Source organism: Ochotona curzoniae, unplaced genomic scaffold (genome assembly GCF_017591425.1).
Source record: "Ochotona curzoniae isolate NIBS_2020 unplaced genomic scaffold, NIBS_Ocur_1.0 contig_2321, whole genome shotgun sequence".
NCBI classification, from domain to species: Eukaryota; Metazoa; Chordata; class Mammalia; order Lagomorpha; family Ochotonidae; genus Ochotona; species Ochotona curzoniae.
In genome coordinates this window covers 9,136,505-9,254,826 of record NW_024465421.1, presented here as the reverse complement: position 1 = coordinate 9,254,826, position 118,322 = coordinate 9,136,505, and the positions used below count along the sequence as shown (strand labels likewise).

At 55.2% G+C, this 118,322-nt stretch overlaps 8 protein-coding genes, 1 long non-coding RNA gene and 1 other non-coding gene across 52 annotated transcripts in view; 2 read left to right on the top strand and 8 right to left on the bottom strand.

Annotated features, from left to right (window-relative positions):
• Positions 1-3,144: 3,144 nt before the first annotated feature.
• On the bottom strand, positions 3,145-8,325 carry CD19 (CD19 molecule). 4 transcript variants are annotated; one of them, XM_040973151.1, is made up of 15 exons: positions 8,194-8,325; positions 7,700-7,951; positions 7,326-7,499; positions 6,884-7,156; positions 5,972-6,082; positions 5,666-5,714; positions 5,291-5,379; positions 4,916-5,035; positions 4,719-4,823; positions 4,557-4,625; positions 4,372-4,428; positions 4,234-4,290; positions 3,675-3,767; positions 3,464-3,571; positions 3,145-3,319 (listed from the first exon to the last, which is right to left on the bottom strand). In XM_040973151.1, exons 1-14 carry the CDS (start codon positions 8,279-8,281, stop codon positions 3,486-3,488), a joined length of 1,623 nt encoding a protein of 540 aa, XP_040829085.1. In that variant the 5' UTR covers positions 8,282-8,325; the 3' UTR covers positions 3,145-3,319; positions 3,464-3,485. The 4 variants fall into 4 exon arrangements, with proteins under 4 accessions (XP_040829085.1, XP_040829086.1, XP_040829087.1 ...); XM_040973152.1 differs by having other exon boundaries at positions 3,675-3,764; positions 8,194-8,324; XM_040973153.1 differs by lacking the exon at positions 7,700-7,951.
• A 4,514-nt stretch (positions 8,326-12,839) lies between these two features.
• On the bottom strand, positions 12,840-13,677 carry LOC121151583. The gene is made up of 3 exons (XR_005883183.1): positions 13,586-13,677; positions 13,305-13,473; positions 12,840-12,900 (listed from the first exon to the last, which is right to left on the bottom strand). It is a non-coding gene; the product is annotated as an uncharacterized LOC121151583 (long non-coding RNA).
• Positions 13,605-23,960, top strand: RABEP2 (rabaptin, RAB GTPase binding effector protein 2). The gene is made up of 13 exons (XM_040973150.1): positions 13,605-13,766; positions 14,192-14,401; positions 17,064-17,221; positions 18,818-18,928; positions 19,055-19,414; positions 20,444-20,539; positions 20,646-20,744; positions 21,469-21,630; positions 22,476-22,653; positions 22,746-22,757; positions 22,858-22,913; positions 23,054-23,167; positions 23,437-23,960. Exons 1-13 carry the CDS (start codon positions 13,703-13,705, stop codon positions 23,536-23,538), a joined length of 1,722 nt encoding a protein of 573 aa, XP_040829084.1. The 5' UTR covers positions 13,605-13,702; the 3' UTR covers positions 23,539-23,960.
• A 4-nt stretch (positions 23,961-23,964) lies between these two features.
• On the bottom strand, positions 23,965-39,793 carry ATP2A1 (ATPase sarcoplasmic/endoplasmic reticulum Ca2+ transporting 1). Its single transcript, XM_040973148.1, has 22 exons — positions 39,471-39,793; positions 39,187-39,204; positions 38,676-38,758; positions 37,347-37,451; positions 36,642-36,780; positions 34,755-34,835; positions 33,964-34,049; positions 33,541-33,838; positions 33,161-33,327; positions 31,270-31,358; positions 30,914-31,016; positions 30,239-30,370; positions 27,553-27,678; positions 27,228-27,446; positions 26,687-27,022; positions 26,327-26,547; positions 26,037-26,239; positions 25,593-25,678; positions 25,366-25,499; positions 25,140-25,257; positions 24,882-24,999; positions 23,965-24,162 (listed from the first exon to the last, which is right to left on the bottom strand). Exons 1-22 carry the CDS (start codon positions 39,586-39,588, stop codon positions 24,137-24,139), a joined length of 3,006 nt encoding a protein of 1,001 aa, XP_040829082.1. The 5' UTR covers positions 39,589-39,793; the 3' UTR covers positions 23,965-24,136.
• Positions 39,794-43,305: 3,512 nt separating this feature from the next.
• Positions 43,306-51,998, bottom strand: SH2B1 (SH2B adaptor protein 1). Of its 4 annotated transcripts, none has more exons than XM_040973146.1 (9): positions 49,091-51,996; positions 48,741-48,842; positions 48,428-48,519; positions 48,135-48,310; positions 45,407-45,610; positions 45,068-45,279; positions 44,800-44,968; positions 44,234-44,333; positions 43,306-44,075 (listed from the first exon to the last, which is right to left on the bottom strand). In XM_040973146.1, the coding sequence occupies exons 1-9, from the start codon at positions 50,033-50,035 to the stop codon at positions 44,057-44,059; spliced, it is 2,019 nt and encodes a 672-aa protein (XP_040829080.1). In that variant the 5' UTR covers positions 50,036-51,996; the 3' UTR covers positions 43,306-44,056. The 4 variants fall into 4 exon arrangements, with proteins under 4 accessions (XP_040829080.1, XP_040829078.1, XP_040829079.1 ...); XM_040973145.1 differs by having other exon boundaries at positions 43,926-44,075; positions 44,747-44,968; XM_040973144.1 differs by lacking the exon at positions 44,234-44,333 and having other exon boundaries at positions 43,748-44,075; positions 44,747-44,968; positions 49,091-51,997.
• A 3,340-nt stretch (positions 51,999-55,338) lies between these two features.
• Positions 55,339-55,450, bottom strand: LOC121152084. Its single transcript, XR_005883221.1, has one exon. It is a non-coding gene; the product is annotated as a U6 spliceosomal RNA (small nuclear RNA).
• A 6,556-nt stretch (positions 55,451-62,006) lies between these two features.
• TUFM (Tu translation elongation factor, mitochondrial) lies at positions 62,007-65,055 on the top strand. 2 transcript variants are annotated; one of them, XM_040973143.1, is made up of 10 exons: positions 62,007-62,116; positions 62,237-62,431; positions 62,749-62,915; positions 63,042-63,146; positions 63,242-63,406; positions 63,501-63,633; positions 63,721-63,753; positions 63,924-64,075; positions 64,182-64,301; positions 64,709-65,055. In XM_040973143.1, the coding sequence occupies exons 1-10, from the start codon at positions 62,071-62,073 to the stop codon at positions 64,880-64,882; spliced, it is 1,290 nt and encodes a 429-aa protein (XP_040829077.1). In that variant the 5' UTR covers positions 62,007-62,070; the 3' UTR covers positions 64,883-65,055. The 2 variants fall into 2 exon arrangements, with proteins under 2 accessions (XP_040829077.1, XP_040829076.1); XM_040973142.1 differs by having other exon boundaries at positions 62,008-62,116; positions 63,721-63,825.
• Positions 65,056-66,538: 1,483 nt separating this feature from the next.
• Positions 66,539-78,725, bottom strand: ATXN2L (ataxin 2 like). Of its 33 annotated transcripts, XM_040973111.1 has the most exons (24): positions 78,149-78,725; positions 76,717-76,753; positions 76,476-76,532; positions 76,317-76,388; positions 75,923-76,073; positions 75,454-75,578; positions 74,603-74,694; positions 73,589-73,789; positions 72,835-73,010; positions 72,587-72,697; positions 71,218-71,412; positions 71,067-71,138; positions 70,822-70,892; positions 70,067-70,362; positions 69,916-69,985; positions 69,506-69,652; positions 69,311-69,383; positions 69,031-69,218; positions 68,562-68,691; positions 68,346-68,467; positions 67,994-68,206; positions 67,639-67,828; positions 67,277-67,435; positions 66,539-66,696 (listed from the first exon to the last, which is right to left on the bottom strand). In XM_040973111.1, exons 1-23 carry the CDS (start codon positions 78,442-78,444, stop codon positions 67,281-67,283), a joined length of 3,240 nt encoding a protein of 1,079 aa, XP_040829045.1. In that variant the 5' UTR covers positions 78,445-78,725; the 3' UTR covers positions 66,539-66,696; positions 67,277-67,280. The 33 variants fall into 33 exon arrangements, with proteins under 33 accessions (XP_040829045.1, XP_040829048.1, XP_040829049.1 ...); XM_040973114.1 differs by lacking the exon at positions 67,277-67,435 and having other exon boundaries at positions 66,539-67,026; positions 67,585-67,828; positions 67,994-68,209; positions 71,218-71,430; XM_040973115.1 differs by lacking the exon at positions 67,277-67,435 and having other exon boundaries at positions 66,539-67,049; positions 67,585-67,828; positions 71,218-71,430.
• Positions 78,726-88,457: 9,732 nt separating this feature from the next.
• LOC121151577 (eukaryotic translation initiation factor 3 subunit C) lies at positions 88,458-102,091 on the bottom strand. 2 transcript variants are annotated; one of them, XM_040973103.1, is made up of 21 exons: positions 102,001-102,091; positions 101,773-101,912; positions 98,598-98,663; positions 98,316-98,505; positions 97,571-97,696; positions 97,367-97,421; positions 97,169-97,278; positions 96,742-96,869; positions 94,790-94,949; positions 94,555-94,658; positions 94,260-94,401; positions 93,971-94,096; positions 93,794-93,887; positions 92,791-92,981; positions 92,365-92,589; positions 90,765-91,128; positions 89,335-89,494; positions 89,162-89,227; positions 88,983-89,070; positions 88,729-88,891; positions 88,458-88,628 (listed from the first exon to the last, which is right to left on the bottom strand). In XM_040973103.1, exons 2-21 carry the CDS (start codon positions 101,871-101,873, stop codon positions 88,546-88,548), a joined length of 2,742 nt encoding a protein of 913 aa, XP_040829037.1. In that variant the 5' UTR covers positions 101,874-101,912; positions 102,001-102,091; the 3' UTR covers positions 88,458-88,545. The 2 variants fall into 2 exon arrangements, with proteins under 2 accessions (XP_040829037.1, XP_040829038.1); XM_040973104.1 differs by having other exon boundaries at positions 102,038-102,080.
• An 8,105-nt stretch (positions 102,092-110,196) lies between these two features.
• The window catches only part of CLN3 (CLN3 lysosomal/endosomal transmembrane protein, battenin), an 11,342-nt gene continuing 3,216 nt past the window's right edge, over positions 110,197-118,322 (bottom strand). For 2 of the 3 annotated variants that reach the window (XM_040973099.1, XM_040973101.1), the window contains exons 4-16: positions 116,870-116,966; positions 116,018-116,089; positions 115,800-115,879; positions 115,365-115,450; positions 114,876-114,948; positions 114,648-114,791; positions 114,318-114,430; positions 113,306-113,352; positions 113,144-113,212; positions 112,966-113,021; positions 112,727-112,820; positions 110,662-110,802; positions 110,197-110,555 (exon numbers count right to left, since the gene is read on the bottom strand). In XM_040973099.1, the coding sequence (XP_040829033.1) occupies positions 110,436-110,555; positions 110,662-110,802; positions 112,727-112,820; positions 112,966-113,021; positions 113,144-113,212; positions 113,306-113,352; positions 114,318-114,430; positions 114,648-114,791; positions 114,876-114,948; positions 115,365-115,450; positions 115,800-115,879; positions 116,018-116,089; positions 116,870-116,966 (1,192 nt within the window). In that variant the 3' untranslated portion in view covers positions 110,197-110,435. The remainder of the gene's footprint in view (positions 110,556-110,661; positions 110,803-112,726; positions 112,821-112,965; positions 113,022-113,143; positions 113,213-113,305; positions 113,353-114,317; positions 114,431-114,647; positions 114,792-114,875; positions 114,949-115,364; positions 115,451-115,799; positions 115,880-116,017; positions 116,090-116,869; positions 116,967-118,322) is intronic. The other variant, XM_040973100.1, reaches the window with a different exon arrangement.

Below are 118,322 nucleotides of genomic sequence, written 5' to 3'. Positions count from 1 at the left end.
TTGGACCAGCGCAGTGGCCCAGCAGGTAAAGTCCTTGCCTTGAACATGCTGGGGCCCCATGTGGCGCCGGTTCTAATTCCGGCAATTCTACTTCCCTTCCAGCTCCCTGTTTGTGGCCTAGAAAAGCAGTCTCTCTGTCTCTCTTCCTCTCTGTATATCTGATTTTGCAATAAAATAAAAAAAAAAATAAAATCTAAAAAAAAAAAAAAAGAAAAAGAAAAAAATTATCAAAGCTAGCGGAGGTAGAGAAAGTGGAATAGCCCAGTCTTCTATCTTCTGTTGAGCCACTACGTCACCTCCCACACTTTCCTTCTGCCAAACTTTTTAAAAGGAATTTACTTATTTGAAAGACCAACAGAGAGAGGTAAAGGCAAATCTTTTATCTCTTAGTGTATTCTCACATATGGCTGTAGTACTCAGGTTCGGTCCAGGCTGAATCCAGGAGCTGGGAGCTCCCTTCAGGTCTCCCCCACATATTGGACAATTACCTGCTGCCTTCCTGTGTGTGTGAAGTGGGGAGCTGGATCAGAAGTGGAGCAGCCAGGATTGAAACCGCCACGCCAATATGGGATGCCCGCATTGCAAGCAGTGGTCCCACACATTGTGTCTCAGTGCTGAGCCTCCTGCATGCACTTTCTAAGGTGATGTTACACACCCCAGGGTACAGTGTTCCCATGACACCCACATGATATGCAGTGTTCACGTCACTTGTTCCTCACACATCCATTTGGAACAGTGTGTCAACCCCACTCAGATACCACCCATGCACCTGCACCACTGCTGCCACCTGATAGCCCCTGGACGGACACACACACACACACACACACTCCAAGTGCCACACACACACACACACACACACTCCAAGTGCACAAGCTCACATCTGTGATGCTCAGAGCTGGCTCAGCTCAGGTCAAAACGCCAGGCACATAATGCCCGGCAGGTGGCGCTGTCTTCCAGGAAACAAAGGTCCCTAGGCTCGGGCAGAGGGGACTCCAAGGACTTTTCCGGCTCCCCAGAGTCTTCAGCTTTCCTCCTACTTCTTCATAGCCACGCTGATGACAGTCACGTCGCAGGAATGACGGTTAGGGAGACAAAGTAACCCCCGCGCCCGAAAACACAGATTCAAAGGGGCCCTGCAGAGAGTGGGGACTCAGAAATAGCTCCGAAACTTGTGCTTGGTAAAAGCTGCTCTCGTCTGTACAGGAACTCTGCATTGGAACAGTAAAACAGCAGGTGCAGGCTCTCTCTGAGGTCCTCGTGGACACTGATGGCCAGGTCACTGCCTGGCCTTCTCAGAGTATCCTCAGGGTCATCCAAGACTGCTTTTGGTCTGTTTACTAGTTTTAAAATCTGAGAAACAGAATCAGGGAGCTCGCATTTGCTGGTTCATCTCCCCAGATACCGATGGCAACGGGGGCTGAGTCAGCTTGACGCTGGAACTCAATCTAGGTGTCTCACGTGGTGTCAGGAACCTCATCATGCAAAGCCATCACTACTGCCTCCTAGGGTGCACATCAACCAGAAGCTGAAGTTAGGAGCTAAAGCAGATACCAAAACCCGGGCACACTGATGTGGAATAAGATCTCTCTCTCGGGCCTGGCACAGTGGCCTGGTGGCTAAAGTCCTCACCTTGAACGTGCCAGGATCCCATATGTGCCCCGGTTCTAATCCCGGTGCCCCACTTCCCATCCAGCTCCCTGTTTGCAGCCTGGGAAAGCAGTTGAGGACAGCCCAAAACCTTGGGACGCTGCACCCACGTGGGAGACCTGGAAGAGGCTCTGGGCTCCTGATTTCAGATTGACTCAGCTCTGGCTATTATGGCCACCAGGGAGTAAGTCGGCAAATATATGTTCTTCTCTGTCTCTCCTCCTCTCTGTATATCTGACTTTCCAATAAAAATAAAATAAATCTTAAAAAAGACAGAAATGAAACAAGTCCTTCTCAGGACCTGGTGCAATGACTCAACAGGCTAATCCTTCACCTTCAAGCTCCGAGATCCCATAGGGGCTCTACTTTGTGTCCCAGCTACTCTACTTCCCATCCAGCTCCCTGCTTGTAGCCTGGGAAAGCAGTCGAGGACAGTCCAAAGCCTTAGGACCCTGGACCCATGTGGGAGACCTAGAAGAGGATCTGGGCTCCTGGTTTTAGATCAGCGCAGCTCCAGCCATTGCAGCCGCTTGGGGAGTGAATCAATGGACAGAAGATCTTCCTCTCTATCTCTTCTCCTCTGTATATCTAACTTTGCAATACAAATAAAATCAATTTAAATAAATAAATATATATTTTTAAAACGTTATTCTCCAGGCCCTGGCATGCCGTAGGGAAGCAGCGCCCCCTAATGGTTCAGTGGTGGACAAGGCCATGGTGGGCAGTCAGACTCCCAAGCCTGGATTCAGAGCCTACCACACACCCGGTGCAAATACCTGCTCAGGGAAACTGAGGCATCATTGCTCAGAAGCCTGTAGGACTGTGGCACAGCCCAAGCCAGCTGGCCTAGGGCACCGCAGGAAGCTGGGGGGACTCCCACAGGCAGCAGAACCCAAAGAAGCAAGGAGAATTCCAAGGGACCAGCATTTGGCACGGCGTGCTCCCGTCTCATCCTGGAGCCCCTAGATTCGAGCTACTTCCCAGCTTCTGACCACAGCTCCCTGCACATGCACACCCTGGGAGGCAGCCAGGGGTGGCTCTAATACTGGGGTCCCTGCCACACCCACCACAAGACCCGGATTCGGTTCCCAGCTTTGGGCTAGCCCAGTCCCTGCACTAACAAGAACATCTTGGGGGTGAACTCATGGACGGAAGTGCTCAAGCTCTCTCTGTCTTGTCAGAAAAATGCAAAGAAATAATATATATAAACATTACCAAGAATACAGGAGACCCTCAATAATTAAAGACCCAGGAGTGGTGCAGGATGAGTGCCACCTCTGGGACTGTCTCTTTTTCACCAGGTACCGGGCAGTCAACTGCCAAGGGAGCAGGTGGTGGGCATGCAGCTGCTGGAGGGCCTGGGGCGGGGTGAGGGCCAGAGAAGGGAAGAATGCAGCTCCCCCTCTTTCTCCGCAGGGAGTCTAGGCAACCAGGGGTGCAGCTGTCCTCAGCGTCCCTCCCCCTCCCCCTTTCCCTCAAGGGCACGACTCCAAGGGCTTGGAAGAGCTCACCAAGTTTATTTGGGGAAAGCAAAAAGGGAAGGGGCTTTACACACACACACACACACTCACACACACCCATACACAAGTGCTGAGCCTCGCTGCTCCACAGGCTGATGCCAGTTGCTGCCCATCCCCAGGGCTGGATCTCAGGGGTTCTGAGGAGGTCCAGGCTATGCAGAAGAAATGGTCATGAGAAAGGTCCCAGGGGTCCTCCTCCCCTAGCCCAGCCCCTCTGTCCCTGGCAGCCAGTCCTATCTCCACTGCTCTCCCTGTCTAAGCCCCTCTCCTCCAGGGGTAGGTAAGTCGCCCCTCACCTGAGCCCCTGGGTATGGGGGGTCACCTGGTACTCCAGGTCCCCCCTGTTCCCCACAATGCTGGTTCTGGTCCATCAGGGTTATCCATGTTCTCATAAGAGTCTGCATCTGGAGAAGATGAGGAAGAAGAAAAAGGCAAGGAGGATGGCCAGTAGCTGGGACGGAGGAGGAGGAGGGGGACTCTGCAGGTGGCAGCCGCAGAAATACCCACCTTCCTCATGAGAAGGGCCGGGCCGTGGTGAGGTGCGGAGTTGGGGGGCCGCATACAGGATCCCTCGCATATCCTCATAGGACTGGGACCCTGCTTGGGAGAAAGATGGAGAACTGAAGGCCAGCAGCCAGGCCGGGGATGTGGTGTTTGAGGGGCGCAGGGGAAGGTGGGAGGCTTGACTCTTGTCTGCTACAAGGGGGTGATAATGTCAGCCTCCAGCCGGGGCGCTGGTTAGCCGAGGGGTCTGAGTCAACCAGGGGTTCGGTCAAGAACACAACTAGAGGGAATGAAAGGGTGGTAAAGGACAGCTGTGGGGAGCTGGGGCAGAACTGTACTCTGCGTGAGGAACTAGGCTGAGGTGAAGATCAAGTCCAGCACAGAATAGTATTGTTGGTATACTTAGGGCTGGTCCAAGTCCCGAGGCTCAGGATTCGGGGAGAGGAGACAGGCTGAGGTTAGAGGTCGGAGGCCAATCTAAGTCAGGATCAGATCAAGGCTGGGCCAGGGGTCAGAACAGAGGCCAACAGCACTCTGACTGGGCAAGGCAGAGAGTTCTTACCCAGAGAGATGGCTTCCCGGCTGGGGTCCCAGGCAGAACCGTGGGGGCTCAGGAAGTCTGGAAAAGAGAGAGGAAGGACACCATGCCTGCTGACCAGTAACCAGCCCTGTCCCAGCCAAGGTGGACCCTCGCACACACCTACTGTCCTGGTGACCGGCTGGGCCAGCTCCTCATCTTCATTTTCATAGGACTCAGCTGTGACACGAGGGAGGGATGCTGGTTACCACTCCTGCCCCAGCAGCCGTTGGGCGGGGGTTGGGGTGGGCTGCGAACAGGGGAAGGCAGGGATCCTGCTTGGACACCCCACCAGGACCCCCAATTACCATTGGAGAAGGAGTCGTCATCTTCGGGACCCACGGACCCTTCCTCGGGGTTCTCATAGCCACTGCCGTCTGGTGGGGAAGGAGGGGTGTCCTTCAAGTGTATTCAGCTGGGGGTGCGGTGCGGTGCGGTGCGAGACTGGGAGTGGGAGGAGGGCAGCTTACCTTGGGAGAGCTGGTCCTGCGCGGGGCCAGAGTCGTTCTCGTAGAACTCGGAGTTGCCCTCACTGTCTGGCTCCTCGTAAGCTTCGCCTTCCTCCTCTTCTGGGCCTGGGATATTAGGGAGAGGGGTGGAGACCTCGCGTCATGGCTCCCTTCTCCTCCAAGCCCCGGGCCGCTCCTAACACCCCTCATGTATTTACTGGCTCTCGGCAGGCTCCGGGACCCCGCGGCGGCTCCGATCTCCCGGACATCATCCCCCGGCCGGTTTCCGTAGGATGAAGCGGCGCCCCCAAGGCTTGCCGCCCAGCGCTGGGTGCGCCCTGGAGGGAGGAGCGTGGCAAGGTGGTATCAGGAGGTCGGGATTCTGTGCACCTGCACTAGAACCAGGTGTTCTCCATCTAGGAGCGGAGCCTCTAGTTCTGGGGGGGGTGGGTACTGGGCGCGCCCCGAGGACGGAGCTCTGAGCCTGGGTCAGAGCCCTGGGATTGAAGGTGTAAAACAATGGGGCGGAGCTCTACCTCTGGCGGGGGTGGAACTACAGGCTGGAAGGGCAGGTGGGGGTCGGTGCCTCTTACCAGTGCCAGAGGTGGGCGTGGGGAGGGACAGCACGTTCCCATACTGGTTCTGGGCTCCGTTTCCTTGGGGTGGCATCACTTTGAAAAACCTGGCAGAAGGAGAGGCGCACTGTGGGATCAGGACTGGGAGGGACTAGCTGACTTGAGAACCACAGCCCAGGCCTTCCAAGGTTCAAAACAGCGACTCTTGGGATTCGCTCCTGGGACAGTCACAGGAGATCACGCCTAGGAGATCTGCCCAGCTTGGGAAGTCAACTAGAGATTGGGCAACGTGTAGAAATGGAACAGGGACCCGCTGGAGGCAGGAACACAGGGCGCGCAAGGGCGGGGAGACGGGGAGGCTGAGGTGCCCCACTCCCCGCATTGGCCTATTACCTCCTGGTGGGATCAGTCATTCTCTTTCTTTTTCTTCTCAGGATCAAGGCTGGTGGGAGTGAAGAAGCATGGTCAGAGGAGGGGCTGCTGGGCTGAGGGGCGGGCAGAATTGGGGGGCTGCTGGGGAGGTCTTTTGGGGAGCCATGAAGGAGATGAGTTCACGTTTCCATGGGCTTGAGGAGTTCAAGGGTGGGTGTGAGGAGGCGGTGAGGGGAGGAGGCGGTGAGGGGACGAGGGGACAGGATTCTGGGGTCTGTGGATGAGGGCTGTGGGAGCTTTGCAGTCTGGCTCTGGGCAGTGACTCACCTCTTCGCAGATGAAGAAAGCTCACCAAACAGATCAGACAGAAGATAAGATACAGCAAAGTCACCACTGGGACCATCCAGCCATTCTTCTTTTGCAGCCAATGCCATAGTGCTAGGAAGGAGGGACTATGAAAGGAGGACCCCAACCTGGCATCTCACTTCCCAGCCCCAACACCTCCAAGGACCAGAACTCCAGGGTGGGAGTTGTGAGTGTAAGACCCAGACTTCAAGTCCCAAGCTCTGAGGACAGAGTTCTCTGATGTCTCTTCCTTTAACAGAACCCTGCTCCATCGGGACCAATACCAGCCATGGGATCCATTTCCTAGCCACAGCTGAGGACCGTCATGGCCAAAATGGAGGACAGAGTTGAGTTTGTGAGACTAAGCTGGGATCTACTCAGGGTCAAGTTTGGAGTGAAAGTTGAGGCTGACTTTGAGGGTTGTGGACAACAAAAACAAGATGGCCAGGACCCTGTGGCCAACTTGAAGGATGGGGTAAGGAGATGGAAGAAGGGCCAGGTTTCTGGTCTGGACCTGTGGCCAGGCAGTGGTGTCCTTTCCTTAGGGGAGGCCACCAGAAGGTTATAGCTGGGCGTGAAGATAAGCCTGATTTTGCCTATGTTGAGTCTGCAGTGTCCATGGGACAATGAATGACAGTTACAGAAGGTAGTTAGGTTCAGGGGCTCCAGAGCCTGGAGTGGTGACTCGGAGAAGTCAAGGAGGTCTCATGGGAAGAGCGTGTAGACAGGGAAGAGAGAGAAGAGCCTGGGGCTCCAGGGTCAGGGGAAGAAGATGCCCCTTTAGATGATGGAGCGGAAAGGCTTGCCTGGGCGGTTACTTCTGGGAAGCAAGGGACAAGTGGAGTCAAGGCTCAGGGTTCGGGCAGAGGCCCCTCCCTGCCAGCAGCACCCTACCTGGCTGCACCGTGACTGTGAGATAGAGGCTCTGGTTTCCCCGTTCGCAGTGGTAATTCCCAGCATGGTGGGCTGTGACCCGTGACAGCACCAGAAGATGCTCCGCAACCCACATCTCTCTTACTGGGGACTCGGCCTTCAAGGTGAGGTTGGACAATAGGATGCCGCTGGAGTCAGGGCGCGTGTGGCTCCAGAAGATGGAGCCTGTGGTCATGGGGACAGGGGCCACCCCACAGGACAGCCAGAGTGTGGAGCCGCGTGTCACGGTGAGGTCTGGGGCAGAGAGAGATGAGAGGAGAAAAGCCCAATCTTGGGGGTGAGTGGAGGGGGTCTTGTTCCCTCACCTCCTTCCGGTTTCCAGTCCCCGGCCCCATAGGTCAGGACCACTCCCCACACCCCTTTCCCATGCTTCCTGGCATCTCCCCAGGACACTTCCCCTTACCTTGGCTGAGACTGTCATTTAGACTGTCCCTTGGGAGAGTGCAAGCAGACATCATGTCCCATTGCTTGGCCTTGCCTTCAACTTTGTCCCACATATACACAGTCTCTGGCAAGATGTTCTTTAAGCCACAGCCTGGGCTGACTAGGTCTGAAGCATTCCACCGGAACAGCTCCCCTGGGGAGAGACCCCGACCCAGGTACAGAGACCAAGGGACCAAAGGAAACCATGAAGTAGGGGAGAAGGGGGAGAGAGAGCCCACAGGGCTCCTTTGGTGAAGCCACAGGACCCCGGAAGGCAACCCTAATACCAGCTCCTCCTCGCTGGGCCTTCAGCCCCTCCCTCCAGCATCCAGCCCAGCCCAGCTCAGTGCTCACCGCTGCCATTCACGCTGACTGTCCAGGCAGGTTGCCAGGGGGCAGATGGCATCTGGCAGGAGTAGAAGCCCCCCATGTGCTCGGAGACATTGAAGAGGAGGAGTAGGATGCCCATAGGCCCCACATAGAAGGCCTGGCCTGGGGTCCCCGGACTCAGCTCTAAAAAGGAGTTTGACTCCCGATACCAGGTCAGTGTATCAGGAGAACTATCTGAGAGGTTCAAGAGGCACGGCAGCATGAGGTCACTTCCCTCTAAAGAGAGAAAGAGAGAGAGAAAGAGAAAGAGAGAGAGAGAGACCTAGTCCTCCTCCCCACCCCACCCCGCTGGCAAGAACCAGGAATAGCTAAGCCTTCCCCTCCATCCTTCCAAACCATCCCTTGAATTGTGTAATAGAAGCTCAGAGAAGGCAGGCTACCCTACGGAGGGCACCCAGCCCGAAACCCAAGCTTCCACTCCCAGCTGCCCTCCCTCCCTCCCTGTCCTTTCTACCTACCTTCCACCTCCACCATCACTGGTTCCAGAGATCTGACTCCCATCGGGGTGAGGAAGAGGACGAAGAAGAGGAGGAGAGGAGGTGGCATGGTGGCCAGGCTCCCCAGGGCACCCAGCTTCAGCGCGCAGGGGATGCTGGGGTAGGCTGGGGCTTGGGGGGCACTGAACCATGGACATCTGTGGGGGCGAGTAGGCAGTCCCCTCTGAGAGGAAGGGGCGGTCACGCCTTGGGCTCCCGGCTCCCAAGCCCGGCTCTCGACCCACACGACTTGTTTCCTCTTGTCTTATTTTCATCCCCGATGCTCAGCACCCTGAGCACCAATCGTGTGTGTGTGTGTGTGTGTGTGTGTGTGTTTGTTCACTCCTATTGACCTCACTAGTGTGTGAGTCCCTGGGGGAGGAGAGCTGTAGTTTTGTTCACCTCCCTGTGCACCAGCCCTACGGTGGTGCTGCTGCGTTGTTCTCAGACTATCCTGAGAACTATTCAGTGAATGAACGGCTTCAATTTCCTGTTTTCTACTCCACCTGCTCCCCACTGAGGCATCCGAAGCATTACTTCAAAGATCCTCCTACCCCCATACACCCATCTCCCTCAACTCTAGGATGTGGCAGACCTGAGCTGGAATCTCCTACCTGCACCTTGTGGCTCAGTAAGTCAAAGCTCCAATAAAAACATCACAAGGGCAGCCATTTGGGGGCAGTGCTTGGATAACTCCCTGGGATGCCCGTATCCATATTGGGTTGGAATCCTTGCTCTGCCTCTGATCCAGCTTCCTGCGAATGCACACCCTAGGAGGCAGCAGGTCTCTGCCAGCCATGTGGGAGACTCAGGTGGAATTCTCTGTGTGCGGCATCAACTCATCCCAGCCCTAGATGTTATTTATGAGTATTTGGAGAGTAGTCCAACAGAGGGACAGTCTCTCTCTCTTTCTCTCTCTCTCATTTCAAATAAAATAGAAAAAATTTTAGAGACTTTTTTTTAAGTTGGAAAGATAGACTTATAGAGAGAAGGAGAGACAGAGAGGGAAAGATCTTCTACCCGCTGGTTCACTCCCCAAGTGGTTGCACTGGCCAGAGCTGAGCCAGTCTAACGTCAGGAGATTCTTCCTGGTCTCCCACATAGATGCTATCCTCTGCTGCTTTCCCAGGCCACAAGGAGGGAACTGCATGGGAACTGGAGCCACTGGGACATGAACTGGAGCTCATATGGGATGCTGGTGCTTGCAGGCAAAGAATTAGTTAGTTAAGCTATTACATGGATCCCAGAAATATATTTTTAAATTTTCAATATGGTTTATGAAGATTCAGAGAGGACAACATATGTCCGTATTTCTAGTCCAGTGCTGAGCACACAGCAGGCCTTCAGTTAATTCATAGCAGAGAGCTCAACGCAGGACAGCCTGGGTTCAAACCTCAGGCAAGTTTTCTTCTCCTTGAACTGGAGGTGATGAGAGCTTGTTCTGGGGATAACTCCATCAACACACAGAAAGTCAGAAGAGGCTGGCAGCTGCCTGGGGACGGCCAGGGTCACACAACTTCATCCTGAGGAAAGCTTGCCTCACCACCCTTTTCTTAGCAGCTATGCCCTCCCCTTTCCGTCCCCCAACCCCCACCCCCAGGAAGCCCCTGCTACAGTTCCGGAAGGAGCCTTTTTAGAAATGGGGAAATGGGGCAGCAGTGTGGTATACTGGGTAAAAACCGTCACCTGCAATGCCAGCAACCCATAGGGCCACTGGTTCATGTCCCAGATGTTCTACTTCTGATCCCTGCTGATCTGCCTGGGAAGGCAGTGGAGGATGGCACAAGTGCTTGGGTTTCTGCACCCATATGGGAGACCTAGAGGAAGCTCCTGGCTCCTGGCTTCAACCTGGCCCAGTGCTGGATGTTGCAGTCATCTGGGGAGAGAACAAGTGGATAGCAGATCTCTTTCTCTTCTCTCTTTCTCTGTACCTTTGCCTTTCAAATAAATAAATCTTTTTTTTTTTTTTAATGGAGAACTGGAGGCTTTGCGAAGTCACACACAGAGCTGGTGACAGCATCTAGGAGGCCTGACTCCCCATCTCACCCCACTCCACCCCACCTCACCCCTTCACCCCACTCCACCTGCCCCCCCCGCCTCCCCCGCCAGGTCTGCATTTTTCTTTGCTGTGGGCTTTCAGGGAAAGGATCCAAGGACCCAGGAGACATGCTTTCACAGTTGTGGATTCCCTGGCTGGCCAGGCTCACTGTGCTGTGGCTTCCTGTTTGCTCTAGGCAAACCCCAGGGGACGCTACAGGTGGCAGGGCCCCACTTCCCTTTGGCTGAGTTGAGGTGAGGGGGGTGCTGGGAAGGGAAAGAGTGAGGCACTGGGGAAACCATGATGACAGTAACAGGACCCCCAGTGGCCTTGACCCCCACATCCTCCCGCAAGCCTCAACACTAGTTTCCCAGCTCAGTTCCTGCTAGAGCTTCTCAGTGCCTCACTTGAAAACCTTCCAGAGGCTTCGCATCCAACTAAAAGGAAAATTCCCTGGGCTGCCGCCATGGCTCAGAAGGGGGCCTGCACTTTAAAGCACCCGCATCCCATATGGGCGCCAGTTTGTGTCCCTGCTGCTCCACTTCCCACCCAGCTCCCTGCTTGTGGCCTGCGAAAGCAGTAAGGACAGTCCAGTGTCTTGGGACCCTGCACCTGTGTGGGAGACACTGAGGGGGTTCCTGACTCCTGGCTTTGGATCAGCTCAGCTCTGGCCAGTGCAGCAACTTGGGGAGTGAACCAGCGGATGTTTCTCCTTCTCTCTGTAAATCTGACCTTCCAAGAAAAATAATTCAATCTTAAAAAACATAAAACCGGGCCTGGTGGCGTAGCCTAGCGGTTAAAGTCCTCACCTTGAACACGCCAGAATCCCATATGGGCGCCGGTTCTAATGCCGGCAGCTCCACTTCCCATCCAGCTCCCTGCTTGTGGCCCGGGAAAGCAGTCGAGAACGGCCCAAGGCTTTGGGACCCTGCACCCATGTGAGATACCTGGAAGAAGTTTCTGGATCCTGGCTTCGGATCAGCATAGCATTGGCCATTGCGCTCACTTAGGGAATGAACCATCAGACGGAAGATCTTCCTCTCTGTCTCTCTTCTCTCTCTGTACATCTGACTTTGAAATAAAAATAAATAAATCTTTATTAAAAAAAGATTTATTTATTTCTATTGGAAAGTCAGATATACAGAAAAATGGAGATACAGAAAGAAAGATCTTCCGTTTGCTGATTCACTCCCAAGTGTCTGCAATGGCTGGAACTGAACCAATCTGAAGCCAGCAGCCAGGAGCTTCTTCCAGGTCTCCCTCGCAGGTACAGCGTCCCAAAGCTTTGGGCCGTCCTCCACTGCTTTCCCAGGCCACAAGCAGGGAGCTGGATGGGAAGCAGAACAGCCAGGATATGAACCAGCACCCGTATGGGATCCCAGTGCATGCAAGGTGAGGATGTTAGCTACTGGCCTACCATGCCAGGCCTGAGAGAGTCACTTTTACAAGTCATGTGCTGTCTCCTGCTTAGCAGCCTTCTGTGGCTCCCAGGGCATACAGGATGAAATCCAAGCCTGGTGGCAACTAGTGGGGTCTCCTGGGTGTGACTGGAACCTTATGTGTAGTCTTCATTTCCCACTTTCCCCCAGAAACTCAGCCAGGCTTAATTCAGAAAATAAGAAGCTGTTAGAGATGAATGCACCAGAGATTGTATGGGTAGGTATGGTGGCACGGTGGGACAAGCCAGCACCTGGAATACCTGCATCCAATGCAGGAATACCTGGACTGAGTCCTAGCTCTGCCTCCAATCCCGTGTCGTGCTAAGGCGCCTGGGAGACAGGGTATGGCCTAAGTAGCTGGGACCCTGCCACCCAAGTGAGAGACCCTGATGGCGTTCCTGGCTCCTGGCTCTGGCCTAGCCCCATGTTCGCAGACATCTGCGGAGTGACCCAGCCGACCAAAGGTCTCTCCCTCCTACTGAGAGAATCTTCCATTCTCTGCTATGACTACAGTTGGTCTAAAGCCAGGAGCCAGGAGCTTCCTTCAGATCTCCCATACAGGTACAGGGTCTCAAGGACTTGGGCAATCCTCTACTGCTTTCCCAGGCCACAAGCAGAGAGCGGGATGGGAAGTGGTGCCCATATGGGATGCTGGCACTTGGAGGCAGGAGATCAGCCAGTTGCGCCAATATGCTTTCAAATGAATATTTTTTAAATGCAATGAAGAGATGATTAAAAAACAAGAGAGGCTTCAGGGAAGCCCTCCCTGAGATGCAAGGAAGGAAAGCAGAGCATGCCCAGGAAGCCCATGCCTCCCTTTGCTAGGAGCTGCCAGGGCTTGCTGCACCATTTCACAGTCCAGCAGCAATACAGTAACACAGCACACAGCGTGTGGCGGGGCGACTCTGGCAGAGCCACCCCTCCAGCTCTGTGACACAGCTCTTGCTGGCTGCAGCGGCTACTTCGCTGTTACTGATGCTCCACCGCCATTCCGGAGCCCATCCGCTGCCTCTGAGCAATCTCTTGGAGGAGATGGGACCATTTTCAAAATGCATGACTGAGTTTTTAAAGAGGCACGAGACATCATGTCTGCTTTACAAAATTATTCCAACTGCCTGAAGCAGCATTCGCGAAAGGGGCCTAACGTGTGTGTGTGTGTTAGGGCTTGCAGAGGAGGTCATGAACCACTTGTGGAGCGAATAGGTGTCACAACTGGAGACAGAGGAAAGCGGGCACCTTCTGAAATGTTCTCTGCACCACAAGGCAAGTTGACAGAACTTGCAGGAAGCCAGGAATCACAAATTCGCAGCATAGTTTCGGGGCAGGGGACCCCCAAGTTGGCATTGCTTAAGAGTTGAAGGACTGGGGCGCATGTCAGGAAGGCTTGACCCCGAGGACGGAGCAGAGGAGGGATTTGAGAGGCGCTGGGAGGGGACGAGGGGGGATTTGCAGGAAGCTAAGACTGACGTCCAGGGGGATGGGATAGGGACGTGGAAGTTTGGGACGCGGACGACCGACTACGTGGACACTCGGTGGCGCCCGCAGAAGCGAAGCCGACCCAGCCCAGGCCCCAGGGACGCTGGGCAGGGCGGAGGGGCCCCAGCTCGCTTTGTAACCTGAGCCAAGCTGCTGCGGAAGGGCGGCCAGGGGCCGGTCGGAGGCGGCTCGGGGAGGGGCGTGGAGAGCGCCTGGGCCTGCGTCCCGGACAGAGTGTAATCCGAGCAGCACTTGGAAGGTCACGGCCAGACGCCAGCGACCACCTCTGCAGAAACACGTCTGGGCTCTCTGAAGGACAGAAGGAGGAGGGCGGGGCCTGGACGTGCGCTCGGGAATCTTCGGCCGACGCTCGGCAATCCCCCGCCCGCCCTTGTCCCCCACCTCCGCTTCCCGCAGGGACCTCGAGCCCGGGGCCGGTCCGGAAACAGCCGAGCGGATCCGGAAACATCCGAGCGGACCCGGAAGCGGGGAGCGCCGTCACCAAGGAGTGCGGGAATCCGCCGTTTGCGCCGAGGCAATGGCAGCGGCTGCGCCGGCGGCCGCGGGTGAGGACGGGCGGCAGCGGCGGCGGCCGGGGGCCGGTATGTGAGGGCTCGGCCATGCACGCGGCCGGGGCGGGGGCTCCGGGCTCGACCGGCGCCCGGTGCAGGTGGCGGGGGGTGGAGAAGGGAGCCTGGACAGGGAGGCGGGGCCCCGGGCTCCCGGCGGAGGGGGCGTGGCCTGGCGCCTCGGGGTGGCGCCGGGGGCAGGTGAGAGGTGGACCCCTAGGGAGGGCCGAGGAGGGATGGCGTCCGAGCCTCGAGGGGATTGGGTGACCCGAGGAGGGCCGCGTGGAGGAGGCGGGCTGAAGGCGTCGCGAGGCCCAGCCAGGTGGCCGGGCCGGGGGCGGGGCCAGGTGAGGGGCGGGGCCTCGTGAAGGTCGGGGGTCCGCAGCTTTGGGGGCTTCTCCCGGGTGGCGTGCAGAGCACCAGGGATGGAAGAGAGTCTGACCGTCGTTCCCCCACAGCGCTGGATCCCCGGTCCCGGGATGGGCCGGAGGTGGAGACCGACTCAGGTGAGCTGGGCCGGCTTCGGGCTGAGCTGGCGGGCGCCCTGGCTGAAATGGAGACCATGAAGGCCGTGGCGGAGGTGAGCGAGAGCACGAAGGCTGAAGCCGTGGCTGCGGTGCAGCGGCAGTGCCAAGAGGAGGTGGCGTCGCTGCAGGCCATCCTGAAAGGTGAGCGGACGTGGTGGGCACACAGGGACAGTGCGCCGCACGGGTGGCGGAGGAGGGGCTCAGGCAAGCCAGACTTGTGAGGTGCTCCTGGGGGCCCCCCTCTTTTGAATTTTCCTAGAGTGTGCTCCCCTCCCCCCTGCAGCCACTGGCAGTGACAGCTTGGTTTAGCTCGAAGCCCCTGCTGGATCATTTCTTGTCTCACCGATGACTGATCAACCCTTGAATGTGGGACAAGAAACTTCTCAGTTCCCCAAACCGAACCCTAGGCCAGGTGTCTTGGCGTCATCCTCTGGCTTCTTGCCCTCCCCACACACCCCTCCCCACCATGCCCCATCTCCCCTCCCTCCATCCCCTGTCCCGTGACCTCCCAGCTTCTTATCAGCTCTCCCACCCCGCTCCAGGGAGGGGTGATGTTGGTGAGCTGAAGCAGTGCAGCCCCCACTGCCCCTGCTGTGCAGGCCCTGGTCACCTGCCTCCTGGATTAACCCTCTCACCCATCTCCTGCTGTGCTCTAACAGCTGGATCCCAGGGTAAATTTTCTGATTCTCATCCCCCTATCATCATACCCAACGCCTTCTCTTGAAGTTTATATATTCATTTGAGAAGCAAAGAGAAAGAAAGACAGAGAGAGTCTTTGGGGTTCACTCCCCAAATGCTGCCGGCAGCCAGGACTGGGCCACACCAAAGCCAGAAGCCCAGCCCTCCAGAAGGTTGCCCGTGCGTGTGGCTGGGCAGGACCCAGGCATGCCTGTCGTTATCCGCTGTGTTGCAGGATGGGTTAGCAGGAAGCAGAAGGTGCTGGGTCCTGGACCTGCATCCCAAGCAGCAGGTTGGCACTTCCTGAGCACCATTCCGTGGCTCCAGACTTCTTCCGGGCGGGCTGCTGTTCCCAGGGTAGCCCCACGCTGATCAGCAGCGCGGTCACATCCTCACGTGACTTGTTTGTCATGGAGTGTTTGTTCTGCAAAAAGGAGCCACTCTGTGAAAGTTTACAGACAGTTGCTAAAGAAGAAATGGAGGTGTGTCCTACAGTAACACTGGCAGCTGACCAGCATCAGTTCAGCACGGGTGTGCCAGGAGCCAAGCTGCATGCTGGTGTCCAGCTCTGTTTGACAAGGAAACCCTGCAGCCAGAGAGATTAAATAACATGGCCAAGGTCATACAGCTAGAATGTGGCAGAAGCTTTGAACTCGGGCCATCTGGCCGCTGAGCCTTTCTCTTCTACCATGAGGATCAATAAGACGTGAATAGCAATGCATATTCCTGGCTTGAGCATCTATTGCGGGATCTGTTAAGCAGTTGCATTGGTACCTTTTTTTTTTTTTTTTTTTAGGATTTTTAGATTTTGATTGGAAGGGCAGATATATAGACAGAAGAAGAGAGAGAAAGAAACATTTCCTGTTCCCTGGTTCACTCCCCAAATAGCAGCAATAGCCAGAGCTGAGCTGATCCAAAGCAAGCCAGGAGCCATGAGCTTGCTCCAGGTCTCCCATGTGGGTGCAGGGTCTCGGGGCTTTGGGTCTTCCTCAACTGCTTTCCCAGGCCACAAGCAGGGAGCTGGATGGGAAGTGGAGCAGCCGGGACACAAACTGGTGCCCATATGGACCCTGGTGCGTGCAAGGCAAGGATTTAGTTGCTAGGCATGTGCTGCGTTCTTGTTTTGTTTTTAATTGACTTGAGAGAGGTTTTATAGGCTGGCTCACTCCCTGGATGCCTGTAGTAAAGGATTACTACAGGAGTGGGGTGAGACCAAAGCCAGGAGCCAGCGTCCCACTCTAGGACTCCCATGGGGTGGCAACCAGGTAGTTGGGCCATCCCATGTAGTTTCCCGGGATCTACAGGAGTAGGAATACCAGAATTAGGAGCAGAGCCAGGGATTGAACCCAGGTACTCCACTAAGCAGCACAGATATATCCACTAAGCCAAGCACCCACCTCTATCAGCATGCATTAGTAAGAACAGATCATGGAGACCAGGCCTGTAGCATTTGTTGTGGGATCACTTGAATGATTTGTCCATGAGGAAGTCATAGAGAAAGTGGCTACTGCTGTGAGAACATAGCAGGCTAACCCTCCGCCTATGGTGCTGGCAATCACATACGGGCACAGTTTTGAGTCCAGGCTGCGCCACTTCTGATCTAGCTCCCTGCTGGGAAATCAGTGGAGGATGGCCCAAGTCCTTGGACCTCTGCGCTCATGTGGGAGACCCAGAAGAAACTCCTGGCTTCAAATTGACTTCAGCTCGCAGTTGCAGCCATTTGGAGAGTAAACCAGTGGAGGAAAGATCTCTCTTACTCTGTTTTCCCTAAAGCTCTGTTTTCAAGTAAAAAAAATAAAATAGATTTTTAAATGTATTTGCATGAAGCAAATGTATTAACAGGGAATTAGATCATAAGTGTAGCAGCTGGGACTTGAACTGATGTTTATATGGAATGCCAAGGTCACAGCCGTCAGCTTTACCTGCTACACCACAGCACTGGCTCCAGGTTGTTGAAGCCTTCATGTGTGTGATGGTCTCATCTGTCCCCATAGCTCAGCAGAATCCCCTTTGTAGCCGAGGCTGGGCCAGGTGGGGTTTCACCTGGCGGAAGTCATCAGAACCCACAGCCACCGCCGCCACCAGTGCGCTGACCCTGCCTCTCCCACCCTCCCTACCCGGGCAGACTCCATCAGCAGCTACGAGGCGCAGATTGCGGCACTAAAGCAGGAGAGGCAGCAGCAGCAGCAGGACTGCGAGGAGAAGGAGCGGGAGGTGGGCCGCCTGAAGCACCTGCTGTCCCGGACACACCCACTGGATTCGCTGGAGAAGCAGATGGAGAAGGTTGGGGTCTTCACTGGGGCTGGGGGTGGCCTGCAGCCTACAGCCACCACCTGCTGGCAAGTGCTGGACAGGTTTCTATGGGCAAGGTGTCCAGTTGGAAGGTGTTTCACTGGGTGTCTGGTGTGTGGGCTCGCTGTGCCTATTAGCATTGCCCCTCAGAGGCCTGCGGGGTCAGCAGGGCTCATCTGGGGAGGTTTGGAACACTCCAAGGGAGAGCATGGGCATGCATTGGAGGAGGGCAACAGTGCCAGGCAGGGATGACTGGCAGATTTCAGCCTTGAACAGTTGGGCAGCTGGCAGGGCTATTCTTGCTGACCAAGCGCCTACCGCAGGAGGAACAGTGGCAAAAGCTGCTCCGGGGTTGGCCGCCTTAGGGTTAGAGGAGCCCGCGTGATGTCCAAGCTGGAGCCGCCAACAGGCTGTGGGCCGGGCAAGGTCAGCAGGATCCCAAGTGCCAAGAGAGGTGGAAACAAGGTGGCCAGCCGTGGGCTGCTAGGAGGCGTGTGGGGAGGCCGGCCTCTTTGTACAGGCTGCTGTTGGGCTTGCTGCGTGTAATGGGAAGCTCCAAATGGGCAACGGCTTCCACAAGTTGGAGGTCGTAAAGACTTGAAGTAGGCACACTCTGGAACCAGTACAGCAGCGCATTCAGTCCCAGAGGACTCGGGCTCTTCCCATTGTTGCTGTTTCGCCATAGGTAGCGAATTGCCTCATGGTCCAAGAGGACTGGTCAAGTGCCAGCCATCATGGTTACATCCAATCAGCAAGAAAGAAGAGAAGGGAGAGTCCAGAAAGATCACACCCTCTTCCTTTAAGCAGTGGCCCCAGGAGTCACATGCCCATTGCTGGCTTACACCTCATAGGCTGGACACTAGCAGTAACACCTGCCAACGGTTAGTTAGGGAAGCTGAGCAATGCATGATAGGTGGAATTCGAGAACTTAAGGCGCATGCATAGTCAAAACAATGAGGTTCTTGAAAGGAGATAAACTAGATGTTGGAGCAGAAAGTTTAAGAAGACAGCTTTTGGGCTGAGTGCAATAGTGGTAGCAGCTTAAGTCCTTGCCTTGAACATACTGGGATCCCATGTGGATGCTGGTTCTAATCCCGGCAGTCCCACTTCCCATCCAACTCCCTACTTGTGGCCTGGGAAAGCAACTGAGGACGGCCCAAAGCCTTGAGATCCTGCACCCATGCGGGAGACCCGGAAGAAGCTCCTGGCTTCAGATTGTCTCAGCTCCAGCCATTGTGGCCACTTGGGGAGTGAACCATCGGACGAAAGATCTTCCTCTCTGTCTCTCCTCCTTTCTATATATCTGCCTTTCCAATAAAAATAGATAAATCTTAAGAAAAAAAAAAAGACAGCTTGTGATCTTGACCTTTTCACCTTGTGCCCTGGGGGCCAGTCCTGTGGGTTCCTGGTGGCCAGCAGTGGTGGTAGGGGGCGTAATCGTCTGTGCGCTAAGATGAGTGGACATCACCTGCTAGGAGATGAGCCAAGGAGGAGGCGGCCGTGGACAGAACAGAGAGGCCCAGCAGTGTGTGTGTGTTTATGTGGAGTGGAGGGAGCCTGTCAATGCCCAGTCCCCTCCACGCGCAGGCGCACGAGGACTCGGAGAAGCTGCGGGAGATCGTGCTGCCCATGGAGCAGGAGATCGCAGAGCTCAAGGCCAAGCTGCTGAGGGCTGAGGAGCTGATTCAGGAAATCCAGGTGAGGGTGGCCCAGGGGCAGGGATGGGGAGTGAGGGAGGGGGCGTGGGGCCGGGTGGGGATGGGGTCATGGCTATAGGAGCCTCTGGCCCCAACCCTTCCCTCCCTGCCCCTCTCACTTCCCTAGAGACGGCCCCAGCCACCACCTCCCCTGCCTGGCTCTGCAGACCTGCTGCTGCCGTCATGCCTGTCCCGAGACCCGTCCCCACCCCTGGAGGCCCCAGAGGAACTGAGCGGGGACGCAGGCCCAGCGGCCGAGGCCTTTGCCCACAATTGTGATGACAGTGCTTCCATCTCCTCGTTTGCCCTGGGCAGCGGTGCCAGCACTAGCTGCTCCCCACCACGCAGCCACCAGGGCCTGAGCCCTGAGCAGGAGGAAACAGCCTCACTGGTGTCCACGGGCACCCTGGTGCCCGAGGGTATCTACCTACCCCCTCCTGGTTACCAGCTTGTCCCAGACAGCCAGTGGGAGCAGCTGCAGGCCGAGGTGAGTGGAGAAGGAAGGGCAGCCCCACTGGGTATCCCCAACCACTATCCCTTCCTCGGCCCCATTGGGCCCAGGCTGAGCCTGAGCAAGGTGCTGCAACAACTCACCAGACCCAGATCACCACAGGAGATGATGTCACCAGCAAGGGGGATTGTGGGATAGAGGTGGGCCCAGGAGACCTGGGTGAGGGTTGCGGGGGGAAGGGGAGGCTTAGGGCTCCAGGGCAGGGGAGGCCTGATTTGAAATAGAGATCTCCTACCCACAGGATGACCCCAAGTGCCAGTCACAGCCAGGGCTGGACCAGGCTGAAACTGGGACCCTGGGTTTCAGTCTAGGCGGCAGGGACCCTAGCACCAGCAGCTTCCCACAAGGCTGTGCACCAGCAGGAATCTTGAATCAAACAGTCCAGGGGCTGGCACTATTTCTGCCTGTCACACCAGCATGCCCGTATGGCCAGTTTCGTGTCCCAGCTGCTCCACTTCCCATCCAGCTCCCTGCTAATGCTCCTGTGAAAGCAGCAGCGGAATGCTCAAGTGCTTGGGCCCCTGCATTCACAGAGTAAACCAGATGGAGCTCCTGACTGGCTCCCAGCTTCAGAGTGGCCCAGCTGTGGCTGTTGTGGCTGTTGGGGAGTGAACCAGTGGGTGGAAGAGCTCTGTCTCTCCTCTCCTTCTCTCTTTCCTTCTCTCTTCCAGTAAAACTTAATGGAAAAAAAAAAGTGTTGGTGCTTGGCCTGTAATGGGGGCTACAGTGTGTTAAAGGGTACCAGGCATCCGCCCCAATTCTGCATTGTTTGTACGAAGAAGTGAAGCACCTGCTGGCTGCAGGGATTTGGAAGCTTGCTCAGGCCTCTGGGGAGAGGGTAGAGGGGGGCATTAGTAACGGGAGAAGCTGACTGACCATCACTGGGGACTGTGGCTCCAGAAGGTGGTGACCAGGAGCCAGGCTGGGTCTAAGATCCCCTAGGAGAAGGATCTGGGAGCCCCCTCCTGCTGGGAGGTAACCCCCTGAGGTCTGGCTGTGTGACAGGGGCGGCAGCTGCACAAGGACCTGGAGTCCGTCCGCCGAGAACGGGACGAGCTACAGGAGGGCCTACGGCGGAGCAACGAAGACTGCGCCCAGCAGGTGGGTCCTGGCCTGCAGCCGCCTTCCTCCCCTTTTCCCACCGCTCCCCCTCCCCCCGCCCCCGTCACCAACCCCAGCCTCACCTGTGCCCTGCGTCCACCCCCAGGTGCAGGTGCTCTTGGCCCAGGTCCAGAACTCAGAGCAGCTGCTGCGCACCCTGCAGGAGACCGTGAGCCAGGCCCAGGAGCGGGTGCAGATACAGATGGTGAGTGGCAGGGCTGGGCCAGGGCCTGGGAGCCCTGCTGGGAACTGTGCCAGGGAGGCACCTGCAACTGCTGTCAGGTGGGGAACGGGTCTAGGGCAGCCCAGGCTGTGGCCAGAGCAGAGGCCTCGTCCAGCACCACCGCTGGCTGCCTGAGAGTAGGCTCTCCATGCTGCCAGGTAGATTTTTCTTTTATGGTACAGCTCCATAGACTGGGATTTCCCTCCTCCCCCAATTTCCTCTATTTATTACAATAGTGTAGTCCTCCGTCAACAGTCACAAGTCCATCGTTCTGCTATTTAAGTGTATCCTGACATTGCAGGTGCAAACAGTGGCAAAGAGTCCAGCATCCTATTGTCAAGATACATTTGAAAGTTTTATTGGGAGTCCGTCTTTGATTCAAGAGTCAAGATGAAAGCCAGTGAGATGTTTCTGATTAAAAAAAAAAAAAAAAAGAGCAGCGAGAAACCCAGATATCAGTGTGTTGTCTCAAGTTCTTACAGTCAGCACCCACTTTAGGCTGGATGAACTGGCTGACGTAGGTCGTGGTTGCCAGCCCGTTACAGGAGGGGTGGCTTGAGTGTCCCAGCAGCCAAAGACCTGCAACAAAGGACATGGCGGGAGGCGGGCTGGGCTGTTGGGGCTGCTTGAGGGAGGACTTGGGCTCTAAGACACGGTGGCCACCTCATGAGCTTCTGTTACCTGTCTGGCCCCACCACCGTCCCAGGCAGAGCTGGCCTCCTCCCACAAGTGCCTAAGCCACGAGGTCAAGCGGCTGAATGAGGAGAACCGGGGACTTCGGGCTGAGCAGCCCCCGCCTGCGGCACCCCAGGGCCTCCTGGGGCAGGATGAAGGTGGCGAGGAGGAGGCGCTGCCCAGCTCGGTGCAGGTAAGTGGGGCCACCCAGGGCCCTGGGAAGCCGCCTCTTGGCTCACTGCGTGTTTTCACGTGGCCCGAGGGGCCTTGACCTCCTGAGTCCTGTCAGCTCTCGTGGATAGCACTTCTGAATCCATTGATCGATTAGAGATTGGATCACCCAGGCAGGCTGCCCCACCCAAGGTCTCCAGTCTAAACCGGCAGGGCTGTTTTCTCCAGAGTTCCTGGGAAAGTGGACCCAAAGCGCAAGTTGACCTTGGTTTTTTGACATTTATTTATTTTTATTGGAAAGCGAGATTTACAGAGAGGAGAAACAGAGAGAAATATCTTCCATCCACTGGCTTACTTCCCAAGTGGCTGCAATGGCTAGAACTGAGCCGATCCAAAGCCAGGAGCCTGTTCTGGGTCTCCCATGTGGCTACAGGGTCCCAAGGCTTTGGGCCGTCCTCCGCTGCTCTCCATGCCACAGCAGGGAGCTGGATAGGAAGTGGAGAAGCTGGGGTATGAACCGGCACCCTTGTGGGATCCCGGCAAATGCAAGGCAAGGACTTTAGTTGCTAGGCTACCACTCTGGGCTCTTGGCTGATTTTACCATTTTGATGTTGTGGTTACCACTCAGACCATGGGGTCCTTTGCCTTGGTTGTCTCGGAGTTTTATGTCAGGGGGTGCATGGGGCCCTCCCCGCCTCCCCACTGTGGGAGTCCCTGAGCCATCAGTCATGTCTGTCCCTAGTCCCTAAGAGTGGGCATTTTGGGGCTTCTTCCCACCTTTGCTGTTTTCTGCCTGCCTGTCTTCCTCTCCACCAGCCCTGTGCCCAGCAAGTGACTCGTGTCTCTGTCCCCCTCCTCTTCCCCCAGGAGTTGCAGCAGCTGGTGCAACACATACGTCAGGAGGCACGGGCCCGGCAGCGGGCCCGGGAGCATGAGGCTGAGCGCCTGCGCATTGAGATCGTGACACTGCGGGAGGCGCTGGAGGAGCAGACGGCGGCCAGGGCCAGCCTCGAGGGGCAGCTGAGGGTGCAGCGGGAGGAGACAGGTGAGGGGAGCGGTGGGTGGCACCAGGGCCAGGTGAGGACAAAGGAAGTCATGTGGGACAAGCCCTGACCTCTCTTTCTTTGCTTCCCACAGAGGTATTAGAGGGTGAGTATGGGCCGGCGCCAGCCAGCCACGGGGGCACCAGGAGGGCCTGGGTCAGCTAGAGGGCGAGGGCCTGACATCTCGCCCTCACCTGACTCCCCAGCCTCCCTCTGCAGCCTGAGGACGGAGATGGAGCGGGTCCAGCAGGAGCAGGGCAAGGTGAGGCGGGGCAGGGTGGTCAGCTGGGAGGAACAGATGACCTGCCTCACCCCTCCTGTCCAGGCCAGGTTGGAGGGGGTAGAGAAGGGGCCTGCTGGGCCAAGGCTGAGCCAGACCCTGGCCTGGTGCATCTCCTTCAGGCACAGCTCACAGACCTGTCAGAACAGAGGGCCAAGGTGCTGCGGCTGCAGGCCGAGCTGGAGACCAGCGAGCAGGTGCAGAGGGATTTCGTGCGACTGTCCCAGGCTCTGCAGGTGTGGCACGACCCCTCTCCATCCTATGGGTGGGACTTGGATGGTGGGGGGGCTCTCTCCTCCCAAGGCCAGCATGAGTCTGTGCTCTGGGCTTGTGTTCCCTGAAGCAGCCACCCCAGGCTACTCAGCTTCCCTGACCCCAGTTCTGCAGGGAACAGGGGAGTGGGAGTGGCCACCGCAGAGGTGGTGCTGGGTGTGCCCGTGTGGGCCCTGCCCTGGGGGGTGGGCACATGCTAAAGGCCTCCCGTCTCCGTTTGCCAACTCCACAGGTGCGCCTGGAACGGATCCGCCAGGCGGAGAGCCTGCAGCAGGTGCGCAGCATCCTAGACGAGGCCCCCCTGCGGGATGTCAGGGACATCAAGGACACTTGAGGGACCAGGCGGGAACCCCTCTGCAGAGGATGGCCCTTGTTCAGCACAGAACTGGCTGCTGCTGGGGCCCTGGGCTGTCAGGATGGGGGCCTCGTCCTCTCCGAGCCTAGGGTTGAGGTGCCAGGGCTGTGGGTAGTCCGGACCTCCTCCACTAAGGGACTTCATGAGTCGGTGTAGGGGAGGGTAGACCCTAAACCCCTCCCAGAAGCCAAGTACAGGCTAGGCTGCTGCCACTTGGGCCCGGCCCCTTCCCAAGGCGGCCAGGAGCCTCTGCCAGCGTCACAGGCACGCCTGGGGCCAGGCAGCTGCTTTCCAAGCCGCATGACACTAAGATCCTTGGCCACGGAGCCTGGCGCAGGCCCCAAGACGCACACAGAGGCCAGGCCAGACTCTGGGTCATTTATTTTCAATAAATAAGCAGCTCAGCTCAGTCAGTCGCCTTGTCCCTGCAAGCCCCATGGGGGAGGGGGAGGGAGATTTACAAGGTGGGAGAGGAGGGAGGGACATCAACAAGTTTATAAACAGGAATAGGGGTGGGTGTGCCACAGCTCTGGCTGAAGATGCGTCTATTGGGGGTCTGGAGGGGGTGGAGGACTGGTTACTTCCTTCTTTCATCTTCCGGATCTGGAAGGACAAAAGAGGAAGGGATGAAGCAGGAGGGCAGAGGAGGGAGCACCTCCTGGCACCTGTCTCCTGGCACACTCACCTTGTGGGCTGCCCCAGTTCCCCTACTCACCTGTGTCCCCAGACCCTGCCACCCGCCACCCCCCCCAGCCCGGCAGCATATATAGCCAGCGCGACGCAGCGCAGGGCAGCCCAGCCCAGCCCTGGCTGGCACAGTGAGTGCCCAGAGCTGAGAGCCTGGCAGCGGGATGGAGCTGCTGCCCAGAGCGAGGACAGCAGCTTAGCCCGCTAGCAAGCGCGGCGGCAGTGGTGGCAGCAAGTGTCAGTGGCTCCAGGCAGAGTTGCGAGCGCAAGTGGGCTAAGGGCGCGGGCGGCGGGCACAGCAGCCAGAGTGGGGCAAGTGGGGGGTGATACCTGTGACACGGGTTCAAAGACATGGAGGAGGGGGGACGCTTATCCTATGGCCAGAGAGGACAGAGAGACAGCTGTTACTACAGGGGTGGGGGTGGGACCAGGGGCTGCAGCCCTATAGGTACAGCTAGACTGGGGAAGGGGCTGGGTGCCCCTTCCTAGGGGACACTGGTCCCACAAAGGCCAAGAAGAACTCAGCCAGCTGCAAAAAAAAAATGGGAGCATGGGCAGGCGCGTCCGCAACGCGGAGGGTGGAGGTTGTGTTCACAGGTGATGGGGGAGACAGGGAGGAAGGGAGTATTCCTTACCCTCCAGGTAGTTCCGGGCAATGAACTTGAGGACTTCATCCAGCCCAATGACCGGAAGTGAGATCTTGAGGACCATGAGCCATTGGGTGAGGTCCAGGGCCTTGAGCTTGAAGATCATCTGGAGGTGGGGCCAGCAGCCATGAGGCAGGGGTGGTGACCACCCCCAGCCAGGGCTCCCAGTGCTGCCCCGGCCTGGTACCACATGCTACCCTGGGGCTCCCTGGGGGGTGTGAGGCCAGGTGGAGGGACCAGACTCACCGGCAGGGGGTCGACATAGAGGATGAGAAAGTGGAGGGACATGGACAGGCAGATGGAGCCCAGCAGCCAGATGTTCACCCAGGGCGGCATCCGCAGCAAGGACTGGTTCTCTGATAAGCTGCAGTTGGGGCAAGGTGGGGGAAGCAGAGACAGCCAGGTGAGGGGAGAAGGGAAGGGATGCCAGTTGGGGCACACTGGGAATGGGAGGGAGCGGCTGGTGGCCCACCTGTTGAGAGCATTGCACATCTCAATGGTCACAAGCACGGACAGGGCCATGGTCATGGGCTCTGGGGCCTCAAAGATCTCACAGTCCAAACCCTCAAAGTGCGGGTGGTCCTCAGTGCACTGCATGAAGTGGGTCTGCAGGGCATGGAATGCAGGAGACTGAGACCCTGTGCAAGGCATCACACCCCCCCCCCATCACGGTCCCCACTCCTGGGCACCTTCCCCTACCAGCTGTTGGTAGGTGACCCGTGGCCCGTCCTCGGCATACAGAAACCACCAGGCAGCTGCTCCCACGGTGGCTGCACCCACATAGCCTGCAGGGAAGGGAAGAGGGGAGGAGTCACGGTCAGGGCCTGAGAACAGTGCTGCAGCACAGTGGGGTCCTGCTGCTGCCCGCAATCCCAGCATCCCATGTAGGCACCGGGCCAAGTCCTGGCTGCTTCACTTCTTATCCAGATCCCTGCTAATAGACCCGGAGGAGCAGCAAAAGCTGGCCTGAGGGCTTTGGGTGCCTGCACCCATATGAGAGACCCAGATGCAGGGTCTCAACCTGAGAGATGTGTGGGTGGTAAGGAAGGTCTCACCCGGCCATAGGGGCAGCTACACTGGGGGAGCTGGTATCCCAGAGCTGGAAGGCCAGAAGGGACTGGGCGGTCCCCTTTCCCTGCTCACCCCCGATTGCCATGTAGCGGAAGAAGAGCCAGCCGCTGATGAGGGGCTCTTTGGGGCTCCGGGGGGGCCGGTCCATGATGTCCAGGTCCGGTGGGTTGAAGCCCAGGGCAGTGGCCGGGAGCCCGTCTGTCACCAGGTTCACCCACAACAGCTGCACAGGGATCAGGGCCTCAGGCAGCCCCAAGGCGGCCGTCAGGAAGATACTGCGGGGACAAGGGGGTCACTCATGGGTCTGGGTTCCCAGGGAGCCCCACCCCTTCATCCTGGGTTGTGGGGGAGGCGCTGCTCACCAGACCACCTCGCCCACGTTGGAGGAGATAAGATAGCGGATGAACTGCTTCATGTTGTTGTAGATGGCACGGCCCTCCTCCACGGCAGCCACGATGGTGGAAAAGTTGTCATCAGCCAGCACCATCTCCGAGGCAGTCTTGGCCACAGCTGTGCCAGACCCCATGGCTATGCCAATCTCGGCCTTCTTCAGGGCTGGGGCGTCGTTGACCCCATCTCCTGTCTGAATGCAGAAGGGAGCCAGTGGGCACAGGGTCGCCTTCCACACACACCCCTCCTGAGACCCTCACTTCTGCAGTCCCTGGGGCCTTCAGCCCCCTAGAATCCTCAGGAAACTGCCCACCCACCCTGCCATCCCTCACCATGGCCGTGATCTCATCATAGGACTGCAGGTATTCCACAATCTTGGATTTGTGGGCCGGCTCCACACGGGCGAAGCAGCAGGCACGGCGGCAAGCTTCCCGCTGCTCGGCCAGGGGCAGGTCATCGAATTCACGGCCTGTGTAGGCACGGTCAGTCACCTCCTCGTTCTCCCCAAAGATGCCAATGCGCCGGCAGATGGCGATGGCCGTGCCCTTATTGTCACCAGTGATCATGATCACACGGATCCCGGCGTCACGACACAGCTGGATGGAGCCCATGACCTCCTTGCGGGGTGGGTCCAGCATGCCCACGACGCCCACGAATGTCAGGTCCGTCTGCAGGAGTGGGGATTCAGAGCAGAGGGTGGTGGGTTAGAGAGCGTCTTGGGAAACAGGGCCTGGGCCAGAAGCTGGTGGGGGGGAGGGGACTACTTTGATGGATAAAGTAGGAGTGGCATGGGGTGGGGAGACGGCATGTGTAAGGGGCGCCTGGAAATCCTGGTCAGCTCCATCCAGGGCAGGGCGGCTTCACTCTGCTCACCTCGTACTCCATGAACTTGGCAGAATCATCCAGCACCATCTCCTCTCGCTTGGGTGGGGTGTCGCGGGTGGCCAGGGCCAAGCAGCGCAGGGTGTCACGGCCAGTGCCCCACTCCTTGATCACGGCCATGATCTTCTCCTTCACCGGCCCAGTCATGGGCACCCGGGTGGTGCCTACTCGCACGTAGTTGCAGCGGTCGATGACTCCCTCGGGGGCACCCTAGGGGACCAGGAACGGGCTGCTCAGAGGGCCACAGGGTGCAGGTAGAGCAGAGGGGTCCCCTGTGGGGAAGGAGAGGGGCCTGGGGCACATGCTGAGGTCTGACCTTGACAAACATCTTGTTGCCCACAGCAGCTCGGGAAGACTTAGCTGGGGAACAGTAGACAGACATGGATTTTCTGTCTCGGGAGAATTCCAGAGTGAACTCCTTCTTCATCAGCTGGCGGATCACCTGGAAAAGCAGGGATGGGAGGGGCCAGAGTGGGTTAAACTGCCACGTGGGACTATCACCCCCCCAGGAAAAGGCTGGTTCCTGTCCTGGTTACTCAGCTTTTGATCCAGCTCCCTTCTCATGTGCCTGGGAAGGCAGTGAAAGATGGCCCAAGTCTCTGGGCCCCTGCCACCCACAGAAGAGACCAGGATGGAGTTCTTGGCTCCTAGTTTCAGCCTTGCCCAACCCCAGCTGTCATGGCCATTTGGGGAATGAAATGGAAGGGTTCTCTCGCTCTCCCAAGATTTATTTATTCATTTGAAAATCAGAGCTATAAAGACAGGAGGAGAGACAGTTCTCCTATCAGCTGATTTACTCCCCAGATGTGTGTAACAGCCAGAGTTGGGCCAGGCTAAAGCCAAGAGTTAAAGAGTTTCATCCAGGTCTCCCATATGGGTGGCAGAGTTCCAAACATTTATGTCATCCTCTGCTGTTTTTCCCAGGCTCATTGGCAGGAAGCTGGATCAGAAGTGGAGCAGCCAGGACATGTACAGGGGCCCAGATGGGATGCTGGCATTGCAGGCTGTATGACTGCACCTGCTGCGCTAAAAACACTAGGGCATCTCTGAATTTCATATAAATAAATGATTTTAAAAGAAGAGCTCAGACTCTTGGAAGGCAGAGCAGAGCTTAGGCTGAGGCTGAGACTCAAACACCTTGCACCTTCAGCATGAAGGACAGAGTGCTGCCACAGTGTCCCATTCAAAAGCCAACTGCAGCAGGACAGCCCCGTGTGGCCTTATCCGTCAGAGCCTACAGCGATGACAAAAGTGTCTCCTAATCCATGCTGCACATTTAGGGTGTGACAGACTGCTCCTTCCCAGCACTGGAAATGTGGCTATGTGAGTGTAGAACTGACTTTCCATTCTTATTTAATTTTTTGTTAACTTAAAATGAAGGGACCAGCATTGTGATCCATTGGCTTAAGCTGATGCCTAAGACACAGGCACTTATGCTGCATTGTTGGTTCAAGTCCCAGCTGCTCTGTGTCCAGTCCAGCTTTCCTCTCCATATACCTGGGAAAACAGAGGGAGGTAGTTCAAGTGCTCGGGCCCCTGTCATCCACATGAGAGGCCCGGATGGAGGGCCAGGCTTCTGCTTTGGCCTGGCCTAACCCTGGCTGCTGGAGCCATTTGGGGAGTGAATCAGCAGACAGAAAATGTCTCTTTCTCTGTCTCCCTTTCTATAAGTCTGAATTTCAAATAAATAAGCCCATCTCTCTCTTTTTTTTAAAGGAGACCCTCTTTGACCAAATTCATTGCAGCTATTTCTCCACTTAATAACAAAAAAATGTATGTTCATTCTAGCATGTGGACATTTTTTAGACTACTCCTCCAGTGATAAATATTCAGAGAAACTTTCACTCTGGGGAGTTACGTTAAAACAGCAATATGTGGGGCCAACACTGTGCTGTAGCAAGCTAATCTCCACTGGCAGTATTGACATCCCCTATGAGCACCAGTATGAGTCCCTGCTGCTCCACATCAAATCCAGCTCCCTGCCAATGTGCCTGGGAAAGCAGTAGAGGAGTGCTCAAAAGCTTGGGTCCCTGCACCTGTTTGGAAGACCCAAGGAAACCCCTGGCTCCAGGCTCTGGATCAGCTCAGCTCTGGTCATTGTGGCTATGTGGGGAGTGAACAGGTAGAGGGAAGAGCTTTCTCTCTGTAAAACTTTTAAATAAAAAAAATTTAAATAACAAAATATAACTAAAAAGTGAATAGGAGTCATGGAGACTAAGAAGCCAACACAGAGCAAATATTAGCAGCAATGTTCTTAGCACGATGGCTCAGTGGCTAAATTCTTCCCTTGCATGCGCCAGGATCTCCTATGGGTGCTGGTTCATGTACTGGCTGCTCCGCTTCCCATCCAGCTCCCCGCTTCTGGCCTGGGAAAGCAGTTGAGGATGGCCCAAGGCGTTGGGACCCTGCACCCACGTGGGAGACTTGGAAGAAGCTCTTGGTTCCTGGCTTTGAATCAGCTCAGCTCCAGTCATTTTGGCCATTTAGGGAGTGAATCAGCAATGGAAGATCTTTCTGTATCTCCTTCTCTCTTTAAATCTGCTTTCCTAATAAAAATTTTAAATTTATATATATGTGTGTGTGTGTGTGTGTGTGTGTGTGTGTATGCATCAGCAGCAAGAACTCCAAGTGAGTCTGAGCGGAAGTCTTGTCCCACGGACAGGACCGCCACATTTCCTGCATTTCCCAACTCCTACATCAAGGAAGGCCTGAGACCCATTGAGAACACACATGCTTTTGGGAGGCAGAGGGTCAAATGCTGACATCGGGTCTCTGCCCTAACAGACCTCTTGGGTTTTGTGTCACAGTTCTGTCCCTTCCCCACCAACAGGAAGTGATTCTAAACTCATCAAGGGTATTGCAGCCAGGGCCGCCCAAGGAAGGACCGATACAAGTACAGGGGCCATGGGCTGCAGCCAGGTCCAGGGAAAGCTGTGGGAAAGGCCACGTGCCAGTGCTGCAGGCCCCACCTGCTGCCCCGGGAGACAGCCATCCAAGCTCACCGAATTGCAGGCATTGGCCCGCTCCACCTTTGAGAGGCTCCTCACGTCCGTGTTGAACACATTCATCTTCTCCACCAGCGTGGTAAGCGCTGTCTCTGTGGCCTCGCCCACCTTCTCATAAACACCTTTGGACTGAGACGGCACAGGAGGCAGAAGTCAGTGCCTGGGCACCTGCGCCCTCACTACCCCCATCACACCCACCACGCATTCAGAGCAAGAGGGAGCAAACCTTGCCTTTCTCTTATATCCCAGGGGAGGCCTCACCTCACAGGGACCCCTTCCCAGAACCCCCCTCCTGGCCTATTAAGAAGGCCCAGCTGTTAAGCCAATTGGCAGAGCGGGAAAAGCTGCCGCCTTCCATACTAGCAATTCCATACAACAGTTTGTGTCCCAGCTACTCCACTTCCCTTCCAGCTCCCTGCTTATGACTTGGAAAACCAGTGGAGGATGGCCCAAATACTTGGATTCCTACACCCGTGTGGGATACTTGGAAGAAGCTCCTGGCTCCTGGCTTCGACGTAGCCTAGCACCAGCTTTTGTGGCCATTTGGGGAGGGAACCAGCGAATGGAAGATTTCTCTTTCTATCAACATAGCCTTTCCAGTCCATTAAACAAATCTTCCCCAAAAAAGAGGAGCTGTTTTGGTGGTGGGGGTGGGACAGAAGAAGGGGTTACCTCATTGAAATCCAAGGAGGAGTCATTGCAGAGAGCACAGATGGTGGCCAGCTCCACCAGCCCATCAAACTGCCCCGCCCGGATGGGTTTGTCATTCTTCAAGCTGGCAGCGATGGGCACGGAGGAGAGGAGGAAAGAGAGAGAGAGTGGAAGACAGGGAGTGAGCTGCAGAGAGGGCACGGGGGACAGCAGGGCAAGTCGGGCAGTCAGGGAGGTCTGGCAGGACAGGTTGGGAGATGGCAGTGAACTTGGAGATGGGGGTGGGAGGAGAGAAGATAAAGCTTGCAGGAGGAAGTGGAGGGAAAGTGGCACAGCGGGGGCACCAGGCACTGGGGACGAGATGGGCAGTAACTTACACCTCGCCCTCTGGTGCATAGGTGGAGCCAGTGATGGAGAATTCATTCAGCGTGCAGAAGTCCCCATCCACTTTGTCGATGATGAACATCTGTGGGGGGAGAGGGACACATATGGATATCCCCTGTCCTCTATTCCCCATGCCCCACCCACCCACCCTGGCTGGACGGAGCCAGCCCTCTACACAGGTTCACCCAATGGACTGCCGTGGGCCTTTAATGCTTGTCTTCTGTGCTCTGTCGAGTGACCTTAAACACAAGGAACTGCCACTCACCCCGGGACTACCTGTGATTAGGTAAGGAGATGTGTACGATAGGGTGGGACTGTGGCTAGGAGCCCACCTGTCAGGTGGCCCTCCTTCAGGTTTGCAGGGAGAACTGGACATCTCAGGTCGTTTCCCCTGAAATCTTGGGACTTTTCAAATGCAGGCAATTAATTCATTTTTATGCAATGGGACTGGAACAAGGTCCCCTCAGGTTAGTAGTTCAAGACACAACACCCCAGAGCCTGGGCAGCCAGAGACTGGGCTTCTCATTCTCAGCAGCAGGCAGTCCAGCAGGACTGTGTGGGAGCCCATGGGCCCCACTGAGCTGACCCCATAGCCCTTGTCCCTCAGAACTACAACTTTTACTTCCTAGGCTTTGTAGCCAGAACTGTTATGTTTAGGGCCAGGGTTCGCTGCCTGTGGTTCATGGACAATCCCTCTAGGAGTCCATGAATTGAGGGGGGACCCCAACACCACCACCATTCATTGCGTCTCTGACTGGTAGTCGGCATCTCTTTCCAGTCATGAGTAAAGTCAGTAGGCCACACTGGGATGAAGGAAATCTGTGGTTTTGCCACCAACACAACCTCGGCACTCTCCTATGTCATTCCTATCATGACAGGTCTTTCAGAACAGTGTAACTGACATTCATTCCTGCTCTAATGCCATGATCAATTGTAGCCTCAGTGCTGAAACTCGCCATTTAGTGTGTTTGTTAAAAGGCAACAAGCACTTGCATTGTGGCACAGTGGTTTAAGACACTGTCAGCAACGCTGACATCCCCTCTCAGAGTGCCGGTTCAAGCCCTGGCTGCTCTACTTCTAGGCCAGTTTCCTACTCATGTGCCTGAGAAAGCTGTGGAAGATGGCTCAAGTACTTGGGCCCCTGCCACCCATGTGAAAGACCTGGCCCTGATTACAGCGTGGCCCAGTCCCAGGCACTGGGACCATTTGGGGAGCAAACCAGCAGAAGGAAAGGAGCTCTTTCTGTTTTTCTCTCTCTCTCTGTGTCTCTCTTTCCCTTCCTAGCTAAAGAAAATAAATCTAAAAATAAAGAAAATCAAAAGGAAAGCAGCTATGTAAACTAAATTACAAATGTGTTTTGAAAACATTGTGATCACTACTTGGGGGTTCTTCCAGAAGTTAATGGAAGTGGACTTCCATAATATTTAAAAACAGAGCTGAATGAGTGCCATTTGATACATTATGATGTGATATGGGGCGAGGTGCCGCTGCCCAAGGCTCTGAGGCTCAGAGGTGTGGAGGGGCCTGGATCAGGAAGAGCTGACGGAGTGCATGGTCACCTGCCTTGGAACTGCCCCTCGGCAGGGCAATGCTGCCACTTCTTGGTTGCGTCTTTGAGCCTGAGTCCCTTAGACTCTAAGAATGAGTCTCCGGGGGCAGTTTAATTCTCTGAAAATGGGCTGACTGACACCTTCCCCTCCACAGTCTGCTGTGGTGGATTAGACTAGATGCCACTGCCACCCCTGTCCACGGTGGTGGTCACAGTGAGCTGGCTGCCTGTGGCCGGTGGGTGTGTGTCTGATGGCCTCCACAGCTGGCAGCATGTCACTCCATCTGCCTGCCTAACCCCGTCCCACGCAGTCTTCAGCTTGCCACGGCCCTGACCTTGCAGACGGACATCTGGTTGGTGGTGAGGGTGCCTGTTTTGTCAGAACAGATGACAGATGTGCAGCCCAGGGTCTCCACAGAGGGCAAGCTCCTCACAATGGCATTCTTCTTTGCCATGCGCCGGGTGCCCAGGGCCAGGCAGGTGGTGATGACAGCGGGGAGACCTGTGGAGCATGAATGCACAGGGTTGGGGGTTGGGGTGAGACGAAGCAAGGTGAGGGAGGGAACGAGCCCTAGGGTGGCCACCTACACAATGGCCTCCCAAGGATATCTGCTCCCGATCCCCGAGCCCCGGCCCCTAGCCCCTTACTTGGACCAAGAATCTTTGCTAACGCGATCAACAAATGGGAGGAGAAAAAAAAAGCCTTTACCATTACCTTCAGGGATGGCGGCCACGGCCAGGGCCACGGCAATCTTAAAGTAGTAGATGGCACCACGAATCCAGGAGCCCCCGTGGACGGGATCGTTGAAGTGGCCGATGTTGATGAGCCACACGGCCACACAGATGAGGGAGATGACCTTGGACAGCTGCTCCCCAAATTCATCCAACTTCTGCTGCAGGGGGGTCTTATCCTGTTCTGTGGCGGCCATTTGGTCACGGATTTTCCCGATCTCAGTGCTCACACCGGTGGTGGCAACGATGCCCAGGGCCTTGCCGGCTGCAATGTTGGTACCCTGGGAAGGTAAGGGAGAGGTAGAGGGGTGAACCTTGGGCCTCTGTTTTCCCCAGGAACCTGGGTTGCTGGCTCAAGGGCACAACATCTGCCACCCTCCCTCCACCCCGTCCCCAGGCTGCTCACCGAGAAGAGCATGTTCTTCTTGTCCTGGTTGACAGCTCGGGGGTCAGGGACTGGCTCTGTGTGCTTGATGACGGACACGGACTCGCCTGTGGAGAAGACGGGGCCCAGGGGCCAGTGGATGACATCATCTCTTTCTCCCTCACCTCCCTCCCTCCTGCCCTGCTCAGCAGGTGCCAGGTGGGGGCCATCAGCAAGTCCACTCCACTTGAGTAACTCACACGTGGCATGACATTGCTAACCGAACCTTCACTGCTCCTCTGTTAAAACGGGGACAAGCCCCTGCCCCGTGTCACTTGAGTACAAGACATTAAGTGGCATTCAAAGAAGCTGATGGATGTGCAGGTGCATTGTCTGGGGAGGGTCACATACCTGGGGGAGGCACAGGTCCCCACCCCTAAGACCTTGGCTCTCTTGTGCCCTAACAGTTGCCGGCCCAGTTTGGTGGGGCCTCCTTGGACCACCAGCCCTGCTGGGGGGAGAGTTACAGCAAAAGCTTCAAGGCATCCAAACCCTGCACCTTCTCCTAGAACCTGGTGCTCCCTCTCTTGAGGCCCTCATCAAAGCAGAAGGGACAGTCACCTAGTTATGGACATGCCTACGTCCCCATGGCCGACAGCTACATGGTGAAGGGGCCCCAACAGTCAGCTTTTTCCCAGGACCCCATGGGACACAGCCAAGACATCACTGCCCTTCCTGCTCCCAGGCTGCCAGGAGCGGCTGAACCTGCAGGCTCCTCCCTGACTGCCCCGCACCCCTTCAACCTCAGCTCCTGCCGCACAGGGCCCACTGACCTGTCAGGATGGACTGGTCCACACGGAGCGTGGTGGATTTGATGGAGAGGATGCGGATGTCGGCAGGGACTTTGTCCCCCACTGTGGAGAAAGCAGAGTGAGGTTAATTGGGAGGGGCTTTTTTTCCTCCCTGAAGAAAGGAAACCATTGCCTCCGACCATTCACACCCCTCACCTGGCCTCCAGGGCTCAAGGCGCGGGCCCAGCCTGGGCTTCGGTCAGGCCCTTGGCAGGTGCTCCTACAAACCCCAGAAGGCACCCTGGGAATGTTCCCATGTCTCCTACCCCTTCATGGAAAGCTACCACAACAGGAGGCTCTGGCATCCTGCCTGGCAGGATACATGCCCACTGAATGAATGAAACGGTGACTAGCAATAGCTTAGATGTATGTAGAGAAAACACAACAGAAAGGGAGAAAGTGAGGTGAAGAGGCCAAAAAAGAACTTAGAGAAAACAAGCGAGTCAAAAAAACAACGTGTCAGGGTCAGAAGGAAGAAGCTAGCCAGGGAAGGCAGGAAAAAAGCAAGAACCACAAGTGTCACATCAATCAAGGTCAAAGGGGAAATAAAGTGGAGCAGAGAGCAGGAGGAAAAGAGGCAGCTGAAAGTGGAGTGCAAGGAGGGAGAAAGCAGTAGCAGGTGCAGGGTGAGTCGAAGAGGAGACCTTGCATCAGAAAGTCCTCAGCCTGGGAGAACCAGCAGATGGAATGGGAAGTGTGCAAGAAAACAAGGGGGGCTGAACTACACAGGAAACTCAAGGCACTAAAGCTGGGATGGATGGAAGCCAAGCTGGGAGACACGGAGGCGGGGGCACCCACGGTTGGCCTGTGGAGGAGGCTGCACCCCTCCTGGGGGGGTTCTGCCCAATTCTGCTCTGGCCCTGCAGGTGGCATTGGGGCAGGGTTTGGTGCCTTCCCTCCTTCTGGGCCAGAGGAAGTACATGGAGATAGGAGGCCCACAGCGGTGGCAGTGGCAGTGGGGGGGGGGGAGGCAGCAGCGACACTGGGCGGGACACCCTGTCACCCAAGCCCAAGCGATATTTATAGACCTTCATGGCGCTGACTCCAAACTGTCACCGCAGCAGGTCAGCCGTGGGATGGGAAGCTGGGGTCTTCAGCCCGCCCACTCTCGCGCTCCTCCCCACAACAAAGCTTCCCATGGTGGTGGCGTGGTGGTGGTAGCGAGTAGATGTGTGGGGATGGAAGGGGCCCCCAGAGAGACACAGCCCCCATGCCAGGGGTCTTGGAGATGTGGAAAGGCCTGCTGAGGCCAATATAAAAACCGCTGAAGGGGGCAGAATCCCAGTAATCTTAGCCACTCGGCCCCCACCCTCCCTGCTCAGGCATTAAGTGTCCCTGGCTGGGGCGGGGCTCCTCCTTGAGTGCTCCTCCTCCCTGGTCCCGTGCTCCTGCCGGGGCCTGAGTTTCCCTTACATGGCCGGGGGCTAGAGCCTTTGACTGCCCCCCCCCCTCCCTGCTACTCTCACTGCTTTCCCTCAGAGAAGCCTCAAGGGCATGGAGAGGTCAAGACTGAAAGCTGACCAAGCTTGAGGATAGTGGGAAGGAGAGGGAAGCCAGGCCTTGGGGTGGGGGGGTGGCGGGTGGAGATGGGGCCATTGGCAGGGCCTGGCTTCCACCTGTTGCATGCAAGTGCTGGGGGAGAGGCGGGGGAGCAGGGGTCTGCCTGAGGCCTCAGGGACAGGGACTGGTTGTTCCCTCGGAGACGCTCCCCCGGGCGGGGGAATTGGCCTGGGCTGACCTCTTTAAGGAGTCTAGGAAGGGACCTCCAGACTCTATGCTCTTGGGGACAGCATGGGGGAAGGGACACAGAGCAGCCATCCCCCGCTTCTTCCTGGCTTCCCGCGGGCCCCTTCCACCCCTGTCACTCACCGGCCACCTCCACAATGTCCCCAGGGACGATGTCCCGGGCCTTGATCCTTTGCACTGACTTGCGGTCAGCGCGGTAGACCTTGCCCATCTCGGGCTCATACTCCTTCAAGGCCTCGATGGCGTTCTCCGCGTTCCGCTCCTGACCGGACAGAACAGGGGGAGAGGGAGCAACGACGGTCTTCAGGGGGTGTGGACAGTAGGAAGGAAGACAGGAAGGAGCGGGCGGGGGGGGGGGGTAGCAGCAGGAGCCTGGGGACTGGAAGCTGGGATCTCCTGGTTGGAGTTGCGGATGCTGCTTTGGCTCCCAGGGAGTGATTAAGATCACACATGAGGACAGGGTGTGTGTGTGTATGCTGAGGGAGCTACCTGTGGCTATAAACAGGGAACAAGAAAGAAAAACCAGAGGCAATCAGAAAGCAGTAGACAGGAAAAAGTCAAGGGTGATAAAGGAAGCCAAAGTAGCATTAGTAAAGTGGCTCGGGCCACTTTACTAAGAGTCTGAGAGGGCAGGATCCTTAGCCCCATTCTATGGATGGGTAAAACTGAGGTTCAGACATAGGATGCTCAGGGTCCAACAACCAGCAAGTGATTGTGGCTCTCAGTGAGCCATCCTGTTTCCACCCTGGGAAGGTAAACTCAGGGCAAGGGACAGGGAAGAGCCCCAAGCGAGGGCAGACTGGCTGGCAGGAAGGGGTCCAGGCTGACCTGCCAGACCCCCACGATGGCATTGGCGATGAGGATCAGGAGGATGACAAAGGGCTCCACAAAGGCGGTGATGGTCTCCTCACCTTCCTCAAACCAGGCCAGCACCTGGGGAGCAAGGGGAGGAAGGAGCATGGGTGACCAGGCCCCTCAAGGGAGAGGAGGGATGCATACGGGCATGGGCAGGGTGCGGGAGCCTGTGTTTGGGAGTTCTAAGCACATCCCCACAGCTACCACAGTGATCAACGGAGAACCCACCGAAGCACTCCCCAACAAGTTGTAGGCTGATAAAGCAAAGCTCAGACGACACCCAGGCTAACTATTATCCCCCTTCCCTCTCCAAAGAACCACCTCCATCCCACAGGGAGCCAAAACCCACTGGAAAAACCCTGTGGTCCTCGCAGGCGTCTGCCTGACCCCCCTGCTCTCCACAGCCCTCCCCCATGGCCCAGGCTGCGGAGAAGCTCCGATTTCACAAGGGAGTAGGAGCGAGGGGGGGGATAGTGTTACCAGGCCTCCTGCACACACCCCGCCCCAGCTGTTGCCCTGCCAGGCAACAGCCACCGGCAAATGTCAGGAACAAATCCGAGAAGGGAGAGAGGAGGGCCTGGCAGCTAGGCGTAGGGGTAGACAGGGCCTCTGGGTAGGAGCCCCGGGTGGGGTGGTTGTTCCTGCCGGACTAAGGCAGGACGGACTGGGGACGGCAGGTGCGGTGCTGAGGAAGGGCCTGTGAACGCTGGAGCCGGAGGGAGCTACCAGGGCGCCCGCCCGAGCTCTGAGGCCCGGGGATGGGGAGCCTGTGGAGGCCAAGGGGATAGGGGTGAGTCAGGCAGGGTGGGTGAGAGGGAGACTGGTTCGGGGTGCAGGGTCTTGGGGGGCGGGGAGGCCTTAGAGGACACCTGCAGTCACCCTCTTTCCCGCTCCTCGGAGCGAGTCCCTTGACCAATCAGAGCTAGGAGGGCGGGGCAGGAGCTCCAGGATGCTCGGGGATTGGTGGAGCGTGTGTGTCCCAGAGCATGCTGGGAGTGGTAGTGGCGGTAGAGACGCAACCCGGCGTGGGATCCCCGGAGCCCCAGCGCTTGGGGCGGGGTAACCCGAGCCCTTGAAGCTGCGAGGGTGGCTTAGCTTCAGTGTTTTGGCTGAGAACGTCCTGAAAGCTTAAAATAAAACCTGCCTGCAGGCTGTGTGGGGGAGGACAGAGGTCTGTGACATAGGATGCTCGGGGCTGGCGCTTGTGGGCCCGGCCGCCGCGCGCACTCCCACACACTCACGTGTGTGTGTTTCAGGGGGGCCCTTCTCCCACACCGGCCGGCACCCCCTTCCCACACTTACAAAGGAAATGCAGGCCGCCAGGAGGAGGATCCGCACCAGGAGATCTTCAAACTGCTCTATCACCAACTCCCATAGGGATTTCCCTAAGGACAACAGGCAGCAGGGAAGGGGGGACACCCCCAGAACCCGGGTGGTCAGGACCCAGAGTAGGAAGGTCTGGGTCCCTCAGGGCAGGCGGCGTCCCGGGACTGAAATGCCCTGAATCGCCGGCCCCCTCCCGCCCTTATGGTGATGGACAGACAACTTTCAAGGGAGAGAATGGTTGGGCTGGGGTGGGATGAGGTGGGGTGGGGCAGAAAGGGGAGGGCGTGCAGGAACCTAACCCAGGCTCTTGGGGATGGTGAGGGAGGCAGTTGTTAAGGGTTGGATGTGCCTCTGGCTGGCCTCTGTTCTCTGGGGATGGGGTGTGCTATTTGCCTTTGGGCATGGGGTATTTGCCCTCAGGAGGTCTGTAAGGAGAAGGGAAAGGGGCAGAAGGCAGGGGATAGGGGCCAGAGATGCAGGAACTTACCTTCCTCGGCAGGAAGCTCTATCCAGGGGAAAAAAAAAAAAAAAGGCATCTTCATTTGGGGTTCAGCCTGGGGATGCCCTCCCCTGTCCCTGGACATTAGCTAAGGCAAGAGAATCAGGCCACCAAGAGGGAGTCTGAGGTCCCTCAAGGTCACCCTGCTCCGACTGGCCAGGACCCCCTTGCACCCTGCCCTTCCCTAGGTAGCCTAGAGGGAGAGAGGTGTGCATGTGCATGCGTGTGTAGGGTGCAGGAGAGAGCTCAGCCACTCTTGGAGGGACACTTACCATTGGGGCCATATTTCTCTAGATGCCGCTTCACTTGGTCCGGGGTGAGGCCAGTGGTCTCACTCACCCCAAAATAGGCCAGACATTCCTCTGTGCTCTTGGAGTGTGCGGCCTCCATTGCGCTCCCTTCTTGGGGGGCCCTGGGGCGGTGTGTTCTTGCTGCGGGTGGCTCTCACGTGTGTGTGTTTCAGGGGGCCCTTCTTCAAGCGTGTCCACCTGTTGGTCTGAGCTTCTTCCTTTTCCTCTCCTGTCCCCCCCCAAGGTGTTTTTTTTTCCTTCTCTCCACGAAGCTCTGACCCCAGTCCCACTTGTAGCAGCCGGCCACCCCCCCAGCCCCCAGCTGGTGCTTATGAGGGAGTGGGGGGGCCAGGCTCCCCCCTCCCCCGGATCAGGGATTGGCTGGCGGAGCCTTCAGCAGGAGTGGTCAGAAGAGAGAGATATTTCTGCTGACAGAGGGGGAACAGTGGGGCTGCAGCTGAGATGTCACTCATGAAGGAAGCAAAGGTGGCTCTAGCCCCGGCAGGGAGGGAGGGGGACAGGGAGCAAATGCACTTGCTATGTCCTGCTTCTGACCCCTCCCGCAGTCACCCCGCTTCCACTGGGCCATTGGGCTCCCCGTGCGCCAGTCATCCCTCCTCCCTCCTCCAGTTCTTCTCTGAAGCCCCTGGCCACTTGGTTTTCCCATCTGCTGCCCTGGCTTCATTTCCATTGCCTCTCTCCTTGTCTGCTTGGTAGGAAGAATAGCTCAGATACTCCTCCAAGCCTACAGGGGACAGCTTCTTTGGGGGAGGGCACAGAGGAAGTGGCTTAGAGGGCTGAGGGGAAGCAGAGAGGGGGACGGGGTCAAGGGGACGGGGCAGAAGATGGTAACTTTAGCCTAGGGAGGGGCTGCCACAGCCATCAACAAGGGATTTAGTGTCCAGGGCCTGGTGAGCCATGCCAGGACTGTCTGTCTCTCCCCTTAAACCACCCCCCCTTCCCTAGCACCCGGCTCAGCCTCTGGGAACACAGCCTTTAGGGCCCCCCCATCCATGACAGGGAATTCCCTCCCCCGCTCCAGAAAAATGGGACACCTAGGCAGCCGAGTAACCCAAGAGGCTACAGAATGTGCTGATGGCAAAGGAGGCGGGATCACTCCCACAGTGGGGGCGAGGGTCACCTCCTTGCACCCTGTGTGTGCTCTGACCCTAGGGTAGGTCCCCAGTTGTCCACTGAGGTGGGGACATGTCTCTGAGCCCCAGTGTGTGCTCAGGAGCTGGGCCTGTCTGTCCCCAGCAGCAGCAGCCAGAAGGGGCTTGAGGATTGGAGAAAGCCAAGGTTTGAGATTTGGCAGTGGGGAAAAGGGACATGGTTTTTTGGGGGAAATTAGGACAGAAGTGGGCAGGGGTGAGTTAACGGATGGTGCTGCTGGGGTCAGGGGGAAGTCTGAGCAGCAATGAGGAAAAAGGGACCTCGGGGAGCTGGCTGGTGAAGGCCAGAGGGGCGGGGACCCAGGCGTTGGGTGCCACAAGTTGTTGTGGAGCAGAGCGGCTGGCCTTGGTGTCAGCTTCCTCCACAAAGCAGCTGCTTGGAGCCAGCCCTCCCCACCCTGCTCCAAGATGGGGGTGTCTTTTGGTTTACCACACCAGGGTCGGGGAGTGGGGGGCAGCTGCTCTTGGAATGAAGGGTCCTGTGGCTGAGAGCAGCAGGCAGGCGCAGAACAGGTTCTGTGGAAACACCAAGGGTGGGCCTGTTTTCCTAAAACGTGAGCACTGATGGGACGATGACTGAACGGACAGAGCTCCTGGGGTTGCAGAGAAGCGTAGAGGAGAGAGGGATGAGGCAAGGGAAGCCCTGCTGTCAGGCAGGGGTGATGGCCCGCGGGGTGGAGGGAACCTATGGCTCTGGTCTCCCAGAGCCCTCCTTCAGCCTGCGCTTGGGGGAGGGACGGCCCCCGGGTGAGCTGGGGACAGGCGCTGTTCTCCTCCCCTTTTTCACAGCTCCCACAAGCCCTGACCCTGAAGCAGGCAGAGTCCCGTGGTGACCTGGAGGGGCGTTTGGAAGAGGGGTGGAGGGATGTACTGGGGGGTTGGTTCAGACTTCTGAGGCTAGGAGTCTTGGGGGGTAGGGGGTCCCTCCACCTGACCCGGCACCCGCCCAGGCACTTCTCAGTCCAGAGCTCAGCTCAACAGCTGGCAGTCTCCAGACTGGCTTGCTGGCTTCTGCCTTCGGGCACCTGGAGGAGTGACAGGGGCTACTGTCTCTGGCAGCAGGAATGCCCAAACATGGAGAGGGGGGAAGGCAGCAGGAGATGGGGCGGTGGCTTCAAGGGAGCTGAGCGCAGGAGATGGAGGGCAAGGAGGTAGCTTCAGCAGCAGGCTCTTGCCAAGCAGGCCCTTTAAGGTGATTCCTTCCTGCCTCCTTCACCTTCCCAGGCGGGGAAGCCACCAGCCAAGGGCCATTGGGGAGGCTGTGGGTGGTGGGGACTGGGATGAAGGGAGACCAGACTCTCCCCTTTGGGAGTCCTCAGGCCCGGAAGGGGTGGCAGGAGTTCCTTCCTCCTTGGGTGCTGAGGTCAAGGGAGGGAGGCGAGGTTCTGCAGCAAGCTTAAGCACCTGCAAAGGTGGCTCAGGGCAAGCTGCTGTCAGAGGGTACTTGTCTGGGGAGTGAGTGTGTGTGTGTGCACTTGGGGGGGGGTCTTGTGGCCCCCCCCTGGGCCCTCTAGAGAAGGCAAGTCCAGAAGATTGGCAGTCTGGGGAAGGGGGGAGCTGTCTCTAAGCACCAGTTGCTGTGAGATTAGGAGAGGATCAGGCCCTGCTTACCAGGGCGTCACAGCCCTTGCTCGCCATGGCTGTGACACAGCACCCAGGTGTCCCTAGCAGGCCCCTGGCCTCCCTTGCAAGGCTACTTCTAGCCCTAGTCTACAGAAGCCAAGGTTTCAGGAAGCCCCAGGGATGAGACAAAGCAGCGAGAGCAGGCAGCAGGCTTCCCCGGCTAGCCTTGGGCCTGGGTGGCCTGTGTGCCCAGCTGTCTCCTGTCCATCTCCCAACAGGACGCAGGGCCCAGAATAGCAAGGTCAAGAGTATGGGGAGGGCCTGCTGGAGGTGGGAGCCGAGGATGGGGGCCCAAAGGTATGGGCTCCACTCTGCCTTAGGCGGCGAGTGGAGGGCTCTTCCACTTCCCAGACCCTGGCCTCTCCCAGCCCCACAACTGGGGAAACTAGGGGTGTCGTTGGAGGAATGCTCGGCCTCAGCCCAGAGAATCAAATCAGAGCAGAGGCTGGCTTTGACGGGGTACAGGGGGAGGACAAGGTTGTAAACTCAGATGGCCATGGGCCAGGTTGAATGCTGGGGTGGGAGGGGTCCTAGGCAATGGGACCCAACTTCCGGTACTGGCTGATGTGAAGCTTGAGTGGACTGCCGTCTCCAGGCCCAACCCGCATGGAGCGGCTCGCCCAGGGAGCAGATGGCAGGGTCCGCCCCAGAGGGGTATGTGGGCCTGACCCTGGATGTCCCTGCAGCTAGATTCCAGGGCTGCCCATGGCACCTCTCCCAACAGCCACCGGGCCTGGATGCCTGTTCCCATACTCCCACCTCTCTCTCTTGGAGCAGGAAGGTCCTTTGGAGATCATTAGGCCCGTCCTGTGCTGTCCCATTCACGGGACTTGCTGGAGACCCCAAGAAGGTGTGTCCACATTCCTGACAGCCTACAGAGGTGGAATGGCCCCCAAACACAAGGCACACTGCTGGACAGTGACAGGAGGTTAATGTGAGCCAGCTCTCTGGCCTCCCCGCACGGGAGGCCAACCTGTCTGTCCCAGGCCTTGCAGTAAACACTGGCCATAGTCATCATGATGGAACTGAGATAAACCCTTTTATTTATTTATGCTTCTCCATTTTGTTTAAAACAACAACAACAACCTTAATGTAACTGACAGCCCTTCCCCCCCTCACCCTGCCATGGGCTGGGGGGGTTGTTAAAGGGGGAAATGGCCCCCAGGGGTGGGGCTAACCATAAGAGCCCCTCAGGGAGGTAATGGAGCCCCAGTCCCCTGCTCAGGGGAAGGGGCACCTGTAGTGTATGAGCGAGGAGGTGACAGCGCTCAGGATCTCTGCTCGTACCAATGGACACCTTTGGCCAACAAGGGTCATGAAGCATGTGGGGAGGGGGCTCCGACATTTCCTCCAGCACCCTGCCAGCCCAGTTGCAGGACCCAAGGGCTGGGGTGTAGGGGAGCGCAGGAGGGGTAGGGTAGGTGTCACACGAAGGAGTACTGGTTATTAATGGCTCTGGGATGGCCCCCTTCTTCTCCGTCGCCCCCTAGTGGCAGCTGCTGGAGCTGTACCATCGGGACCGTCTCTGGGTCCCCACCTGATCCAGCGGCCTCAGAGCCCGGTGCTATGGCCTCTTCCAATTCAACCAGGGGGACCAGCTCAACCACGGGGACCAGCTCTTCCGGGACCCCTCCACTGCCCGCTTTCTCTTTCTCTTGCCTCTCTTTGGCTGCTGTGGCTGTGGCTGTCGCCACTTCTGGCGCCCCCGCCGCCTCTTCTGCCCCAGGATATAGGGGATCTGTCCATGAAGGGGGTTCGGGGGGTTGGGGTGGGTCATGGGAGGTGTTCGGTTCTGGATAGGAAGGGTGAGAAGACAAAAAGATTGTGGAGGGAGGCGAGCTCGGGCCGTGGCCTGCCCGGCGCTCCTCACCCCCTGCCCAGCTCCTGAGCAACCCCCCAACCTGTGCGGAGATGGATCATGGGCAGCGGTGAGAAGAGGACCACACTTACACACAGTCACTCGCTCCGAAGGGCATGAGGGTGGAGGAGGCATCGGGGTAGCATCGGTCTCCCTCGCACACCCCTGCATGGCTCCCAGCCTGCTCCCGGCCTGGGGATGGGGGTGGGGGCGAGGAGGGGGAAGGGGCAACGTGGGGACAGATGGGACATTGGGTGGGGGAAAGGGAGAGATCAGACAGGGACATCAGACATCAAGGGAGGAGGGGGTGGGGTTCAGACCAAGCACCCCCACAGAGGGCAGGCCCGAGGCAAGGGCATGACGAAGGGCAAAGCCAAGGCTGGGGAGGACGGCTCTGGGAGACAGACACATGATGAACACAGGAGGCCGATGGAATGGGGATGCGCCAGCCCAACTCAGCTGCCTTCCGGCCCCGCACACAGCCCCCCTGCCTGTCGCCTGCCTTCCGGTCTGGCACCGGGGGTCCCCCACCCCGTCCTGCCCTGCTCTCCCCTCAGAGCGCCTCCTCCTCACAGCCCCCCACCCCACCTCTCTGGTACACACACCTCACTTCTCGGGTGCACGGGCACCTCCTCCCCTGCAGACCTGCTCTGCTCACCCTGCTGTCGCTGGGAGGGCACATAGCTGACCAGGACCACGTCACTGGAGTTGCCAGACTCCAGCGGGATGGCGTGTGCCCGGAAATGCTCAAGCATATCGAAAATGGACTGGAACCACAGGTGCTGGACGCGGCACTGGCCCTCCTCGTTCAGCGACAAGCGCAGGTGCTGAGGGCACGATGAGCGGGTGAACAGGGACATTAGCCCCTGCAGGCGCCAAGCTCCCCCACAACCGAGTCCCACCAGCCTCACACACAGTCCACTCACCTTGGCCTTGCCCTGGAAGTTGAAAGTGAGGACGTATTCGCCCCGCCTTGTCTCACTCTGCCGCACCAAGAAGACACCGTGTGAGCTGGCGCCTCCTTCTAGTACTAACTGAGCGGCCTTGAGTCGAGAGAGCATCCCATGGAACCACGGGTATCCTGAGAGGGGCTGGTCCCCCTCACTCCCCTCTGCCTCTCCCTGGAACAGGAATGACCCTGCAGGAAGCAGCGAGGGAGGAAAAACAGGGTGTCAGCCTGAGGGGAGGACTCCCCCCCCTCCCAAGGCAGATCCCCAAGGCCTGGGGGGCGGTGTACAAGACAGATACACTTGCTCCTCTGGTACCTTTGGCCGTTTCCGGAGTATCCAGGGAAGGATATGGGGCTGCAAGGGGATGAGCTGTCCCCACCGGGGGTCCCTCCTCAATGGGCATGCGGGGAGGCAGCTCCGGGGGGAGCAGTTCCATCGAGTCAAAGTGGGAGGCAGCGATGGAGGCAGAACTAGGGGAGATGGATGCCGAGGGGCGGTCTGAGAGGCCCCCGTAGGCCCCTGTAAAGAAACAGAAAGGGACGGTAAGTGCTCAACAAGCCCCCAGTCTTCAGAATGGTGCACCTCTGAGGGGACAGCCCCAGGTTCCAAGGTGCAGGTGCCCAGCACCGAAAGGGGCTTGTGTTTTGACAGCTGACAGTGCTAGGGTGGGGAAAAGTGGGGTACATCCCCTCAGATATTCTGACATGAACAGGGACTACAGAGAAAGCCCCAACTCTAAGAGGCGTCACAGATGCTCCTGCAGGGGCCAGCACTGAGGTATAGCATGGAAAGCCACTACTGGCATCCCAGATTGGCAAAATTCATGTCCTAGCCACTCTAATTTCCAATCCAACACACTGCTAAGGGCCAGGAAAACAGTAGCAGAAGACGGCCTAAGCCCTTGGGCCCCTGCCACCTGTTTGGGAGAGCTGGAAGAAGCTCCTGGCTTTGGCTTGGTTCAGCCTACTCCCCTGATGGGGAGTGAACCAACAGTTGGAAGCTCACCCTCAAATAAATGAACAAACAAAATCTTTTAAAAAAAGAGATGCTTCTGGGCCCGGAGCAGTAGTCTAGCAGCTAAAGTCCTCACCTTGTACGTGTTGGGATCCAGGATGGGCGCCGGTTCTAATCCCGGCTGCTCCACTTCCCATTCAGCTCCCTGCCTGTGGCCTGGGAAAGCAGTCAAGGACGAGGATGACCCAAAGCCTTAGGGACCCTGCACCTGCCTGGGAGACCCGGAAGAGGCTCCAGGATCCTGATTGGAACAGCTCTGGCCATTGCAACCAACAGAAGATCTTCCTCTCTGTCTCTCCTCCTCTCTGTATATCTGACTTTCCAATTAAAAAAAGAGAGAGAAAGGCATTTCTGCTGTCAATTACCCCTGAGTTAAATGTACTTCACCTTGGCCAGTAACCATTCCACAGCCCATCATCCTGTCTGGCCTCTGTGGGGCTGCGTCCTTGGCTCTTGCCTCCTTTGCGCAGCCCCGCACCTGCCCTGTCTTGCCCCGTTCTCCTCCTCGCTCTAAGGCACTTTCTGCTGTGCTGCCCCAAGGAGGCTCAGCCCAGACTATCCATTCAATGGCTATTTTTTTATTCACAGTGATCAGCCTAGCTAGACCCGAGCACCCGATCCCCCACCCCCAGTCCTCCTAAGCATGTGCTGGGTAGCAGGCCTGAGCTCCACCACCTGAGTACCGGACACACATACCAAGCCAGATGGTGGCTCAGGTGCCAGGCTGGCAGGGACTCTCAGGGGGAGGGGGGTCCTCAGAAGAGGGGGGTCCTTCCTGGAGCCTGAGGACTAAGGGGCTTCGTTCTAGCCCTAAGCTTTCTTTCATTTTCCCAGGCCTAAGCTGTGTGCTGAGTATGGCCCGAGTTCTAAGCATGGTGAGGCTGCAGCGCAGAACACAAGGTCAGGAGCTGAGGCTTCTGTACGTGTGTGTGTGTGTGGGGGGGCTGAGTAGGGGCCTGTGTGTGTACGGCGGTGGGGAGCAGATGAATCAGGGCCTGTGTGTGTGTGTGTGAAGGGGAGCAGGTGAGTTATATTTATATGTGTGTGTGAAGGGGAGTGGGTAAGTTGAGGCGTGTGTGCCTGTGCGCATGCTTGGTCAGGCTGCAAAGCGCAGTCATTGATACACACATGTGGGATGCAGACATTTAAGAGAGCAGGACTAAGGTGCTGGCCTTTAGGACGCTTACAGAGAAAAAGTGACAAAGGCAGAGGGTGGGCAGACGGGCAGGCAGGGAGGTTGCTGCTGGGGGCACCCACACCCCATCTCGGAGAGCTTGGCTTCCAATCCAGCTCTGCTCCTCACTGCTGCCCAGTGCAGGAGTCCCTGGCACTCCTATGAGGGACCTGGGCTGGGTTCCAGACTCTGGCTTCAGCCTGGGTTAGTCCTAGCCACTGCGGGCATTCAGGAGGGGAAGAAGAGCCTGTCTTTCCATCTCTTTTTCTTTTCAATCAAATAATAACAAAAGGAACGTTTGTCTTAAGTGACATGTCTATTCCAGAAGGCTGGACAATGTGCTCGGGGCCTGGCTGGGGTGGCGGCAGTGATGGTTCTGAATAGCCATCTGCCCTGTTAGTGAGTTAAGCTGCCCCTGGGATGCCCCAGCATCCTTACCAGAATGCCAGTTCCAGTCCTGGCTACTTTGCCAACCAGCTCCCTGCTGATGTGCCCAGAAAAGCAGAAGAGAGCTCGAGGACTGGGGAGCCCCTGCCCCTGTGCGGGAGACCCCTGGAGTTCCTACCCTTGGCTTTGCCTGGCCCAGCTCTAGCTGCTGCAGTCATTTGGGAAGTGAACCAGCGCAAGGAAGATCATTCTATCTCTCCCTCTCTCTGTGTGCCACTCTGCCTTTCAAATAATAAACAAATAAAGTATTTAAACAAAACACAGCCATGGTGGCACTCAGAATGCTTGGCCTGTTCAGTACAGAGGGCAGGATTTCAGTGGGGTGGGCGAGGGGAGGGGTGCACGGGAAGGCCTGGGTGGGCAGAGCGAGGGCTGGAGGTGGCCAGCCCTCCAAAGCACGGGCCTTACCCTGCGACAGGCGGTCGTTGCTCTCACTGGGTCCCAGCAGTAGATCCTGGCTGGGCAGGCTCTCGGAGTGATTCAGGCAAGGCGGTTCCAGGTTGTCTGCATTCTCACGGGAGAGGAATGAGGTCCCCGGCACCAGGGGGAGGGTCATGGGGCGGGGACTAGTAGTGGGGCAGGGGCTGCAGAGACGAAGGCGGCAGATGAAGATAAGAGGTGTGGGGGGCCACTCCATGCCTCACCCCCACCCCTGGGGGAGACAGGATCTGGGTGGTGGCTGGCTTGGCCGAGCTCCTCACCCTGGGCTCAGGCACTCTTGGATGTCCGACACCCAGGCCTTCACATGGAGAGCGTCGGCTGTCTCTAGGATGTACTCCGAGGGGCCTTCCACCTGCGGGCACACAGGATGGTCCCAGCCAGCGGCAGGCTCACAGAAGAGGCCCTCAGGGCCAGTTACAGATTCTGAGGCCTCAAGCCACCGCTGATGAACACAAGAACACCTCCCTCTCTGTCCCCTCCCACGGTCCCGGGAGAAGCCGCAGCCCCAGTGACAGAGTCTTAGGGCGTGTGACCTGCTTGTACCCACCTCCTGGTGGGGGAGCCTCCTCCTACCTTAACCACAAACGTGTTCTCCCGGTCGGGCATCTCCAGGGCAGTGGTGGTCCGCACATCTGTGATGGCAGAGCAGGGAATGCTGAGCCGGGGCCGAGATGCCTAGGATGGGGGAGTGGAGAGGATGAGGTTGGTTTTGGGGTGTGGTGAGACAACTGCCACCCGCCTTCTGTGTCCCTGGGGGCAGTCAGACAAAGGACAGCGACACTGCCATCCCAGTCCTGCCCACAGCAGCCAGCTGGGAGAGCCCAGGAGCTCCCTGTGCATCCGCCCCTCCCCCATGCACACCCACCACCCCACACGCGTGTGCCCCACTCTCCGTCCGGGACTGCCCATCCTCAGGGCCTTACCTTGGGTGGCACAAAGAACTCCAGGCGACTTCCTCCTCCTCCTTCTCCTTCACTTCGGAGCAGTAAGCGACACTTCTGCCATTGAGGCTGCCCGCCTCCCCCAACCCCAGGCCCTGCTGGCCCCCCGCCCCGGCCCACTCCAGCAGGGTCAGGGGCCGCCTCTTCGGCCCCCATGAAACTCAGCAGCTCTTCCCTCTGCACCAGCCCTGCACTGTCCTTCAGGGGCCCCCCACCCCGACTCAGTCGCAGCCTTTCAAACCGGTGAGTCCACCTTTCCCCGGGAGATGGCCCGTCACTGGCCGATGGTCCCCGGCCAAGGGTCCCAGCTCCGCCAGAGGAGTTGGAGTTGGTGTTTCCACCTAGGACTGGGGGGCCTGATGTTGTCTCCAGGGGCCCAGAGGAAGAGGGCGGGTCCACAGTCCCCCGCCACTGCAGGATGCCACGCACGGAGCCCCGGACCGAGCGGCCCACTGAGCGCAGGGAGAAGCGTTTCTTTAGCTTCGGCTTCGAGGTCGTCGAGGAGGAAGAGACTGAGGAAGGGAGGGGGCCGGCCAGGTCCTCGGTTGATCGAGAAGGGCCCCGCGCGGCCAGGGGCCCGCCCACCCTGCAGCTCTCAAGGGGGTCATGCGACAGCGGTGGCACTGAGATCTCCATGCCTGGGCTCAGGGGAGCCAGGGCCGGCGGGGAAAGGGAGCCGGAGGCCCGGGCCACTTCGGCCTCAAAGTGCTGCAGAAAGAGCTCGGCAAATCGGCGGGAGAAGGCGGCCTCGGCCCCAGGCCCTGCATACTGCGGGTGCGAGGCCAGGTAGAGGCGGAAACGGCGGGCAAAATCCAGGGCAGCGGCCCTGGCATGGGACTCGCAGAACTCCCTCCAGCTCGGAGGCGGTGGTGGTGGCAGGGGGGGTGGGGAGGCCCCATCCTCCTGCGGGGAAGGGGCACCATTCATGATGGCCCCCAGGAAGTGGTGGGGTGAGGAAGACTGCGAGGAGGGGCAGCAAAGAGGGAGGCGGCCAGAAGATGTGGGGTGAGCGGCAGGAGCTGTAGGGGGGAAGAGAGAGGAGTCATGGCTGAGGGGGGATGGGGTGGGTATCCCCCCAGCTCCCCACTGGACCCATTGCCCCAAGGTCTCGCCCTGAACCTCTCTGATCGCCTTCCCATCACTTTTCTCTGGCTTGCGCTCCTACAGCAAGAAGAAAGTACCAAGCGCCTTCCTCAAAAAACAAAAAAGAAAAACAAGCAAATAAAGGGAAACTTCTTCCAGATGCTTCCTTACTCAAAGACGGAGCTGACACCTAGCACTGCTGTCCACACACCAATCCAGAGCCCTGTTCCCCAAGTGTTTTACCTTACCTTTCCTCAGGGGGCTGGGGTGTTACCAATCTTCAACAGAGGAGACCAAACAGCAGAACCCCAAGTCTATCATCTGTCCCCCTGCAGTCTGTGTCCCCCAGACTTCGTACCAGTTGTGGTTTGGGCTCCCTGTCACCACCACCCCGCCCCAGCTTTGGGGAGTTCATGGGAGGCCTGAAACTGCTGTAGGAAGTGAATGGATGGATGCTGGCCGGAGACAACTTTCTTGAAAGCTGAGCATCCAAGCAAGTACCTGCACAGCACCCTAACAGCCCACTTTTTTCACCTTAAGCTGTGTCAGGTGGGGGGGGGGGGCAAATCTGTTGGCCACAACATATACAAAGACATCCCAGGGAGCTGGGATGTGAGTGGAGAGGATTAATTCTAAGATTTTTTCCCCCCTTCTTATCCCGCTTTCACTGGCCAGGGTGCCGTAAAGGCTGGTGAGCCAGGCTGTTAAGGCCAGGCCGTAAGTTCTCAAGTCAGACCTCAGAGCTGTGTGATCTCGCATCAGACACACGTGCCCTCCGAGCCTGAGCTTTCAAAGCTGCAAAACAGAGCTGACGACCCTTTATCACCTAGAACCCATGACAGAATTCAAGGGACAGGAACAAGCCAGAGCTTGCAAGAACCAGGGAAATAAGCGCCACCAGGACTGTATTGAGGGAGCAGGCCAAGACTAGGGTTCCAATTTGCTAAAAGAAAAATCAGCCCTCCTAAATTCACAAGCTGGCCGCGTGGGTGGAACGGCCAACCCCTGGCTCCTCCCCTTGGGACCTGGGGCGGGGGCATCCCAGCCAAAGGCTCCCCAAACCCTGTCTGGAAACAGGCGATCTCACCTCCTCCTTCCGGGCTGGGCCTAGGTCTGGCACACTCAGATGTCCACCACCTCCACCCCCCAAACCACAGGGCTAACTCCAAACCAGCAAGAGGCAGCCGGGAGAGATGCGGGGAGTCACCCAGCCAAGAGGTGCAGACGCGGCAGAGCCTTGCTGTCCAGCCACAGGTCACCCCGGCTCACACAGGCCCACCCGGAGTCCCTTTCAGGACCACGGCCCCGTCGGCTCCTAAAACTGCCGAATCCGCTTGCCTTCTGCCAAGCGGGAGCACTCTGACACATTTTTCCCATGCACCTGCCTCCTGGCTCACTTGTGCTCTTTCCCGGAGGGCAGCTGGGGGACGCTGCCGGCTCGGCTCCAGGCTCAGACCCCTCCGGCCCTCGGTGGTCCATCCACTCGGACCCGATCCTACTCCGTGGACATCCCCCAACCGGCCCATTCCCCCCTGCTCCGGGGTGCAGCGGCTCGGCCTCCTCCACCAGCCAGCCCTGTCAGCCGCACTCTCCGGAGCCCAGGGTGTCCTCCTGGACCCGGGGCCCCCCACGCCCACCACCACCCACGGATTGTCTCGGCCTCCGTGGCCGGGGTCGCGCAGGGGGAGAAGAGACACTTGAAAAGGACGGGGGGGTTCCGGTTCCGGTCCCACCTGCATCTCGGTCCCCGCAGTCCGGCGGCGGCGGCAGCTCCCGCTCCCTGCACACCCCCCACCCCTGCTACCACCACCTCAGCGACAAGCGCCCAGCGCGGCGCTGCGCAGGCGCAGGGACCCCCTTCTTCCCGTCGCCGAAGGAAACAACCATAGAGAAAAGTAGGGAGAGGGAAGGGCACGTTCATACTCACTTCCGCCATCGTCCGACCACTCTGCGGCGGCTGTACGAGAGCCAAGAGGGTGGGTCTCCCGCCGGGCTTCCACGACCTCTCCCGCGGGCACCTTAAAAAAAAAAAAAAAAAAAAAAAGGACCAGAAAAAGCCGACGCGAGGAGGAGGAGGGTGATGATGTCCCGCCAGGGAGAGTCTTCAGTAGGTTCGGGACAAAGGCGAGAAACCACAGAGATGCTGCGTAGGGCTAGAGTAGCCGCGGCCGATCGGAGACCGCTGAGACGAACAGGCTTTCTGAAGGATGCGCTACAGCTAGAGCGCAGAGCACTCTGCGGGCCTGAAGCGGGTTGCAGGAGGCGTCCCCCAGAATACGGGCTAAGGGAAGAAGAAATAGGTGACCTTGAGGGGCGCCCCCGTGAGGAGGTGGAGCCTGAACTTACGACCTTGGCTTTCTCTGAGGAAAGGGAGCAAGCCTTCGAGGATGCTCGTAGCCGAGGCAAAGGGGATGATGTGTGTTCCCACGCGTGTGCGCGCACAGATGAAGGAGGTCCGCCTAGGGTGTGTTTGTGGGGGTTGTAGAAGCGACACCCACCCTGATTACAGAGGTCTTCTGACTGCCCTTCTTAGTGGCCTGAACACTAGGCAGTCGGTGGACTGTCGCTGGTCCTACCCGAGGCTGGGGACCACAAGGTACCCAGAACCAGTGGCTCACCATCTGTAGTTCTGCCTTCTCTGCAAATTATTTTTTAAAGTTGTGTTTATTTTTTTTCAAAAGGCAGATTTACAGAACGAAGGAAAGACAAAGAACTTCATCTGCTGGTTCACTCCCCAAGTGGCTGAAATGGCTGGAACTGAGCTGATGCGAAGCCAGGAGCTTTTTCTGAGTCTCCTATGTGGTTCCTAGGCTTTGGGCCGTCCTCTCCTTCCTTCCCAGAACATAATCAGGGAGCTGAATGGGAAATGGAGTAACTGGGACATGAACTGGTGCCCTTATGGGATGCTGACTCCCATCTGTTTGTATAACGCCCAACTTAAATCCTAATAGCTCAATGACTCTCATAGAAGGAGCAGGCCACTTTTCTGAGGTCCCCATAACTAGCAGACTGGATTAAGAAATATCCACCAGGCACCAGACATCTAAGAGGTGGAGCTGTAGCCAAGCCCATGCAAGAGTGCTGGCTTGGGGCCAAGCATTTGGTCTAGTTGTTAAGGTTCTGGTCAGGGCTTGGCATGATGGAGTAGCAGCTAAAGTTCTCGCTTTGAATGTTCCGGGATCTGCCCCAACCGCCCTGCTTCCCATCCAGCTCCCTGCGTGTGGTCTCAGAAAGTAGTCGAAGACAGCTCAAAGCCGTGGGACCCTGCACCTGCGAGAGAGACCCGGATGAGACTCCTGATTCCTGGCTTTGGATCAGCTCAGCTCTGCCTGTTGTGGTCATTTGGGGAGTGAATCATCAGATGGAAGATCTTCTTGTTTCTCCTCTCTGTATATCTGACTTTCCAATTTAAAAAAAAAAAAGCTACTTGCTGAGACACACGGTGTAGTGTCCAAGGTGTTTCCCACTACCAGTGAGGGCAACCCCAGCTTCAGCGTATGTGGAAATGAGTTTATTGGCTCAATGAGTTTTCAGCACTCCAGGCATGCCTGATGCCAGAGGTTCAAAATATAACCCCTCCCCTGCGCCATCAGCCTATTAGCTAAAGTCCTCACTTTGCCTGTGCTGGGATCCTATGTGGGCACTGGTTCGTATCCTAGCTGCTCCACTTTCCATGCTGCTCCCTGCTTTGTGTCCTGGGAAAACAGTCCAGGACGGCCCAAAGCTTTGGAACCCTCTACTCCCGTGGGAGACCTGAAGAAGCTCCTGGCTCCTGACTTGGGATCAGCTCAGCTGTGGCCATTGCAACTATTTGGGGAGCAAATCAGCAGATGGGAGATCTGTCTCCCCTTCTCTCTGTAAATCTGCCTTTCAAAAAAGATTTACTTATTTGAAAGAGTTATAGCCATTCCCCACGTGGCTGCAGGGGCTGGGGCTGGCTGGGCTAGGCCAAAGCCAGGATCCTGGAATACCATTTGAGTCTTCTATGTAGGTGCATGGGCCCAAGCACATGTACCACCTTTGGGTGCTTTCCCAGGTACTTCAGGAGGAATGCTGGGTTGCGAGTGGAGCAAGAACTCCAGCTGGCACTCATACCAGATGCTGGCACTGCAGACAGAAGCTTACTGAGCCACAACGCCAGCCCCCTTAATGAATGTTTTAATCCAATCCTGCTTCAACAATGAAACCTCCGTATGCACTGGGACCACTGTTGCTCCATGACTGTCCCAGCCTGCAAAGTGCCTTAGTGGGCTGGGAGGGCACCGGGGACACTCAGCCTGTGTGTCTCTTCACTTGGTTGATTTGGGACTGATTCCCAAGAGCAGCACCCACCTGTACTCCAAGGTGTTCTTGGGACTCTGAACACAAGCAGGAGGGTGGGGCAGCCCCCTGCAAAAGCCGCATACAGACTGGCCCACATCAGCTAGTGTCCTTTCTTAATGCATGTATTATTTATTTGAAAGGCAGAAATAGACATTCCAGGGCCAGTGCAGTAACCTAGTGGCCAAAGTCCTTGCCTTGCTTGTGCTAGGATCCCATATGAACGCTGGTTTGTATCCTGGCTGCTCCACTTCTCATCCAACTCTCTGCTTATGGCCTGGAAAATTGGGGTCCCAAGCCTTGGGACCCTGTGCCCACATAGGAGACCCCAAAGAAGCTCCTGGTTCCTGGCTTCAGATCTGCTCCGCTCCACATTGCAGCTGCTTGGGGAGTGAACCAACAGATGGAAGATGTTTCTTTCTTCTCTCCTCTCTGTAAATCTGACTTTCCAGGGTCCAGCACAGTGGCCCAGCAGCTAAAGTCCTCACCTTGAACGCTCCAGGATCCCATATGGACACCGGTTCTAATCCCGGCAGCTCCACTTCCCATCCAGCTCTCTGCTTGTGTCTGGGAAAGCAGTCAAGGATGGCCTAAGGCCTTGGGATCCTGTACCTGTGTGGGAGACCTGGAAGAAATTCCTGGCTCCTGGCTTCAGATCGGCTCAGCTCTGGTCATTGTGGCCACTTGGGGAGTGAACCATCAGGCAGAGGATCTTCCTCTCTGTCTCTACTCCTCTTTGTATATCTGACTGTTCAAATAAAAATGGAATACATCTTTAAAAAATAATAAAAAGTTTCTAAGTGTCTCTCCTCGCTCTGTTGCTGTTTAAAAATATGGAATGCTTCACGAATTTGCGTGTCATCCTCATGCAGGGGCCATGCTAATCTTCTCTGTATTGTATTGTTCCAATTTTAGTATATGTGCTGCCGAAGTGAGCACCACAAAAATGAATCTTAAAAAACAAAAAAAGAAATGAAACAGCTGGGACTCAGACTGGTGTCCAGGTGGGATGCTGGTGCTTAAGCAGTGGCTTGACCCACCACACCACAACACTGGCCTCCCTATAATGTTTATAAATACAGCTTTATCAAGATACAGTTAACCTACCACCACTGTGATACTAAAATTAAGAGTCTGAGTTTTATTCTAAGTGTAATGAGTGGTCACTGAGGGGAAATACATTTGATGCATATTTTTGAAATGATTTTTTGTTAAAGATGCATTTATTTATTGAAAAGGCAGATTTACAGAGAGATTTCCCATTTATTGGTTTATTCCCCAAATGTCTGTAATGGCTGCGGCTGGGCAGGTCTGAAGCCAGGAGCTTCTTCTGTGTCTGCCATGTGAGTGATGGGAGCCCAGGCACTTATCCCATCCTCTGCTGCTTTCCCAGGTGCATTAGCAGTGAGCTGGATGGGAGGTGGAGCATGCAGGACTCAAACTGGTGCCCGTGTGAGGTGCACATTGTTAGCTGGTAGCTTCACATGCTAAGCCACAACGAAGCAGCCCGATTTATTTATGTTTTGAAGGCTCATTGTCAGGGTATTAGCAGGGAGTTGAATGGGAAGCAGAGTAGCCAGGACTCAGTTGACAACTCTGATGGGGATCCTCTCGTAGGTAACTCACATGAGAGACCAGGATGGAGTTCTTGGCTACAGCCCCGTCTAGTGCAGTCCCAGCTGCTATAGCCAGCTGGGGAGAAAACCAGTGAATCGAAATGTTCACTCTCTCTGCCTCTTCTTTGCTCTCCATGCTGTTGATGGTTACCGCGGCTACAGAGCAGGGACCCTATGCATCAGACCAATCTCTGGCCCGACCAGAGGTGTAGATCCGGCACGTCACCATGGCACCCTGGCGGACCAATGACGCGCCCTGGCGGACCAATGACGCGCCCTGGCGGACCAATGACGCGCCCTGGCGGGCCAATGACGCGCTCGGGCCGACATTTGTTCTCCTAGAACAAGAGCGTTCCCGCGCTTTAGGAGAGGACAAAGGTCTCCTGCGGATTCGGAACAAGATGGCTAACCGCGCACGGTTTGTGTAGCTGAGAGTGCAAAGAGAGAGGGACAGAATTAAGCAGTGGAGAGAGCAAGAAGTGTAAGAATTGCAGGGAAAGGTGTCCGAAGCTGCCTGGGACCAAAAAGATTCACACAGGCAGAACAGCAACTCGGGGAGGCAAAAATCCTCAAGACGCTCCAGACGGCAACGGCTGGCAACGTGCACCCAGAGCTGCCGGAGGCGGAGACCACCCGGACCATACAGACTCGAAACCTGGTAAGTCGCAAATCCACGAAGGGAAGAAGTCGGCGGGAGCTTTAGCTGACCCATAAGAGACGGAGGGAAGCAGAAAGACTCTTAGATCAGGACACTGGTGGGATTAAAAAAAAAAATCCCGCCGGAGAACTGCGGGGGCGCAGTGCGGAGCAACCTCTCCCAGAGCAGGGAACGCCTTTGGGGAAAGGGTAGGTAGTTGGGAAGTGAAGTGTGCTGGTCAGAGGCGCGCGGAGCAAGCCCCTAACCTCCCCCTACCCAAGGGCACTCGGGCCTGAGCCGCCCAGAGGGACGCCTGAATCGCCCCCCTCTCCCCCAACAGAGACACAAGGGCCCCCGGGCTCAGAAGTTTTTCTCACGGACTCAGACTCTGCCAGCGCCACACCAATACCCGGCCTGGAGGTACAAATCCCGGGGCGAACAAAGCCACCCACTTCCCCACCATCGCTTGCCTTTTGGAGGCTGCAGAAGGCGCGGTGCCCCACAGAGCGCGGAGAACCACGCTGCTGTCTGCACACCGAGTGGCAGTGGCTGCACCGTACCCGCTCTAGGCAACTGCACAGCAAGCAGAGGCTGCGGAGGCACCAAGAAAGAACCTGCACAAAGCCCCTTATCCGCCTGAGACTGGGAAACGTGACTGCTGAGGAGTGAGAAAGCACCGGTGGTCCACAAGGTGGCAGCAGCTGACAAACACCCCCGGAACCTGGCCGACTGACGGGCCCCAGCAACCCACAGAGCAACAGATACACACATTGGTCCCAGAAACCCTCAAAAGCACACCAGAGGCTACAATTTCAAAACAACAAGAAAACACAACGCGATGCGGAGAAGTATCAGAAAAAATGATTATCCAGAGGAAAGAGCCAGCATTCCTCCCCAAAATGACCGAAAAACAGTCTCAGTCTCAGAGTTGCAAGATGAAGACACTGAGGAAGTATCGGATGCGGAATTTAAAAGAATAATGCTTAAATTCCTCAGAAACCAAGCGAAGCAGTGGGAAGAGTACGGGGAATTCAGACTTGATTATATAAAAGAAATGGCGCAGGTCCAACACAGTATTTCACAACTGGAAAAAAGGATGGCAAGCTTGACCAGCGGAATGAACGCTGCAGAGGCGAGAATTTCAGACGTAGAAGGTAACCAGATTGAGAACACAGAACAAAGAAAACACCTGGGAAAAAATCTGATCAAAACCAAGAAATCTAGACAAAAAATCAAGGACACCACCACAAACTCAAGTATCAGAATTATAGGAATTCCGGAAGGTGTGGAAAGAGAGTCAGGATTTCAGGAGGTGTTCAATGAAATTGTGAAGGAGAACTTCCCAAATTCAGAGAAGATGAAAGCAATCCAAATTCAAGAAGGAAAGAGATTGGACCCCAAAGACCAGATACATTGTAATCAAGCTCCCCACAAACGAAGGCAAGGAAAAAGGGATAATTTCCAGGAAACACAAAGAACTCCAGAGAAACAATAACATCAAAACAAACAAACCGGTCAAGAAATGGGCAGACGCTTTACCAAGGGACAAATTCAAATGGCTAACAAATGCATGAAAAAGTGTTCAAGCTCTGGCAATAAGGAAAATTCAAATAAAAACAACACTAAGGTTCCACTTAACGCCAGAAAGAATTGCCCACATACAGAAAACTACCAACAACACCTGCTGGCGAAGTTGCGGAGAAAAAGGAAGCCTACTCCACTGCTGGCGGGAATGCAGGCTAGTGCAGCCATTAGGGAAGGCAGTATGGAGAAGACTTAGGCAATTAAACATTCACCTGCCATATGACCCAGAAACACCACTTCTAGGAATATATCCAAAAGACTTGTTATACTGCAAAGCAACATGCACCCCAATGTTCATTGCAGCACAATCAACAATCGCAGGAAGCTAAATGCCCATCAACGGAGGACTGGATAAAGAGACTGATTCATCTATACTACGGAGTACTACTCAGCGATTAAAAAAAAAAAAAAAAAGAAATGTATTACTTTGTGGCCAAATGGGCCAAACTAGAGACCATTATGCTAAGGGAAATGAGCCAATCCCAAAAGGTCAGATATAATATGCTTGTTCTCATATAATATGCTGTCAAATCTAGAGACATTATACGTGAATCTTACTCTATGTTACTCTGTCACTTCATCCTTACCTGTACTTTATGTAACAAGAACTTGTGATGTAATTCATTAATCAGCCATCCATAAGAGGCTGATTGTTTATAATCACCTGAGATGGTCAGTGTCCCCTTTATCGCTGTTACTGGTACTGTCTATGAACTCCAGTGGGAAGCATGATGGACTTGGGAAAATTCACAAAGGACACAGATTATGAACCTGGAGGGGAGGGAGCTTGGGGAGGGGGAAGGGAGAGCCCAGTGGCAGTTAGATTGTATGTGCATATATAAAAGGCTCCTGCATGCGTCTTTGCTCGCCTGCTTCTTTGGGTTCCTTTTTCATCCGGGCCTATTCATCCCAGTGGCTCCTGCTTTTCTCTCTACCTCTCCATTATGCTGAGGGAAGGCCCCGGAGAGGACTTCCCATTATTTAATAAGGGCTTGCTTGTACTAGGCTAATACTTTCTCTTTTTGGGTAACAGGTAAATCTAACAGCTGTCATTCATCCTATCAGGTGAGTAAAGTATTTTAAAAATGTGTAACAGGATGATCATCACTGGGGGAAAGGGATTTGAGCTCAAAAGCAACTTTTAAAAAATTATTGGGCCTGACGCGATAGCGTAGTGGTTAAAGTCCTTGCTTGAACGCACCAGGATCCCATGTGCGCAGGTTCTAATCCCGGCGGCTGCATTTCCCATCTAGCTCCCTGCCTGTGGCCTGGGAAAGCAGTCAAGGACGGCCTAATGCTCTGGGACCCTGTACCCATGTGGGAGACCCGGAAAGAAGGCCACAGGCAGGGAGCTGGATGAGAAGCGGGGCTGCTGGGATTAGAACCTGTGCCCCTATGGATCCTGGCGCATGCAAGGCAAGGACTTTAGCCGCTAGGCCACCATGTCGGGCCCAGATTTTGGAAACACATGTGGGGAGATTTGCTGCTACTCGCCAACACCAAAGTTAGAACAGCAGCCAGCTGGGTGGGATACAAGAGCATTCACCTACAACCTAGGGGTCCAGAGCGCCATGTCTCAGGGAGGCCTTGAAAGCACCTGGTGCTGGGCTGGTGGGTGCAGGAAGGGCACTTACAGCTGCAGATGAAGTCCAAGTCTTGGCACCAGGGTTTGGCGACAGTGGCTGAAGGAGGCTTCTCCAGGCTAGTTCTGTCAGCTGCCTCGTTCCCCCTGCTGCTCACCCCAGCCTGTGTCAGATCCGCTAAGCCAAGACTCCTGGCTGCCTGGCTCACAGGGTAAGTACAGTCAACAGTTCTAGAAGATTACCCTCCCTGAAGACTCCTCTCGAGTGCTGTGTTGCTCCAACTAGATCCACTGTACCACCTGCCCAAGCAGTTCTGCGGATTCACTCTACCCATGATATCTGCCACAGAATGCTCTTTCAGCTGGTTCACTGTCTAAACTTAAAATGTATTCACACCAGTTTTTTTTTTCTTCAGATGAACACATTTAAATACATAAAGCCAGCCGGTGCTATGGTGTAGCAGGCTAGTCCTTTACCTGCAGCACTGGCATTCCGTTTAGGCACGGGTTTGAATCCCAGCTGCTCCCTTTCAGAGCCACTCCCTGCTTGTGGCCTGGGAAAACAGCAGAGGATGGCCCAGTTCCTTGGGTTCCTGCATCATGTGTGGGAGGCCTGGAAGAAGCTCTTGGCTCCCAGCTTCAGATTGGCCCAACTCTTGACTGCTTTGGCCATTTGGGGAGTGAGGCTGCAGCTGGAAGATCTCCCTCTCTTGCTAGTGGGCACTCACATCTTAGGATACATGTCCAGGATTTGCGCAAGCGCATAAAGGGTTAGGGTTAGGTAGCTATGGCACCACGCAGGGGTTGGTGCCTGCTTGTTGCAATCTGAAATACTGTTTTCTCACCTGTAAAATAGGGGCTGGGGGAAGGCCCGAGCACGCAGGGGGAATTCAGTGTGAGCCGGCGCTGTGGACAACTGAGGCAGGACTAGGGCTAGGCAGCTGTCCCTGCCCCACAGAACCTCAGATGGGATGACTGCTGCAGACACCAAGCCTCCTTCATAACCCCAGCACACTTTCCTGCTGCCCTCACTGGTGCAGACTGTCATGGAGGGAGCAGGACAGACTGGCTAAGGCACCCTGAAGCAGAAGCCCTCACTATGGGGTGGACATGGCTCCTTGGGAGGCGGTGGGAGATGCCCCGGGGTGGGAGGCCAGCCTCTTGTTTGGCTTGGAGGTTCTGTCCCTAACAGCAGGTCTTGGAGGGGCCAAGGACTTGGCGGCCTGGAGCTCCCTGGAAGCCCACTGCTACCTAGCTCTTTTTCTCTCGCGGGCAGAAGTCATCCCTATTTTACAGCTAAGAAAGCAAAGACTAGGGCTTGGTGTGGTAGCCTAGCAGCTGAAGTCATCTTGCAAGCGCCAGGATCCCATATGGGCACCGGTTCTAATCCACATCCCATCCAGCTTTCTGCTTGTGGCCTGGGAGGGCGGTGGAGAATGTCCCAAAGCCTTGGGACCCTGCACCCATCTGGGAGACCTGGAAGAAGCTCCTGGCTCCTGGCTTCAGATCAGCTCAGCTCCGGCCTTTGCAGCCACTTGGGGAGTGAACCAGTGGACGAAAGATGAAAGATGTTCTTTTCTGTTTCTCCTCTCTGTATATCTGCCTTTCCGATAAAAATGAAATAAATGTTTAAAAAGAAAGCAAAGGCTAGGCAGAGACAGATCACGCTTGGGTCTCACTCTTTAAGAGGGGTCAGGGCCGGCCTGCGGCACAGGGGCCATATAACAAGACCTGCGGAGGGAGTCGGACTCCAGGTAAGCCAGAGCGAAACGGCTGGGGTTAGGGCAATTCGTCAGCCAGTCGGCGCCGGCCCGCGCTGCATTCCCTCCTGAACTCCCAGAACAAGAACCCAGAACCGCCACCCTGGGAACTACAACTCCCATGACGCCTCGCGGCGCCAGGGCTTCCTGGGACGCTTCACATCGCTCCCCACCCTTTGGCGCCAACCGGGAGAACAGGCGTGGGTTCGGCCGCATACCCGGAAATCGGTGGAAATGGCCATAGACAACTAAGGGCTAGAGGCGCCCTCCAGTCACTTCCGCCGGAAGCGGCTCTCTGCCGCGAGTGTCCTTTCTCGCCTGCACGCGCACGCGCGGGCTTTCCGGGCGCCGGTATCCCCGGGGGCGCGAGGCCGAGCACCATGGCGGCCGCCGCTGCCCTGCTGCGCGCGACACCCCGCTTCAGTGGTGAGGGGCTGAGGAAGGGCGATGGCGGGCGGGGAGCACGCGGGAGGAGCGGGTGCGGGTGACCGGGATCGGGCGCCATGCACGCCCTCACTCCCGATCCCGTGTGGTGTGTCTTGGCAGGTCTCGGCGCCAGCCAGACCCCGTTCCTGCAGGGTCTGTTGCGGCCACTGCAGGCCCGGGCATGGCCGGTGTTGTGCCGCGGCCTGGCGGTGGAGGCCAAGAAGGCGTACGTGCGCGACAAGCCCCACGTAAACGTGGGGACCATCGGGCATGTGGATCACGGCAAGACCACACTGACCGCGGCCATCACCAAGAGTGAGCGGGCCTGGGGCGGGGGCTGCGGCTTGTTGGACACCGGGCTTGGGGGAGACCTGGGCGTCAGCAAGGGTGGGCGGCACGAAAATGCAGTTTTGTGGTGCATGACTTGGCTGGAGGGGTTGGAGTGTCCTGAGTGGTCTCTTTTGGAGAATGTTCTGCAAGGTCAGGTTCCAGGGCACTCCCCTTAGCTCTGGCTAGCAGGTGGCGGCTGGGTTTCCTTTTCATCCCAGTCCTGCATGAGGGTGGGAGGAGCAGAGCCGGGGAGCGTGGGAACCAGGAACCCTGAGCTGCAGCCCTGCCCTTCCCTCCTCTAGTTCTGGCTGAGGGAGGCGGGGCCAAGTTCAAGAAGTACGAGGAGATTGACAACGCCCCCGAGGAGCGCGCCAGGGGCATCACCATCAACGCAGCCCATGTGGAGTACAGCACGGCTGCCCGCCACTATGCCCACACGGACTGCCCGGGGCACGCAGATTATGTCAAGGTGAGGGGTGAATGCAGTCCTGACAAGATGCTGGGGTGACGGTGGTGTGGTGGAAGTGTCCAGGCGTTGCAGGCAGGGGATGTGGGGTGCAGAGGAGGGGCTACCCGTTGCCATTCTCTTTCCCAGAACATGATCACTGGCACTGCCCCCCTGGACGGCTGCATCCTGGTGGTGGCAGCCAATGATGGCCCCATGCCCCAGACCCGCGAGCACCTGCTGCTGGCCAAACAGGTATGCTGCGAGCTTGGTGGATGCAGAGGCAGAGCTAGTGGTGGTGGTAGGAGTGGTGGGGCGGCCCTGGACACTGTTCTTTCCCCACGGGCCAGATCGGGGTGGAGCACATCGTGGTGTACGTGAACAAGGCCGACGCCGTCCAGGACTCGGAGATGGTGGAGCTGGTGGAGCTGGAGATCCGGGAGCTGCTCACCGAGTTTGGCTATAAAGGGGAGGAGACCCCTGTCATCGTGGGCTCTGCGCTCTGTGCCCTCGAGGTGAAGGCCGGCCAGGCACCCTGAGCCCTGCTCCGCTGCCTATGGCGAGAACACAGTGTGTGACTGTGCGCCCTCTGTGCCCATCCCTCCACAGCAGCGGGACCCGGAGCTGGGCGTCAAGTCCGTGCAGAAGCTGCTGGATGCCGTGGACACCTACATCCCTGTACCCACCCGTGATCTGGAGAAGCCTTTTCTGCTGCCCATCGAGTCTGTCTACTCCATCCCTGGTGAGGACCTGGGTTGGCCATGCCCCCCCATCTGCGTTGGGAGCTGAGCCCCAGGCACGCTGACATCTCGTCCTGGCCGTCCCTCAGGCCGGGGCACGGTTGTGACGGGGACGTTGGAGCGTGGCATCCTGAAGAAGGGGGACGAGTGTGAGTTTCTTGGACACAGCAAGAGCCTCCGCAGTGTAGTGACAGGTATGGCTGGCACGTGTGGGGCCCTGTGGCTAACCTCAGTGTGAGTCACTCCCTTGAGCCCCTCAATCTTCCTTCTCCTCCCCCTCCCCTTTCTCTAGGCATTGAGATGTTTCACAAGAGCCTCGAGAGGGCAGAAGCAGGGGACAACCTCGGGGCCCTGGTCCGGGGCCTGAAGCGAGAGGACTTGAGGCGCGGTTTGGTCATGGCCAAGCCGGGTTCCATCCAGCCCCACCAAAAGGTGGAAGCGCAGGTGAGGGCGCCGGCCGGTGACTCCCAGGGCTGAGCTGGACCCTGCAGGGAGGTGGTGCTGTGCTGCCAGCTGCGGCCGATCGCTTCCTCATTGCTCCCACTTGCAGGTTTACATCCTCAGCAAGGAGGAAGGTGGCCGCCACAAACCCTTCGTGTCCCACTTCATGCCTGTCATGTTCTCTCTGACTTGGGACATGGCCTGTCGGGTCATCCTGCCTCCAGGGAAGGTATGAGGTGGCGGAGATGCCCAAATCCAATGCTGCAGCCTGGTCACTGGGCTTTCTTTGGAGGGACAAAAGTGGTGGCCGCTGCTGCTGTGGAAGTGGTAGAGAGGTGGGTCTTGGCCAGTAGGCACACACCCAGGAGGCCTAAGGTTAAGGGACGCACAAGCTTAGCTGTAGCAGCAAAGAGTTGCTCTGGCGAGGGCTTGCCCAGGTGCTGTAACGGAGAGACCTGCACAGCCGGAGCCGCCTCAGCCCTCTGCTATGCCTGTCAGAGGAGCACGGTTCCCTGGCCCCTGGCCTCATGCTGGCTGTGCATCTTGGGCCCAAGTGGTCCCCAGTTCTCCTCTTGATCTATGACCGTGACCCTGCACAGCAAACACCAATTGCATGTTACTGTCCCTTTTCCCCAGGAGCTGGCCATGCCCGGGGAAGACCTAAAGCTCAGCTTGATCTTACGGCAGCCAATGATCTTAGAGAAAGGCCAGCGCTTCACCTTGCGAGATGGCAACCGGACCATCGGCACGGGCCTGGTCACAGACACACCGGCCATGACCGAGGAGGACAAGAACCTCAAGTGGAGTTGAGTCTGGACTGCACTGGTGCTCGTGTTGAGGGCTGCCCTGGCCAGTGTCCCCTCCTGCTTCTGGTGCCCCATGTGGGTACAGGCTGTGACCCAGCTGAGCACAGCTATGGACACTTACCCAGAGGGCGGGTCTGCCAGGTGAGGTGGGCCAATAAACTGTTCTGTGAATAGTAAGTTGGCCTGTGTCTGTCCCATGGAGGGTGAGGGAGAGTGCCAAAGGGAGCAGAGTCCCTGGGCAGGGGCAGAGCCATTGCACCTGGATTTTTCCCAAGCATTGAGACCATCTCCTGGGCAGCTCCTTACGCAGTGAGCTAAGCTGCCATTTGCAGCACTGGGGCCTCCCACACCAGGGCACTGGTTCTCATCCCGACTCATCCACTTCCAAAAACCACTGGACAGCAGCCTGATTACGAGTTGGCTTTAGCCCAGCCCAGCCCTGGCTAGGGAGTGAATCAGTAGATGGAAGATCTTCATGTTACTCTCAGATCCTTAATAAAGCCATAATCACTGCTCTGACAACGTGAGATGGCCTGGCAACATGTCACAGTGGAGGAAATGGTTGAGTTTATCAAGGAAACAGTTGGGTCTTCACTCGGTAACTAGGTTAGCTCCCCACTGAGCTGTGATGGTGGGGGCTGGGCTGTGTTCATTGCCTGCCCTCGAAGCACCCAGCACATATGCAGTCAGTACTCACCAAATACTGTAAGTCACATCATTCTTTACGCTCTAGATGGTTCACTACTGCTGTCACCAGTTCTAAGAACAGGTGTCAGAGGCTGAAGAATGGGTCCAACATTGGTTACATACACACGTACAAGGAATAGTGTTGTCTTTACAAGGTAGATGCTGACGCCACACTGCACAGCCAGGTGGCAGGTGAGCATAATCAGTCCTAGCTATACCCGAGTAAGGCTTCCTCTACAACTTTCTCTGGGTTGGTGTTGTAGCAAAAGCAGGCAAAGCTGCAGCCTGCCTTCAGGGGTTCACATCCTAGCAACTGTAGGGAGCTAACCTGATGGATTTTGCAACACTTTAAACAGATCTCCTGATCTGTGCTCAGACAGTAAAGGTAGATGGCAAATCGCCACCTGCAAGCTTCCCTGACACTAAAGGAGCACTCAGCCAGTCGTGCAGTCACCCCACAGACTTGCCACCGCTTCGAGGCTGCCTGCAGGATTCTTCCCAGCTGTTTCCAAGCCATCCCTGCCTAGAGCATCCATTCTGGCTCCACATGCCCTTCCCCTCCCCCACACTGCCCCCAGTGCCTGCCTTGCTACCCACTTCGGTCTGATACAGACATCGGTGCCATTCTCCCAAACTGTTAAGTCCCCATTTAGTAGTTAAGTTTCCTAGCTTCTTCCAATTCTCTGCTGGCTCTCCCATATCGCCCTAACTAAGCTGTGCACCAATACCAGCCTTCAGTGCTGAGGCAGATACCGCTCAACTCCCAAGTCGGGTCCTGCAGTGAGGGTGCCCCTTGAGGCAAACCGGTAGGCTTTTGGCAACAGGACCCCTGCATCACAACACTCCCATCAGGAGACCCCCTACCCTTCCTCATTAAGATGAACTGACCTGTTTTTACAGGAAAGGTGATGAGATAAACAGCATATACTGACACACAACTGTAACCTCTCTACAGGAAGTCACAGGCAGGTTCAGTTAGTTTAAAATTTTATTTTTTTTATTATTTTTTTAATATTTTTATGTAATAAAAAGTAAAAGTCCTTGTCCAACCATCCTTGTGGGGCATCTGTCTGTATGTCTCTCACGCAGATCACTCAAGTTAATGGGGAAGAAAGAACTGGGGGCCCAAGTCTGAGGTTATAAATAATAGAAAATAAAAGATCTTCCGTCTCCAGCGGGGGACTAGATGAGAGGATGGGAGGGCAAGGTAGGGTGGGGATGGGCAGGGCAGAGCAGAGCAGGAACCCCCCACCCCAGCCCTGTTCAAGCCCCTCCCAATCAAGGTGCTTGGCAGGAATTCCCCAGCTCCCCCAGGGGACAGGGGGCTGGGGGGGGCTGGGACTGGTCCGAGCTGCGGGGAGGGGGAGGGGGAAAGAGACATAGATCACTCTTCCCTCCACTCATGGAGGTCTCAGGTCGCGGCCAGGACAATCTTCAGTTCCCCGGGGGGTGGAAGGGGAGCTGCTGGGAGGGATGAGATTGAACTGGTTGGAGGGGAAAGAGAAGAGAGCAGGAGCATTAGAACCCAAGCAGCTGTCCCTTCATCCAATGCGTCCGGTGGGGGTGTGCGGGGTGTTTGGGCAGGAGCGGCCTCCGCAAGGTGTCTCATGGGCTGTCAGCAGCACAGGTCAATCGCTGTTGCCCAGTAAGCCAGAGCCCTCGCTCAGCCCCCCGCACCCGAGGCTGGCCCTGTCTGCTGCGCTGACCTTACCTCGCTAAGTCAGGAGACAGTCGGGGTCACTGAGAGCTGGGGAGGCAGTGGGGAGGGGGGCTGCTGGATCACAACTGAGCGAGGACGGAGGGAAGCAAAGGACAGAGCCAGGAGCAAGCCCCTGGCGGCGGCGACTGTGGCTTCTGCCCACCCTACATACTTCACAGACAGGTGCAGGTCGGCGGGCGCCCTGTGGGACAGCCCTGCCTCCAAGACCCCTCACTCCCCACCCAGAACCCGTGCATCCTGCCCCACCTGCAGCCCCTCAGCTCTTCCATGCCAAATTCCCCCAGCTAACGAGAACTCACGAATCCTGTCATCGGCTCCTCCTGGAAATCCAGGCGCCTGGCCAGGCTGCTCACCTTGGGGGTGTCCGATGTAGGGGTAGGGTGAGGGTGTGGAAGCTGAGAGTGCAGGCACCCCACTCTGGGGCACTGCGCCTTGGGGGGGCCCCCCATGGCTCTGGGGTGGGTGCAGCAGCATCACCTGGGGCGGGTGGGGAGCCCCAGGGTGAGGGGGCGGGGCTGCTGTGATTCCAGTTTGGACATGGGCCTGTGGAGAACAGAAAGGAGCTGCGAGTACCACAGCCACTGGGGGTGTGGACAGGCTTTCAGGAACCCAGGGCCGGGGGCACTGCTGCTGCCAGGGTGGCACCAGGGACCGAGGACGAGTGGGTGTCCTCAGGACTCCAAGCAGGGTTCCCCTGTGGACTCTTACCTGGGTAACATGGGCCATATTGGTGAAGCCGTGGGGCAGCTGCTGGTGGGGATGGATGGCGTACACAGCGGCTGGCTGGGGGAAGCTGCTCTGAGGGGACTGGGCAGATGGGCCCGGGGGCAGAGAGGGTGGCGTGCCTGTCAGGGCCCCTGGGTGGTACAGGTTCTGTTGAGGCTGTCCACTGCCCAGGTGTGGGGCCTGCCCCGCCTGATGCTGCTGGGGAAAGAAAGGGTAAGTGCCAGTTACACCTCAGGAACTCAGGTCAGCTGTCCTCAGTGGACAATCACCCTCCTCTAGCCCTCCTCCTCATCACCACTCCTGTCCCAGCCAGGAGATCCCTGATGGCAGGCACCTGAACAGGACTGGGGGCCGCATGCTGTGACTGCGGCTGGCTCCCGGTAGGCGTGGTTGCCGGCTGTGGTTGGTGGGCGTGGAGCTGTGTGGCATGGTGCGGGTAGGACTGGTGAACAGTGGCTGGAGCGGGAAGAAGGGCGAATCCATCCTGAGCCCGCCAGAAGGGGCCGAAGGACATGGTCCAGAGCAGGGGAGCAGACACGACAGAACTCACCATAAAGGGCTTGGGGGGTGGGCTGCTCTGCAGAAGGGTACTGAGGGGTAGAGGATGACACAATGGCCTGGGGATGGCTACCCGACGTCAGCATGCGTGGATTGCTTTGAAGCATGGGGGCAAAGACGGGCTAGGGGAAGAAAGAAGGGGTCAGCCAAGCAGGCTGGGGAGGCATGTCTTCCTAAGCTGGGCCATGTGGGCACAACACTGCCTGGGGTTGGGCCCCGTGACCTTATTTACTGAACGCTCATACTAAAACCCAGCAAGCAGATTCCACCCGAGCTGAACTGCACAGAAAGGCCAAGGTTCAGGTGCCCAGCGCCTCAACCTGGGCCCAACAGAGCCAAGAAGTCAGCCCAAGTCCACCAGTACAACTCCTTTCCCAGCCAGCACTCCAACACTGCATGCCTCCCTGCCCAGCTCGAAGTCCTGGGGGTGGGGATGGAGCTTCCTCTGGGCTTGCAGTCACCTGTGAGGGGTAGTGGGCCATGGGTTGCATCATAGCAGGCTGTCCTGGGAATTGCTGGGGGTTGTAGGGGATGTAGGAAGAATACGGTGTGGCAGCCACCAGAGGTGGGCCTGCAGCAGCAGCAGCCTGCATCATGGGAGGGGCTGATGCTGGCTGGTGTTGGTCCGAGCGCTGTGGGGGCAGAGAGCCTGGAGGGGAACAACAAATGTGCAGAGCTCAAGATCCACTTGCTGGGGGGCACACATGCAGTACCCCTATAACTCCTGCAGTCCTGGCTCACCTTTGGCTCCCCGGTACTTGCCCTGCTGTCCAGGCACTGAATTAGATACAGGATATGGATACATCTGGGGTGCCTAAAGATGCAAAGAGAGGCGGACCAATGACATGCGTGCAAAAGCCCAACAGGCCTGACCTGGTCCATCAGCCAGGTCAACCGAACCCCCCACCTCTGCCCCAAGGTGCCATCGTCTCCTGCCTGCACAGCTGGTCCCATGTGAATCTGAGGTATGTAGGAGATGTACTGGGGGCTGTAGAGCCCACTCTGGCCTGCTGTCAGCACCGGGATGGAGGGAGTTGAGTGAGTTCGGGGCCCCGGAGAAGTCGGGGTACTGGTGGATTTGTTCTGTAGGAGACAAGGGAGGTTTTATTTCTGCTCCACCCCCAACTACACAGATAGTACTTGCAGACTGCTCTGAGTGGCACATCAAGCCCCAAGATAAGTCTTAAATTACAGGTGAGGAAGAGGAAGCAGAGGTCCAGTGGCTTATCCAGCACCACATGCTTCTAAGCAGCACATGTTTCTTTGCCCATGCACGGCCCCGGGGCCAGGAGTTCTCCACAGTACCTCCCACCTCCCACACAAAAAGCCAACTCTCCCCCTCTCACCACAGATAGAAGAGGCTTTGTAGGATTGAACTCCTTGGCATTGGGGTTCAACGTTGATTTCTTTACTTGTCTATGAGAGAGAGCAAAGTAAATCCTGTGGCTTGTCCCCTTATCACCCAACACCCATGTCTCCAGGGCTGCTCCCACTTACTCAGCAACGGGGCCCTCATCCTTGTCGTCTCCCTTCAGGAGGCCCACAGGGGGGCTGCCAGTTTGGCTCGGACAGGACGGCTGGGGCTGCTCCGGCCCCTCAGTGCCCCCTGCCGCTGCCAGGGATGCCTTATCCTCTTTATCCAACACCGCCTCCGTCTTGGAGGAGACCGGAGAACCCAGGGGCTCGGAGGCCAACAGACCGTCCACCTCCTTCTCCTTCCCTTTGGCCTCCTCCTTTAAGATCCGAGGGGGAAAGGCATCCAGGCTGGTATCAGGGGAGCTGCTGGACTGAAGCTGGAAGGAGATGAGCATGTGCAATGATGTCAGGACTCCAGGTCTGCCTGGCTCCCCTGCTCAAGGCTCAGCAACTCTACCTCACCTACTTGCGTCAAACAAGTTATATTCATTTATTTGAAAGAAGAAAAAACAGATTACAGAGATCTCAATCTTCTATTTGTTGGTTCACCACACAAAAGCCTGCAAAGGACAGGGCTGGTCCAGGTTGAAGCTAGGAGCCCAGAACTCAATCTAGGTCTCCCACATGGCTGGCAGGGATCCCAATACCTAAGCCATCACCTGCTGCCTCCCAGGGTGTGCGTTAGCAGAAAGCTGGAGTGAACCAAGTGCAGGAACCAAGACTTTAACCAGCACTCCCTCAACTTAACTGTTGCACCAAGCATCCACGCCCTAGTACTCATGTACACCCCTACACCCCTATAATCTAACAAGCCCAGTTCATTCTCCTTTTCTCACCTTAAACTGGGCCCCAAACTTTCGCAGTTCTTCCAGTTGAAACCGCTTTTGTTCATTCTGAAGTCCAGGGACTTTGAAAAAACAGCAAAGAAGGTACAACATGAAACAGCTGACAGCAGTTCTTGAGAATCCCAAGAAAGCAAACAGCTAGCAGCACTGCCTGCTTCTGAATCCCAACCATCTTCCCAACCGAACTGCACTTCCAAAGCAAAGAGGCATTGGGCTCTGACAGCAGCCACACCCACCTTTCCCAGTTATTCGGGCCAGTTCCTGGGGCTCCAGAGCTCTGCCAGGTTCCTTGGTTGACAGTTCTTTTACTGAGCGAGGAGAGAGAAGCTGGGTCATGTCTGCAGTCACACTATGCATGCTCGCAGCTCCCTAGCCCCCGGCCCTTACCATCGGTAGGAGCCAGGGAGATCTTTGGAGAAGCTGGGGAGACGGAGCCCACTGTAGGATCTGTGACCGATGATGTCACAGGGATGGAGGCTGAAGAGGCTGCCACTGCTGAACCGATGGGTGGCTCTGGACAGGACGCGGAGATGGGGGCAGGTGCAGCAGACTTGGGAGAACGTGGCGGGTACATCCGGCCCACTGGAAGAAAAGGGGGAGCTGCACAATGGTTACTGCTGGTCAGTAAGCAGTGAACAATGAGTACAGAGCTATTGTTGGGGCATAGGTTAAGCCTCAGCATGTAGTGCCAGCATCACATTTGGGCACCAATTTGGGTCCTGTATGCTCTACTTCCCATCCAGCTCCTTGCTAATGCTCCTGGGAAAGCATCAGAGGATGGCCCAGGTACTTGGGCCCTGTGCCCATGTGGGAGACAAGCAGCCCTAAGCTGTCAGAAGCTCAGGGACAGCCCAGCTTTGGCCATTTGTCTCTGTAAATTCTGCCTTTCAAAATAAAAAATGAAGTAGGGTTGGTACCATGGCACAGTAGGTTAAGCTTCAACTTGTGGTGTCAGCATCCCATACAGGCACCAATTTGAGTCCTGTTATGGTCCACTTCCAATCTAGCTCTCTGCATCCATGCAGGAGACCCAGAAGCTGCTCCTGGCTTCAAATAGTTCAGCTCTGGCTGTTGCGGCCATTTGGGGGAGTGAACCAGCAGATGGAAGACCTTCTTTCAGAAAAAGCCATCCTAGGATTACCATGAACACCGTGTGAATTCACCCAATTACTATTCCCAAGGCAGTAACCCAAGCGAAGGGCCTTTGAGCTCCGTGAACCACTGCAATGTTCAGACAACAGTAGCTACTGACTAACCAACAAGAGACCCAGAGTAAAGCAAGCTTGGTGTTGGCAGAACTTCTGATCTTTTAAAGGAAGTTATCAGAAAACCTCCGAGTTCTCTTGTTTTAAAATGTTGTCAACCAGGGCCGATGCCGTGGCATAGTGGCTAAAGCTGCCACCTACACTACTGGCACCCCCATGACCGCCAGCTAGAGGCCCAAGTGCTTGTGTGCCTGCACCCACATGGGAGACTCAGAGGAAAGTTCTGTTTTTGTCCTGGCTCAATCCTGGCTGTGATAGCCAATCAGGAGGTGGAAGGTCTTTCAAACAACTAAAACGTTGGCAACAACTTCAAATCTAAACAAGACATCTGTCAGTCAGATGCATCATAACTTGCTACACTAGGATTTCAGCCCTAAGAAAACTGAGCAATTATAGTCCAAAAAAGGACAAACTCCAAGCCTTTAAACCCTACACCAGGAAGCCAGGCATCTCCTGGGCAGCAGAGACACACTTGCACTGTGCAGGCTTACCTGTAGGGGGAGAGGGAAGGGACGCCTCTCCAGAAGGCCTGCTGCTGGGTGAAGACAGAGCCTTGGCGCCTCTCAGAGGCCTCTGGGCCTTAGGGGACATGCGGGAAGGGCCTGTATTCATATTTTTAAATGAAAAAAAAAAAAAATCAGTAAGAAGCAGAGCCCCAGCTACTGCATTACCAGCAATGCACCTCCGAAACCTTTTTCATTACCACCCCTGCCCCTCACCAGCTGGCTCCCTAACTCACCTCCATTGATACCACGTGCCTCAGCACCTGGGCCAGGGCTGCTACTGTCAAGATGGTGAGGGCCACGAGGTGGCAAGGAGCTAAGGCCAGGCCGGCCACCCCGAGAACTGCTACAGCGAACTCCTCCCCGGGGACCTTCCCGAACGCGCTGAGGCAGGGGGATATACTTCCCCTCCCTGGGGAAAGAGCTCAAGTAAGGCTGGGCAGCCACAACACAGATTCTGGAAACACGAAGCCTGTCTTCTCAAGGCCTTGCTGTTCTCGCCAACTGCCTGGCTCTAGCTTCCTTCACTGTCCCTCCCACCTGAATGCCTGTCCCAGCTAAAAGTTCTGTTGGCTTATAGCTTCTACCCTACCCCACCCTTGACCCAACCAAGCTGGCCAGTACAGCACAATGCTACCACTACTAACCCACGAGAAAGGCTAAGGTGGTATTATATACTTCAAAGCACAACTTCGGTCAGATACACATCATTTACAGCCTGCTTTCAGTTTTCTAAGGAAAAAAGGTTTACCTACAACATGAACAAATACACAGAAATATATGCTGTGATTCAGAAAAGATTTGCCACCCTAAATCTACAAGCTTCAAAAGCTCTGCTCATTTTCATCAAGCCACAATGTTCTCTAGGTTTCAGCCCCCTAAATCTAGAACCTGGGAATATCGATGCTTTAACCTAGATCTCACAGACACAAGACCCAAAGCGGACCCTTGGGGACACCCAGCAGCACCATGCCTGCCACCCGCGGTCACCTGGCTGCCAAGCTGGGACTCTCTCTCCCAGAGCCCTGCCGCTGCACAGCACTATGTTTCTCCTCCTCGGTGCGCCCGTCGTCATTCTCCATGGCGATCCGCAGGCGGTACTGGGGGCTCGCCTCAATCTCTCTTGCCAGCTGGGCCGCACGCAGCTCCCGCTGCCGGAACTCTTCCGAATTGTCCTTTTCCAAGGGCACCCTGACCAACACCATCCCAATGCCAAGGACAAAAGTCGAGAAACACTTTCATCAGTCCTGTAACCAACTGAGGTACACGCGTACTCCCTTTGCAAGCCAGCCAACATTTAAATCAATATCTAGTGGGTCCCAGGCAGAGCTCCAAGCAGGTCTCTAAATCTACAGCAATTAAGATACTTGAATATTTTGCTTTTTATTTATCCAACAGGCAAGAGACAGAGAACATGCTCTGATCCACTGGTGAGCCCCCCTGCAAATGCCTGACCAGGCCATTGCTGGGCCAAGGTGGAAGCCAGGAACATGAAGTCAACCCAGGCCTTCTGAAGGATGGCAGAAGCCAAACGGCCTGAGCCATCACCACTGCTTCCTGGTGTCTATGTCGGAAGGAAGTTGGAAGTGCGAATTGTGACCCAGACTCAGGTCCTCCAGTGGGGGGAGGAGCATCTTAAACCACCAAGGTAGAGGCCCAGTCCAAATGCATGTATATAAAATCCTTCTAGACTGTTCCACCCAGAGACCTGCATGGGTCTGCAATTCCCACCTATGGAACAAACATTAAAAATAAGTTGAAATAAAAATAAATAAGTAAATAAAAGTTCTAGAGGAAAGGTATGGGTGGACGAACCCATACGAGCAAGCTGGAATCAGAAAACCTTGAAGGGGCAGTTTACAAAGCATACCAGGAATGGGGGAAGGGCAACCTGGATCCCCAGAAAAGCATGAGCAGACTACGTCTGTCCCACCTAAAGCTCGGCCTTCTGGGACTGACCCAGCACCCCACACCGCGCCACCTGGGAAGCACCAAGACACTCACGTGTAAGAAGACAAACTACTATCGTAGGTGGTCTTCACACCGTAGTTCTCCTCATTGAACTTGAACATTTCATTGGGGTCCCACCCATTGGACTAGGGGAAGGGGGAGGGAAAATATTTAAAAGCAACAAATGACATGTCATTCCCCTCTCACTAGGTTAAAGATTTTAAAATGTGAGCAAACCAACAACGGGAAAGCAGAGGCGCCACTGGTGGGCATTCGACCCACTAGAACCAGGTATGTGCAGCACAAAGTGGCACTAACCAATAAAACTGACAAATCCTAAAGCCTAGCAAGTCTCATGGAGCTGTACTTTGGAGGCGTCCTGGCCCACGTACATGGGGAATACATGCGCTACAAGTTCAATGAGGCACCCTTTCTAAGCAAAACAGAGGCAAATAACACACATCAGTTAAGTCCATAAGACAAATTCAATGAGGTGCATATATACATGAGCACACATGTACCAAAATAAAAGAGTACACTAAAGCTAATAAGCTAGACCTACATATCAATATGAAAACTCATACAGAAAGTCAAAGTCTTGCACAAACATCAAAGCATAAATACATCTGAGAAATTTTTCAGTACATCCAAGGGGCCTCCACAGTGGCAATCTGGTCTACAGTTAAGACTGCAAAGACGACTGGCAGGAAATAAACGCCAGCAGCTGTTCGCTTATAAGGGTAAGAGAACAGGTTTCTATGCTCTACTGTTTCCTGTTCCTTTTCATTGGATACCTGACTGTCCACGAACAGGCAACCACCCTTGTGCCCAAGAATGCTCTGGGCACGAGTGGGCCTGTCCACACCCCACACCCTGACTGCCCGCTCTGGGGAAGGGCCTCATACCATGTCAGACTCGAGGTCGTAGTCATCACTGTTGCTGTCACCCCCTTCCCAGCGCTGCAGCACCTTCTCTTTGTGTTCCCCATTCACCTTCGAGTTCATGGCAATGGCGGAATCAGTGAACTTGTCTGGGGGGGGCAGAGTTGAAATCAGGAGTCAGATGAAATTTCTAAGCTTTTCCTACTCCTTTATTTCAGGAACACAATGTAAAAACAAAAACCAAACCAAACCAAATGAAAAACAAAATCCACCAACAATAAAAAACAAAAAACTTGGTATTAATAGTTCGTGAGGAATAAGAATTAAAAATTAAATAGGGGAAAAGGTGATGAACAAGCCAGAATCCACCTAATTGTGTATTAGGCATCATTCCAGCCATCTCCCCCAGAGAAAAAGGTGGTAAAGGAGGAGAAAAAAAAAATCCAGCCAACATGTCTCCCTGCACCCCTCCCCCCCACGGCCCCTCACCAACCTTTAGTAGCATAATTGAAGTCAACATTTCGGAAGTGGACGAGCATGACATCACTCGGCTTGAACACCATCGTGTCCACAATATCCTCCCGCCGGGGACCACCTGCTGGCTCAGATACCTTCCGGTGCACAGCATCCACGGCTAGTTCAAACTACAGAAGCCCCAACCCCCCCGAAGTCAGGAATTCAGTGTCAAGAATGGTGAAGGCAGAAAGAGGACTACTTCCCCAGCAATGTTTTTCCGTGAATCCACTCCTCAGTGTCAACCAAAGCCTGAAACTTAAAGTCCTCGGCCAGGGCTGTGAACACCACTGCCACCCGGTCCACACCCTCAACTTCCATCTCCTCATCCTCTGTCCTGTAACTCCCAAAGCTGACGATTTGAGTACACTGACCTTGGAGCTCAGAGTCTTGAAGATACCCTCATAGGTGGTGCCATTTTTCACTTTGACATCACAAGTGGAGCCCTAAGAGGGATAAAGAACTAAAAAGTGTGCCCCAGAAAACAGACCCCTCACATTCCTCAAATTGCTTGTGGCTATGTCCCCACTTACCACAACAGCAGTAAGGAAATGCAGCATCCTCGAATTGTTATAAACACCTTCAAACACCTGTCAGGATGGAGATGTCAGGGAGCAGCCAGTTGACAGCTTGCCTTCTAAACTGCCACATTCTATTGCTGCCCACTTAGCCCTCCCTGTGTCCATTTGACCATTTCTGCACTGACTCTTCCCCAAAATCCCAAGAAGCTGTTTTTGAGGTCCCCTTTTTCTACTGGGAGGAAAAGGCACTCACGGGTGACTGTGGAGGCCCCTTCCCTGTGCTCTGGCCCCTGTAAGAGAAGGAAACAGGACACGTGTTACTGCAATGCTGAATCCCCTATACACCACCAACGACCGATACATGCTAGAACCAAGTACTGGGAAGGTTCTGATTGAGGGTACCAGCCAGTCAATCAACAGAGCTTCCAAACTGCCACTCAACACTTTCCTTCCTGATGCCAGTGAAGAGGACCCCGCTCAGCAGCAGCTGTCACTTCACTCTAAATTCCAATGCGACACAAGATTCCCACTTTCTCGGGGGGTGGGGGGAAGCTGCAGGCTTCCAACAGGTCAACGCCACTGCGCTGGACAGCCCACCACAGAGGTGCAGGTGAAAGCCTTGGAAGCACGGATCCCCAGCTACCTACTTCAGGCACTCTATTCCCAAGAGGTAAGAATCAGGTTCAGCAACCTCACAGCCCACACCCGGGGAGGCCGGGCTGGCCCTCCCCCCTCAGCCTCGTCCTCCATTCAGCCCGATACCCACTCTGCGGGCGTCACCAGTGGCCAGGTAACACTGCTCCTCGATGGCTGATGTAACCCGCGGTAGAGGAGGGCGGCGATGAGGGGGCCGTTGGCGGGGCTGGGGGACGGCGCAGCCGCAGAAGCCATCCGCCAGGAGGCCTCGCCCGGTCTGCGCCTGCGCACTCAGACCCACAGGCCGCCTCAAGGCCTGCCCCCGCCCGCGAGAGCGCACTGCGCCTGCGTGTACCGTCACCCCGGTTCCACGAACACGCGCACACACGGGCCGGAGCAGGGCGTGTGCTCCGGAGCCGCGGGCCCCGCGGGAGCCGCTCCACGCCCTCTCGGCCCTGGCCCCAATGCCACCGGGCCGCGCGAGGGCCGGGGTCAGGGGCCGCCGCAGCCGCGCGCACGTCCGCCCGTCCGGGCCGCAGTCCCTCCTCCCGGCCCCCGCCCGCCCCGCTCCCCTCCTACTGGCCAGCCCGGGAACGGGGAGGTAGCAACCCGCTTCCAAGTCCCTCCCTTTCCATTGGTCCAACTGTGGGCCGCGCGCCCCCCTCCATTGGCTCCGGCCGGGGACCCCTTCCCGCAGCTGACTCCCCATTGGCTGGAGCCGGGGACCGCGAGACCCTCCGTGCTAATGGAGCCGGGGACCCCATCCCCTGCTCGTGTCCCCCCCCCATCCCGGGACCCGTTCCGGCGGCGCCGGCGGGATGCGCCCCGCCTCCCCTCGGGGCCTGGGCTCCGTGTACTGCCTGGGGCCCTCGGGGCTGGACATGGCCGTCACAAGGCCCCGCTGGCCGCCCACGAGCCTTTCCACAGTCCCCCCCCTCCACTCCCCAGGCCAGCTGGGGGACCCGAAGGGGTTCCCGCCCCCTTCCCCGCGCACCCCAAAGGTGGCCGGCTGAGGCCCGAGCCTCCGCCCGCAGCAGCCCTCGGCTCACCTGGCGCTGCCGATGGCGCCTGCCCCCGACCTCTCCGGGTGCTGCTGCTGCTGCTGTGGCGCCAGGATGCCTTCAGCCCCCCGGCGGAGCCCGCCGCCGGCAGCCGCCGCAGGCCCCAGGCAGGGGGAAGCGGCCGCGGGAGGCCCTGGGGGAGTCGAGGCGGCGGCCAGCGGCCCCGGGAGGCCGCCGTTGGGTGGGCTCGTGCCCCCGGGAGGCCGGCGGGCCACGGCCTGCGGCGCGGGGGGCGGCGGCTGCTGGGGCTGAGAAGTCTGTTGTGGCGGCTGAGGCTTCAGCATGATGGCAGCGTCCGGAAGGGGGGGAATTAAAGGGAAGGGAGGGGAGAGAGAGAGAGAGAGGGGGGAGCCGGGGCTGGGCCCCCCGGCGGGAGAGCGCGGTAAGCTGGGAGGGGGGGACCCGCCGTTGGCGGCCGGGCCGGGGGGTGGGGGAGGCCCCGCGGTGCCGGGGGCGGCTGGAGAAGACGGCGGCGCGAGGAAGCGCCGCGAGGCGGAAGGGGAGGGGGGTCTCGCGGGCCGGAGCGAAACGCGAGGGCGCGAGCCGGCCTGGCGCGAGTGCGCGTGCGCGCGCGCGTGTCCGCGCCGGGAGGAAGAGGGAGGAGCGCCCGGCGGGGGAGGGAGCGGCTGCGGCGGCGGCGGCGCGGGCGGGCGGGTGCTCCCGGGAGAAGCGGGCAGCGTGGGCAGCGCGGGCTGGCACTCCCGCGTCCCGAGGATTTAAGGTCTCTAGGTCTCAACGCGCTTGACAGGCAGGCGGCTGCAGTCGCCTCACAATGAGCGTGTGAGGCGCCGGGGGTGGGGGGGAGGAGCCCAAGAAGCCGCGAGCAAGATCCGGCCGCCCCGCCTCCGCCGCCGGCGTCACGTCGGGATGCCTCCGCAGCAACGTGAGTTAAAGCGCGCCCCCAGCGTGAGGTGCGTCCGCCACTTGGACGCTCGTGGGCGGAGTCTGCAGTGCCTCTCCCCCACCCCCGCCCCCCCAAAAAATCTCTGGACTGGAAAAAAGTAGCAGTTGTTCATTTAGGCAGATTTTGTAAGGAGACCCTGACTCTCCTTATTTACTCTAAATAAAAAAAGACACTTGGTGCATGTTGATCCTTGCAGGTAAATCTGTGCCTAATTGTATTTTAAGTTGCCGGTGATTTTTACACCCAAGTTGCTTCTCCGTGCCTAAGAATAAACCCTTAAGACTTTAGTAATAAGGAGACCCTCTGAAGGCCAGAATTTCTAGAGTCTACTTCAGTATCTTCCACCCAACTCTGCAGTAAAGGAATCTATGTTCACAGTGAGTTGGACTTGCTTGTTGTGGCACTGCATGAGAAGCTGCTGCTGGAGGATGCTGGGGTGGGGTCCTTGCTCCTCTGCTTGTGTGCAGCAGGCATCTGGGGAAGCAGCAGGCAATGGCTCAAGTGCTGGGTCCCTGGCACCCAGGTGGGACACCTGGGTAGAGTTCCTGACTCCTGGCTTAGGCCTGGCTCATTGCTGGCTGCTGCAGGTGTTTCAAAGGTTAATCAGATGGAAGAGCTCTCTCTTGGTTTGCTTTTCAAATATATTTTAATTAAGAAGAAATTGAAGATTTATTCTATCTTACTTAGAAAGGCGGAGAGTGGAAGATCTTCCGTCCACTAGTTTGCTCCCCAAGCGGCTAAAACATCCAGAAATGTGCCAGTCGGAAGCGGGAAGCCAGGAGCTTCTTTCAAGTCTCCCACGTGGATGCAGAGGCACAGGAACTTGAGCTGTCCTCTGCTGCTTGTCCAGGCTATCAGGAGGAAGCTGGATCTAGAAGTGGGCCAGCTGGGATACAAACCAGTGCCCATATGGGATGCCAGTACCAGCAGGCTGAGGATTGGCCTGTTCATCTATGGTGCCAGCCCCATCAAATACAGTTTTAATATTACTTGGACTTTAGGGTTCAGCGCAATGACTCATTTGGCCAAATCCTCACCCTTGAAGTATGAGTGCCAACTGCTCCACTTGCCATCCAGCTCCTGGTTTGTGGCTTGAGAAAGCAGTAGATGACTGAAGACCTTAGGACCCTAAACCTGCATGGGAGACTCAGAGGAAGCTCCTGGCTCCTGGCTTTGGATCAGCTCAGCTCCAGTCATTGTGGCCACTTGGGCAGTGAACCAGCGAATGGAAGATCTGTCTTTCTGTATCTCCTTCTCTCTATAAATCTGCCTTTCCAATAAAAAAAAATAATACATATTTTAAAAAATATTAGTTGGACTTTAAGTGCTTTATTAATTGGATAACTTCCTGCTTTCCAGGAGTCAGAGCTAGTGGTGGATTTGGATAATTTAATGGGACCTTCTAGGTGAAGCTCCCGCAACTAAGAGCAGAGAGGAGTGAAACTTCCCCTGGCTCCCAGTGCCCGCCAGGCTGAGAGGCGTGCGGGAAGATGGGAGGAATGACGAGCTGAGGAAACACTCCGCTTGGCTGGAAGGTGAAGTGAAAGGCATGAGGCCCCACTAGCATCACGGTCAAGGTGGCCTTGGGATGCCAGCACCCTGGCTGGGAGTGCCTGGGTTCAAATGCTGCCTCAGCTCCTGATGCAAGCTCACATCTACACACCATCTCAGCCGGTGGGTCTTGGCCCAAGTCGTTGGGTGCCTGCTGTGTGGCTGAGGGAAATATTTCTGCAATCCAACCCCTCTGCTTTTCAGCTAAAGGAATTATTTAAAATTTTGAAAAGTAAAATGGGAAAGAGGTTTTAAAAAATGAGGTAGCAGACTGGCTTAGTCTGCAATGCCGGCATCACATACGGGAGCCAGTTTGTGTTCTGGCTGCTCCACTTAAAAAAAAAAAAAAAGATGTATTTATTTTTCTTGGAAAGGCAGATTTGCAGGGAGAAGGAGAAACAGATTTTCATCTGCTTGTTCACTCCCCAAATGGCCACAATGGCTGGAGCTAACAGATCAGAAACCAGGAACTTGTGGGTCTCCCATGAGGGTACAGAGGCTAAAGGTTTTGGGCTGTCCTCGACTGCTTTCCCAGGCCACAAGCAGGAAGTTGTGTGATAAGTGGAGCAGCTGGGATATGAACCAGTACCCATATGGGATCCCAGCAAACGCAAGGTGAGGACTTTAGCCACCAGGCTACTGCGCTGGGTTCTATATATTCCATTTTTTCTGTGAGATGATAGGAACAGGGAATGGGAATTTGGAATCTCAAACTTTGAGAACCTTGAATTACACCCATTCAGAAAGGAAAATAAGCCACTAAAACCTTGGAGTGTAGTGACATATCACATGTTTACTTGGTCTTCAGAAAAGGCCCAAGAACTCGTGGAGACCCAAGGTAGACGTGACAGTACCAAGTGACAGATGGTGGGGACTTCAGGGTGCTGTTGATCTGCCTGCCCCTGTGTCTTGGAGCTCTGTCCTCTTCCAAGAGTGCAACACAAGCCACGGTCCGGGCTCAGTGCTCATGCTCCTTGGGTGTTCGTGGCTCAGCAGAGGCCCACAGCAGCCATCTGAGCCTTCAGCAACAGCGTCCCCAGTTCGCATGGGCATCCTCCTCCTCTGGTCTGGGAGTGCCTGGGATGCATTGGCTGTTGCGGAACACATGTATCCAGGGTCACGTGAGGATGTCTGACTCATCAGGGGATTGAAGAGTCAGTGATTAACACAGGTGAAACCACAGCCGGACGAGCCCATCCTAGACTGAGGACTCCAGGTCAGCTTTAACTAACCACTCCTTTGCTAATTAACTGCTTTCATAAGGCAGCGGTGTGTGTCCAGCCTTTAGCTGCCAAGTGCTGACCAGCTCGCCTTCCTACTAGTTGAATTCTGACCAGTTAGTGTTGACATTGACGTGTCTTCCATGCTAAGAAATGGGAACACCAGGGCCCGGCGTGATAGCCTAGTAGCTAAAGTTCTTGTCTTGCACAAACAGGGCTCCCATATAGGTGCCGGTTCTAATCCCGGCAGCCCTGCTTCCCATCCAGCTCCCTGCCTGTGGCCTGGGAAAGCAGTCAAGGACAGCCCAAAGCCTCAGAACCCTGCACCCATGTGGGAGACCTGGAAGAGGCTCCTGGCTCCTGGCTTCAGATCAGCGCAGCTCCAGCCGTTGCATCCACTTGGGGAGTGAATCAGTGGACAGCAGATCTTCCTCTCTGTCTCTCTCTGTATGTCTGACTTTGCAATAAAAATAAATACATCTTAAAAAGAATGGGAACTATTCCTTGCTGTGAGGCACCATCAGGTGTGCCGATGCCTGCCAGGTGGTCTCCGGGGCTCTCACTTGGGGAAAGAGGTGACAATAGCGTCCTAACTGCTAAGTGCTTGAGGTCCACTGGGGGTCAGCCTGGAGCTGTCCGCTCACTGTAGGTAGCCACTGGTTGCATGGGACTGTCATTATTATAGTTTTTAATTACCTCATGATTCAGTTTTGTTGAATTATATGTGTCCAGTAATCTGTCCATTTCTTCCATGTCTTCCGATTGGTTGGCATATAATTGCTTATAATCGTTTCTGATAATTGTATGTTTGCTATTATGAATTTTTTGGTCTCTGATTCTATTGATTTGTGTGTCCTTTTCTTTTTTTTATTTGTTGGCTAGTGGTGTATTTATTTTGTTCATTTTCTCAAAGAACCAGCTCTTATTCATTGATCTTATGTATTGTTCTTTTGGTCTCTATGTGGCTTATTTTCCTCCCTATTTATTTTTGTTATGCTAATCTTGGGATTATTTTACTGTTGTTTTTCTAGTTCCCAGAAAACTAACTAGGACCCAGCGTGGTGGCCTAGCACTTGCTGGGATCCCATATGGGCGCCGGTTCTAATCCAGGCAGCGCTGCTTCCCATCCAGCTCACTCCTTTGGCCTTGGGAAGCAGTAGAGGACGGGCCAGAACCCTGGGACCCTGCACCCATGTGGGAGACCTGGATGAATTTCCTGGCTGCTGGCTTCGGATCAGCTCAGCTCCGGCTGTTGTGGCCACTTGGGGAAATCATCAGACGGAAGATCTTCCTCTCTGTCTCTCCTCTTCTCTTTATCTGACTTTGTAATAAAAAAAAAAATCTTAAAAAAAAACTAGCAAATGATTAGCTCATTTACCTGGTACCTTTCTAGTTTCCTGACATTTTGATTGCAGTAAAGTTTTTCTTTGCACAGACTTGGCTAAGTCCTGTAAGTTTTGATATATTACCTTCATTCATTTCAAAGTTTTAAAACAATAATCCATTGTTACATAGCAGCATATTGTTCAGTTTCCAAGTATTTACATATTTTCTGGGGTATTTTAACTTGTTGGTCTCCAGTTTTATTCCATGATGGGCTGAGAAGATGCATGATATAATTTCGATTTTTAAAACATATTTTGGGGCCCGGCACGATAGCTAGTGTAGTGGTTAAAGTCCTCGCCTTGCACGCACCAGGATCCCGTATGGGGCTTCAGTTCTAATCCCAGCAGCTCCACTTCCCATCCAGCTCCCTGTTGGTGGCCTGGGAAAGCAGTTGAAGACGGCCTAAAGCATTGGGAACGTGCACCTGTGTGGGAGACCTGGAAGAGCTCCTGGCTCCTGGCTTCAAATTGGCTCAGCTGCAGTTGCTGTGGTCACTTGGGGAGTAAAGCATCTGATGGAAGCTCTTCCGCTCTGTCTCTCCTCCTCTATGTATATCCGCCTTTCCAATAAAAAATAAATAAATCTTTAAAAAATTATATTCTGAGGCTTGTTTTCTGGCCTATAATATAATCAATTCTGGAGACGTTTCCATGTACTGATGAAAAAAGTTGTATTTTATGCCTGTTGGGTGAAAGATGCTGTAGATATCACTTCAGTTCATTTGTTCCATTGTATGGATGTGCTCTGTTGTTTCCTTGCTGAGTTTTTGTCTTGTTAACCTGCCCACTGAAGTTAAGAAACGTTGAGGTCCCCCACTATTGTATCTGGAGTCTGTGTCTGTCTTCACATCCTGCAATGTTTATTTCGCATAACTACGTGCCCTGGCATTTGGTTCTTATACATTTGTTATCATTATTTCCTTGCTAAATGGATCCCTTAATCATTATGTTGTGTACTTCTTCATCTCTTTTAATGCTTTTCATGTTGAAGTCTACACTATTTGACTTAAGAATGGTTACACCAGCTCTTTTTCCTCTTCTTTAGCCTGGAATATCCTGTTTTATCCTTTCGCTTTCAGTTCCTCCTATCTTTGTTAGTGAGATGTATTTCTTGTGGACAGCAGAAAAAATAGCTCCTGTTTTTTTTTCTTTATCTAATCCAAGAATCTATGCCTTGCAATTGATTAGTTGAAGTCATTTGTTCACTATCGAGAGGTAGTGATTTGGATCTGTTATTTTAGCATTGGCTTTCTCATTGTTTTAAATCAAACAATGAGATTTCTGTTGTGGATTTGTTGAGATATTCTCTGCCCTTGCCTTCATTGGCTGTAGTTGGCTTCATTCTTTTTTCTGTTGATAGTATATTTTTAAGCAACACTTGTAGGGCTGCTGTGCTAGAGGCGAAATCTTTCAGTTTGTTTTGGAAGATGTTTATTTCTTTTTCAAATACAACTGAAAGCTTTACTTGGTAAGGATTTCTGGGCTGCCAGGTTTGTTTTTTGTTTGTTGGTTGGTTTTGTTTTGTTTTTTAGGGTCTGGACTATGGCACCCCATTCTCTTCTGGCCTGTAGAGTTTCCTCTGAGAAGTCAGCAATAAGTTTGATTGGTGTTCCTCTTGAAGTTATCTGACATTTCTCACAGGCATAGTGAGGTATTTAAGTTTTTAGCATATCTAAGTATCGTTTCTTCATGTTTAGATGAAGAGAGCTTGATTACAATGTGCCATGGTAAGGATTGCTTCTGGTTGAGTCTGTTTGTGGTTTTCTGCCCTCCCTCAATTTGGAGTCCTCTTTCTCCACATTAGAGAAGTTCTCATTTTTTTTTTTTTTTGAAAACATCTTTCAGCATAGATTCTCTTTGTATGCCTCCAGGAGTTCAATGACCCTCATGTTTGGCCTTTTGGCGCTGTCACTTAGTTCTTAGATGGTTTTCTTAGATTTACTGTTTCTCTTCCAAATGTCTGTTTCAGCATTTTTACATATGGTATCTTCTAACGCTGAAATAATTAATTTCTTCTGCCTCACTCATTCTATTATTAAGACTTTTCTTTTTTTTTTTTAATATTTATTTTATCTTTTTATTGGAAAGTCAGATATATAGAGAAGAGGAGAGACAGAGAGGAAGATCTTCCATCCATTGATTCACTCCCCAAGTGGCTGTAATGGCCAGAGCTGATCTGATCTGAGGCCAGGAGCCAGGAGCCTTTTCCAGGTCTCCCACGTGGGTGCAGGGTCCCAAGGCTTTGGGCCATTCTTGACTGATTTCCCAGGACACAAGAAGGAAGATCGATGGGAAGCAGAGCTGTCAGCATTAGAACTGGTGAGGAATTTAGCTACTAAGCCACTGCGCCAGGCTCAAGTTTACAATAAAATTAAATAAATCTTGAAAATAAATTCTTTATACTTTTACTGCCCCCCCCCATGAAATATTTATTTTATCGGAAAGGCAGAATTACAGAGAGAAGGGGAGATGGGGAGAAAGGCCTTCAGTCTGCTGGTTCACTCCCCAAATGGCCACAATGGCTGGAGCTGAGTTGATCTACAGCCAGGAGCCAGGTGCCTCCTCTTGGTCTCCCATGCGGGAGGCCAAGGCTTTGGGCTGTCCTTGACTGCTTTCCTAGGCCACAAGCAGGGAGCTGGATAGGAAGTGGAATAGTCAGGACAGGAACTGACACCCATATGTGATCCCAGTAACAAAAGGGAAAATTAGTCAATTGAGCCAATGTACCAGGCCCAAATTATTTGAACTTTTGTATCTGCTTGTTGGTGGTTTTTTTTTTTTAATGATTTATTTATTTCATTAAAAATCACATATACAGAAAGGAGTAGATACAGAGAGGAACATCTTCCATCCACTGGTTTACTCCCAAAGGGGCCACAACGATGGGAGCTGAGCAGATCTGAAGCCAGGAGTCAGGAGCTTCTTCTGGGTCTCCAACATGGGTACAGGGCCACAGGGCCTTGTGTTGTCCTCTACTGCTTTTCTTCATTTTCCTTTTAAAAGATTTGTTTTATTTTTATTGCAAAGTCAGATATACAGAAAGGAGGGGAGACAGAGAGGAAGATTTTTTTTTTAATTGGAAAGGCAGATATACAGAAAAGAGAGACAGAGATTAAGATCTTTCGTCTGATGATTCACTCCACAAGCGGCCACAACGGCTGGTGCTGTGCCAATCCGAAGCCAGGAGCCTGTTCCATGTCTCCCATGCGGGCGCAGGGTCCCAAAGCTCTGGGCTGTCCTCAACTGCCTTCCCAGGCCACAGGCAGGGAGCTGGATGGGAGGCAGGGCCACCGGGATTAGAACCAGTACCCATATGGGATCCCGGCATGTGCAAGGCGAGGACCTTAACCACTACACCATCGCGCTGGGCCCACATTTTTTTTTTTTTAAACTTACTTGAGTTACAGAAAGGAAGGGAAGTAGAGATCTTCCATGTGTTCATTCCCTAAGTAGGTATAATGGTAGAGTTGGGGATACTGATGCCAGGAGCTTCCTATGTGTCTCCTAGGGACTTGAGCCATCCTCCGTTGTTTTCCTAGGCAATGCACAGGGAGCTTGATTTTACGTGGTACAACTAGGACCAGAACCAGTGCTCCTATGGGATGCTGGGACTGCAGGCAGAGTACTATGCTATGCCACTGTCTCCCCCTTCTCCCAGCACAATTATTTTTGCTTTATCATTATTATTCTCTATTCTTTGCAGCAGAGGAATTTCCCCTCCCTCCATCTCCATTTTCCCCCCTCATTATTATAGTTAGCATCTGGGGAGGAAGAGTCATTTAACGTTGCCTTAGACCAATGAGGGGAAGAATGTTTCCGAGGGTGCTGCTTGAGTGGTTTTGATAGTTGCTATTGTCATTTTTGTTGCACTAGGGTTGAGAAAATCTTCTTTTGATGAGGTACTTGATGTCCTCTGTTGGATGTCTTTTGTGTGTATCTGAGCATGTTCTGTATTGCATAGTGCCAACAATTGAGGTGGCCCAGTCCCAATACATGCAATCCAAGGTTGAACCACATATACTGTGACTCCAGTGGTCTAGTTGGGGAATTCTGTCAAGAAACCTCGCCAGGGAAATCCTGACTTGGCTTGTCTGCCAGTATAGGGTCAGGTTTAGTCTGTCACCTGCACCAGACAAGATACATACTGGTAAATATAGCTCCCTGGTCATCGCTATCCCAAGCGTCATCTCTCACGTGATCTAGAAGTGCTGTCGCCTATTTTGGGGAACGTCCAGTAACTCCTTGAGCCACTTCCTGCCTGTTTGTGTGTCAGCATGTGCTGCAGCCTAGCCTGGTCTGTCCCACATCCCATCTGGCCCTTGTGCACAGCTATGGGTGCTGTGGCTTAGCCCAGCCTGGCATACATGCTCACCTAGCAGGTTACAGTGACCTAGCAGGTTATCTCTAAAGTTCCCCTACTAGTCTGTTCCAAGCCCAGGATCTGTGCACGCTGGTTGGTACTATAGCCCAGCCTGACACAGCCCACCCCCAGTCCCAGTATGCACTGCTGGGTGCTGTGGAGGGCAGGGGCCCACCCCATCCCTCACACCCACCAGCAGGAGCAGTGGCCTAGTATAGGAGTCCCAAAGTTCCCCTGCCAGGCCCGCTCTCAGGTCTGAATCTTGGGCCTGCAGATGGGTGCTACGTTAGTCTGGTGTGGCCTGCAAGTCATGTGGTCTTGGCACTTGTGGGCGCTGACCTGGTTTGAAAAATGCAACTGAGGATAACTAGAGATAGCCTCAGTAGTGGCTAAATTCAGAGCTTGGAATGTTCTCCTGCCTCTTTACTGTCACATAATAAATTGCTGGTGTAAATCATTGTTTTGGAGTCTTAGTCAATAGTAATTAAATCTATGGCCAAATCAGTACACGTCCCCAAAAGTTATTTCCAACTGCCTGGCTCTTCTCAAAGGCAAGCAGCTTTTAAAAACCAACCTTTCTTAGCACCCCACATTTGCGCTGTGCTTGGTGGACTCTCCTGCCAGACATAAGTCACCTCCTTCCCAACCCTCCCATCCAGTCAGCCCTACTTCCCTGGTGACAGCTTAGTCAACACGCCTACCACCTGTCCATCCCTGTTAGAAATCAGTGAATATCACTACAGTTTTCTGTTAGGTATCAAGGAGTCAGGGATGCGAGTGCCTGAGCCTGGTGCCCACCACACGGTGGCAGCGCAGAAGTAACAAGCAGCCAACGAATGAGGCCAACAGACCTCTGCAGAAACACACCCATCAGGACTGTCACTCTAAATAAACCTTTAATTGCTGTGGTTCAGATCAGGACTCAAGGGTGGGTGGTCCAGGCCACAGACAGGGAAGTGGAGCTCTCAGTAGGCGGTCTGGGACTGCTGTTGGCGGTAGCCACCCCGGCGCATGTAGCCTTCGTTTTTGCGGTAGCCGTCCTTCTGGTCTGCAGGGGGATAAACGGCAAGGACGCAGAGCAGTGAGTGCCAAGGGAGAAGCGGGTGAGCCACTGGGATCTGGGGAGGGCAGAGGGATGGACTGCCCACCTCGGAAGTAGCCGCCGTAGGTACCCTGCTTATGGTCGAACACCCGCTCGTTGTTCTCCACCAGGCTGCCCAGCTTCTCGGCCAGCTGCAAGGCCAGGTTCTGCTGGGCGGTGGGCTCGGTGCGGTGCATCACCACCGTCTGTGTCGGCTGGTCCAGCGAGGCCTGAGGTAACAAGGCAGAGGCAGGATATGGCTCAGCCTCCCCCAGCTCCCATCTCGCCTGGCCCCCTGCTTGGCCACTGGGCAGCCCTTACCATCAGCTCCTCGTTAATGATCATCTTGCTGATGATGGAGTGCACAGTGGGCAGGTCCAGCTCAAACATGTCTGACAGGGTCTCCATGCTGAGAAGAAAGCCGAGAGGAGGGTTGGTTGGCGCCCCTGCCTGGGGGCTGGGCCCCCTTCCCACCCGTGGTGTTGCAGGGCCCACCCTACCTGATGGAATCGTAGACACTGCTGTAGGTGAAGAGGTAGGTCCTCAGAGACTCTTCCTGGATCTTCCTGTGGGGTATAAGGGAGAAAGGGGGTGGTCAGCGAGGGCGACCTGGCAGGCTGCCCGCCCACCAGCTCCATTCACCCGCACTCCCCACCTGCCCCACCACACTCACCTGACCAGCATGGTGCGGACTTTGTCAGCCTCGGGGAACAGGTCCCACACCTTCCCGTTCATCTTCTCGTTGATGATAAAACTGTGGCAGGTCTTCCAGTCGCCCATCTTCATGGCCTTGGAGGCAGCCACCACATGCTCCCGCATTGACTCGGGAGGACCTGACAGCAGGAACGAGGTGGGGTCTAGGCAGAGCCAGGAGGAGGGCTCCTGCCCCAACGGACAGAGCTCCATGTGGCCCACAGGCCTGAAGGCTGACCACCTGACAGTGCTGGAACCAGGCAGCTTGGTATCTCCACCCACGCAGGTTTACACTATGTGAGACCACAGGAGCTTCTGGGGGCTGGAGAACCCTTGGAAAACATTACCCATAGCCTTGGCCTTCCTGGGATACCTATCATGTTTCCCAACCCATCAAAGGAAATCACTTCACATTGCTGCCCTATCTGTGAATCTGCTGTCAGCTTATTACCCTCCCACTAAGAAAAATCGCCTTAGTCTAAATGATCCCCATGAAGTTGCAGGCTTCAAACTAGCCCCCTCCTTGCCATTCAGTCAGGCCAGAAAGAGACACAGAGCACACAGGCATTCACAAAGATGCAGAGCAAAGCTCTGAGACCATGGAGACGGATGGAGGGGGGCAAAGGGAGAGAAACAAAAGCATCGGGCGCAGCAGGTTGGAATGTGGGCACAGACCAGGCCCCAACAGAAAAGGAGGAAGAGGGTGGGGAGTGCGACACAGCACACGGCTCTCTCGGCTCTTTAGAGATTGTCAAGGACCCAGCCTTTCTCTACAAGCCGGACAGAGCAAGGCTGCCCCGTAGCTGGACTCCTGACCCCAGGGCACAGGGAACTGAGGACGGGGACTGCAGGACAGGGTGGTCCACCCCCACAGTTCTGCCTACAGCAGCAGCCTGGCCTAACTCTGCAGAAAGCAGGTCCAGGATTCCATCAAAGATGTGCAGGAGGTCAGACTTGCTCTAGAAAATGCCCTAAAACAAACGTTTCTACATGGGCAACTTGGCTGCCACCAGGAAGTTGGCCCATCAGCTCAGGTACCAAGGACCCCAGAAGCACACACTTCAAAGCCCCTCCCCTACCCAACCAGCATTTTTCACAGGGACTGAGGAGCCAAGGTCAAGTTCTTAAGGGACAAAGACTTGCCCACAATTGTTGTGGCTGCAATATACACACAATGCTGGAAGGGGAGAGAGAAGACAAATAGCTGTGCTCAACCTAGATGAGTCTCTTCCTGTGCCTTGGGAAATAAGGGTAGCAATGGCAACTATTGGGGTTACAACCAGGACAGACTAAACCGCCTATTGCTTTTCAAACCTCAGCTCAGGGCCAGCATAGGGGCCTGACTCCCCCAAGAGGCTCACCTGGGGGGAGTGCTCTTCCCCTTAGCTGTGTGTGGGATCCCCTACTTACCCAGCAGGGGCTGCCGCTCGCCCACACGCAGCTGGTGATGGAACTGCTTGCTGATCATGCGCCGGCGGGCATCGCTCTCATGGGCTGCCATGTAGGGGATCTCCAGCAGCATGGCGGACACCAGGTAGACGCACTCGAGCAGCTCCAGGTTGATGTGCAGGTGGAAGGGAACCTGGCGGCGCCGCTCCACCTTCTCCTGTTCCTGGTTACGCTCCTGCAGGCTGCGCAGCAATAGGCCCTGGCCCAGCAGCTCCTTGGCCCGGCCGCTTGACTGGATGTCCAGCAGGGCGTTGTGGGCATCTTTTGTCAGGCCTTGGCGGAAGGCACAGATGCCCAGCTGCACCATGGTGCGGTTGTACAGGATCTGGGGGATGACAGGGGTGTGTGCTCAGGAGATGGCCACAGCACGCGGCTCACTGATTCAGTGAGCATGCCGCGAGGGCTTGCTACATGCAGACAGCTGAGAACAGCGCAATACACCCATCTGTCCCTGTCCTCCGTGGAGCTCGTGGCCCTGTGCTGGGCTTCGGAGGATACAGAAACCACACCAGGCAGATGGATCCACACAAGGGGGAAAATACTGCAGGGAGATAAGGGAAGGGAATGTCCCAAAATGGACCTCAAGAAGAGGGGGCGGCAAGTAATATATATATTATATATAAGGGGGAGCATTCTAACAGAAATAGAGACACAACCATCCTGTGCAGAACTGTCAGGTGAGTTCTAGTTGAGGCAGAACACAGGCAAATCACGGGGAAGTGCACACCAGGCTGAGATCCTGACGGGAAAGCCAGGTCCAGAGGCAACAGGCCATCCAGCCGGAGTGGACTTCACAGGGCGACTGCGCCGCTGACTCAGACCAGCACAGAGAGGTGGACGGGACAGAGAGTGAGACAGGCAAGTGATGGTGGCCAGAGTGGAGGGTAGGAGTGGGGGCGCCAAGCAGTCAGACAGGAACGGGGGGAGGGGGGCAGAGAGCTCTGCGCTACGGATCCAATGCGATGTGAGAAAGGACACCAAGATGCAAGGAAGCCCCCGAGGTCCTGGGCTGTCACTAATGACTCCAGGAGACTGTTAGCAGGGATCTGGGGTGGGCGAGGGGAAGGCTAACTATTCATCAACAATAACAAAACCACGGTTCTGCAGCAGCCATGCACACAGAGCACCAGGCCTAGCCCTCAGAATCCAGCAACATGTTGATGTCATGGTCAAGCCCGCTACCCTGGAAGTGAAAACAAGGATAGCACCCAAAGAACAAGCTGGGGTGCTGCTTACAGCCCATCACCCTGCAGTGCTGCGCACCTGACACGTCCTGTGCTAACCACACATGCCCAGGGACCACACCTTCATTCACAACCTTGTGCCGGAAAAGCTCCTCCCACATCTGTTGCACACAGAATGAGTGGCTCCACTGTCATGCCCTACACGTCACATTGCACCTGGGCCCCTGTCTTTCCAATCATCTCAGATTGGGAACCAGCCCCATGTAGGCCTAACCGTGGGGGAGGACTAATGCTGTAGGGATGGTGAGATGGGTGCCGCCACGTGGACAAGGAATGCTGGCCTGGGGAAAAGACCAAGGTGGGGCCCCTCAGCTTACCTGCACCGGGGGGTCTGCATGCTGAATGTTGTCTTGCAGGTGGCTCATGAGCATGAGGTCACGGGCCTGGTACCAGCGTGAGTGCAGCGCATGGTGGTAGATGTGGCAGAGGATGGCACAGGTGCGGATGCGGTCGGTGCGGTCCTTGGCATAGATGTACTTGCACAGCCTCTCCATCAGCACGGCCGAGTCCTCACCCTCGTTTTCAGCCTGGTCCTGCTCAGACTGCAGGGGAAAGGGAGGTTGCAGAGGACACTCTGGCTTTTGCTCCCTCAGCCTCAGCCGATCACATGTGAGACTGGGCCCAACCCCCATCTGCCCTTGGGTTCCCTCCCTGCTCCTGAGGACAGTTCGGTGACAGGCTCTGGACAGATATGGAGAATGCGCTGACGAGCCCCATTCACGAAACCGCCAACCGCCGCTGACCTTTGAGGAGCCCTCGGGAGGCGTGAGCTGCCGCTGGTGGGCCTTATAATCGAACTTGTAATAGGTGTGCAGGACGCGCCGCAGGTAGATGCGGCAGATCTCCTCGGTGGTGCCCTTCTCCTCCAGGTAGCGCTGCACACGCTCAATGATGGCGCACACCTGCGCCTCATCCTTCAGGTGCTCCACATACTCTGGCGGGGAAAGCACTCACTCAGCGCAGCCTCCCGACACCTGTCCCCCAACAAGGCTACGGCCCCATTTCTTGTCTGCACCAGTTGCAGAGGGCCGCTAACTATAGCTCGGGAGCCCCAGCCTCTCCCAGGGCCTACACTGATGCCAACCCACAGTTCAGGGGAAATCCCGGCCGCTACCCCACGGCCCACAATGGCTGTTTCCCTGGCCACCCCACGGCTGATCCGTGCTGCGTTCCCTGTGTGTTGCTCTGCTGCCACCCCCTCGGAGGAGCTCCTCACGTATGTTGCCTGTGGATGCTGTCCTTACTCAATCTTGCGCAAAACTGGCCTTCCAGCCACTGCCTCTACAGAGCCTGCCCCTGCTGTCTCCCACGCTTCCCTCCGTGTCAGCTGCCTTGCGATCTCACTGTCACCACCTGCTGAATGGCCCCTCCCCCAGAGCCAAAAACGAACTTCAGAGCCCTGGAGATCCCTGAGCACCCCGTCCCTCACAGCACCCTGACTTGGTGGGCACATTCCCACTTCTCATTGCGTGAATCGTCCCTCGCGTTCCCATTCCAAAGCCTCCGATCCAAGCCGCACCAGCACGCCTCACCCCGAGGTTCTCACAGCACAGGCCTGCCACCACCTCCCAGCACCACTCCACCACGTCCCTCTACCCCTGCCCCACCCCCACCATCAGAAACCTGGGCAGAGGGGTGGCAGCTGAGCAGGCCCTCCAGTGCTGCCTGGCAGGTGATTTAGCATAATCCTAATTTAGTAATCACTCCTGCTGCCTTTCCACACCCGAACGCCCACACTCAGCTCACCTTGGGAGTGAGGGTCGGTGTTTTGCATTATTTTGGTAAATTCTTCATCCATTCGTTCCACCAGGGTGAGGATGCAGCCACGGACACGCAGTGGCTGAGGAAAAACACAGAGAGGATGGGCCCCCGGCTCAGTCCTGCACCCCAACTGCTCCCACAGCAGGCAGTGCAGCCCTTTACCTGGTCAACATTCTGCAGGTTCTCACTCTCTTCCAGAATGTTCTCTCCCACAAAGATGTTGGGGTTGGCAAACAGGATGTCCATCAGCTCGTTGATGCAGTCCAGGCACTTCTGCCACATCTCCGGCTGTCAGAGACCGCAGGCCAAGGCGGAGGCATGAGGGCAGGAGCAGCAGACGCCACCCAAGCCCGACTCGCCGAGAACCAGGGGGCCTTCACCCGCTTCTGCAGTCCCTGGGTCGTGACACCCCTTCCCAGTATCCACCAGCTCAGCCCCGAGACCCCCTCACCTTCATGTATGTGGCCAGGTTGGGGTTGTAATCATAGAGGGAGGCAATGATGTTGAACTTGATCTTGACAATGACGCCCTCCCCCAGGTTGTTTTCAGAGGCGATCTGAACCAGCAGTTGGAGCAGCTCAATCTGGGCCGCCCTGGGGAGACATGGGATGGGGGGAGGCTTTGGAGACCACTGAGAGCACATGGCAGTGCGCCCTGGGTACACCGTTCCTCCCCACCTCCAGCCTGCACGGTGGGCAGCAGGGGCCCTCCCCTGTCCCGCCACGGCCCAGGCCCCCGAGGCTCACCGATCTGTGCCCTTCTTGCCTCGCGCCTGCAGGATCTCATTCAGCTTCTTGATGACGACAGCGTGAGTGATCTCCGTGCCCTTGGCGAACATCTTGGGCTTCTCCTGAGGCAGCACACAGCCATGAGGTGCCCGGCAGCAGGACGCCCCTCCTGCCACTTCCCACCCCAACCAGGAGGGCAGCCGTCTGCTCGGCCCAGCTGTCCCTCAGCCAATGGGATCGCTGCCACACTGACCTTCACAAGGGGCACGCCGCCGCGGACCCTTTCCCACTCCCCGCCTTCATTGTCCTCCTCCTCCTCATCCAGGCGCTTCGATTTCCTGTCATGCTTCTTCTTGGCTTTGTCCTCCCGTTTCTTCTCGGCGGCCTTCTTGTCCTCCTCTGTGGTGGGGGCCCTGCCAGAAGTCACGGGGGCGATGTGAACGACCACCCTCTTCTCACCTGAACTTTCTCGCTTCCCCTACTAGGCCTTGGTCCCGGCTGTCTACAAAGATGAGCTACAGCATCTACCACAGCCCTAACCAAGGCCAAGGCAGCGAAGCCCTTGTTTCTGCTGGACTTCCCAAGGCCTGTGACCACATCACTCTCATCAAGATGCTCTCATGTACAGGAACAGCCCGACAGGGTCAGCTGAGGGAAGGGTGCTGCCAGGCCAAGGTCAGCAGGGAAACAGCCAGGTGTGCTGCTCCAGAGCTAGCCACATAGGACGTCTTAGCAGCCGTCTCCGGTGCCACTCACTCTATCCAGGCTGACCCTTTTCCCAGGAAGCAGCACCTCGTTCATTTGATGGGGGTGCAAAAGGAGCCTACTGCTCCAACTGATTCCCCTTTCCTCCTTCTTATGACCAGTGATCGATCCAAGTTCCAAATTAAAAGAGTACGTGTTCAATAGCACAAAATGCCGCCACCAGAGAAAAAGATCATGTGCTGCTTCATAATCTCAAGATTTCAAAAAGGTTAAGACGGTCCAAACGAGCCCAAATGCATTAGTAACTACAATAAATGTATAAACGATCCAACTTGCCAGGCAAGAGGCAAAGATCAAATTCTGGAGAAATGATGATGGCTGCGCAACACATATACTTAATGCCGTTGGATCATATTCTCGGAAAATGGTTACAACAGTAAATTTAGGGGGAACAGAGTCATGAGACTTAAATAATACAAAACTTAATTGTGTTTTATTAAACAAATGAAAAGTTGCAAAGTAAAAGGCAGGAGGGTGCACCTGGGCTCTCCAAGGGCGTCTTTCTTGCACAGAGGCCACCTCCTTTGATCCCTGCTGTTGAGTGCTTACACCAGGAACAAGCACCAGAATTTTTTCAAATGTTTTTTTGTGCATCTTCTGAGAAGACCATGTCTGTTCCCTTTATTCTGCCGAGATGGTCTATTATTGTATCAGTTGATTTTTGTATGTTAAACCAACTTTATATTACTAGGATAAATTCCACTTGATAGTGACATATAATCCCCTCAAAAGATGTTAATTAATTTATGTGAGAGGCAGAGAGACAATTCTTTTATCCGCTGGCCTACTCTCCTAACACTCCTAACGGTTGGGGTCAGGTCAGGCTGATGGCAAAAGCTCAGTCTGGGTCTCCCCAATGGCAGGGACTCAACTACATGAATAATGTCTCCCCAGGGTATGCATTAGCAAAAAAGATGGGATCCGCAGCTCAGCAGGACTGTAATCTGACATGAGATGAGGCTTCCAAATGGCCGGGAACAGAACCCATATCCAGAGCCTCCCATTCCAGGGCCTCCTGCCATCTCCTGCATCCTGGAGAACTCTCATCCATCCCCATGGATGACAGTAATCGTGGTGGGCTGACCACTTGTCAGCCCTGGATTAGGTCAACTCCCTGCCTCCTCTCAGTTCTCAGGGAAGACAAGGGACCCGGACCACCCACCACCATTTTACACATGAGTGAAATGAAGTAGCCTGTCCAGTAAGATGGCACCCCATCCATGAGCGGTAAACCCTGCTGTGGTAGTTGGCCTTTGCAGCCTTGAAATGCCACCTTTGGGACACATGAGTGCTGGGACATCAGTCTACTAATTAAATCCTTGACAGTCTCAGATCTACTGTAAATGGCAGGGGTGGCCTCTGCCACATCAAGGAGCTCTCTGGAAGAAAGCCACCTTCCAGATGACTGCAGGCTCTCTGCGCCCCCAGCTCCCCCCTTACTTCTTGAGGAATCTGGAGGCCAGCGCGGTCTGTTTCCCTTCCTCTTCTTCTGAGTCAGAATCGGATGACGTGGATCCTGTGTCCCACTCCTCATCATCTTCGGAGTCTTCTGAATCTGAATCCTCATCCTCAGAGGAAAAATAAAGGGTAAGAAAGAGACAGGGAGAGCGGTAGGACAAGGCATCCAGACAAGGTTACTAAGGGCGACACTGGACCAAGACCCACAGTCAAGTTCTGACTGGACCCAGTTCCTTAGGGGAACAGCGGACCGCACTTCTCCACACTCCACCTCTCGCAGGGTTCAGGCGGGGTGGGGGAAGGCTGTCTGCCAGTCAGTATCCGTGGAATCCTACCCTTCCCAACCCTCGGTTCTTTGGTCTTTCCTTCTTTCCCATGGTCTCCAGCCTCATCTAACCCAGGCTCCTACCTCCATCTTTTTCAGAAACTTGCGACTCTCTCCAGAAGGAACTTCTGATTTCTTCTTCAAGAAACCTGCAGCACTGACTCCATCCTCATCCTCATCCTCATCCTCAGAGCCTGAGGAGAAAGTGAGAATGAAGGTTGAGGAGCCGGACTGTGCATCTCAGATGCTGGCCCTCTACCTGCCACATGGCTCTCCTCTCACCTTCCGAATCCTCCTCGTTCTTCTCGGCGTCTTCATCTGCAGACTGCTCGGGGTTCTAGACGCAGGGGAAAGACGGGGATTAAGCGCACCTGGCCACCACCGCCTTCCCTCTGCGCTGCTCAGGGTCATGTCACACTGCCTTCAGCAGCCAGGCCACCCATCGGCAAGAGCCCAAGTCACCAAGTCAGCTACAAGCACCCCCACCTGCTTGTAGTTGGTGATGTGGGACTCAAAGTCTCGGTTGTACTTCCGGATCTTCTGGCGCAAGGTGCTCAGAGCTTTGGCATTGTTCTTGTTCATTTTCTTCTTCCCTTCCTTATCTTCCCAAAGCTGAAAGGGAGACAGTGAGCCGAGACTAAGCAGTGCCGCCTAAATTCCAGATTCCAACCCTTGTTGTGAGTCTTGCCATCCATACACCATTTCTAGTACTTTCTAGGAAGAACATTCAGTAAACTCATTTGAAAACTTAGCTTTATGGGACTGGTACCATGACAGAGTTGGTTAACCTACTATCTGTTAACACCAGGATCCCATATGGGTGCCAGTTCAAGTACGGCTGCTCCAGTTCTGATCCAGCTCCATTCTAATGCATGTGGGAAACCAGCAGAACATTGCCTAAGTGCTTGGGCCTTTGCATTCATGTGGGAGACCCAGAAGAAGCTCCTGGCTCCTGCAACCATTTGGGGAGTGACCACCAAATCAAAGTTATCTCTCTCTAACTCTGCCTTTCAAATAAGTAAAATAAATCCTTTAAAAAACTGTCTTAAAAATATGCTTTATCTGTTACCACTACAAATGCAAAACCTTGAAGAGGCAGTCACAAACTTAAAGTCCTTGGTCAAAGAAGTTTACTCCCTTGCTTCATCTCCTGCTTTAGGGAAACCCTATTCAAGGATGTGCATGGCCAGGAGCGGTAAGGATCCTGGCTGGGCCCCACATGGCATCCCACCTCGTTCAGATAGTCCCCCAGGTCGGCCAGGATGCGGATATAGAAGCGGGGAACGCCTTCCTTGTCCACGATGCTCTTGGCCTTCCCATACGCCTTTCCCAGGAGCTCAAACTCTTCCAGGCATTTGGTAACATCCCGGATCTTCATGGCATTACGGATGGTGCGGATGAGGTTGGTTAGCTCCTCAAACCTGGGTGGCAAGGCCAACAATGCATGGGACGCCTGCCCCTTGGGCAACCCTGACCGCTGCCCCCCAGAATACCCAGAACCCCATGATGCTACCTCTTGTCCTTGGCGCTACGGACAACTCGCTTGGTGTCCTCTTCATCCTCGCTGAGCAACAACGGCCTGTTTGAAAGGGAGAGACTGTGAACTTGCTGTTTTAGCTCCTGTCTAAATGGAATGATTCGGGCCGGCCACACGACCGTGGTTCCTCTCACGTTGTCCCAACCTCGTCACAGAGCTCTCAGCCTTCTCTAGCTACTTCAGGTACACTTCTTTGTCAAGCGTCAAAGCACAAAGACAGAATCCATTTTCTCAGAGACAGACAACTGCATGGGCTCATTCACTGTGCGAGACAACTACAGAGGCCCAGGTCACTATGGAACACCGAAGAGGGGCACTTGAGCCACATGAACAGAAGAGGCTTCACAGACACAGTGTCCAAACCAAGCGCAATAAGAGACCCACAGCTCTCATTCCTGAGCAAGCCGTGACAGAGCCAGACCCTGCAGCTGGCAACATTTATGGCTGGATTTATTAACTATTCTGATTATTTTCCATTTTACAGCAAGCACTATTGGTTGTCCACTTGGGACAGCAAGCTGAGGCCAAATTCACATCATTATTTGTGAGGGGATTTCAACTGTCTAAGCCTCTAATGCAAATGCTGGCATCCCATAAGGGTGCTGGTTTGTGTCCCAGTTGCTACACTTCCCATCCAGCTCCTTGCTTGTGACCTGGAAAAGTAGTTGAGAAGCCCAAGGCCATAGGACCCTGCACCAGGTGGGAGACCTGGAAGAAGCTCCTGGTTTTGGACTTGCTTAGCTCTAGCTATTGTGGCCACTGCAGGAGTGAGCCAGCACATGGAAGGTCTTTCTTCCTGTCTTTCTCTCTGTAAATCTGGTCAGCCTTGCCAATAAAAATAAATACTTTTTAAGAATGAGGATGAAAGTGAAAATATTTCTCAACCCACGCTCCACCAAGGTGAAGCTACTGTGGGTAGTGAGGACAGTGGTCAATCAGCCATCCCCAGAGAACCAAGGGGCCCGAAGATTGCCGCAGGACAACGCAGGGCTTCTTATGGTACTGACTGAAGGAAATGGGGTGCTTTTAACCATTTTTCAAAATCAGGAAACAGAAGGTACCCCACTCGGGCCTATAAGGTGGCATCGTACCCAACTATGCTTGCTGCGTGAGGTCACAGGGTGGGACGCTGGTGTTGCTTTCCTGAGCAGGCGCTGTTAAGGCTTGGCTTTCTTGTTTGCCTTATTTTTATTTGAAAGGCAAAGTTACAGATAGAAGGGAAGAAGGAGGGAGGGAGAGAGAATCTTCTGTGAGCTGGCTTACTCCCGCAGTGACCATCACAGCAAGAACTAGGCAGATTGTGTCTGAAGCTGCTCCTGGGTCTCCCAGAGGCTCCTGGTCACAGCAGCTGCGTGGGAAGCGAACCAGCAGGTGAAAAAACTCCCTCTTTCTGTCATTCTGCCTTTCAAATAAATAAAACAAACCAAAAAATGAAATAAAACAGAAACCTTCCTCTGAAAGCTCTGCTCTCTTGCCATAGCCTCATCTCGTGTCAGTTTGACACCCACCAAGCAGAAAACCTTCACCTAACTTCTCAGATTTGTGTAAGCTGCAACCAGCATGGTGTGTTAAGTGGCTGCCCCCTTTTTCCCCCCAAGATTTATTTATTTTTATTACAAAGTTAGATACACAGAGAGGAGGAGAGACAGAGAGGAAGATCTTCCATCCGCTGATTCACTCCCCAAGTGAGTGCAATGGTCGGTGCCACGCCGATCCAAAGCCGGAAACCAGGAACCTCTTCCGGGTCTCCCACACAGGTGCAGGTCCCAAAGCTTTGGGCCGTCCTCAACTGCTTTCCCAGGCCACAAGCAGGGAGCTGGATGGGAAGTGGAGCTGCCAGGATTAGAACTGGCACCCATATGGGATCCTAGGCGTTCAAGGCGAGGACTTTAGCTGCTAGGCCACGCTGCCAGGCCCTGCCTATCTTGTCAAAATTGCAAACGGGTGCCAGTTCAAGTTCTGGCTGCTGCATTTCTGATTCAGCTCACTGTAAATGCACACGGGAGAAGGAGCCCCAAGTCCCTGGATCCCTGAACCCGTGTGGGGGACCTGGGTGAAGCTCCTGGCTTCAGTCTGGCCCAATCCTGGGGAACAAATCAGTAGATGGAATACAGATCATCGTGGCAACAGAAGCAACCAAGTCATCTGCCATTTCTGCTGGTCATCTTCAATCCTCTTCATCACAATGGGATAGCTGTTCCCACTGGCTGCCAACTTCAGCATCCTGTCCTGTCTTCTAGAAACAAGTTCCCCATTTGTGCTGCCACATTGGGACACTGTCAACATAGTCCCATCCTTCCACCTAAGCCTCCACGTCAGCACAATTCCCAATGCTGGTGGGGCAAGCTAGACCCTGTGCGAGTGTGCCATACCAAGTCAGCAGCAGCTTAGTTTGTATTAACTTGTGTAAAACCCCATCCCTCCCACCTCCGGGTGCATTCAGATATCCCCGATTTTCAAGAGTGGCACTAGAATATGCTTTAAAAAACACAAAAAAAGGAAATGAAAGGAGCAAGGAAGAGAGCTAATAATGAGAACCAACACGACATCGTTTTAAAGAATAAACGGGCTCAGGTGATAGCGTAGTAGTTAAAGTCCTCGCCTTGCACGCCCGGGGATTCCTTTTGGGCACCGGTTCTAATCCCAGCAGCTCCACTTCCCATCCAGCTCCCTGCTTGCGGCCTGGAAAAGCAGTTAAGGATGGCCCAAAGCTTTGGGACCCTGCACCCAAGTGGGAGACCTGAAAGAGCTCCTGGCTCCTGGCTTCCGATTGTCTCAGCTCCAACCATTGCGGCCATTTGGGGAGTGAATCAATGGACGGAAGATCTTCCTCTGTCTCTCCTCCTCTCTGTATATCTGACTTTCCAATAAACGGGTTCTAGCAGGGGCAGGTGGGGGCAGACTGCGGGAGCATGGCAGATGTTTCAGGTGACGGAACTGGGGGGAGCGGGGAGGCTTCCAGATACCCCAGCACCACAAGGACCACCGTGAGCAGGTTGCTGCGCGGCAGCGGAGCCTCCCCAGGCCCGAGAGGAGCTCCAACGCACGGCCGCGGGACACGAGGGTCAGGGAAGGGGACAGTGGACCCAGGGCAAACCGCCGCGGGTAGCACCCTCCCGTCCAGGCTGCGCCCCCACACGCCGCAACTCACTGTTTGCCATAGTTGCCCCCGACGGGTTTGGTGACGAGCTCCTCACCGGAGAGCGACGACTCGGACTCACTGTCCGACCCGGTGGTGAAAAACCGCGACATGGCGAAGGCACGGAGGGGCTATGGCCCGCGCGGCCGGACCTGCGGGGGAGCCAGAGCGTCACGGGTCACAACGAAGGGAAGGCCGCCGCTTCCTCACGCCCCGATCCCTCCCTGGTCCCGTCCTTACCCGATCCCTCGAAGCACGAGGCCCGAGAAATACGAACCAGATGCGCCCTACACCGCGACGCGGAAACAGCCAAAATGCCGAGCGAGGGCAGAAAGGCGGAGCCTTGCGTCACTTCCGGGATGCACTGACGAACTACACTGAGCGACTACAAGTCCCGGTCGTCTTCGCGGCGGAGACCATCCTGACGTAAATCCTGAAACTTCTATCAGGAAGATCAACTCCCAAGTATGCTGACCCCATTCCTGAGGTGATGCTGGTGAGCTGCTAGGTTTTGGAAATAAACTTAGAGCAAACTTGCATTCACAGCTTTACGTTGGTCTACTCAAACTATCAAAGAAAGGCAAACTTACAAGATAAAAATGATGTACTACATGTGGAGTTTTCGCAACTGCGGCTTGGGCGTCTTAGATAAGTATGTTTCATTTTTTCCCTTGATTTGCAGTGAGACAGAGAGGGAGAAAGAGACAGAAAGAGATCTCCCATCTCCCCACCTTCTCCCCACAGGCAGGGCAGGGCTGGGCTGTAGCCAGGCTCCCAGAGCTCAACCCAGGACTTGTACAGAGTTCTTGCTGTGAGAGATCTGAATACTTGAGCCATTGAGCACTGCACTCGTGTCTCCCAGGGTGTGTAGTAGCAGGACTGGAAGCAGAACAGCTGGGGCTGCAAATATCCCCAACAGCCAAGACTGGTCCAGGTGAGGGCAGAATCCCAGTATCCCTTCTGAATTGAGGTTCTCTCATTGGTTAAGGGAGGTTGGTGAGAGCTGAGGTGCCTGTCCATCTAAGAGGTTGAGTTTCAGATGCCTTCATGCACTTGGCATTGCTATGTGAACTTCCGCTGTGACTGCTGTCTCTCTCCAAGCTGCCTGGTTATTGCAGGAGCCAAGGAAGCTACCCGGCTCCATGAACTGGAAACTGCACAGCGATCCAAATTCCATTAGGATAGGGTGCCTGCTCCAGGACTATGAGGGACAGCACCGAACAAGAGCTGTTAGTGGCACTCACCCATTGAGGACACCCCAGGTACATGGGCTCCAGTTACACAGCCTTGTTATGCTTAGATTTTTCTTTAATCAGATACTCTTATTCCCATTGATGCTGACATACAAGTCCAAGTGGTATCAACTTGAAAAAATTGGTTAAATCTATGGCTGGCACTGTGGCACAGCAGAGTGCCTGCTCGAGTCCTGGCTGCTCCACTTTTGATCCAGATTCGGCTAATGCAACTGGGAAAGCTGTGGAAGATGGCTGAAGTAGTTGCAGACATTTGCAGAGTGAGCCAGCAAATAGAAAAATCTCAATCTCTTTCTTTGACATTCTGCCTCTAATTTTTTTCAATATCAATAAAGCTTGCTGGAATCTAGTTCTAGAACAACAGATTCTGAAACAGTTCTGATAGCTTTGAATTGCAACATGAGCTATCGGTGGGACTTTGAACAAACTGCTGGCCCTCTAGGCTGTCAGCATCTCTCTTTCTCTCTCTCTCTCTCTCTCAATTTGCAGTGCTTTTAATTATCCAGTCACAAATTGTACAGTCCACTTCATGGACCCCATCTCCTGGGCACCTGCAACCTCTCCTTACCCTATAAGCCTGTAGGTGCCAGGACAGAGCCATTTTCCTCTTTTAGGTGGAACAATGCCTTCTGCCCTCAGGGTTCCTTGCGGCTTGGACAAGGGGCAGCCCTCAGGGGATCATGAGGAAACATATTTTATGTATGTTTTGTTTAGTACGACAATATTCTAGCGTTAAAGAGGAGACAGACCCCTCTGTACTGACATAGAAGGAGTTGCAACATGTATGAATAAAAGGGGAAAGGGAGCCGGATCTCTTGACACACACGTACATCTACCCACGTATGTGGGGAGGGGGTCTTTGAAAACTTCACGGAAAGGGTGGGACTTGGCTGACAGGCTGACAGGCTGACAGGCAAGCCTTCCCTCCGAGTGCCGTGCTTGCTTCCAGTCCCGGAACCTGACTCCAGCTTCCTGCTAGTGCGGACTTGAGGAGGCAGCGGTGATGGCCCGTATCATTGGATTCCTGCCAGCCACATGGCAGACCTGGACTGAGGTCCCGGCTGGGAGCCATGGTAACACTTGGGGAACAGATCCACTAGTGGGGTGGTTAAATTCTTTAACATCATGGACAATTCACTTATCTGTTTGTTTTTTTTTAATTGGAAAGACCCAGATATACAGAGAGGAGGAGAAACAGAGAGGAAGAGCTTCCATATGATAATTTACTCCCCAAGTAGCCGCAACAGCCAGAGCTGAGCCAATCTGAAACCAGGAACCGGGAGCCTTTTCTGGATCTTCCATGCAGGTGCAGGATCCCAAGGCTTTGGTCTGTTCTCGACTGCTTTGCCAGGCCCCAAGTAAGGAGCTGGATGGGAAGCAGGGCCACTGGGATTAGAACCAGTACCCATACAAGATTTCGGTGCATGCAAGGCAAGGACTTTAGCTACTAGGCTGCCACACTGGGTCCATTTATCTTTTGTTTTTCTAATAATAAATTTATTTTTGATGATGTTTACGTAATTAAGGATGCATGCCAATATGGACCACTGATTAGGGTGGAAAGGGTTGAAGAATGCAGAAAGTGGGTGAGAGCTGGGGAAAGAGGGGTGGAAAGAGCAGAGGGCTTCCCTTTGTCAGTACCCGAGGGATGGGCATGGCTATCTGAGGCCCCAGGGTCCCCAGTGTGCAGCATGTTCTGAGGGCACCGCTTAAGTGGTTTTGATAGTTCTGAGATGCTGTTGATTTTGTTGCTCCAAGGTTGAAGAAATCCTTCCAAGATCCATCAGCTGATAGAGTCCACCTTAGAGTCTCAGTTCACCAGATACTTGGCCAGGAGAGCTGTCCAATTTGTTCTGCCGTCCATGGTACTAGATGTCCTCTGCAGGCCTCAATGAGCTGACTGTCACGTCCCCGGTGAGCTCCACAATCAGACCACAGATTCTGTGATTTTCACTGTGGTAGGAAATCTGAGTCCAGTGGTCCAGTTGGGGGTGGTCCCCAAAGAAACCTTGCCAGAGGTGACCCTAACCTGACTTCTGTGTGTGTCAGCCAGTGTGGGGTCTGACTCAGTTCATCACACACATCAGCCTGCACACACACTGGTGGTTGTAGTCACCCAGTCAGTTCTGTCCCCAGCCACATCTCTTATGCAAACCACTGGATGCTGAGGTTCAGCATATCCCTGTCCACCACATACTCAGCCTTCACGTACATTAGCAGGAACCGCAGTCTTGTCAGACTGACCCCTAATAATCCCTAGAAGCCCGCCCTCAGCCTAGGCCTCTGCACATGCTGGTATGTACAGCAGACTGGTCTAGTATGTCACACATCCCTTTTGGCTCTCATACACATCAATTGGTTTTGGAGTCTACCTGACCAACCCCATTATCCATTCTACACTCATGCCAGCAGGTGCTTCTGCCTGTCTAGCCAGGTCTGTCCCCAGCCCTGGTTCCCATGCTCACTTGTGGGAACTGCAGCCTGTCAGAGAGATGCTCACAATTTACCTACCTAGGTCCATTCCCAGCCCCAGACCTTGCACTTTCCAGGTGGTTCCATGGTCTAGCCTGACAGGACTTGCCCCAATCCTGGCACCTGCTAGCTGACGCTGCAACAAAGCCCAAACAGCCTACACTTTGGCTCATGCATGTACCAGTGGATAGTTGCTTAGCCCAGCCTGGCTCTCCCCCTAACCCAGGACACATGCAGGCCAATGAGTTCTGTATCCCTGCTCAGCCCGGTCTGCCTATCACCTGCTGCCTCTTAAGGTGTGCATCAGCAAGAAGCTGGAGTTGGGAGCAGGCAGGTGTCTCAAGCAGTAACTTTAGTCACTGCACCAAACATCTGTCACTCCTATAGAAATTTAGTTGCCATTGCAATGCTGCCTATTAAGAGGTGGGCCTCAGGCCTGCATTGTGGCACATCGTGTTAAGCTTCTGGTTGCAACACCAGCATCCCATATGGAACTGCTGATGCAAGCTCTGGCTGCTCTGCCTCTGATCCAGCTGCTTGCTAATGTGCCTACGAGGGCAGCAGAAGATGGCTCAATTGCCTGAACCCCTATCACTCACGTGAAGACCAGATAGGATTCCTGACTCCCAGTCTTTGGCTTGGCTCAGCCCAAGTAAATTTTTTCAAAAAGATTTATTTATTCATTTATTTATATTACGAAGTCACATATACAGAGAGGAAGAGAGACAGAGAGGGAGAGCTTCCATCCGATGATTCACTCCCCAAATGACTGCAATGGTCAGTGCTGTGCCAATCTGGAGCCAGAAGCCAGGAACTTCCTCCAGGTCTCCCACACGGGTGCAGGATCCCAAGGTTTTGGTCTGTCCTCTACTGCTTTCCCAGGCCACAAGCAGGGAGCTGGATGGGAAATGGAGCTGCCAGGATTAGAACTGGTGCCTATATGGGATCCCAGTTCATTCAAGGAGAGGACTTTAATCACCAGGTCACGCTGCCGGGCCCAGCCCAAGTTATTGCAGCCATTTCGGGGTAGTTTAGGGACTGGGAGCCATGCATCAATCCATGGTAGAAATCCAGAGACGCCTGCATTTCCAGGTTCCAACGAATGACTTGGCTTGCAGAGCCCTTCAAAAGCGCTTCAAAAGAGGATGAGGAAAGCATGTGCTACTGCCTTTATACGTGAGCCTGACTTGTATGAGGCAACAACTTAGCCACTGAGCCATTGCACTGAGCTCTTGGGCCATCTCCTGCTGCTTTCCCAGGCCATTAACAGAGTTGAGGGACTGGCAAGATGGCTCAATTGGCATATCTGTGAGTGCTGGTTCATGTCCCGGCCGGCTGCTCCACTTCTCATCCAGCTTCCTGCTTGTGGCCTGGGAAAACAGTAGAGGATAGCCCAAAGCCTTAGGAGCCTGCACCTGCGTGGGAGACCCAGAAGCAGCTCCTAACTTCTAATAGATTCAGCTCCAGCCATTGCAAACTTTTGGGGAATAAACCAGCAGATGGAAGATTTATCTATCCTTCTCTCTGTAAACCTTTTCCAGTTAAAAATAAATAAATCTTATTTTTTTTTAAGTCTCAAACCCATGCACTTATGGGCCACGCTGCTAAGACAACCCAGCGAAGAGACCTGTGTGTGATTGTGTGTGTTCTTGGTCTCTGAGCCCTACCTCCTCCATCAGAGACCGTGAAGTGCAGCCCAGCCATCTGCATTTAGCCCTCTGGTGCGCTCAAAATTGAGAACCCCACTCCACCCTAATCCAAGGCCCATCCCTTTCAACCATGTAAACAATATATATATATATAAAGAAAGCTTTCATACTCCCGGCAGAATGCAGCTTGAGAAGGGTCAAGGGCAGGATATACCTCATCACCTCACTCAAGTCACGTGTATTGAGTACTGACTCTGCATCCCCATGCGGTCATTTGACTTTCATAAGCACCTTACAAACCTGGCATTTATTGACTTGCTTTTAAAGATTTACTTATTTTGCTTTAAGGTAGAGTTATGGGATGTATGGGAGAGGGAGAAAGACAGAGAGAAAATCTTCTACCTGCTAGTTCACTGCCCACATGACCACAATTACTGGGACTAGGCCAAGCTGTAGTCAAGAGCTCCATTCACATCTCCCATGTGGGTACAGGGGCCCAAGCACTTGGACCATCTGCTGCTGCTCTCCCATATCGTTAGCAGAGAGCTGGCTCAGCAGTGCAGCAGCCAGAACATGAACCTGTGTCCATATGGGATGTCAGCGCTGTAGGCAGAGGATTGGTCTGCCATGTCACTGTGCTGGCCAGTATTTATTTATTTTTAAATAATGCTCCTGAGAAGGGACTTTTTAGAAAAGGTTTTTTTAGAAAACAGCTTGCATAAAGGCTACATGAAGACAGTGTAGGATGAACTTGCTTTGAAGCCAGTCAGGTACAGCTGGAGGACTGAGATAAGATGCTGACCCAAATGGGCTGGCCACAGGCCCAATCCTATCCACAGACACACTTCTGTAAACCTTACTTGCTTGCTTGGCCATTGCCCCACCACCCTACTAGTGCTAAAAATAGCTCATGCTACTTCCATGTAAGAGTTTGTAACAAAAGCCCATCAAGGATCAGCCTTCTAGGAGGTACCAAGGCTGTGGCCCTCCTTTTCAGTAAGTGGTTATGAGTCTCTGGTGGTCAATTTCCATCACACCCCCTGCTGCTAGTCCACTCCCCAAATGACCCCCAGGGGTGACAGATGAGCAGAGGTACAAGTTAGGATCCAGGAACCCAATTCAAGCCTCCTGGTAGGTGGAGGCATTCATCCAGGTCTCCCCCAAGCCATCCTCACTGCTGGCCCTTAGCGGGAAGCTGCAGTCACAAACCAGGGTGGCTTTCAGTGCAGATGCTTGAATGTGGAATGCAGGGGTCACTGCTTCTGATGTGGGGTGCAGGGGTCACTGCTAGCCTGGATGTTCACCCTGAAAGCTGCGACTGTCACCTTGTTTGGAAGAGCAAGAAATTGGGGTGCAATGACTTTTCTGGGGACTACAGGCTGATGATGGAATGGCAGAGCCGGCTGCCTGTGGCTTCCAAGCCCAATGTAGCTGACCTGTAGACCAGCGTTTCCCCAAGCTGGGCACATAAGTAGCACCAGGAGCGAGGGCATGCTCTTGGGATATCTGAATCTGCATTTTTTTTAATAAAAAAAAGATTATTTTTATTTGAAAGGAAGATTTACAGAGAGAAGGAGAGACAGAAAAAGAGCTCTGTCTGTTGATTCAATCCCCAGTTAGGTCACCAACTGGAGCTGAGCTGAGCTGATCTGAAGCCAGGAGCCAGGAGCTTTTTCCCAGTCTTCCATATGGATTTAGGGATCAAAGGATTTGAGCCATCCTCTACTGCTTTCCCAGGTCATATGCAGGAAGCTGGATTAGAAGTGGAGCAGCTGGGACTAGAAGTAGTGTCCATATGGGATACCAGCACTGTAGGCAGAGGATTAGCCTGTTGAGCCACTGCGCCAGCCCCTGGATATGCAAACTGAATGGCTGCATGCTTATTGAGTATAAATGAGCATTTCCAATGCATGCTTTCCATAGCTGCAGCACTTCCCTTCAAAGGAAATAAATTTATTGAATTGTTGTGACGAGACCCAAGTGAACAGGACTTAGGCAAATAGGATGAAGACACAATGAGGTATGGGCCACACTGCTCAGCCCGGCTCAGTCACAGTCTGGTGGCTGCCCTTGGGGTGCCCGTGTCTGCTTCTGGTACCCAGTCCTGCCTCTGCTTCTGGGCCACTCCCTTCCACTCTGCCCGAGAGACAGCTCATGATGGGCCACAATCAGGGGTTCCTGCCACCCATCATGTGGGAGACCCAGATGAAGTTCCTGGATCCTGGTTGCAGCCTGGCTCAGCCCTGACTGCTCTGGGCATTTATTTGAGGAATGAATCAGCACAGGAAAGATTTTTCTGTCACTTTGCCCCTAAGTCAAGGAACACTTTCAATGTGTATGGGCTGAAGTGTTTCCAGGGAAACTACTGATATCCACCTTGCTCTGAAATAAATACACCCCAAGAACGAAACACATGGAGGAAAGAGGGGGCTATGATGGAGTGTTGGGTACCCAATAAAGCCACCAAAGCAAAATGTTCCTCCAAAAGTCGGGTGGTATATCCATGGGACTGACACCGCAAGGACTTTCAACTTATGTAGATGAAAATGTTCATGTTGGGGAAAAATATAAGTTGTCCTATACAATAAAGACATGAATAAATAGAGTCTTGGGGCCAACATTGTGGCTTAACCAGTTAAGCTACCATCTCCAACGTTGCATCCCCTGTGGGCACCGGTTTGATTCCCGGCTGCTCCACTTCTGATCCAGCTCCCTGCTAACATATCTGGCCAAGCAGCAGAAGCTGGTCTGAGTCCTGGGGACCCTGCTACCGACAAGGGAGAGCTGGAGGAAGCCCCTGGCTCCTGGCTTCAGCCTGGCCCAGGTCCAGCTGTTGTGACCATTTGGAGAGTGAACCAATAGATGGGCGATCTCTCTAACATTCAACCTCTCACCTAAGTAAAATAAATCTTAAAAAACAAACAAACAACAAACAACAACAACAACAAATAGAGCCTCGATGACTGGCAGAAATCTACTGAATTATTTCCTTTATGTGCTCATATAAAAGAGAGCTTGTACGTTTACCACAAAACTATCATAGACAAAAACCGCACAAGTGATCCATTGATAAAATGGGCATTTATTTAGATGGCACAAAGCCACCAAGAAACTCCCTGAGTCCAGCTTGGGAGTGGGAGATACGCTGCCCGGCACAAAGTCTGGCACTTCCCTTTCCCCCACAGGGGAGCCCGTGACGGGAGCGCAGGGACCAGGGACCCTGGAGCCAGAAGCACAGGCATGTGTAACCCGCCCTCCTGCTCCCAGCGTGTCCCTTATCCCCACTTCACATCTATCCACATCAGGAGAGGCGGCAGAAGAAGTTGTGCACTGGCAAGGCCAGGAGCCCCGACAGTGAGATCCCCAAGGTGTCAGAGATGCAGGCGGCGGCCATGGCGAACTCACGATGCTTATCACTGGTCTGGGAAAAGCAAAGCGCTCAGGTAAAGGATGCCTCGGGCCTCAGAGAGGTATACCCCGGAACTGTGCCAGGCACCGTCCTCGCCCCGCCCCCAGCAGCCGCTAACCTCCAAGGCAATGTTGTGGAAGGTGTTGACGTAGGCTGCGCCTCCCAGGAGCCCCTCATACAGAATGATCAGAAAGACGAGGTAGATGCTTGGCAGGAAGCCCAGCCAGATGTCTGCCAGCAGCATGGCCATGTTGAGGCACTGTGGACACAGTCAAGGCAGGGGAGGGCTGAGCCTGGAGTCACAGCGGGATGGGACAGCCCATCCTGTGGCCCCGAGAGATGCTGCAGAGCTAGCAAGCTCCACCAGGCCCTGGGAGCTACTGTAGGTTTCTCTCCATGACCTCCCCCCTCGGCCCAGTTCCCTGCAGACCTCTGCCCCCTGTCATTCCCCCTTCTCCTTAATTGGGAGCCCTCTTGGTCATCAATCAGTTTAGTCCATACCTGCCATCTCCCTGAGAGTCTCAAAGGGATGCAATTTTTCTCTCCTCTCCCCACCCAACCTTGGGAGCTCTACTATCCCAACCCTTTGTGTAATGTGAGGCCACACTGGCGGTTCACACTCACTCTTCAGGTAGAGGCTCTAGTGACAAATGTGCTATGCAGTACCTCCCCGGCCCCCCCCCCCCCGCGACCTCACCCCCCTTCAGGTCCCAATTCAGTCTGTCTCAGGTGGGTTCAGACACCTGTACAACAGAGCAGCCCCAGGGTAACAGGGGCAACGCCTTGCATCCTCCAGGCTGTGCATTAGGTGATTCCGTAAATCTAAGCCCTGACTCCAGTTCCAGGAGACAGCCTTGGGGACAACTCTAGGTAAAGCTGGCAGGATCTAGAAGACTCCTGAGTGAGGAGCTGCTGACCCAGTAAATTGGAACTTGATGGATACAAGCCTCAGGCCAGCGGTGAGGGGACAACATCCAGGAAATTATTAGGTCTGGCCCTGCCAAGGCAACCACAGGCAGGACTCGAAATTCAACAAATGTATAGCAAGCTGATTTTTGAGCAGATAGTTTTATATCGCCAGTGAATCGTGTTATACATCTCCAAATGGCCCTTGGCAGGGAAAAAAAAAATACAGGTTCTGCACCCATAGCTTATACAAATTTAGGAAGATGGTTGGTGGCTTTGGCTATAAGCAACACGGAATGTGGTGGGGGCCTTGGGCTGGCAGAACTGAATTGCTGAGGCCAAAAGGCTTTCTTCTAACAGTGGAAAGTTTAACCGTTCCGTTCCTGGAGGTGGTCGACTTGTGACCTTGAACCCAGGAATGTTGGTCGTGGGAAACTCTTTTGGACAGACTGCTATATGCTGAGAGCTGCAGGCTGCTCCTGCTGGGCCATGGCTAGGTCAATTTGCTCTCTGGCAATTACTGAGATAAACGGCCCACTGGTCACAATGCCAGTGACTGCTGTATTTTACAGTTACCTTTTAAAGGGGACTTTGAAATCCTATTTGCTCCACGTAGGTGCAAATAATCCTCACAGAGGGCTCCTAGAGGTGGGCTTTAGGCCTGGCATTTGAGACACTAGTCGGACACCTGCCTCCTCCCATGGGGGCGCCAGGGCTCAAGTTCTGGCTCTGACTCCTGGTTCCAGGTTCCTGCTAACACAGACCCCAGGAGGCAGCAGGTGATGCTTTAAGTTCATTGTGTCTCTATCAACCAGGTGGGGGACCTGGATGGAGTCTCCGACTCCTGGCTTCTACCTGGCCCAGATCCAATGACTGTGGGCATTCAGGGAGTGTGCCAGTCGCCAGGAGTTCTCTGCCTCTCAAATGCTACTACTCTTATTTATATGAATAATAATAATGCTAATGATTTAAAACTGGCCTGAGACCCAGATGGTGGATCCACCTGACGTGTGGATGAGACACAGAGGTTCAGGGAGGATCGGAGACCCGCCCCGAGTCACACAGCCAGCCACTGGGGACAGAAGCTGGGGTCTGCCCCTGGGGGTCGCCTGGCTCCTGAGGCCACACACTGTAACAGGAATCGCTCCCTCTCTCCTGTCCCTCCGCCCACCCCCCCACCCCTGACCCCAGGTGCTTCTAAATGATAAAACTCTTCCAGCAGGGCCTGGGGCAGAGGCTGGGAGCCCACAGCCGAGGGAGAAGCAGCATTTGGGTACCTGCAGCATGGCCAGGGCCCAAGTGAAGCGGATGCGGCAGCAGCGGAGAGAAGAGCGGGAGGCGAACACTCCAGCCTGGTACAGCATCTGGTACCTGGGTTGGGGTGGGGAGCAGGGGACACTCTTTTTTGCGGGGAAGAGGGGGACACACAGTCTGCCCAGAGACTGCTCCATAAGAGACAGCCCCTCCCAGCTCCCTACCTGAACACCACCCCACCCATGCCTCCTCCTCCTCTCACCAACGGTACTGCTGGGTATGGGTCAGGTGTGTGTTCCGGAAGAAGAGCAGTTCAAACTGCAGCCAAAGCAAGTCAGGGGACACAGGTGCGACAGGGTGAGAGTACACTCCGGCCCTCCAGCCCCTTCTCCTTGCACCACTGCCGCTGCCACAGCCCTCCCTGTGACCCGTGCACTTACAAGCCCCTGGTTGATGAAATACTCGGCAAAATAGACCAGCACCAGCGGGATGATGTAATACAGCAGGCCCTAAGAGGGACAGCAGGGTGAGCGGACGGCAGGCCACACGCACCCCTCCTCTGTGGCTCCGCCCCATGGCACGCGCCACGGCCACCATCAAACCTTGAATACAGTCCACTTTTCCTGGCAGGACAGGTTCCAGCTGGAGGCTGCGAAGGAACAGTGGGAGAAGGGTACAGCTGACTTGGCAATAACTCGGGGACACGCAGAGTGGGTCTACTGGATCCTCCCACACTACACAATGTTGCATTTGATCGATATTTAAGTATCTGTGTCCACCTCATGATAGCTCCAGGTGCCAGGTGGCCACAGTGGTCCAGCTCCATGCTAGGAACCTGGAGTTTCATTTGGGTTTCCCATGTGGATGGCAGGGACCCACGTATTCAGGCTGCTTTGCTCAGGTATGTTAGTACGAGCTGGATGGGAAGTGGAGAAGCTGGGAAACAAACCAGTGCCAATATAGGATGCAAGAAGTAGCTTTTCCCACCAGACCACAGCACTGCTCCCTCCCATCCCCTGCCACTCCATTTGTTTCCAGAACATCTGAAGCCTTAGCACTTGCTCTTGCCTTCATCTGGAACCTGTTTACTCAAGTTAGTCAGGTCCTGGTTAGTCAAGTTCCAGCCCACATTTCACCTCTTCAGACACCTCTTCTGGAGGTAGGTGTTGTGGTACAGTGGGTTAAGCTGCAGCTTGGGAAGTCTGTCCTGCATCAGAGGGCTGGTTTGAGTCCCAGTTGCTCTGCTTCTAATTTAGCTTCTGTTAATGCCTGGCCAGGGATCAAATGATGGCTTAACCCCATGAGTTCCTGAAACCACATGGGAGACTCAGATGCAACTCCTAACTCCTGGCTTTGACCTGGCCCAGCTTTGGCTATTGTGTCCATGTGGACAGTGACTCAGTGCATGGAAGATCTATGTGTGTATCGCTCAGCCTTTCAAGTACATAAATAAATAAATACAAAGCAGAACCCCTCCCTTGTTCCAGTCCATTGTTGTCACTTTTGGGCCACAGCACTAGCTTATGTTCTTTCCAGCACTGTAACGGCTTTGTTCACTAGCAACACCTTGACCCTGGTCCCCTTCATGTGTAACGACTGACCTCTGTCTCCTACCTGGCTTTGCCTCTGGGACCTCGGGGCTTAACAGGGGCTGCCGCGTTGCTGGATCGGCTTCTGCTTCCCCTCCAGGATCTTGGGGCTCAGGGGCCGTGAGCAGTAAGAAATAGCTGGGGGTGAGCAGAACAAAGGCAGAAGTCAGAGAACCTGCTTGGCTGGAAAGGCCCCAAGCCACCGATGCCACGCCCCAAGAAACCACACCCACAAGGCCACGCCCCAAAGGCCACACCCTCCTCCTTCCAGCTCTGCCTCCAAGGTGTGCAGGAACAGTTTTCCTGACCCTGGTTCTGAATCCCCCCTCCTCTTCCTGGCCCCAGGGTGGCTCACCTGGCCAGCAGGAGGGCAGGTATACCCAGCATAGATAGCAGGGTGTTCTGTGGGGAGAGGCCTGCCTGGGTGAGGCCCAGATAGGACAGGGCACCGAGCAGCCCTGCACCCCCAGTTCCCGAGGACCACCAGGAGATCACAGCCCTGTTAGGGGGCACACAGGAGCAGTCAGGAGGACCAGAGCAGTAGTCCCCCTCCTCCCCACCTCGGCCCTGCTCTGCTGCTGACCTGGGGTAGATGGCAGTGAGGGACAGGAAGGTGACCTCTCCTAGACCTGATGAGATGCTGGCCAAGACCACACCTAGCAAGAGGACAAACAGGGAGGTGAGGGTGAGGTTGGCCAAACTGAGCCTCCCCAGGGCAGCCCGGTTCCCTAAGGCAGGCTGAGCTTGACCTCCTCTGCTAAGATCAGCTCCCATGGAATAAAAGACTGGTGGGTTCCAGACTGGAGGCCACGAGTCAACTCCCTCCTCCACCCACCTGGCAGAGAGCTGTGGCTCCATCCACTTAGAACGACAGCTTATCCTCGCCATCCCCTCCACCCCAATGACCCACCTTCCTGTCCACGAAGCTTGTCCGTTTCCTCCACCCAAAACCCTTTCCCCCTTGGGACACTTCTAGCTGATGCTAAGGGTTCCGGCCACAGTACCTTCCCCAGCAGTGAAAGGTGACCCACGTATGCGCTCTCTCACACCTGACACGCAGCTGCGCACTCACCGCACAGGCTGATCCCCACAGAGTCAGAAAAGGCCACGAGGAGGAAGCTTCCAGCAGCACACAGCCCGCTGACCAGAACCCGAGGGCTGCAAGGGAGAAGGAGGTGGAGAGAAGGGGACAGTGAGCCCCTGCTCCCAGCTCTGCAGCCTCCCCTCTACCTGCTGTACCCCTACCACCTCACCCCCCCACCTGCTGTACCCCTACCACCTCACCCCTCCACCTGCTGTACCCCTACCACCTCACCCCTCCACCAGCTGTACCCCTACCACATCACACCCCACCTGCTGTACCCCTACCACCTCACCCCTCCACCTGCTGTACCCCTACCACCTCACCCCCCATCTGCTGTGCCCCTACCACCTCACCCCATCTGCTATGCCCCCTGTCCTACCCCCTCCTGCCTACTGTCCTCCCCCACCACACTCCCGCCCTGACCTGTAGGGCAGCAGATGGAGCCCAAGAGGAGCCAGCAGTTTGATGACGAGGGTGGGGAGAATGTCTGCCAGCAGGACGGCCTGGGACAGGGCAAAGAGTGAGAGACCACCCCGCCCCCAGCTCTGGCCAGGAAGAAAGGGCTCCCTCCTAGATTGGCAACCTCAGGGATGCCCAAGAGTCTCCTCCGGGCGCAGGAGAGGAGTGGGGTGGGCACTCACAGCTGTGGAGACAGGGTTGCAGTCGAAGCGAGAGGAGTTGTTGTGGGGAGTGGGTGCTGGCCCTGGGTCCACCTGGTGGGAGAGACAAACTTGTCACCCAGGAAGGCAGATGGAAGGGGTAGACCAGTGTGTCAGCTCTGTGCTAACTTAAAGGATGGTTGGGGTCATCTGTGCCAACCTCTTACAAATAGTTTCTCTAAAGGGCACTACGGAGGTGGGTCTAAGTGTCTCTGACCCACAGCCGGCAGACGGAAGGTGGCCCTGCCAAGGCCAGACCATGTGTGGCTAATTCGTTCAAGAGCTTTCAGACAAACACTGGTTGTACCAGAGGATCTGATCCTGGGACAATCTACCTTGTTGGACCAGCTCAGCACAGACAAGCGATTCTCCTCTGAGGGCAGTGTCACCCCTGCCCCCACCTTCACCCTCACCCTGGGGACATCCTTGGTACCAGTGACCTGGGTGGGCTATTGGCATAGAGAAGGTAGACAGCAGGACATGATACTGATGAACAGCCTGCAAACGTCTGGGAACAGCCCTGCCCCCCAGTATCCGTCCCGGCAACCCATGGGCCCATGCAGCCTCCCCCAGTGCAGAGCAGGTGCAGGCTCAGGGGTTTTGCCATAGAGGATCACCCTGCCCAATCATAGACACTCGCCTGGCACCCTTTGGTCTTATAAAGATCCCTCTAGTTCTGAGGGCCTGGGAAGATTGCAAACTTAGTCCCCTTTTCCCATTCTTCCGTGATTCATTTCCGAAGTATTTCAAGAAGCTTCTGCCCCAGGGGGGGGGAGCCTTCACCCGCCTGTGGGGACCGTGCCCCGGGCTGGCGGTGGAGAGGGGTTCGCTTACATGGCTCTGGTTCCCAGGCACCGTGTCGTGATGGAGGATGTCATAGGCAGCACTGAGCATCACCACGTAGGAGAAGTTGTTGCAAAGGCCCAGGATCCTGGGATGAGCACATGGAGCTCAGCTGCCCTCTGGGCCAAGGAGCCAGCCACAGTCTCTCCCACAGCACCCTCCATTCCCCTCCCTGTCACCAAACCCCACCAGGGAGGGCTGGCTGAAGAGCAGGCGGGCGGATACCAGATGGGGGTTCCCTGCTCATCTCTAAGCCTCACCCTGAAAGTCATCCTTAGCCCCTCACTCCTCAGAGCTGGCCCCCCATTCAGTTCAGGGTCTCCCTCATCCACGATGCAGTGTGGCTACAGAGCTGGACACCCAAAGGACTGCATCCAGGTCCCTTGTTTGCTGCTTCCTCCTCTAGTGGCCTCAGTCTACTTGTGGACAAGATGGAGAAACCGGGGCTGGCACTGTGGCATAGTACATTAAGCCTCTGCCTGCAGGACCAGCATTCCAAATGGGCGTCAGTTCAACTCCCAGCTACTCCAATTTGTGACCCAGCACCCTGTTTGTGGCCTATAAAAGCAGAAGAGGATGGCTCAAGTATTTGAGCTCCTATACCACATCAGAGACCCAGAAGCAGCTCCTGGTTCCTGATCCAGACCTCACTGTTGTAGCCATCTGGGGAGTGAACCAGTGGATAGAAGATCGGTCTCTCTCTCTCTCTCTCTCTCTCTCTCTCTCTCTCTCTCTCTCCCCAACTTTGCCTTTCAAATAATTAAATCTTTTTTTTTTTCATAAGGCAATGCCAAAGCCTTTCTCATGACTCTCCTCTCCTGGAGCTGCACATAGCGCATAGCCCAGTGTCACACTGAGGCTGGCTAAGCATCCCCAATCACGGTCCTAGGAAGTGACACTACAGCTCTTCCCCTTTCACTGCTGATGAAACAGGCTCAAGGGCCATCAGTCGCTCTCATGAGACACTGAAGAATCCACTTCCAACTCCCGACTTCTTCCTTGTCTGGGTTAATGCTAGCTGTATTTTCCAAGGCTGTGCATTGAAATCTTTTTTTTTTTTTTTTAATTACAGTCAGATATACAGAGAGGAGGAGAGAGAGGAAGATCTTCCATCCAATGATTCACTCCCCAAGTGAGCGCAACGGCTGTTGCTGTGCTGATCCAAAGTCAGGAGCCAGGAACTTCCTCCAGGTCTCCCCCGCGGGTGCAGAGTGTCCTAAACTGCTTTTCCAGGCCACAAGCAGGAAGCTGGATGGGAAGCAGAGCTTCCAGGATTAGAACTGGCGCCCATATGGGATCCCGGTGCGTTCAAGGTGAGGACTTTAGCTGCTAGGCCACCGCGCTGGGCCCCACATTGAAATTTTTATTGAAAATTGAAATTGAAATTTGTATTGAAAATTGAAATTGAAAGATTTAGGAAATCTTTCTCTAACAGTTTCAATAC

Coding starts and splice junctions, on each gene's coding strand:
- CD19 (XM_040973151.1), bottom strand. CDS start 8,281: ATGCCACCTCCTCTCCTCCTCTTCTTCGTCCTCTTCCTCACCCCGATG. Junction 6,083..6,883: donor CACAGTCACGGTGCAGCCAG/GTAGGGTGCTGC, acceptor CCTCCTTCCTAG/CACTATGGCATTGGCTGCAA. Junction 3,572..3,674: donor CGGCCCTTCTCATGAGGAAG/GTGGGTATTTCT, acceptor CATCTTCTCCAG/ATGCAGACTCTTATGAGAAC.
- RABEP2 (XM_040973150.1), top strand. CDS start 13,703: ATGGCAGCGGCTGCGCCGGCGGCCGCGGGTGAGGACGGGCGGCAGCGG. Junction 14,402..17,063: donor GCTGCAGGCCATCCTGAAAG/GTGAGCGGACGT, acceptor CTACCCGGGCAG/ACTCCATCAGCAGCTACGAG. Junction 21,631..22,475: donor CGCTGCCCAGCTCGGTGCAG/GTAAGTGGGGCC, acceptor CTCTTCCCCCAG/GAGTTGCAGCAGCTGGTGCA.
- ATP2A1 (XM_040973148.1), bottom strand. CDS start 39,588: ATGGAGGCCGCACACTCCAAGAGCACAGAGGAATGTCTGGCCTATTTT. Junction 34,836..36,641: donor GGACATTGTGGAGGTGGCCG/GTGAGTGACAGG, acceptor CTTTCTCCACAG/TGGGGGACAAAGTCCCTGCC. Junction 27,023..27,227: donor CCAAGTTCATGGAGTACGAG/GTGAGCAGAGTG, acceptor CCACTCCTGCAG/ACGGACCTGACATTCGTGGG.
- SH2B1 (XM_040973144.1), bottom strand. CDS start 50,035: ATGAATGGTGCCCCTTCCCCGCAGGAGGATGGGGCCTCCCCACCCCCC. Junction 48,843..49,090: donor AGTTCTTTGTGCCACCCAAG/GTAAGGCCCTGA, acceptor CCCCCATCCTAG/GCATCTCGGCCCCGGCTCAG. Junction 44,969..45,067: donor ACTTCCAGGGCAAGGCCAAG/GTGAGTGGACTG, acceptor TCGTGCCCTCAG/CACCTGCGCTTGTCGCTGAA.
- TUFM (XM_040973142.1), top strand. CDS start 62,071: ATGGCGGCCGCCGCTGCCCTGCTGCGCGCGACACCCCGCTTCAGTG. Junction 62,432..62,748: donor GACCGCGGCCATCACCAAGA/GTGAGCGGGCCT, acceptor TCCCTCCTCTAG/TTCTGGCTGAGGGAGGCGGG. Junction 64,302..64,708: donor TCATCCTGCCTCCAGGGAAG/GTATGAGGTGGC, acceptor CCTTTTCCCCAG/GAGCTGGCCATGCCCGGGGA.
- ATXN2L (XM_040973105.1), bottom strand. CDS start 78,444: ATGCTGAAGCCTCAGCCGCCACAACAGACTTCTCAGCCCCAGCAGCCG. Junction 76,533..76,716: donor AGGGGCCTCCACAGTCACCC/GTGAGTGCCTTT, acceptor CCATCCTGACAG/GTGTTTGAAGGTGTTTATAA. Junction 69,986..70,066: donor GATGAGGGCCCCGTTGCTGA/GTAAGTGGGAGC, acceptor TCTCTCTCATAG/ACAAGTAAAGAAATCAACGT.
- LOC121151577 (XM_040973103.1), bottom strand. CDS start 101,873: ATGTCGCGGTTTTTCACCACCGGGTCGGACAGTGAGTCCGAGTCGTCG. Junction 92,982..93,793: donor CACCGACCCTCACTCCCAAG/GTGAGCTGAGTG, acceptor TTTCCCCGCCAG/AGTATGTGGAGCACCTGAAG. Junction 92,590..92,790: donor CTCCCGAGGGCTCCTCAAAG/GTCAGCGGCGGT, acceptor TTTCCCCTGCAG/TCTGAGCAGGACCAGGCTGA.